We start from the raw sequence: 143,297 nt of genomic DNA, 5'->3' as shown, positions 1-143,297 counted from the left end.
AACGTGACAAGCGAGTCAGAAGGAGTATGGACCCAGGTTGGGATGCTGCCCCAGGAAAACCTAAGGCAGGAGGACTAGACCAGAATGCGTGCTTCCTTTGAACAGCCAGAGCCCACATAAGGGAACTGGAGCGCAGCTCCTCTCCCAAATCCACCAGCAGTGTAGGTCACGGACTAGATGTGTTGGACACTTCTTGTGAGCTACTTCGGATTCCTTCACCCTACCTCCAAACCTAGGTGCTACTGAGGCTACCAGTTCTGCACAAGCTTTAAGTAACTTTGTGCGTTGCAACCTGACAGCAGCTCCCCTCACATCTTGCTTCTAGCTCCAGGGCTTGGATGCAGGATGTGCAAGCTCAGTGCACATTCAAGAGCAGCCTGAGTTAACTCCCATGGGGCCATCCTTGACCAGCGGGTTTGGAAGCCAATAGATAATACTTCCCTCGTTTTCCTTCTAGGTGGACAGTTCTGAGATACATGTTATAAGGTACCCCCAAAGGTCCATGGGATCAGGTACCAGCGGCCAAATTGCAACAACCAGTGTATTAGCTTTCCCTCTTTCCCTGCTCCACACCCTTTTCTCTTTTAGTTCTATTCTGTGAGATAATTTTCCAAATAAACTCCATGCATGCAAGACTTTGTCTAAGGCTTTGTATCAGGGAATCTGGACTAAGACACTAGTGGAGGAGAAGTGAATGAGAGAGGAAAGAGAAGCAAAGAGGGTTATGCTAACAGGTGTCCATCCACCTAGAAGGCAAACTCAAATGGAGCATAAGAACATGTCCTGTGATAGAGAAAACGTCAGAGCTTCAGCCCAGACCAAGGCTGAAAAAGATCGTCTTTGATCAGCCCAATTCTTAGATTGCAAGACAGCCAAGAAAATCTTGATCTCTAAAGAGATGAAAACAAGATGAAGAGGTGGAGAATCATCTGTAACCATGAATATGGTGATTCCAAGTGATGGAAACTCCCAGTTGGAAATGGGTCACACCGGAAAACACTTCCTTTGAGCAGAGAAAGACTGAACAGATTTGGGGCTCCTTTTAGTTCTGTGCATTTGGTTGTGCACAACCATTTTTATGAGAACCTTATGTTGCTGAAAACACATCCCCCGTACCCCGCTTACCAAATTGAGACTTGAGGACAGAGTTTTGGATGCAGTAGAAAAGGCAGCTTTATTTCTTTGCCAGACAGAGGAGGTCACAGTGGGCTAATGCCTCTACGACTGTGAGCCTACCAGGGAGAGAGGGGGGGGGGTTTATAGTAAAAGTTCAAGAGTTCAAGGGGTGGAACTAGTTTCCACTAGAGATGGCACACAGGGTAACATACTGTTGCAAAGTTGTTCTTGGCTTTGCAGGTGCAAGGGTCCCCTTCCCTCTGCTGGGTATGAAGTTCACCTCCAGCTTTGGGACTCTCTTAATATTCTTGTTCCTAGAACAAAGGATGCATAGCTCCATGGGAAGAAAAACTTGTGCAGTTTAAAGTCAGGTTGATAAATGCTTTTAGTCTTTTTAACAGGCTGAGGTATGCAACTCAAACAACAGGATACAAGGAAAGCACTCTGGGGGCAAGAGCAGGGCACTGAGCATGATCCCCACATGCAGCACCGTGAGGGGGTTGGTGGTCTGTCCCTGCTCTCCAGCCCAACCTTGGTCAGCAAAAGCATGAGAAAAATCCTCTGAACCATTGTACAGTTAAGCAATTACAAACAGCACTACAGATATCAGATGGTCACCAATGTAGACAATAGGGTCCTACTCTGTGACACTTACGGGCACAGAGGAGAGTAGGGCCATAATTTTAACCCTAACTCTTCTAGTTCCTGTGTCTTGTAAAACAGTTTAATTTTAACCAAGAGAGGACACACTGCAAACTGAGGATGAAGAGAAAAATCACTGGCCATCAAGGACTTTCTCTTATCACAAGGGCAGTGCATCCTGCTTTTATAGTTCAAGTTTGGGCGGTGATATCAACCTGGCGAGACTGGGCTGTGTATTATTACGTGAACAAGAGGAGCCTTTGGGAAGTTGGGCTTGCCTCAGAGTGCCAATTCTGGCTACTGCACACCCCAAACATTTTTTTGTCTGCAGCTTTCATCCCTATGCCTAATAACTTGTCTTTTCTTACACGGTCCTGAATTACACCTCTCTGAACTTCACTTTAGGTGGAGTGGCTTGTTGCTCCTTGCAAGCTTTTAAACTCAAACCACAGAGCAACTCTTGCCTGAGCCCATCCTTGAATTCTTTTTATGGGGCAGGAATTACCTTCCAGCAGATTGCTGAAGCTTCATGTAAAAACACATGCTCCTTGCAGGAGAGCTCAGATCTTGGGATGAATGTGACTCAGGCCAGGACACGTCCATCATGACTGGAATCTCCCCTGTTGAGTAGCTCTGTGCCAGGGACACGGACACAGGCAATCCCTAGAATTTTGAATGGGGCAGTGCCAATTTGAACGTGTCCAAGCTACTCTTTTTAGAAATACAGCTCATTTTCTTAGATAGAGGTAAGGCTCCCCCACGTTTCCCCATTAGCAAAGCAGAAGGAGGTTAAGAACTGGGTGCTTCTCCAGAAAGCACGGCCATCCTGACAGTCTCCTTTTAGAAGGACTTCCTTCTCAGAGCTGTCTTTGCTGCCCAGCAGGTGTCGAGCTGAATCACTGAGGACACAAATGGAAAGGGAGGGGCAAAAATAAAGGCTTTATATTTCTTCTTCAGGGACCAGGCTCCAACCTCTCCTGCCAAACTGTCCACTTCGCCACCGAAAAGCAACAAAGGTAAAGAGAAGTATCTCTGTACTTTGTGTTTCAGCCGTGCGTCTGGTCAAAGGGGAAGAGATGGGAGCAGCGAAATGCGGCACCTGGACCGGGGTGCAATGAGCCACAACGAGGGGCAGCTTAACCTTTTAGTTGGGGGTGGCTTTTTGTTAATGCAGATCAGACGTTAACACGAATATCACTGATATTGTGCATTTAAAATCCTTGAGGCGGGCTGACTTGATTTGAAATCTCCGATTAGTTTAGCAAAAGGGACGCTGTTGATCGCTTCTACTTCCTCCCTGATAATGCTTATTCAAACCAGAGCCAGTCACCGATGGCTCTGGCCTCTGTGTGATACAGCACCTCTTAGCTCCTCAGAGGATCTTAACTCCACTGGATTGGCCTTATTAACACCTTTATGTGTTGGGAAGAATTCCTTTATTTTCCTGGGTCTCAGTTTCTTCTTGTGACTTTAAAATTAGTCTCATAAAAAGTAGGTGTGTTCTGTAAATGGGTGTAAAGGCTCATAGTTCATGTTTGTGTGATGGGGTGACGATTCTGAAGTTCCTGCTACTTCTAGGCTCAATGAGCACATTGTGAAATTTAAAAGCTTTGAAGGACAGAGCGTGAGAGTAAAAGATTTGCCCTGATTTAGGGGAGAGGAGGGAGTCATTTGAGATGGTTAAGAATCTCCCCAGGCTCCGTGCCCATTGTGAGAGCTCAGTGTCTTAGCTACCCGGGAGGTGTGTTTCCCCAGATAGGACAGACCCAGCTTCTCTGTCTCCCTGCAACGCTTTAGTGGCAATACGCTCTTCTAAGATATGTTATCCATGCCTTTACAAAGAAGTTCCCACACAGGTGGGTAAGAGGGTGTGCAGGGGGCTAGTCCCCACACAGTGTTCATGGTGGCGTGGACTCCGAGGCCACTGGGTGTCTGTCACCGAGGAGTGGCTGCACGAATGTGGCGAAAGCACAGAAACCCAGCACTCAGAAGTAACAGATTACGTTTCCAGAATAACATAGATGAATCTTAAAAGCGTAGGGCTGAGTGAAAAATAAACTATTCAACATAAGCTCATTTATGAAAATGAAAAAAATGCATGATATAAGGAAAGCAATAGAATATAAGAGAACGTAAATAGAGGGACATGCTTTAAACATGTTGTGTCATCTTTGGGAACGGAGGAGACGGGACGTGTTGGGTCGAAGGCAATGAGCAAAGCAGTGCTTTGGTCCAGTGATGGCTCGTGGTACAAACTGACGGACGTGATTCCCTCAATCTTTTATGCTTATGGTTCAAAAAGAAGACACACGCATATAAACACATTAATAAAATAAAAGTGCCTGGTATGCAATAAGTAGCCCATCAGTGTATTCCGAACTCTTTTCCTGGGCAGCCCGGTAACTGTGGGGCCACAGGAACTGTGACATGTAGGCAGGCTGTTTTACAATAACAATAAGGCATAGATTTAAGAAGAATAAGCTTACATTTCCTTATAAATCCAAAATTGCATTTCAGAACCGGACACTAGCTAGAGTGCAGAGCCCAATAGGAAGAGGGTCTGGCTTGGACATGCTTCACCGTAGGATGTGGTTTCATTATTAAAGCAACTAACGGTGGGGACAGCGTAGCTTAGCAGCAGAGTAACTGCTTAGCGTGCACGAGGTCCTGGGTTCCATCCCCAGTACCTGCATTAATAAATTATAAACCTAATTATCTCCCCCTAAAAATTTTTTTTAAAAAAGCAACTAAACAAAGGCCTCCAAGGATACTGTTATTATTCAGCGTGTTACAGAGAGCTCTATTAAAATTAACTTGAACAGTATCTTGTTAAAGGCACATACTAGTATTTTCATTAAGATCAGCTAACCTTTTGTGTCATACCTTTAAAAAACTTTCAAGAGCAAAGAAAAATGTGGCCCAGGCTTGGGGTAATACAACTGCTAAGCTCCAAGAAACTGTGTTGGAGGGTCTGATGGTTGGAACCCATGACATCTACTCCTTAATCGTTATTTTAGGACAGCCAGTTTCGATTACAGGGATGTGTGATCATCTTTTTTGCCATTATAAATGTCATGGGCCATTATTTTGAAAGTCCATGAGTGACACACTTCCTTTCAGCCTCTCTCTGCCTGATGAGTGCTGAGCTCTGCACACTCCTCCATGCCCCAGTTCTCAGGCCCCAGTTCCCTTGGCTCTCTTTGGCTCTCTCAGCGCACAAAGTACTGTGTTTTAAGGAAAAGGACGACACAAATGCGTAAATCTCTGGGTCACATCCCAGAGAACACATTTCCAGTGAGCTCAGCTCTGATGTAAGGCAAGTCAGTAACTCAAATAAACACACACTGGCGGAGATACAGACCAGTCGTCTGCTGAAACAGCCTAGAGAATGTAGGCCTAGACTAGGATCCTGAAAGAAAGCAAAGCCATAATCTAGAAGATGAGAGATAGAAGAACGAAATGGTCCCAGATCCCTGGGGGACTAAATAAGGGAAAAGATGTAGCTGTGCTGGAAAAGCATGCGTGTGGTGGGCTAATTGGTCCTGGTGGACCAGAGCGGTTAAAGAGATCCCTAAAGAGAGCTGGGATGCTTCTAGCTGCAAGAAACAGAGGCCTCAACTAAAATAGCTTGAACAATAAGGATAAAGCTATCGTCTTACAGGACAAGAAATCCTGAGCTAGGGCAGATCCGGGGTAGGTTAATCCACCCACTCAATGGTGGGTCATCAAAGCCTCAGGGCCTTTCCATCAGCCTCTCTGAAATCCTGACTTGGTCACAGAGTAGCCGCTGCTGGAGCGGCGCCATGAAGACAAGACAACCTGACACGAAGAAGAGGCTGCTTCCATCCTGTGAGTCTCTTTCCATCGGAGGGAAGCCTTTTCCAGCAGCCACGTCTTATGGGCAAGGACTGCCATACTGTCCGATGTTTAAAATTTTATTTATTTTCCTCCAACTTTATTGAGGGATAATCGACAAACATAATGGTGCATATTTTAAGTATACAATGTGATAATTCGATATACATACACACATTCGATATACATACATACATACATAGACCAAGATCAAGACAATGAACGCATCCATCGCCTCACACAGTTAATGCTTTGTGTGTGCAATGAGAATGCTTAACATCTGCTGTCAGCTACTTGCAAGTCTACAATACTGTATTACTCACCATCGTCACCATGCGGTGAAGGTATCTGAAAAGAGAAAAGATGTGTGGGGCGTGAAGGCTTCCGGGGACAGTTCTGCCCGTCTCCAGCCCTACCGCCCGCCACCTCTGGCCTTCTGTGTCATGCTCTTATGGTAGAAAGTTTCTCTTTCAGGTTTTTGAGTCTCTGCTCACGCTATTCTTTCTCTCAGTAATGATCTTCCTCTATGTACATACCTGGATGACTCTTATTTCATTCTTCAAGAAGCAGCGGGCACCTCCTCCAGGAAGTCTTCCTGTAACTCCCAGGTTGGCTCTGTGCTTCCACAGCATTCTGTGTACATCCGTGTATTGTAGTACTGAGCGAATTGAAATTTCTTCCTTCGTTTCTTCCTTCCACAGATACTTAATGAGTGGCAACCCTATGGCCAGGGCTGGTGCTGGAATAAAGCTTAAAAAAACAAAGTCCTTGCTCTAAGGGATGTTGTACTCTAGGCAGACGGGAATTAGACAATAAATACATATATAACATATACACATATTTAATTTATATAAATAAATATAATATTGTTTATTCCTATTTTATCAATACCTAGATACACATGTATATATTATATATATAAATACACACATATGTAATATATATGGCAAATAAATAATAATTACTATATATAGGGCAAATAAACACAAACTGATTTATATTTACATAGCATGTATGTATATAATACACACAAACTAGGGTAATGAGATGGGGAATCGCTGGAGGATGTTTGCAATAGAACAGTCAGTGAAAGCCTTACTGATGGGATGCTGAGTGCGCAGAAGGAAATGGATGGACTGCTGGAGGGAGCCATCTGGATATCTGGGGAAGAGCACCCCAGGAGATGCTCTGAGATGGAATCTGCTTGGCGTGGTGAAGGCATGCCAGGAGGCGACATGGCTGGAACAGAGCGAGCTGGGAGACTGGTGGGTGATGAGGTCTGAGAGGCAGCAGAGGCCAGACCCCAAAGGCCTTGCTGGTCATGGAAGGAAGCCTGTGTTCTGCTCTGAGAGAAAGGGAAGCCACTGGAGTTTGGCGCAGAGACCTTGAGCTGCCCTTACGCAGTTAGTACATGAGGAACCCATCTCTTAAAAACAACACTCTGTCTTCTCTAGGAAATGTAACATAGGAGGTAAGGTCTGAAGTAGGAAGACGAGAGAGGAGGCTGTCTCTCTGATCCAGGAGAGACGTGATGATAGCTTTGCCCTGGATGCTAAGCGGAGAGAGTGAGTGATGGACCAGTGGTGAGTGTTTCTGAAGACAGAGGAAATGGGATTTTTGGAAAGTTTGAATGAGATGTGAGTGAAACACCATTTAAGGATGATCTCCAGGTTCTTGGCCTGAGCAAATGGACGAACGCAACAGCCCTTTGGGGGAGATGAAGACGGCTTTGGGGGGAGCAGGCTGGAGAGAGGGTTAGGAAGTCGAGAGTCTGTTTTTGGACATTTTACATGAAGCTAACATATTAGACCTTCAAGTAGGGATGTCAACTAGACAGCTGGATACATGAATCTGGAATGTGGAAGCAATATACACTCAGGAGCTAACAGCCTATCAGTGACTTAGAGCTCGAGGGTGGAAGAGATCACCTATAGGAACAAAAACAGAGACGAGGACCAAGGTTTGAATCCTGATGTGTGAAGTTGTACAGAGGCTGAGAATGTGAGAGAGAGCCTGTAAAACAGACTCAGAAGGGGTGGCTCCACTGCGGGTGGGAAGCAAGAGACAATGATGACCCAGAAATTAAAGGAAAAGAGTGTTCACTGGCAACTGGAGGGTCCTGGAAAGTGAAACATCCAAGAGGGCAAGAACGATGCAGAATTACTTTTGTATCTACAGCCTCCACACTTAACAGTGCTCAGCAGGTGCTTGGGGGGCTGAGTCAATGAACACTTCCTGACCCACTACTGTCCTCAGGTAACACACACCCCAGCCTCGTCGTCTTCCCTCTCAATTTTTTCTCCTCTATTCCTCCATTTTCATTGACATTATGCTGGGCTGAGGGGCTTGACCACCTTCTGATGGCATGACCTATTTGCTAGTATCACCTTGCTTTCATGGAGGGCACAGGAAATGAGGTCCCACCAAGGAGATAAAGGTGCGGAGAATGTTGCCCACGGTTGTTCTGTTGACTGTCTCCTTGTCTGTGCGAGAGTGACCAGGATGGAGACTGTGCAGGTGGGCCGCCTAGCAGGAAAGCATCTCTTTTGGCTGAGCTTCTGTAGCTCAAGGATTTTTCTGTGCAAATTCCAGGTCGAGGAGCGTCTTAAAGCATGGAAATTAAGAGCAAAAAGACCCAATTCCTTCTGCTCTTTGGCCCCAGAACAATGACGGAACACTTAAACGTACCCCAATGTTGGTGAGACAGCTTTGCACTAGTGGTTGGAAGGAACAGTGAATCTTCTCTTCTTTAGAATCTAAAAGTACTAAATGCCCCCCTTTGGCATTTACTGCTTTCTCAGAAGTGGTGACAACAGGCTGCGACTTTTCATGAAGCAGGGTGCTCAGGCTACTAAATTCATGAAATGTAGTAACTGAATGCTAGATATTATCTGTACCTCCAGGCGATCGTCTGAGCCTTTCTCCCTTCTGTTCTCAGGTAGCGCTTGGCAAGAATGGATTCCCTTAGCACAGCAAACACTGAATTTTGCCTTGATGTGTTCAAAGAGCTGAACAGTAACAACGCAGGAGACAACATCTTCTTTTCCCCGCTGAGTCTGCTTTATGCTCTAAGCATGATCCTCCTTGGAGCCAGAGGAAACAGCGCGAGGCAGATGGAAAAGGTGTGCATGCAGCAAAAAATTCCCTGCAGCCTGGAAGTCTCACCTGCACCCGCTTTGAGTCAGCCAGATTACTTCCATCCTTATCCCAGGAAAACTGCCATCTCATGAAAGAAGGAACACATTTGAGCAAAATTTATTATGAATGATGACTTAAATAATGCAATACATTACAATGCAAATAACACAATACATGCTATTCCTAATCTCTTCCTTACTGACAGTGGTTTCACACATAAATGTCTACAGTTTAATTTCAGAGTTTTATTCTTTTAGTGATTTGAACATGTATGGTATTACTCTTGCCCTCTACAATTTTAACTTACAATAAAACTTAATGACACTTTAAAAGTTACAAGTTTTTAAAAGTACTCAGTAATACATTTGGAGTTCGTGACAACCCTGTGTAGCAGGGGCAGGAATTGTTATCCCCATTTTACAGATGAGGAAACTGAGACTAAAAGAGAAAGAGTGACTTTTCAGGTTACGTAGGCTGCTGTGCGGTGGGTTTTCCTGCTGTGGAGCTTTATTTGCTGTGGGAAGTCTAGAAGAATGTCACTTAACAGCCCCAGGATGCTTGAACGTCTTATTATTGTTTGTCTTTTATTCCTTTATTCCATATTCTGATGCACTTTCATGAGTTCTTGCATTTAAAATAGGTATTGTTCGGGGAAACCATGCAATGGTTTACAACAAGCCTGATGGGCACTGTCACAGTGATGGCCTGAGAAGAGTGACAGGGGCAGGAGAGCCTGGTGGACAGGAGCTCGGTGCCTGGGGCCTGACCGACAGTGGCCTGGGGGCAAGTCCCCTAATCTCATGAGCTCAGTTTCCCTAACAGAAAATGGGGATAACAGTCTCTACTCATAAAGTTGTTGAGAGGATTAAATGAGATACGTAAAGGCTTAGTTCAGGACTTGGAATAGAACATCATTAAGCATCAGCTATTACTGTCGCTCTTTATCTGAAATGGAAAAAGAGATGCTTCTAGCTGTTAACCTTTATAGACCATATCGGGCTTTTGATGCCAATCCATCCCCTTTTTTTTTCTAGGTGCTTCATTTTAATCATATTGAAGAATCTTTAGGACCAGAGTTCAAGGACTCAGCTAAGGTATGACAATATCACTGCTGAGCTTTCAAATGCTCTTTAAGTTAAGCGCCCCGAGAAGTAATACATTCCGGGGGGGGGAGTGGCAGAGCCCCTTCTCGGGCCCGCAAGAGAGCTAGCGACGTCTCCGTGGGTCCGCTCCTTTCATTTCCCTGAGGATGGCTACGGCCGAGAGACTGTAACACAAAGACAACCACAGTAATGGAGCCCCCAGATTTTAGCACACCGTTATTGCCATCCTTACTCAAATTGTCTGTTCTTTTATGGACTGTGCCCCGTGGTGAGTCTGCCAGACTCCTCCAGGCAGTGTCTGATTTTTTAGTCCCATGGAGGGACTGAGAAAGGACCCCAATGCTTTGCCTTTTACTTACCTACCAGGAGAATAGGGCCTGATGTCACCCCACCCACGTGCTCTGGGACTGGGGTCCCAGTTCTAACAAAAGGATTCCTTTTGACACCAAATTAAATAGAACCCCCCTGTAAAAATAGTTGTGCATTTGAGAGGGACAGATTGAGAAAGGACAGAAATGCATACAGACACAGAATACTTGCTTCACAGAACCCGCCTTACCGTTAGGACATGAAAGTCTACGGTCTGGGAACATTTGCTTTAGGGAATACAGGCGTCACCCCTACAACGTCCATGAATTCAGATGCATCAAAGCTGCACGCTTCACCAAACTGCTCCTGTGAGGGACACATGGGTGTGTGAGGTCAGTTCAGGGAAGAGCTAAGTGAGTGAATGATCACACAGAAAACGGAGACGTTGCAAGGAGCGTGATGGAGAAGAGAGACAATTCTTTAGGCACAAAGGCAACGATAAAACTTGGATCATTGCCCTGACTATCCCCACGAGGATCCCTTCATTTGTAAAAGCTTTTGCTCTTGGCGTAAACCACTGGGGCCTACACAGACATGCTTTGCAGTGGTTTACAATTCTGCCCACAGTCTGTAACCGAAGTCCCCAGGTGCTGAGATTATTGGGCGAGGGGAAAGCTAGAGAAGGAAAAATGCTATAAGCTCGCCAACTCCTTGTCTGTCAGTATTTGCTGCCCTTTTGTTCAGAGGCCAACACCAGGCTGTCTAGTGTTCACATTATTTATAACTCTCCAATGGCAATGAATCAAGCAATTTAATACTCCATTCACTGTTTCCTGGTGCTTCAGTGCAGCCAAACTGGAAAGATTCATTCAGAGTTTGGAGTTCTATTCTCTCAGATCAACCGGCCAGACTCTAACTACACCCTCAGCATTGCCAGCAGACTCTACGGGACCAACGCGATGGCATTCCACCAGGTCAGTCCATTTGGAATAGCGGCCGATAGCTTTCTTGGCATTCTCTGCATTTCACACTGCCTGCTGTTTCTGTCTGCCTGTTGTGAATTCAGAATACGTTAAGCTGTGGGTTTTGGCTTTCCTTACACTATTTTTGTGTTGTTGTGCAACTGTCCTCTCTCTTACAGCAATACTTACACTGTTCTGAGAAACTGTATGGAGCCAGGCTGCAAACGGTTGACTTTGAAAGGTCTGCGGAGGAAACGAGGAAGGCTATTAATGCTTGGGTTGAAAATAAAACTAACGGTAAGGATGGGTCACATGTGTGTCTCCAGACTTCATTTGAACTGTGTTGATAAACTGAGTTAACATGCTAAGGAGGAAGGTGGGCGGGGTCTGGTTAGCTTAGTGTTCTAGCTTCAATTTAGTGCTCCAGTGCCTAGAATCATGCCTGGCACACACAAGTCGCTTAAAATTTTTTAGCATAAATGAATAGATTGATTGGTGGTGTCTGTCATAGGTGTGGATCAGGGACCCACATGCTGTGTATCTATCTAGACTATTACTGATATTGTCATTCATTTATGCATTTATTTATCATTCATTCAAAGATACATATCTTTGTGTATATATATATATACACACACACACACACACACATACATATATATTGAGCATTCACTGTTAGACATTGTTATTGCATGCTAGGTATTGTGTTTGACCCAAAAGTTCAATAAAAATTCAAACTCCCATCAAGCTTAGGACTCTGATATTCCAGATACCTGTTTCATATTATACGACAGATTATGTCCCCAAACTTTTATAAATTGCAATGCACCAAAATGCACCTAGAGGACTTGGTGTTCAGTGTTGATCAGTATATTTACAAAGCTAGCGACTCCTGGTTGCTTTTATAAATCATGACTTTCAGATATGGATTTACTTCAAGTGTTGGCATCTATGCTTGTGACAGACTCACGTTAGCGTACTTAGAGGAGGAGTGACTCTTTGAAATGCGTAACATATTTGCACATGGTGAGGTCTTGGTAAGTATAAAGCCTGATAAATATCAAAGCCACAAGAAATTATTAAAGGACTTTCTAAAAATGCAGCAGTGTGCAGGAAAGCATTGGCTGCAACCAGGTGTAAGGTGAGCTAACCCACAGCTAGCAGACGAGCTAGTCCTTGGGTGCCATCTTCTGATTAGAAGGAACAAAGTATTCAATATTCTTTGAAATAAAACTTCAGGCTTCATGGCCACAGATGAAGGCATTGTTCTGGCTTCTCAAATTCATAATTAACTTCAAAACAAGGCTCCACATTTCTGGTGACTCTTCTACTCTCTGTTACTAATAAGTTCAAATCCCTTAAATATGTTATCTATTTTTTTATTATTATTATTATTATAAGGAAAAGTCACTAACCTCTTTGGAAAGGGCACGATTGACCCTTCTTGTGTCATGGTCCTGGTGAATGCCATATATTTCAAGGGACAATGGCGAAACAAATTCCAGGAAAGAGAGACGATGAAAACGCCCTTTCAGCTAAGTCAGGTGAGTATCTTATTTTCAGATCAATGATACATTTCGGAGAATGCAGTAACTGTTTAAGGAGAATTCAGGAAGTTTTAGTGAAAATGCTGGTCTAAGTTTTAATTGTGTTTTCTGTGAATTTTATTTTCATTATTCTTTCTGAGGTGACAGTAACCTTTCTCACTGGACACCTAGCTGGGGCCTTTGGACACTGAGATGTTCTGGAAGAGAGGAAAGCTTGTCCTTTTCTGGTTTTGGAGGAGGGGATTAGGTTTACTTATTTACTTTTTTTTTTTTTTTTTTTTTATGGCGGTACTGGGGATTGCAACCAGGACCTTGTGCACACGCTTAAGCACGCGCTCCACCACTTAAGCTACACCCTCCCCCCGATAACTTGCCCTTTTCTTACTGTTCTGTGTATGAATTCTCCCCAGACATGCTTTCCCCAGCAAATACACTCTCTAGCAGTGTGACAGAACTATCTGTATCAATTTTCTCCCAGAAAGTCTCTAGCTGGATTAAAAAAAAAATGTGATCCTAAAATCTCATTTTATCTGGAAACCTCAGCTTTGTTTTTGGAAAACACACAGATTATCATTTTTATTTCTATGTTATGTTATTTGAACTATTCGGGCTATAATAAGGACTTATTTTAAAAATAACAAAGCAGGGGGAGGGTATAGCTCAGTGGTAGAGCGCACGCTTAGCATGCACAAGGTCCTGGGTTCGAGCCCCAGGACCTCCATTAAAAATAAATAAAAACCTAATTACTCCCCACCAAAATAAATAAAAATTAAAAAAAAACCACAAAGGCTAACCTTTGCCAAGGAAAGTAATAAAGGGTGCACTTTAAAGTTCCTAAGTCACCTGTGCCTAGAACATTGATACAGATACTCGTGTTATGTCAGAAAATAGGGGCAAATACATGTGCACGCACATATGGAGCTGTACCATCTAATTACAATCTTTTTTTTTTTTAAAAAAAAAGGGTAAAAGCGTAACTGTGGAAATGATGTATCAAACTGGAATGTTCAAATTGGCCTTCATCAAAAAGCCACAGATGCAAGTCCTTGAGCTGCCCTATGTTAACAACACGCTAAGCATGATTATTCTGCTTCCAGTGGGCACTGGCTGATCTACAGCAGGTAGGGTGACAAGAACGCTCACGTGCAGAGAAAGAGTGTGTGCACGTGTGGGGACACACACACACACACAGTGTGGAGCCCAGGATGGTAGTGCTGTCCATCGAATTCCATCACGGTAGAGATTTAGCTGTACTGCCAGGGTCTGTGAGAGGACAGGGGGGATGCCTGGCCCCTGCCTTCAGGGTCATGTATTCTGGGAGAATAATCTATCCTTACATTCAAAAAGGGCACACGGAGGCAAAAGTGCCTGTTGTACCAACATACACACATATCAGTCGGTCATTGGACACGTGGGAAGCAGCTTTCTAGAGTAATGAAATTATAATGCTGCTTTGGACCCCCCCCAGTCCACAGAGATAAGCCATCTTCTTCTCAGGAGCAGTATTTCTGATCCAAATGTGACATGCTCTCACGGGCTAATCTCCATTTTTACTGTCCTGGTTTTGTGGGGAAGGGAGCACCACAGCCACGGAGATGAGGGCATGGTGGCGGCTGGAGTTTAGGGTCTAATCTCTCTCTCTGGCTGCAGCCAAAGCTGCACAGCACGCAGCAGGCAAGACACTGCTGTGGGGCAACCACCGCCTGGACGTCCCAATGCTCTGCTAGAATGACAACCAGTTTCTCGGGACCCCAGCCGAGCCCCGGGGCTTGCTGAGGCTGACATAGCACGTGGATGGGATGGCCACAGTCAGGGAGGGCCTGCTTGAGGTTAAACGAAGTGGGTGGGGGGCAGGGAAAAATAGCTGGGCTGGTGTAGCATCGGGACCTCTAGCGGGCAGAGCAGCACCGCCACGGCCACGAGGACAGGCGTGGCAAGTGTGGCCTCTGAGGCTTGTGGGCTGCAGTGGGGGCATGTGGAGGCAGAGAGCATTTTGGAAGCAGTTTAGAAGTGGTCTTTGTTAACTTCTGATTCATTTATTTATTTGCTCCTTGGTTCCTCATACACCAAACATTGAGTATCTACCATGTGCTGAGAACTCTGCTACGTTCTGGAAACACAGACAAACGTGTGGTTCCAACATCGAATCATAAACGTGGTAACAAGGGCTGTGACAGACCCTGTAGAAAGTTCTATGGGAGTAGAGAGGGCCCGGGTTGGAATGAGGAGATCAGGGAGGTTCCCTAGTAGAGGAGTCTCGATGCCTCCCCAGAGGAGTGGAAGGTAAGGAGGTAGGACAGGGGACCCGTTGTTCTAACCAGAGCAAAAGCACATGCCAATGCCTCAGCCGTGCGAGGCAGCGAGATGGGCTTGACACGAAGTCGTGGTAACTTGGATGAGGGCAGAAAGGGCAAAAGGAAAAGATGCTTAGGAATGAAAACCATCTTTGTGTCTGATTTTATATCGTCAGGATGGGGAGAAAGTGACAAAGTCTTCCACTCATGTAGTAGATTGACGGAGCCTGACACACAGGTTTGGAGCTGTGGGGAGGGCTTGCCAGAGAGTTTCAAATGCTCCAGGGGAGAGGTTTGAAGGACTTACAGAAACTGATGAAACTGGGTGTAGAAGGAGCGGGCAGAGTGGGGAGGCTGCCTGGGGGACTCGGAGCACAGATGCGGGAGAGTCGCTGAGCAGACGCAGAAAGGACACTCAGAGTCCAGCTTCCGACACAATGAAGGAGGGGCTGAGGGACGAGAGCAGTGGAACAGGGGGTCCTGGCATCACAGAAGCCAAATGAGAACCCAGTTCATAAAGGAGATGCGATTGAAGGTTTCAGATAGGAGAACCCAACTAGAAATGGTTTAATTCATCCAGGAAAGGCGGACTCAGTGACTTCTGCTGAGGCAACAGAGGGAGTTAAAGAGACACCTACATTCTGAGGGAATTAAGGCAAAAGACTGTAGGATACACGACTGAGAAGCTAATTATGAAATATTGATGAGAAGTAGACAATAAAAGAGGGAAGATGAAGCTGAATGCGAGTCTTTTTTTTTTTTCCAGATAGGACTTGAGCACATTGTAAAGGCAGAAAAGAAATGGACATTGCATCAGTCACACTGATGTAAACAAACAGCACTTAAAACAAATAGCACGTAATGCCGAGGGTGTGCATTTGGCTCACGTGGGCTCATCGGTGTTTTGTCACGTAGGTAGAAGAGCAGCTGAACGCGAAGACGTTCTCCGAGTGGACCAGCCCCTCTAACTTGGTGGAGCAGGAGGTTGAAGTGCATCTCCCCCGATTCAAGCTGGACGTCAAGTATGAGCTCAACTCGCTGTTGAAATCCCTTGGGATGACCGACATCTTCAGCCAGGTCAAAGCTGATCTTTCTGGAATATCACCTACCGAGGGCCTCTTTGTAACAAAAGTCATCCACAAGTCATATGTGGATGTCAACGAGGAGGGCACGGAGGCAGCTGCGGCCACGGGGGTCATCGTGGTCGTGAAAAGACTCCCCATCCGAGCTCAGTTCATGGCGAACCACCCCTTCCTGTTCTTCATAAGGCACATCCAGACCAACACGATTCTCTTCTGTGGCAAGCTCGCCTCTCCCTAAGCAGCGGGGCTGAGCCAGGCTCAGAGTCACAGAGGAGGTGCAGGGACAAACCCCTTCCTGAAAGCAGTTCATACGTCATACACGCCCGTGCCTCCATTTGCTCCTCTGCAAAATGGGGCTAAGCTCTCTCCCAGCTTACTCCGTGAGTTGGTGAAGCCCTAAATTGATGCTAATCCCAGAAGAAGGGATGTTTACAAAAAAGCCTCCCTCGCTCTCTTTTCTTTGGGGCCTCATTTAAGTGTTGTCTGGCTGAGCAAGTCAGTGAGAAAAGTCTCAAACAATGAGCTTTTCTTGACTTGGAGAAGTCAGTGAGCTCTTGAATCAGTGACCACTTTACCTTCTGAAAACCAAATGAAGGGCTTCAACTTCGGTTGGATTTTAAAATCTGTTATTTTCCCTGCGTGTGTACATCTAACACTGTGAATTCTAATAAATACATGCAATGCCTTCAGTTCTTTGAGGATTTTCCATACTCGGCAGCAATTAACTACTTAACGAAAGGAGACTGTGGACAAGGGGACGTCTATTCAGTGAGCATTTTAGTGGAATCTCTGGCCAAATCTTTTTGAGCTTTAAGTTGAATTAATAGGTTTTTCTTCCTCTTCTTCCTTCCCTCCCTCCTCTCTCTCAAAAATGCAATGCGTAAAATTTCACAACAGCAGAAACCAGTAATCAATCAGAAAAGTTTTACTAAAAAATTTTTTTTTAAAGAAAGCCTCCTTAATTCCTATTCAAGATAATAATAATCTGGTGATAGGGGCCATAATCCATGCACTGCCTTCCCAGGGCCCTCTTTCTTCCTGGCCTCCCTCCGAGGTCTGAACACAGACCAGCTGCTCCAATCTCCCGTCTCTCCCCTTCCGGGCAGAGGTAGTGATGGGCAGAGTCCTTTTACAGCTGAGAGTGGGGGCATCCAATGATGGCTTTTCCTTTCCTAGAAGGGCACTGAAGGATGGGCTTACTTTATTCTTTAATAATAAAATACAAGCAAGCAACGATTTCAGGAAAGTAGAAGACTGCACAATATCCCCTTAAAATAACACATGAAATTGCTCGTGGCCCTGGAATGGCAGTCTTGCTTCTAAGGATCCTCCCCCAAGCCTGCTTGTCACACGGCATAAAGCCAAGAAGCCACGTTGGCTTCGTTCACAGGATAATCCAACAGGATTCATTGTGGAACAGCAAGAGACACGGAGCAACAATGATGGGGGTAAAAATGGAGCTGTTTCTCGGCATCTGCTATTCACTTTAAACACCCTGGGAAGACAGTGAGTGAAGTCTGTGCAGTGAATGCTGGGCCCTTCCCCGCGGAGGCTGGCGCCATCAAGAAGACCAGAGATAACAGGGCTTGGTGAAGGGAGCCCTTGGACCCTGTTGGTGGGAATGGAAACTGGTTCAGCCATTATCGACAGCCTGTACAGAGGTTTCTCAAAAAAAATTAAAAACAGAATTACCATATGATCCACCAACCCCACTTCCGGGTACACATCCAAAGGAAACGAAATCAGTGTGTGGAAGAGATATCTGCCCTCCCCCACCATGTTCACTGCGACATTATTCCCAGTAGCCAAGGCAGGGAAATAACCTCGGTGTCCACCACCTAGAGCTGTGACACTGTTCTGTCTGATACTATAATGGGAGACACACGTCATGATACGTTTGTCTAAGCACAGAGGGTTAACATCACAAAGAGTGAATCTGATGGGATTTAGTTAATGACAATGTATTTAAGTAACTACCAATTGAATTAACTATTACTATTATAATAGTAATTATGATAATGTAGGCTCGTCAATTGTCACGAGTGTGTCACACTAGCTTTAGATGTCATTAGTCAGGGAAACTGGGGGAGGGGTGGAGAGGGCATATGGGAAGTGTATACTTTCTGGTCAATTTTTCAGTAAACCTAAAACTACTTCAAAAATCTATTGACTATTAATTAAAAGCTAAAGACTATTAGTTAAGAAAAAAGGAAGTAGGGGAGAAAGGAAGGAAGACACATTTACCTGGATTTCAAAAAACCAAAAAGCTTTACTTTTTCCTCCAGTGTTCTCTGATAGTATTTTGTCTTTGTTTCTGTTGTTTTCAGTCCTGAGACTAAGACACGTTCGCCTGTGTTTATCGCGCTCCTCCCCCTCTTGCTGCAAGGGCACTGAGCCGCCAGGTCGGTCGGCGTTTGGCACACACGCGGTCACAGTGACTCAGACAAAATTGCTGCTTTCCCAACAGCGTTCACATCCACACCTTGCTGCGCAGGGAAGCCTGTCGCCCCCATGGGCAGCAAATAGCATTCAATCAAGTTCTGAGTCACGGTGCATCAGTGGGGCGTAGAAGGTCAACTTTTGCTGAGTTTCTCTGTGCAGGGTGGTTCTTCTGTGTTAAATTGCTGCAAATTTAAAAGACAAAGTGAAAAAAAGAAAAAAAAAACCTACCGCTTGGGCAGTGGTACAGTGAGAGATTTGTTTGCATATTTACTGATAAATCTAGTTTTCTCCCTTTACTTCCAGATTTGTCACTTTTTTTTTTGTCTCGGAAAATGTCAGGAGCAGAATGGAATGGCAGAAACAAAGACTTTTTTTTTAATGGTGGTACTGAGGATTGAACCCAGGACCTCATGTATGCTAAGCATGCGCTCTACCACTGAGCTGTCCCCTCCCCTCTGGAAGCAAAGACTTAATGGAGACCACTCTTGGGGAAAACTCCCCTTCAAACTCCCTCATTTGCGGGATCAGGCTCCTTCCCCACGGGCCGTCCTTTGACGTGTCTGGGTGAAGGGGAAGATGCTAACCCTGGTGTGACTGGCTCAGTTCCGCCTGACTTCTGCCGTCCTCGGCATTAAGCCTCCCATTTCACTCTCAGAAGTGCTCTGGTTTCAACGATAAGTTATGAGGTTTCCTTATCTTAATACTATTGGATATTACTCCACGGTCTGAGGTCATCCTGTCCGTTGGTGTTGAGTTACCGAAGACAGCAGAGAAAGGGCTGCTCATAGGAGGCCCCAGTTCTCCTGGCAACAATAACCCCGTGGTACGTTATCATCCCCCGACCTTTGCTCTGGTGTCTCCGCGGTCCTCGGATTCTCTTCCTGAGAATGCCACCCATCTTATTCCTCTGGGACCTTTCGGTGAGAAGCTTCTCCTTTTTTACTTCTTTCCACTGGGGGCTCCTGTGCTTTCTTTGTGTCAACAGTGGAAGCAGAGTTCAATGAGACACCCAACCCAGCCTCCACCAGACCCCCGAAGGCACATATCCCTCCAGCCAGCACCAAACCTGCTGCCCCAGAGTGAATGCCTTTAAAGCGTTCTTGCCATTTCATTATTTGTTGCTACCCTGATTCATTTCTTGAAGAAATATTTCTTGAGTGCCCATTAGGTTCCAAAGCACCACGTTAAGCCATAGATATGTAGTGAGTAACAAAGAGCCACAGCGTTTGTCCTCGTAAGCATGTATTTTAGCAGAGATGACGGACTTTAGAACAGGAACAACAACTGGGTGCTGGGTGCTGCGATAAGACTGTTACGGGCAAGGACAAGTGATGAGGATGGGGTGATGGGTGGGGCCCTCTCAGTGGGGAGCCCCCTAGGCCATTTCAGGGAGGGAGGGCTCTCTTCTCAGGATACTGACTCGATCTGATTGGCCTTCTAGAAAGGTCACATGGGCTTCCAAGAAGCCATCCTTACGATGGGAAAGATGCATCATAAATCCCATGAAATAAATCACAAAGGAGCATTTTCCACGTTAACATCACCTTGGCAGGCCTAGAGCCCTTTAGAGGCAGCGATAAAAGGCCTGCTTGTGGTTTATTTTGGTTGTATGTAGGCAGCATCTCTGACAAGTTAGGTGTGACAGTGAAGGGCGCCATTAGGATGCTTCACTGCGTGATGGAACTGTCCAGTAACGCGGAGTGAGTCAGACTCGCCGACAACAGCTCTGATACGACTATGCCAAGAACTCCCCAGTCTGGCCCTCAAACGTCTTTGACCGTCAGTGCTGAAAAGCCCGTTTGTTAGGAAGTAATAAAGCTGTTGACTGACATTTACTGGACTGGGATTTGGCAGGGTTTCCAGGTTCTATGCACAACCTAACGATTTATTTATTTTTTTAAATACTGCTTTCTGTTAATTCAATCACTGTATGTCCTTGCACAGCCTGCATTTCCCAGACGACATGGAACTAACGGTCTCTTTCTGGATTCGATCTCACCGGTTAACGCAGGTCCTTTAGAATCGCACTCCTCACTTCCCTAAGTCCCCAAGTCTTCTCTGGGATTCCCTGCTCTTTCCTCCCTCGTGTTTGGCTCAGTGTGGAATCTGCTCACTCTTTGGACATCACCAAAAACTCCACGAAGGGGCCAAGCAGCTCAGCTGCAGAGTCTGTGTTCCATCCTCTGCACTGTAATGCTACTCAGTACATTTGTGGACGTTGGAGGAAGGGTTATATTGGCGGTTTAGAGACTTGGGTTCTACCGCAGCGTCTGACACAGATCCTCTTAAAATGCTATAATCTCTAAACCGTTTGGGTGAACTGACACTAACTTCTAGGCTAGAGATATATTGCTGCAGTTCCCCAGTCTCATCACTAGATGGCAGGTGTGGTCACAGGAAGGAGCTGAGGCCTTGGCGAATGAATGGTGTTTAACGTGTAAATCTTACCTTGAACCCTATTGGTAAAACAGCAAAACGGGCTCTTTCAATCAGCCACTATAAATATTTATTAAATTTCTACTCATTGTTTCTTTCGATTTGTGTTTAATAGCCCCTCTTTTCCTCTTTATTTGCTTGATGAGCACTACGTCTGCAGAAGGAGTATAAATCAGACAGCGCGGGATTGGGCTGCAGCATTCGTGACTGAGTCTAGAACAGTATCTGGCTTATAGCAGGGCCTCAGAAATATCTGACATTTCCTTTTCTTTGTTTTTCATGTTCTAGGCATTTATTTATTTTTTTAAATCTTTTATTCTGAATGAATTTTAGTCTTACAGAAAAGTTGCAAACATAGTACGAAGAGTTCCCTTATGTCTCTCACTCCACTTCTCCTAATCTTAACATCTTCCATAACCATAGCGTAGACATGAAGAATGAAAAACTACCTTTGGGACAGCTTATTTAATTAAACAACAAACCTTATTTGAATTTTATTCTTGTCCCCCCAAGTGTCCTCTGTTTGTTCTGGGATTATACCTACAGGGTTTCACATCGTATTTAGTTACTATTTCTTCTCAGCCTCCTTCAGTCTGCAAAAGTTCCTGGTTTTCCTTTGTGTTTCATGTCCTTGACATTTTGAAGAGTACTGACCCATTATTTTATAGAATGTCCGTTAATCTGGATTCGTCTGATGTAGCCTCCTAATTGGAGGGAGATCATGCATTTTGGGCAAGAGATCCGGAAGCACGGGGTTGTGTCCCGAGCGCACCATGTCAGGGTGTTCATCGCGCTGACACGTCTTAGTGCCAGTGACGTTTATCTTGTTCATCTGGAAAATTTGACGATTTTTACGTTTCTCCACTGTCAAGCTACTTTTTTTTTTTTATCCCTTTGTAGTTAATAAGAACCTTTGAGGAGTTTTTTTGAGTCTATGTAAATCCTGTATCTGCACAGACATTTGCCCACAAACTTTAGCATTTGTTTTTGCTCTGTTAGTACTCTGTGTTATCCATCTGGCCGAATCGCTACGCTGCTGGCCTTGTTTTTCACTCTTATATGGCCCACCGTTCTTCTGCTGGAGCGGGCACTAGAGAAAGTAGGACGTGCTATATAATCTACTACCGGCTGACTGGTTTTGGATAAAGTTTTGTTTTTTTTTTAACTGAAGTATTAATTATACTTTGTAATTAATTATACAGTATTCCCCAACTGGACCTCTCTGAACCTGTTTGAATATGTCTAAAGTGAGATGCCAGCCTCTAAAAACGTAGTGGAAGCAAATGCCAGCAATAATTTATGAGAAATGATCTACCTTCTTAAGTCCATTGAATATGTAAAGAGATGCATTTACTAAAATTTACCCAATGTTGTAAACATTAGTAACTATAGGTAATCAGAAAGAAAAACTCATCAATAATTCTCCCTTTAATTCTAACCCTTGTGAAAATTATGCCAGTGTCCTTCCAGAATTTCCCTACATGTATATACACATATATTTAAACTCCACTTTAAAAAGGATCATGTTCCATACACCATGTTAAACTTGATTTTGGTATTTAATATGTTTTGGACATATTTCTGTGTCAATAAGAATTTTCTACAAAATAACTCTCAAGAGCAGTACAGTGTTCATTTACAGGATGCAACAGGACATATGAATAATTCCTTATTATTGTATTTTTTTCAGTTGGTTTACTTTAAAAATTTTACCTGTAGCAGATGACATTTGAGATAATGTTTGAGGATTACTTTCTCCCTTGAGTTCTCACGTCCACCTTTTAGGCTTTTGATGTGCCTGCCTTCACGAGGAAAGAGTGCACCATGTGGGACAAAGACATTGCTGAAGTTTCTCAGTTTATTTTCTAGACCCTCAGCAGTGACAACAGAGTTGAAAGTGAACCTTTTGTTTGCACATACCTGAATTCGAAAGAGATCAGAGTCTCTGAATTTCCAAAATTTGGCACTAAATACACAGGGTGCAAATAACAAGAAGCAGAATATGTGATTAATAACGAGAAGCAGAATATGTGATTAATTTCGTACAAATATATACACATGCATCTAGGACTGAAACAGCTGGATTAGAGCATAGACTTAAGATCAGCGTTAGCAGACACGGCCGAAGAGCATTCCAAAATAGTTTTTTTTCCGGTTTATATTTCCACCAGCAATACACGAGAGTTCCAGTTGCTCCATATTCTCAGTAACACTTGGTAGCATTAGTCTGATTGACAATAGTGGGTGTGCAGACGTCCCTTATTGTGATTCTAATTTGCATTTCACTGGTGACTCATGATGTGAGATTCTTTTCATACACTCCTGGATGTTTGGATTTCCCTTTTGTGAAGTTCCTGTTCAAACCTTTTGCACATTTTTTTCCACTGGGTTGTCTTTCCTTGTGTCACTGATTTGTCGAACTTTAAATATTCTAGATAACAGGCCTTTGTCAGAAATATTTACTGCAAATGCCTTCTCCCGCTCTGTGGCTTGTCTTTGTTCTCTTTGAGGTGTCTCTTTGATGATCAAGGTTCTCTATGTTGATGAAATCGACTGCTGTTTCCTTTATAGCTATTGCTTTTTGTGATCTGTTTTGACAGTGTGTTGAGCACAAAAGGAATTGAAAACAGCATGGCTTGCTTCCTGTGGTCGAGAAAAGCTGTGATGGGGGTGGCTTACGTAGGAATGCCCATGTAACATTCCATCTAATAAGAGAAAAATTCAGTACAATATATGATGAAAGCATATTATCAAGAAATAAATCAGTATGGGCTCGTGGTGGAAATGGTGGGACTTGAGGTGCACCTTGAGGAATAATGTAGAGACAGAAAAATACTATAGGAGGAGTTCCCATGCACTGGATTCTCCAGGACTGTCCCCTTCTATTACAAGAATAAAAACTACATTTATTAAATGCCAACTACATAGTAAGTACTTTACATATGCTACCAATAATCCTCTCAACCATAAATTTACAGTAATTATCCCCCTTTCTTTTTTTAAAGAGCAAATCAAGCCATAAAGATGCTAAGCTGCTGGCCAAAGTCACGTGGATACAGAGAGAGGAGCTGGGATTCCCGGCTATGTCACACCTTCTGTATTTTGCCACCAGAAGTACATTTCCCTGAAGACCTATCTTGATGTTCAGTTCATAATATATGACCTCTGTTGTGCTATGTGGATTGTCAGCATTTCTCCAGAGTGGCATGTTGCCATTTGTTATTTGCAAAAACCGTATGTTGCAAGCTTGTCATGAGATCTGGGACTTGAGTCACTTCATTTTTCAGGGGCACCATTTGAGCCCTAGATAATGACCACTCTAGGAATGGATAAAACCGAAGCATTCGACTGACCTCATTCCTGGACGGAGGACAGGACTGTCTATGTCCTCTCCTGGTGCTTGGCCCCTCTTGACCATGGATCACCCTCGTGTGTATCCCAACTTGTGTTCTATTCTGCTGGCTTTGACTCCCCAACCCTCAACCCATAACCTGCCCCACACCCAGGTATACACAGTTTAGAAGGGAACATGAAAGGACAGGCTCTAGAGTATTTCTTCTGGGGTTTGGTGGGGTTACGCCCCCATGATCAAGTAGGAGGGTGAAGGCAGACATCATGGCACTGCTCTGTGTTTTCTGTTGAGCAGGCAGATGCCGCATGCCTTCCTGAGCCGGACAGGGGAGCCCAGTTGGTGTCCCTCCTTGGTTCCCCTTCCATGATTTTCCTCTAGTGCCATCTGGGAGAGGGGAGGGACTTCTCATGCATTGTTGTCACTGATGCGGCTGTTCTCAACCTCTCCCTTGAGGGTTGAGCCAAGGGGAAGTCTGGGAAATGTTCCCTGAACGGCAGAAGTGAGGTGGGAGGAGGGAGAAGCCTTAGGAGGGAGGAGGCAGGAGGAACTGGAGCCCAGCAGTGAAGGCTGAAGAAGAGCAGTGGGAGGAGGTAAGTGGGACTCCTTGTGCGTGCTGGGTTATTCTAGGCTTCTAGGTCTCCTCAGGCTCCCTAAGGTGGATAGGGAAGCCCGGGAGCCCGAGGGCTATGCCTGTCATAAGCATTCACCTGCCTTCAAACTTATAGTGTTGCCTCTAGCATCTGGGCTCCTGTAGTCAGACACCTCCTTGCTTGGTAAAACCATCACCTCCTGCACTTCCCCGAAGGCACCGTGAGCTCCCCTATCCAACCTCTATTCTATACAGGGTTGTGTCGCGGGATCTTTGAGATTAGAATGACTGTGGATGGCAGCACCTTTTACACTGGGCAACACATTGGATGCAGGAAAATCAGCTTTATTCTTAACCTTATATGAAAAATACCTCCCAACTGCTGAACAAATCCTGACGCTTGTAAAAGATGACTCAGACACTGAACACATCTAATGTTTGAGTTTGGGCTTTCTACAAGCTAGCTTTTCCCATTGTTTCTTTTCTTTTCTTTTTTTCCTTCCCTTTTCTTTTCTGTCCTTTCCTTTTCTCTTCTTTCTTTTCCTTTCCTTTTCTTCTCCTTTTTTTTTTTTTTTTGTTTAAAGCAAATGATCCAAAACCCATTCTCAATCATCATTTTGAAAGTTTCTGTTCCATGTTAAGAGCTAGTAACACAGAAGATTCATCTTCTTTGTCTAGGAAATTAAGTCAGCCACAACATGAAAATTTAGCTTCTGGATTTTCTGATTCTTATAAAGTCAAATGATTGTATATAAATTCTGTCCATCCTTGACAATATGTGTATCCTTGCAAAAGCAACCGAATGGCTTGAAATCCTAATTTTTGGCTGCAAAATAGGTATAATAATAATAAAATAAATAGTTATAATACATTGATGCTTTTGAGGGTCGAGAGAGAGGCTGAGTCACTGTTGCCTTTTTCTAGATTTAGTTGGTGCAATAGTTTTAAATTATAAAGTTGGACATAGGTCTTTCAAGAATCAACTGGGTGGTTCAGCAAAGCCTTTCCTCTCCTACCTGACTTTCAGAGTGCCCTCAAATGCTTTAGGGTGGGGATTGGCAAATTTACCTCTCAGTCCAAACCTGGCTCACCATCTGATTTTGTAAAGAACGTTTTATTGGAAAACAGCCACGTCCACTTGTTTACTTATTTGCTATGTCTGCGTTCATGCTCCAAGTGGAAAACTGAGTTGTGAAAGATGGCCACCTGGCCCACAAACCCCTTAAAATTTACTGTCTGACTCCTTATAGAAAAATTTGCTAACCTCTACTCTCAGGATTTTCTGGTGAAACACATGCTCTAAATGTCTGCAGTGCGTTGCTTCATCTTTCATGTAATTGTAAGCACTGGGCACTACAGGAAGCAAAATAACAGTAGAGTTTACCTTCAAGTTCATGGTCTAGTTTGCCTTCCGGATAAGCGTTAGTTTCTGAGGGAGCCTTCCTTGTTTGCTGGTTCGCCCCTAACCTACCTACTGCCTCACCTACAAGTGGCTTTACCAGAAGGGTGCGTTGCCCTCATATTCTAATAACCATTTCTTCATACCTGGTGTCACTGTCACATTGCCACATTCTCACAGCACCTGAATCACCCTTCACACACACACACACACACACACATACTTTGTACAACTGCCTTTGCTAACTTTGGTCTAAACAGCAGACAACAAAAGCACGATTGGTGTGACCTTAAAATGTTCAGATATAAAGCCAACTCTTGGTAATTCCAGGAGGATTATACAGTTTGTGTGTCATTCGGATCGCTTGCCTTTTAACCACCAGCCATTTTACCACTTGAAAGTGTTTTATCCCTACTATAGATAGGGAATAGAAAGAATGTAGAATGAAAAATATGTCCGCTTGCTCTCGTCAATTACCACAGGCACGTAGAATCCAAGAGAACAGGAAATCCATGTGCAAGCTTGTATTTTCCACTTTAACAACCACCATCAGAAAATTTATTGCAACTGCTAAGTCAAAATTAACTTTCAGGGAATATTTGTGACTTTATTTTCCTCTGCTATTCTATTACTCAAAAACCATCATGGAAACGAGCAGTAACTGCTCTATTGGATTTTGTCTAAGTTAGCAGGAAGGAGGTGAAACTCCACAAAACTGACAAGTAACTGTAAGGCGATGGTATCTTCTAATTCCAATAGAGGACTCAGCCATTTGGGTAACCACTGGCTATACTTTGGAAAATACTGAGCCAGAAGATCCAGGCTTGCAGTGCCTTCCGTGCGGCAGATGCAGGTGGCTGTGACGCAACAGCCCACGATGCAACTGGCAGGCTGGGCTGCATGCCCCTGTGTGGCATGTTCTGGTGGCAAAGGTGTCCACCACCATTTGGTCCTGATCTACCTGTCCCTCCACCTTCCCACTTTTCAAAGGGAACCCCCCACTCCAAGGAACGGCGGAGAGGATCTGGATGTTACAGAAGTGGCTTTCCACTACCAGATCAGAAGGGTGGAGAAGAGGCTGGCGGGGTGACAAGAATGAATTAACACCCCCAAGCTTCAGCTCGTATCTAAAGCTGCCTCATTCAGGTAGGCATCCAGAGAAGCCAGCTGAGATTACTAACCCAACAGACATGTCTCTGGAAAATTCCAAGCAGAGGAAACAGCACAAGAGAAGCCAGCCAAAATAGCATAGGGTCCAGATGAGCATCTGAGTTTCAGGAATGATGAAAATAGTGTATTAAAGCACATTTATACTGGAAAAAAATTAGGCTATTAAAGCTCAATGACAAACTGCAGTAAAATTGTGTGCTAACTCACAGAGTCACCGCTGCCTTGCCTTAGTCTATTGTTGCCCTGGTCTGTCACAAACAGAGAGTATGTCCTGAGACAGGCTGATAAAATACCGTAAATTCTGATTTTTTTTTTTTTTTTTGGTATGGTTACATTAAAACCATCGACATGGTAAAGGACAGAGATGAGCAAATTACCTCTTCAAATCTGATCCACATGCAAACTGAGTGAATCCCATAATGACCACCTTAGTCAGATACTATTTTGCAATCTGTTTGAAGGCTAAATGCTTGTAAGCTTCTGTAGGGACAGTGCTGACTCTGAGTCACAGGGAAACCATTCCAGAATCCAGGTCTGCACATCAGTAAGCAGGCGCTTGGGCAGGGTGTAGACAGCACCAGGGACAGACTTTAATACAGTTCTAAGCTTTTAAGGGAAAAAAAACCTGTTTAGAAATGCTTGCTGGGTTTCATTAGACAGTGATGTGCCAGGTTTCCACCTCACCTCTTCGTCACAGGAATTCCTAAGTGTGTGGGAAAACATTTAGGGCTGAACAGTCCGCAGTGAGGTGGAAACATTTTCTTTGTGAGAGAGAGATTCGATTCTCACCACTGCTTCCACGTACCAGGATGCTGGTATGAATTCACTATTGATTTGCATATTCAGGTACGCTGCTCCTGTCTCTGCTGTTGTCCTGAGAGGTGAGCTCACCACTGAATCTCGAGAAAGATGGAGAAAATGGCCAATGGTCACGTGCAGAGGCCTGAAATGCCTCCAAGTCACATCTTTGGAGGACTGCCCTTCCGGGGAAGCAGGCCTGTATTCCCTTCAGTGACTTTGTTAGGTCTGGGGGCTGCTGCAGGGAACACTGGGCCCCCTGATCTCTGCTGAGCACCATCTCTTGTCAGTTCTCCTGGTCTTGTTTAGCATCTTATTCTTTACTTCAGTGCCCCTCTGTTTATCTTCGGCTTAGGGTCCCAGACCATCTTCCACCAAAGCCTGCTCTCAGGAATAGATCAGTTATCAGTTACACAGTGAGCCATGATCCTATCTCTGAGGCATTTTCTTTCTTTATATTTTTGATTGACCTTTTAAAATTACGAAATATAACTTGGAGGCATAAAAGTGCATTCGATATCCACATAAAAATTAACAAACAGATGAAACATCAGAACTTCTGAAGCCTCCCTCCCTTATCCTTTTACCAAACAAACAAGCAAAAATCCTTCCCTTCCCACTAGAGGTAAGTGGAGGCCATCATTTGTTTGAGAAAGCCTGCCCACCTATGTAAGTAAGCATCTTTACAAATACCATTTTGCTTGGCTTGACCTTTTCATTAAGGGAATCCTACTGTGTGCATTCTTTTCCTCCTGACTTATTTGATTTCTCAGCCTTACTTCTAACTGGCATGGTACCCCATGTCTCTTGTTGTGGTGATTTGGGGCATCCGTGAGCAGATGAGAGCATACTGTCAAGAATATGTTCTATGTGTCTTACGACAGTTGTGACTGAATGACCGGGACCTGGTTGGGGTGTACGAGATGAGCAAGGGTCTCGGGAAAAGCTCTGGGAACGATGGAGGGGATGCCTTCTTGGGGGGGCGCCCTGCCAGGACTGAGGGAGTTCCTGGGCTGTGGGCCTTGCAGGGCTAAAACCAGGAGAAGTCCCAGGCAAACGGGTCCCTCCCTCCACAAATCCACCTCCAGGCTGCCAGTTGCCTCTTCTCCCTACCGTGTTGATTCTGAAATTCCACTCACAACTGCTCATTACTCCTGACAGCCCTGCCCCCACCTCCTATGACGAAAATCCTTCCAAAGAAGCTGCTGTGTCATTTGCCTCAGAGGAATGGAACTAACACTCTAGGGAGACAGTAGCAACAAACCCCCAGATTTCAGGGGGTAAAATGCTCTACAAAAACTTCTAATGTTGTATGATAATAACATATAATAAAATATAACAAAGGCGAAGTGGGGGTGGAGGACAGGTAGGGGGAGGAATGAAATTAGCAAGGGCTTACCCTGCCCCAAGCACCGTGCTGGTGATTATACACATACATATACACACATACATACACATACGTATATATGTACATAAACATAATGTATATCAGACATGATGAATATGTAACGTTACATGCCTACATTTGTAAATAAAAATATGAATGCAGATATAATTGATGTGAACTCTTATTTTAATGGATGAGAAAATGGGGGCTCAGAGAAATTAAGTTATTTGCTCAAGGTCACACAGCTGGTAGGGTTGCCAAAGTGGGAATTAACCTAGATCTAGGCTTTTATCTTTCATTTTTTTCAAGTTTATATACGATCTTGGTGGTGAGGAGTCAAAATGAGACTGCCTAGTTTACATAAAACGGCAGTCTCCTCCCCCCCACCCCGCCCCTGTCCCCACTCTGCTTCTCACTCAGCAGGAACAACAACTCTCCACTGCTTCTTTTTTTTAACCACTTTTTTGAAGCATGGTTGATTGTGGTGATGGTTTCACAAGTGTATTCTTATCTCCAATCTCAACGGCATTTAGTGTTGCTCCTTGTATCTTTCCAGACATCCAAACAGCAAGCCAGCGCTGCTCCTTTTTTGTTTTTTGCTTTTAGAGACCATCTACAGACTTCCTTTTATGGAAGGACGATGTGCCTCTCAGATACCTGGTTCCTCACCCTACCCCCCCCACCCCGACAATTTCCTCCTCCTAACATCCCTACGGTCATGCATCATAAATCTTGTCTAACTCAATGCTTAATATTTAAATCATTACAACTAAGGGAACGTTATCCAGAGCTGAGCTATAAAGTGTAGTAGGATATATATTTCCCCGTGTAATCTTTGTTTTCTCTGGAGTTAAGAATTATACTTTTTTTCTTATTTTTTGTTTGTTTAGTTCCTGATGTTCCCATCGCTAACGTATTCCTATGTTGGAGGTAGACCTCTCCGCACCCTGTTTCATATGTTCAAACACATCTGTCCCTCTGATAGGATATTCACCTTAGAAAACTTCAAACGGTTAGGATTTTCCAATTTAGCATTAAAACGTACAATTAAGATGAAGGCAGGGTGGGTAAACGCTCGTAGGAATAATGTGTAGGACAATGTCAGAAACACCATGTGAAGTTAAACCCTCTCCTTCCTGAAAGAGTCCCCTCCCCTGCTGCCTCAGAACACAGAAATCCCCAAATTCAGCGCCTCCTGCCCCAACTCTGCTCCCCAGCGCTCCGCCCTCTTCACCTCCCCAGGACTGCACTGGTGTTCCTGCACGACAGCTAAGCCTCTACACCCTAGAATACGAACCTTCAAGGTGAGGACGCAAACAAAGATCAGAGATCGAATTTGAAAAGCCTGCCCTTCCATATATAAAAATTCCACTGGTACCACTCGGAGCGAGTATCTACACATACTGTATGAAAAAACTATGTGATGTTAATATCAAATTAAATTTCATGCTACATCTTGATTCATTAAAAATATATCTGTTTTAACTACTTTGAATTGGATCTGTAGCTCACACGGTGCACACTGCTTTTAATTTGCTCTGTAAAAGGGCCTGAACCTAACTCCACTTTAATGACATTATTTAAACTACCCTGGTCATCACAAAAGGAAGGAGGGAGTGTCTGAGTCAGAGGCTTTATATTTCAGAGTAATGCAAAGAACTCTTCCAGACTCACCCAACCAGCAGCTAACTCCCTCTCAGAAGAGAGTAAGGTAAATATCTCTGAAGCCCACAACTTGAAGTCTGGCCAGACACTTTGAATGAGAGTGAGGGAGAGAAAGAGGAGAGCGGTGGATGCTTCTCTGTACCTGAGAGTCTGAATGCACCCAACAGTGTCAACACTGCTGTCTGGTCCTGCTCGGCTTCTCTGTCTCGGGCTTGTCTACAGCTGGCTTTCCGTGGTGTCCTGGGGAGAGGGGCGCGCACTGCACGCTGGGGATCAGAGGCCAGGCGAACACTTTGTGTTCCATCTTGGAAGAGATAACTAGCATTTGGGAATTATGTCCAAATCTAAATTCTCAGGTGTTCTTATTTAAGGCCTTATGGGTTGGAAGATACAGATTTTTGAGAATTGAACTCTGTTTTAATTGCATAGCGAAGTGCTTATCTGATTAAGGATTTATCAAAATTTGAAATCATGGTTTTAAAAGAAATGGAAAGATTTGAAAATACTTCTGTAGAGGAGTAACTATGTTTAGCATGACATCTGACTTACATGATATGAATAAAAATTAAGCATGTTCAACAGTAGTTATTAATTTTCCCTCTATGTATGTTTTAGGTCAGTAAAAACAGGTATTTTTTCCCTCAACAATGTACCATGAAGTATGATTATTTTTCCTTGTACTGACAAAATTTTCTTAAGATGAAATATTTTGATTAAACATTTAAGGCACATAATTTATCTGTTAGGTATTAATAAGCTTAGATCCATGAAATATTGTCATTATAATTCCATGTTTCATTAAATGTATTTTGCCCCTGGCTTTTCTTATACTTTAAAAATTATTTTCTTGTTTTTTTATTAGACTTTTAAAAAAGCTTTAGTGAGAACATATCTACTCTTTTGTTTTGACGCAAATAGTATGTTAACAAAAGAAAGGAAGGGGTAAAAAAAATTTCTCGAATTGAAATATCCCGTAAGTAGGTAAATAGGCTTCAGACTTCCATGGACTTTTAAATCCTCAAGTCTGATGCTTGGAATTTAAAGACCTTCATGAGTATTTAATTCATGTTAACTTGAGAATTATAAGTTAATTCCGTATCTGTATATTAAAGTATTTCTTATAAGGAATATAAGAATGGAGTATATTTTTAGTAAAATAAAAAATTAATTTAAAACCAAGTTCCTTCGCAATTTGAAAAGAATTTTCCTTCATTGCTGTGTCCAGACACTGGCCTACTGGGTAATATTAATGCTGACACCTGCTTCTGTAGCTTAATGTAATTGATTTTCCTCTTCAATTTACTTTAGTTATTTAACTGGGCCCCAAATCATCGGATATTTGTTGATGGATTGATTTTATTTTTTGGTGTTTTTTTAAGATGTTGGGGAAAGAAATCATAGGAGAAAGAAAATCACAGTTTTGGTACCATATTAATGTTTATTCTCTGTCATCCGATGGAAACTTAAAACAAGTAATTCAATCTTAAATATGATTGTCTATTTGCCAATGGGATTCAGATTTTACATCAGATGAGAAGGAAAGACTTCATTTCTGGAAACTACAAGGCACTTGCATAGAGAAAAATAATAAAAACAGTTATGTGAAGTGGAACATAGTTCTTGGAGTTTATCTTCCAAGTGCATGAACGTGTCTGTACGAGAATGTTTAAGGATATATTATCCTAGTGCCATTTATCATTTTAAAAGTCGTTGCTTGAGAATTTTTAATGGTCTAGAAAGTTCTTGGCTGGTGTTTCTTTGTAATGATTATTTATCTAGTATGCTTTCCCTGCCATAAAATGTACCCAAATCCTAAAACTGTGTACTTGATTGCTTGTGGACAAACTCTTGTGCAGCTTCTCTTTACTTCAATGCAAGGATAGTTGAGTGAAAAGTCAGCAGGATGATTAAAAAATTAGAAAATGAAAATTTGTGATTATTGCTTAGAAAGTGAGTTAAAGAATGATATTTGAAAACATGAAAGGTTCTCTTTTCGCCCAGGGGGTAAAATAGTAAAATTTGAATTTGTAAAGCAACAGGAATAATTTGGGCTGGACTGAAGAAAAATGTACCTCAAAGTGAGTGTTTGTATTTTGGGTTATGATATTACCAAGTGGCTTCCAGATCCCCAGTGGACCACACAAGCAGGTCCCCAAACAGGGTCATTTAAAACTCTTTCCGATCTCAAGGATTCTAGCTTACATTATATCAATATATTACTATGCTCGCAATTCTTTATTTAATGTAATTTTCTCTGTAAAAATTTGGAAAAGATTATTATGCTTTTGCTTTTGAACTTAGTTTTGTAAAAGTGCTTAATTTTATTTACTATGATTTCTGGCAATCAACATGAAGTCTTGAAAATTATTTGAAAATTATTTGGAGAGAGAGAATCTAGCACACAATTTCTTCCTCAAATTAAGGAAATTCTTTTAAGCAATTTTATTTACTCTTAAATTGCAGGTGATTAAAAGTGAGGACCCTAGCCACTTGAGTGGACAGTCTGATGTTGTAATATTTGTTTTATTGTAACAGGACTTTTATTCTATTTCAGCTTAGAAATCTGGGGTGACTGGAGAAATAGTAGGCCCCAGGAATGTGTCAGCTTAGGATGTGAAAACAGAATGATCAAAGACCACTAAGGACAGAAATGCCACATCAAGGAGAAGTGGGAATGTGCCCTGGCTGTGAATAGGAGAGCACAGAAACACTGTGCTACAGAGCATCAGTGTTAAAAAAAAGAGTGTATCGTAAAATTGTCGCCAGAAGAGATAGTTTTAGACTGTTCGTAACAAGGATGCTGGGCCAAAGGAGCTTTTTATTTTTGTTCTAAGTTATTTGATAGTCACATCCAAGGCTGAAGAAAGGAAGCTTCGAATTTAAAAAAATCAATGAATATAAAAATCATAATATTCACAGAAAATGTACTCGGAACTCACTTTCTTTCCTCGTTCTCCAGGCTGCACTCCGTTTCACAATGGCCTCCCTTGCTGCAGCAAATGGAGAATTTTGCTTCAACCTGTTCCGAGAGATGGATAACAGTCAAGGAAGCGGCAACGTGTTCTTTTCCTCTCTGAGCCTCTTCACCGCCCTGGCCCTGGTTCGTCTGGGAGCGAGAGGAGACTGTGCTGCTCAGGTCGACAAGGTCAGTCTTGGATGTGCCACCAATCACGGCTTTTGTAATGAATCTTAGGGCAAATTGTTTCTCCCAAGAGAATGTTTTCCTGCAGTGGTCCCTAGTAAAGAAGACGCCTCGGTGAGCCCTCCCGCGGTGGGAAGCACTGACAGCTCGCGGCATTTCTCTTTAAGCTGGAATATTTCCAGAACTGCAGCTTTGATCCTTTTCCTTAGTCCTGTGGTTCTCAAAGTATGTTTCTGATGCCAGCATCACCTGGAAACCTTGGCAGAAATGCAAACGCTTGGGCCCCACCCCAGATCTACAGGATCAGAAGTTGCTGGGGAGGGGACCCAGCAAGCTGAGTTTTAAGGAACTCTCCGGGTGCGCGCTGAGGTTTGAGGACCACTGCCTGAGAAAATGTAGATGGGGAGGAAGAGCTAGAAAGAGTCATCAATGAAGTCACTAGCGACCTGGGCACAAATGACATCACAGCACATTCCAGATAACAGAGCCCACCAGAATGCTCACCGCATTGTCAAAACCACCACCCTTCCCAGCACCTTTACAAAGTGCTTACTAACGCACCCTTGTGTACAGCCCTGAGCTAGGCTGTGCAGGGAAGTTTACGTTCCTTCTCTCCAAAATTTGCCATCGAAATTCGGGAGCTCAGTAGTAGGTGAGATGCCAGGTCCAGGCTATGTCCAACCCTGATGTCATCCCTCTCTGCCCACCGATTCCTCCATTATTTTGGTGCCAGAGGGAGCGAGTCCCCGTTGTAACCTTTCACACTTAAGTACTTGCTGAAGATTATTGTGCAGATAGTTTAGGCTAGAGGAGTTTGTTTCGCTCCCTGGGTAGCTCAGTGAGTCTTTGTTGCTAGGAAACAAGGACAGAGCTGAAGAATGCCATTTTCCAACAGCTGGAGTGGTTTACAACCCAGCCCACTGAACACCTCCCTCTAATGAAATGATAACAGCCAACTGCTGAGAACTTCACCAGTGTCAGGCTCTGGGATAAACGCTACCAATATCTTGTCTGATGCTCACAGTAACACTGGAGTAGGCATCATTCTCCTGATTTGATAGAGGGGTTGACACACCATCTCTGTGCTAGTAAATGGCAGAGCTGACATGCAAACTCAGGATGACATGATTCTAAGGCAGGCTTTCTCAACCTCAACCCTCCTGACATTTTGGGTCAGATAATTCTTTGCTGTGAGGGGCTGTTCTGTACATTGTAGGAGGTTTAGCAGCGTCCCTGGCCTCACCCCACCGGACAGCATTACACACCTCTTCCCAGTCAAGGAAATAAAAAAATCTCCAGACACTGCCAGATAGCCCCCAAGAGGAAGGCCCATTTGCCCTAAAGCCACCAAAATGAAAGCCAGCTCAAAGCACACTATTGTAAAGCTTCAATTATTTTAAAGTTAATGTTCTGATAAATATATGTAAAGCCTTTGGAAAAGATAATCTAGCAACTAATAAAAATATTTCCATTCATTAATAAAAATACATAATGTTGTAGAACCAAACGAGACAACTTGGCATCAGTGCTGTAGAAGTGAGTAGATTCGGATTTGGACCTTGGGAAAATTAGTTCACCTCTGTGGACCCCTCAGGGTCCTTGTCTGTAAACTACAGAGGTTGATTTGATGGTATCTAATTTTAAAAAAAATAGCTTAACAGTTGTTCCTATTCAGTATGTCAGGCCGTGATGTGTGTGCTCCACACCTGTGATTAAAGCCCAGCTCTTACCCAGCAGAAGACACGGCTCGGGATCTGTGTGCAACTTCAGGTCCCGGCCACTCTCGGTGCTACTCCCTGGTGCGACCCCTCGGTCTTCCTGCCCATGGATGCCTGGTGGGCCAGGGATCAACAGTTTCTGGGAGGCGGGTCCCAGGGAATTCAAAGCGGTGCTCTTTTATAGTCACTGCCCCAATCAACGACTTTCACGAGTTACTTTTGTAACTCTTGCTATTTATGACCTCCTATAAGACCACGTAGGAGAAAAAAAAATGACAACTATAGTCACAAAAATATTCATGTAATTCATTTGTACAAATATAAGTCCTCTGAAAAATACCTTCTTGGAAATTAATTTTCAGCCTCCGCCCTGCTCCCCACCCCTCACCCCCCATATCCCGGTTAGCTTCTCATCGTGGTACCTGACACTTGACATCATGCATTTGTATTAGGTAAATCCAAACCCATGGTATTTTATGTTTCTGGTGCATCCATATATACTTAAATACCAATCTATCCAATGATGCCCTTGGATATTTTTCAAAAAAGAAAACTACAAGAAACTATTAAAGTTAATCTGACAGAAACTTTGGCCAAAAAGAAGGGAAGATTCCCTTCTGCTTGCTAGGCATCACGCTAATTACTAGGTTGTTTTTACTGAGGTAGTGAGTAAAAGGTTTACAACTCAGAGGAGCAGACACCAGTCAAAATGTTTTTTCAACAAAGCTGTTAATATTTTACACACGATAACGTTACGTAACAATCAGTAGGACTTTCAATGTTTTCTCAGCCTTCTCTTGGTTACATCTTTCTCCCTGAATTTTTTCTAAGATTTTAGAACTGGACCCTCTCACCCATAATCCCTCTTTTTAGGAAGGAAAGATACAAAGGCATTGCCCAAATTCAAGGTCAGAGGACAAAAGCTGGCTAGTGCTTCTCTCTCTCCATCTCATGTTGAGGTGATCCACAGTAAGGACTTTCATTTGCAACTTTTCCTTTTTCATTTTGGGGATACCGAGAGGTAAACTTCATCTACTTTCTAACATAAATGTTACAACGCAGTTAAGAATGAAAAAGTGACACTGACACAGTCCAAGTAAAACAGACGCGTGCTGTTATTTGCTCCCCTGGTAGTAACAAAATAAACACTTTCATGGAAACAGAAGGTCCTTGTTGAACCTTCCTCTCTTAGGGATAAGTTAGCGATGTCGATGTTCACTAACGGAAGAATCATAGTTACGGTGAAATTGGCCACAGAGCCGGGAGGCAGAATCACTGGGATTCCAGTTTATACTTTCCCCAAAGGACAGTCTTGTTCTAACCAAGTCAACAGGGCAGCTGGACACGTGACTCCTGCCCTGGGTGCTAACAAGCACACGCACAAACACGACTGCTAATGAAGGCGTCTCGAATCCTTACTTTTCCCATCTGGTCCCTTCTTGCTCAGCACCACCTGCTAACTGCTTCCCTTGTTCTCTGTGTGCAGATGCTTCGTTTTAATACCTTCTCCGGACGTGGGAATTCTTCTAATACTCAGGTAAAGATGATATGTTCTTTTAGGAAAAGAGATCGTGAGACTAGACGTAGAAAAATTACTGCCTTTCTGACATACTTAGTTATGCTCTCCATCCTTTAAAGCAAAGGAACATGTCTCATTCAGATTTGCATCGTGCGACTATTTCAAACACAATTTTTGATAACTTACTTGTAAATTATTAACTTAACCAATATTTTACTTGTGTGTTAGCCAGAGTTTGGGAAGATGGACTGGGAAGTAAACGTTTGTTTTTGTTCTTTGATATTCACAGCCAACTTACAGAGCTAAAATGAATTATTTAGTGTACACATTAGCCAAATTAATTATCTTTTGTTAATAGCTTATTCTAAGATTAATAATTTATTTTAGTAACTTTTTTAATTAACGTCAATCACAGATAATATTTTGAGAAAGGGCAAGAAATTGTAGATGTGTGTGGCATTGTTTGCTGCTTTAATACATCCTTATCTTTCAATTCTTTTCTGGTATAAAATACTTGTTTTATTTCATGTGCAAAAAGAGTATGCATACCTTTGCAGTCCGAGAATACATTTTTATGAATCTTTTTAATAATAGCCAGGAATCCGATCCCAACTGAAAAGAGTTCTCTCTGATATAAACTCATCCCACAAGGATTACGAACTCAGCATTGTCAATGGACTTTTTGCAGAAAAGATGTTTGATATTCGAAAGGTAAGTGCAGCCTCCTGTGTTAGAGGGTTATTTCCATTATGAACCTGAGTCTTGTTCAATCCATCATCTGAATAAAGGCTTGCACCTTTCCACTGAGCCATACAAAGGTGATTTTAAGTGTCATCACCTTGTTTCCAAAATACAACTTGGCTTTACCTGAGTGATCCACATATGCAGGGTCACCAGACTGACAGACTCCAAAACAGCAGAAGGGTTGCCCATTGGCAGTGGCGTGGAGCTGGGACTGGGGTGGGAGGAGCAGACAGCTCATTTAGAGTTGTCCACGGGCAGCAGAGAAAAGTCTATCCATTTTCCTTCTGCGTTTTGCATCCCCAGAGCTGAGTTCACCTCCTTTTTCTCAGCCATGCCTTTCCATCTCTCCTTCCAGCGGTTAATTACTTATCTTTTCAGTAAGATCGCTTACAAAAAGAGTTCCTGGTAAGAGACATTACCCAGATAAGGCCAGCCTTTGGTAGAGCTGCCACTGAGACTTGACACAGGAGAGGAATGGGCTCACTTGAGGTCAGCAGATTGATTTTTAGTATTACCATATGGAGTTTGTATTACCAATTCATTCAACATAGTACCTGCTCACTCCAAGACCAGTGAGATGCAGGATGCACTCTGCGTGCTGCTATGCTCAACCCAGCCTCTAGAACCATCACTGCTGTGGCAGCCGGAAGCTGTGGAGCACTATTCAAGCAGACACAGTGGCCACAATTCTCTGGGGAAGTCTGTTCCCCCCTTTAATTCTTCACTCCTCACCTGAATATTAAACTCCACCTCTGTGACATCTCTGGGCTAATCTCTACTTGCATCTTTCCAGCTGTCTGTGTTCCACCCAATCATTGTTTCCTCTGTCTGTCACCCACTCAAATTCTTTGCCCCTTTCCAGCACCACTCCCAAATCCTTTGGCAGCCTGTCAATTATGAAGCATTAGGACACATTGCTTTTTAATCTTCCCAAAAGTATCTTACACAAGCTTTACAGGGGCCACCCTGATGTTCTATCCTTCAGGATAAACGATAATGATGCTCTAACAAGTCCTTCTATCTCTTTCTACGCTGACTGCACCTCTGTGAAATGCACATTCAACTGTATTACCTCCCTGCTTGAATCCCTTCAGTGACTCTCTCTGGAATAAAATGAAAGCTCCGTAGCAAGGGGAACAAGACCCTCATGCTCTTGTCTCATGTCCTTCCATTTGCCCTTTCATCAGTCACTGCAGTCATCACAGATTCCTGTCGGTTTTCTGGATGTGCCCACATCTTCTTACTCCTGTGAAACGAGCTCTGTTTGCAGTGCTCACCTTTCCCCACTTGCCCTGGCCAACTTCCCTTCTTCTTTCAAGACTCATTTTAAGCTCATTCTCCTCTGAGAAGATTCTCTGAAAGTTACGGGCCTCTGGGTGTACTGTGGATTATAATTGACTTTTCCCTTAGACTGTGAACTAGAGGTCACAGACAGGAACAGAACGAGTAAAATGTATTCGAATTGGGAACAAAGTAATAAAGCTATTATTGCTCACAGATAACAATTGTTTATGTAGAAATTCTAAAAGATTTTTATAAATAATCAGACTATAGTGAATTTAGCAAGGTTAACATATAAAACTCATTTACATTTCTATATGTTATCCATAATTAAAAAATAAAATTTAAAAGGATACCATCTACAGTGGCATTATAAAACATCAAATATCTAGGAATAAATCTAATGAAAGACGTTTACAAAACAAAAAAAGTTGCTAAGAGAAATTAAAGAGGACTTTTAAAAACAGATGATTTTAAAAAGTTGTTTATGGAGAGAACATTCAATATTATAAAAATGTCTATTGTTCCCATATTTATTTATAGATTCACAGTATTTGATTTTTGGAGAAATTGACAAGTTGATTTAAAAATTTACATAGAAATGCAAAGAACCAAGAAAAGTCAAGACAATCTTGAAAAAAAGAGAAAAAAACGGAGGACTTACATCACTGGAAATCAGCACTTAAAAACTACAATAATTAAGATTTGTTGGTATTTGTGAAAAGAGATAATAGACCAGTGGAATGCAGCAGACAGTCCTGAAACACGTAGGGACACACGGACACTTGACTTATGATAAAGGTGACTCTACAGAGGAGTAAGGGTCAGTGTTTATAATAAATGGCAGTGGTTCAACTTGCTATCCCTAGAGAAAAATGTATTTTGACGTTCATCTGTATACAACAAAATCAGTTCCGGGTAGATCATAGGTAAAAATGCCAATGGCGGGACGATAAAGCTTTTAGAAGAGGAATATAGATTTTTATCCTCATTATCTTGGACAAGCAAATATTTATTAATTTTTGTTTTAGGATACATAAAGCTCTTGTCATCTAGGATAAAGTAGACAGCATTAGGGCATTAGAATTAAGAATTTCTTTTCATTAAAAAATATCATAAAGAGAGTGAAAAGGCGAGCCATGGAGGCAGAACATACTTGCAATAAACCTGAACAATAAAGCTCCGATATCCAAAATCAAAAACTCCTGTGAATCAAGAAAAACACAAAAACTGGCACTTTACAAAGGAACATACTTAAATGGCCAATACACATATGAGGAGACAGTCAATATCAATAGCTTTATTCTTTGTCATTTAAGTTTTATGCCTCCTTTTAAGGACTTAAGCAACAGTATTTGAGGGGGATCGGGAAGACACATTAGCTGGACTGAAAAGAAAGGTACATAGATTATACCCCAAGCCTTCTTTGTAGAACTAATCTCATCCTGCAGGCAGATGATGGGTAACTAGCCAATCCTCATGAATATTTTGAAAAATTCTGTAAAATTCACCAGAATACCCTCTGTCAGTATATACAGTTTGTGAGGAATATTTTCCCCCCAATTATGAAAATCTTTCCGTCAAAATGTGCATATGTGTGCTTGCTGTGTTACTGCTACACTGGATTGCTGTAAGTACTTTTTATTAAAGACAATAAGTATTTCTTGAGCACCCATGACGTGCAAGGCAATGTGCTAGGTGCGAGGAACGCGATAATCAGCAAGGCATCTATGGTTCTGACTTCACAGAATCTACCGTCTTTTTAAGGGCTCAGAAAATCTCAGATACAAGCAAGATGCACTATGATAACAGCTGGTAAGAAAATGAAGGTAAAGGGACTGTGAGCGGACACAGGAGGGACATCTATCAGGAAGAGGCATCTATACTTTTGGAAATAGAAAATGAGTAAGACGTTATAGCTCGATGGGAGAGTGTGTGCTTAGCCTGCACAAGGTGCTGGGTTCAATCCTCAGTATCTCCATCAAAAAAAACCCCAAAACCCTAATTACCCCCACACACAAATAAAAGAAGAAATGAAATAAATACATACACAAAGTAATTTTAAAAGATGTAACTATGAGAGCCATGGGACATTCCCAGTAGAAGGGATGCTGTTCAAAGGCCTCGAGAGAGAGAGGACACCTGCACTTCTGCGATGCTTCGAGTGTTTGGATCTGGCTAGAGAGCAGAGTATGAAGGGGAAAGTGGCTAGAAGTGAGGTGAGTGAGGTGCAGACCATCAGAGCCTTGCAGGCCAGGTCCAGGACTTCATCTTAAGCACAAGAAGTAGCCTTGAAGGGTTTTCAGGAGGAAGAGGATGACACAAGCAAGGGAGATGAGTTAGGGGGCTATGGAAGCACGGACGGCGAGAAAGCAGTGGTCAAGTCAAGGGGTGGGCATTAGCCGCAGTCTCTACTGATGCCCCCAGTCCCTCTCAGGTGCCCTTAAGTTAAAGAGTGTGCTTGCTATGCAGATAGAATTTCAAGTTCTCCAGTTCCCCTTCTAGCCATACTTCCTCATCTTTGAGGCAGGAAGTAGTCCTTGAGTAAGGCAGAGGAAATGAGGAGACACATTCGAAAATATATTTCTTAATGTGCTTACTTGGTGATGGTTTGAAAATACAAGAACTGCATATTACTTATAGAACTGTGTGTCATTTCTATTTATAGGACTACATTGAGTGTGCTGAGAAACTATATAATGCCAAAGTGGAAAGAGTTGACTTTACAAATGATATAGAAGACACCAGACATAAAATTAATAAATGGATTGAAAACGAGACACACGGTGAGTGCCATGCCCTGTTTTTCAACAAGATCTGTCAGTTATATCTGAATACTGAGAACTCTCAACTTTGAAGTTGGGAGTCTTTTGTATCCATAAAGGAACTGCTCTCTTAATGAAAAGTAATCTTTGCTATTATTTTTAATTGCTTTAGTATTTGCACTGTGGTTTTGAGCAATCTTAATGATGTGAATGCTTTATATATTTTTTAGAAATCTTGTCTATTACATTATCTCATTTTATTAGGAAACAAATTTTATTAGTGAGACAAAGTGATTTTATTATGGCCATTTCATAAATTAGTGACAAGCTGAGTTAATTCATCGTTAACCTCAATGTCTTATACTTGGTTAGTGAACAGAGAGATTGGTTTATAGGATATTATTTTCAATAACCACAACATAATATTTTATTCTAATGACCCATCCAGTATCTTACTGTTCCTTCTTGGACTGAAGAAGCTTATTAAAATAATGATATCCTGCTGTCTAAGAAGTATACTTTCATATCATTGATTTTTTTCCTAAAGAATACATAGCTTACTTTTTATTTTAAAATTCTCTTCATTTAGCAAGATAATATATGTGGCAAAGGTAACGCCTACCAGAAAAAAAGTACATCTTTTTATTGACAAATCTCTTTCCAAGTGAAAATGGAACTCCACCTAATGTTCTTGTGTAGTACAAAACAAAGAAAGAAATCTATTTGTTGTTTTGTTAATCACCTGATTCCAAAGTCATTTCTTTACCTAAGATGTGGCCTTGATTTATACTCTGAACAATGTATGTGTATTTGCTGAGTCTGGCTCTGTCTAAAAAATTTGAGATATGTGGCTTGCACCCTTAAATACAAACATTCAAAAGCATAAGTTAGTCCTGGAAACAACAATACAGTGGCTCAAGTTTCTTTTTGTTCATTTATTCATCATCACATCGGTAGGGGGTTACTTTGACCATTACCTACCACGTGTTTCAAATACACTATTCATAAATCAAGAGAAACCCATATAACTAACTTTTCTAATAACTGAATGGAATTCCATTTAGTGTTTAGTATTTTAGTGTCAGATTAGTAAAACTTTTCTTCATTTGGAGTAGTTATTTATTTCTCTTTCTTCCTTTCTCATGCAAACCTATGTATAATTATTCTCATTGTGATGAGCATATGAACTCAATACTCATTTGGAGGAACACTTCAAAATGATGCCAATATTCCAACAAACCTACCCAGGTCTTATAACCCTCTTACCCTGAATCCTCCACACACTGTCGGAGTCACCCTTCAGAAAGGCAAATCTGAGCCCTCGTGACTCTGCCCTTTCATGTATTTTAATAAATGCTGAAGAATAATTGTCCATCACCTTCAAGATAATCCAGAATTTTCCCCGGACTCCCCAGGCTCTTTATCTTCCGGTCCCTGCCTCTAACCTTTCCTATCTTATTCTTCCTATTCCATCGGAATGAGTTAGGGTTTCCCCACGTACACTCTGCTCTCCCAAGCTTCCGTGTCTTTGAATAAACAGTCCTGTCTTTATGGAAGTTTTCCCTGACCCCAACCTTGCCCTCAGCTCAAGCAGGTGGCCCAGCCAGAGATGGCTGCCCCAGATCTGCGCTCCCGCAGCACACTGAGCACAAGGCTGGGACCCCAGGGTGCTGTGACTGCGTTTGGGAGCTGCCTCTACTGGGCTGGACTGAGCCCAATGATGGCAAGGACTGTGTCTTTCACCATTGTGATTCAAGTATCCAGAATGGTGCCAAGCATTTAGCAAACGTCTCATTAACGTGGAATGAAGGAATTAGCCTTTTCAATAGAATGGAGTTAAATTATACCAGAAGTGCTGTGGCCTCATCAGTGGAGTAGATAAAGGCTATCTGGTGTCTACCACTAGGGAAGGGCTCTGAGAATTGTCATCTTGGGTCGGAATCCTGTTGTCAGGATTTCTTGTACAAATTACTTAAGCTGTCTATGCCCTACGTTCCTCAACCGAAACGGAAACAATAATAGTGCCTACTGTACACAGGGTTTTGTGACGATTAAACCAAGTATTGCATACAAAGTGTTCAGAAAATGCTAGACTAAGTAATTACTCATAGATTATTACTAATATCATTATAATTATTATGTGATAAGAAAAACATTCATTTCATCATTAAATTTTTTTTTAATTTACATGAAAAAAATTAACTTTTTTTTTTTCTCTATTTTCAAAAGGCAAAATCAAGAATATCTTTCATCAAGGTACCATAAGCTCAGCCGCTGTAATGGTGCTGGTGAACGCTGTGTACTTCAAAGGCAAGTGGGAATCAGCCTTCACCAAGAGTGAGACCCTAAACTGCCGTTTCAGATCGCCCAAGGTGTGGAAATCTGTTTAATTTAGGAAGATTTTTGCCAATAGTGTGCCTTCACAGAAACTGTGGTATTACGTAGACAAGTGCTGGGTTTACCATTTCTTTGCTCATTTTTCCTACTGCCTCACCGGCACCATCCAGTACTACATGCTAATACAGTATGGGTAAGCTGCTTGTAAAACAGACTTTCTATTTGCCCGACAGTGCAGGTTATGGAACGCAGCAAATTGGTATTTCTTAAAACATTCAAAATTGACTAAAGTAATAAAATATGAATTTATTTTAAGATACTCTTTAGAACATTTTAAAAAAATTTTGGCGGGGAGGGGGAGGTAATTAGGTTTATTTGTTTATTAATGGATTGAACCCAGGACCCTGTGCATGCTCAGCAGGCACTCTACCACTGAGCTCTAACCTCCCCCCACCCTTATTTTAAGATATTCTCATTAGGAGGCTTATCAGAAAAAACATCTGACGAAAGCATGCCATTTTTTTTGTGTGTGAGTCTAAGTGTGGGGTGTACATGTACAGTGAGAGTCATTTAACATCAATGACGTTTTTTTTTTCCAGGGTCAAAGCAAAGAGGTGTTTCCTTTTACAAAGGGAAATGTTATGTTAAATAAAGCTGTGCATTTCCCAGAATTGGTCATACCTGGTCTTTCGTCTAATTCTTTTTGATCTAAAACATCTTAACCGACCTTCATAAAACATATATTCTTGTGTACCAATTTGTCCCTTCAGAAGACACATATGCTTGGTTTTATTTTATCAATTTGTGCACAGTAATCTTAGTACAGGAGACACATCACAGACTGGTGTCAGTTTTGGGTCCATCAAAAATTGGTGGCATTATCTCTTCGCTAAGTCTAGTTCCCGTCTCTCCCCAGCACAACCCTGCTGTGTGACTCTTTACCCGCCCGGGCAGGAAGTGAGACTGTGGCTGTGACATCCCAGCCCTCATTTGTTTCAGCCTCCACGAGGCTGGTGGGTCTCATTAAACAGGTGCCCTTTTTTCCTTCATTGCATCCTGTGTGTTCTTTGTGAGGTTTGGACTCTCAGTCAAAAAGAACAAACTTTTCAGAGGAAGAAGGATCTTTGGTTCAAATAATTATCTGACTTCCTCCTTTAGAACCTTCTTTCTTAAGGGGAGGTGTTACAAAAATGTTGAAAAGTTGGCAGAATCACAATATATTTTAGGGGAAAAAATCATTTATTATACCTCTACAGTGTCTCTAAATTTACAAATGGTACCCTCAAGAGAAGAGCTACTGTGTTCCCCCTCAAGTTAATTTGGGGGATAGTATCAAAATTTTTTATCCCCTCAGTATCAAATATTTCACAGGAATTTAAAACATTTTACAAGACTTCATTCTTAAATTGTGATTTTATAGTAGTAGTCTGTCTTTTCCTTCTGATGAGAGGAAAAAAAATTATAGCAATCATTTAAAATTATAATGCTATTTAATAACTATTTCTTACTTATGATACATTTTCAGATAAAACTCAAATGCAAGGCAGTGTTCCAAGTGCTAGACAGATTAACTAACAACATTTTTACAACAATCCTATGCAGTAGAGATTATTTTTACCCCTCTTTATGAGAGGAGGAAATGGAGGCACAGAGAGGTGAAGTAACTTTCCCAAGGTCACATAGCTGGGGAGTTGTAAACTCAAGCAGTTGAAGTCAAAGTCTGTGCTTTTACCACTGAGATGTGAACCTACACGACCACTATTGGCCACAAGTTGGGGAAAATCCACAAGGTCAACTGAACAAAAACTGCAGCATGTTCTTACTGTATTTGGTCAGTAAGTGAAATAAGGTGGGCTTTTAAAATTCTTTTGTGACTTTTGACTTCCAGTGTCCTGGAAAAGCAGTGGCCATGATGCATCAAGAACGGAAGTTCAATTTGTCTGTCATTAAGGACCCATCCATGCAGGTTCTGGAGCTCAGATATCACGGTGGCATAAGCATGTACATAATGCTGCCTGAGAATGACCTATCCCAAGTAAGTCACTGCTGCCACTTCCACTCTTGGGGAATAAGATTTTTAGGATGCTGTTGATTGTGTTTTATCCATCAACTTTAAGATCTGGAATTACTGACTTACTCATTTATTCATTTACTTGACAAATATTTGAGTACCTACTCCGTGCCAGATACCATTGCAGATGTTGAGACTGACTCATCTCAATTTAGCATCATTTTAGTTGAATAGCTGTAGAGTTGGAACCTGTTAAATTTCAGCCACGGTGAGTGAAGAGCATGAGTTTAGGTCTTTGCATTTGGCCAGGAAAATAGCCTTTTATGTAAAACTGAAATTTTGATAGACTCAGCATCTTAAGCAGGAACAATATGACGGCATTTTTAAGTCCTGAGCCTTTGAGAATTAAAATGTATGGTCTCACTCTGTGCTGCTGTGTTTCTAGGAAGAGCAGGTTAGAGACTGCCCTGTGACTGATGGAGCAGGGCAGCCGACCAGCACGGTGCAGGCGGCAGGCAGCGGCGGCCCTGCAGAGCCAGACATCATCACTGGGTCTCAGATCTTGCTCTTCAGCCCTTCTTCTCCTTCTCCTTCTCCTTTTTTCCTTCCTCCCTCCTCCTCCTCTTCCCCTTCTTCTTTCTGTGAACTTGGCTTCCTAGGTCTGTGACCTGCAATCTCAGAAGCCCAAATCTCTATACTTCCAATCAAAAGGAATAAGAGACATCATCTATTGAACACCTACTATGTGCCAAGCCATATGCTCGGTGCTTCATTTTTATTATCTCATTTAATCCTTACAGCAGCCACGTGAGATTAGGGAAAAGAGGCTCATAAAATTGTCAATTTGTCTGAGAAGTACATATGGACAAATGTATGTGTGTGTACACACATATCACTATCCTAAAAAGCTATAACTAAAGTTTAAAATATTTGTTGTGTTTTAATTAGGAAAATAATAAATGTTTCTTGTAAAATAATGGAAAGTAAAAAATATAGAAAGAAATGGAGACTCTTCCTACCCAGAGGCATTATTTCTATCCATCTTTTTCCTATGATTTAAAGACATGATTTTAAAACTATGGAAGTACCAATCCTACATGGACACAGGCAATGAATTATTATAATGATTTGTGTCCAATTTTTATTTTAATCTTCTTTTTTGACATGAACGGCAAGAGGAATGTCATAAAGTTGGCATTGTTAAATTTAAAGCATGACAATATGAATTATTGGTATTCATATTAAATCAATAATTCACTTGATAATCTTTATGACAGTCAGATCTTAGCACACATCAATTATGTTAACTTCAAATAATCTTCAATAACAGAAAAAGTATCTCATATAAAACAAGTGGTAGATAACTATAAAGATTTGTTCTTGCACTTACTGAGTTTTTCTTTTCTGTAATAGATTTTCCTAATAATGTTTGGATCAGATTAGCATAAATCTACAGACTTCCATAATCCTACAGGACTAAACAGCAGTGTGGAAGTTGCCTCTGCAGAAGACTAAATGAGGAAAAAATTCTAATCCAGTAACAAAAAGTTACTATCCACGAAGTGGATAATTTACACACAAAAAATTTAAAATATAAAATTTATAAAATTATATAAATCCAGGTCCTTGATAAGACTATGAGGAAGGTTTAGCAGCTGTGAAAAGCCATTTAGGATTCCACTGAGCCTAAATTTGAGAACAAATGCCCATATGTGTACAAGATTGGTAAACAATGTGCGTGAAAACTCTTCCCATTATAAGTGTGTAGTAATCTATGATCGATTCTCAGTGTGAAGGGGTTGGAGAGTTCAATCTGCGAGTCACCTGGGGCAGCAGTGATACTGGGGAGAGACAGGGGCTCCTCACTGTGTCGCTGAGGGTCCTGGCTCTGCCCTTACTCTTAATGGACTGGACCAATCCAAGAAAAATGACATCTCCCTACACTGTCTTGAGCTTCAGTTGTCACACACGTTGAGTAGGAGAGTCGATCTGGATCCAGGCCTTCCGGTGGGGGTGTCTGTGCTGGGAGGTGTTGATGACACAAGCCCAAGAGGCTACAGCTCTGGGCTCCTTGCTGTGGGCCACCCGGGGTTCCGTTGGTTTATTCCCACAAGCTGTGCAAGCACTATCACTAAGTCTTTATTGAGGGGAAAATGGTCAGGAAACACTGATTTCTATGGCTGATGAGTTCCTTCCTCCCTTTGGTGATCTCTGATTCTCTAATTCCTTCACTCGTTCATTGTTTCCCCTTGGCTACATACGTTCATATGCGGGCAGAGATCAGAAATGCCCTGAAGCATGGATAAGCCACACCTTGTCACATTAGAGAAGATTAATATGTGATTCATTAAAGAGTACTTGAACCATTTGTTTTAATCATTTCCCCTTTCCAGACACGCCGGGGACCCACACACATACGTATATGCAAATATCCAGGAGAGGATGATTATGGAAAACCCTGTATCTTTGTAGCTGTTGTTTCATGTTTCTTTTTTAAAAATTAAAAAATTGTTTTTGTTTTTTTTGTTAGTTGTGGGAGGGAGGTAATTAGATTTCTTTCTTTCTTTATTTTTAGAGGCGGTACTGGGGATTGAACCCAGGACCTCATGCAGGCTAAGTGTGAGCTCCACCACTTGAGCTATCCACCACCCCCCCATCTGTTTCTTAACCATATGATTTTAAATTGTCTTTTAAATATTCTTGCAGATTGAAAAAAAACTGACCTTCCAGAATCTAATGGACTGGACCAATCCAAGAAAAATGAGATATCAATATGTTGAGGTGTTTTTCCCTCAGTTCAAGATAGAGAAGAATTATGAAGCCAAACACTATTTAAAAGCCCTAGGGCTGAGAGATATCTTTGATGAATCCAGAGCTGATCTCTCCGGTATAGCTGCAGGAGGCCGACTATACATGTCAAAACTGATGCACAAGTCTTACATAGAGGTGACCGAGGAAGGCACAGAGGCGACCGCTGCCACGGGAAACGACTTCGTAGAAAAGCAGCTCCCAGACTCCACAGTGTTCCGAGCTGATCACCCATTCCTATTTGTCATCAGGAAGAATGACATCATTTTGTTTAGTGGCAAAGTCTCTTGCCCCTGAAAATCCAACTGGTTTCTATTATAATGGTCCCTGAAACATCAAGGAGCCACCACAAGTGAATAGATTTGAATTTAATTGGAAGCACATGGTGTTTCCCTTGGGTTTATTTCCTTCTAACGTTGGTTGGCAGATGATTTTGGTGACTTGACCCTCCTTAGACACCTGGTTGATTGTCTTGATCTTGCTCTTAGCATTTCTACCACCATCTGCCTACCCCATTTCTAATTTCCTTGTCTCTCTACCCACACTTATTTCTGCCAGTCTTCACACCATAGCCTCTCGCACAAAGATCTGGATATAACATATGGGAATTGTGTAGTGCCCTGCTGGTAATGGTGGAGTAGTAAGATAGAAGCAGCCCTAGGGATCTTTTTTGAAACTGTAGTTATGGCAGATATTCTAGTTTTGCTGTAAATGATCTACATAGTAAGTCCCACTGCGGGAAATAAATGTGAAGGATAATTTTTCCTTGCTGAGCTAAGAAGACATTAGCATTTAATTTAATATAGTTGATTTGAAATTAATATCTATTTTAGATGCTAAAAAAATATGAATTTGGGGTTGGGGACCAACTGAAATGTTTCATTAATCATTTTGGCCTTTCCTTGATAGAGACTTGATATGTACATAGTTTTTCAAATATTAAGTATCTCTTAACAGTTGCCAGTTGTTATTTGCAGTATATTATTTCATATGCTGTAAAGTTTGTAAATTTTTTCTCTATTTATCGAAATAAAAAAATTGAACACAGCTGTACAGCATGATGGCTCTCCTCGGGCCAATCGTGAGACTATCTGCACTATTTTCTACGCCAAGCAATCAAGCCATGAAAAGAAAGAATGCTTTTTTAATATAAATCTGACTTGGTTTAATGTTGCTATTTTAGTACACATGAAAGTTACTTCTCCAGATACTTACATAAACAGATGAGCAAATTTAAATACTAGGATTTAAATTCATAAGGGGAAATGATTTGCATATATTAGTATTTATGATAAGCCGTAAGTAATTTTACAAGACAGACTGAAAAGTAAGAATCACTAGACCATGCAGCACTTACTGAGGATTTTATAAACTGTAACAGCCTGTCGAATTGTGTTTTCATCACAAAAGACTCTTTATCTGAATAGAAACTAGGTTGGTCAGGAGTGGCCTACAGCTTGGCACCGCGGTGCTTAGCACTGGGGTTGGCAGAACTTGACTTTCAACAAATACTGTGGAGCCCCTGAATATGGCATGAACGAGTTAACGTGGTATGATTTGAAAGATGTAGCAAAGCCCCTGACCGAAATAATTTAACCCCTAACCTGCACCCCTGAAGTAACTACTGTCTTTCAGATACCTTTACAGGAGTGAATTTAACTGGTATGCAATGGTACGCTTTTTGCAAGGAGCTGATTTTTCTGATTAATCCCACTCCCATCTATTGCCATTCAAAAATAACATCCACCCCCCAACCCCCCGGCTCTGTGTTCGGGCGGTAAAGATACAGGAATGGGATACAGCAGCATGTGTTCTGATGGTGGCCCCGCAGTTCAGTTAAATCCGGCCACTCTCCTCTGCTGATAGGGTTTTCTGGGCAGCATGGTAGGACGCAAAGTCACTGAAGTTTGAGGTAAACAGAGAGAGTGAGAGTCAGGTCTGCAAGGAAATAGTATACAAAACGGAAACTTCACCTTGTGCCTTGGCCATGCCTCCTGGTCGAGCACCTCACATGGTGCACCCCGTCTTTGGGATGCTCACTTATGGACGCCAAGTGTCTCTGATGACCTCAGGCTTTCCTGGAAGACCACCCCTCTTATAAATGTGGGCAAATCCATAATTACATGTCTTCGTGTTCTGATGTTTGAGTCATTTATACTTCCAAGGATTTCCTTTGGCTTGGTATTATTTCTCCTAATAAACTTTCTGAGAGTTTATATAGTAATAATAATATAAATTCTTCTAAAAATAAAGGTTCGTAACTAAAAACTCTCTAAGAGAAAGGACAGTTATCTTCTGTTCCATTGTAATTTCTCTCCAGCACACGCTTCACTGACTGACAGATTCTACTTGTCAACAGAGAAAGGTGGTATTATGTGTTTTTAACCCTCTGGGTATCTCTTAACGCTAGTATTTAGATCCTATCCCAACAGACAAACCTAAAATTTGTGAAGACCCATGACTAGAATAGTGTTCATAAACACAACCGGTAGCACCTTCCAGAAGAGACAGCCACAGTGAGCTTACCTAACAGAGCAGGTAGCCTGCGGACTAGGACGATCAGAACCTAATTGTGTCCTGAGACATTCCTTTGTTCCTCCCTCTTCACCCTGCTCCTTGCCTGTGGCCTTGCTGACCAAAACAGGAACTCCATTGTACTTGAAACATGAGAAGTCTTTAGTGAAACTAGAGTGACTAATCTTTTACAAATATTGGGTGTTATTCTTGGCTTGTAATTTAAACAATGCAAAACAATATACGTCAATATACTCAGAGCTTGGGAGGGAGAGAAATGGGAGCAGAATGGAGAGTAAAGAATGGAGGGAAGAGAAGATGACAGAAATGCTTTCTAGACATTTTTAGAACAACCTACCTTTACATGTACAATTTCTCTCCAAGTGTGCCTCTTCAGACAAGACCTGTCAGTGCTGCTAAGTTTGACTCTTTGGCCGGAAGGAGCTATTATAATTTTCACAAATTGTAACAGTGTGATTAAGGTCTATGAATGAAGGCAGAGGGGCTTTGGAAGCGCGCAGTGGAGGGTTTTAAACTAGTCCTGGAAAGACAGGAAGGCTTCCTGGAGGAAGGACTGTTTCAGCTCAAACCTGGAGGAATGAGTGGAGTAAGGGGAGCAGCAAGAGAGGGGAAGGAGGTTCCAGCAGAGATAACAGCTTACTCCAAAGCCCACACGTGAGAGGCCACCGGCTCCTCTGATGGCCGTAAGTGCAACTGCAGGAAGTCGAGGGCAGGAGGGCAGGAGGGTGGGCTGGGGAGGTGCGGAGAGCACCGTGCACACAACGAGGAGTTCGCCTTTGCTCCAAGCTTGGTGCGATGGCACTGCAGGTCTCTGAGGAAGGGAGTGACACTTTGAAGCTTGCACTTTGTAGGATTGTGTTTGCTGATGTGTGGACAGTGGGCTAGAGTGTTACAAGATTGTTAACAGGGAGCACTGGACGGTGGTCCAGCTGGGAAGTGATGGTGGCTGGGACCAGGGGACAGGTCATGCAGGTAGACAGAAGTGAATAGCACTGACAGATTTAGGAGGTGGCCTGACTGGTTAGGCATTCACGATTGAATGAACGTGGAGATAAAAGAAGAGGATTTCTCAGTATTTGATTTAGAAATCTTTAAATGACAGTAACATCAGCATTTGGGGCAGAGAGGGTGGACGCCAGGAGGAAGGGAAGAGCCCGACTGCAGAGGGGCCCACGGAAGCTTTTCTTGTAATGATCTTTTACTTACTGACCTACATACTCCCTTTGAGAATCCAATTTGAAAGCTGAAACATGCCCCTATAGGAGAATGTATGCAAGTAAATTTAGGAAGTTCGAAGATCTCTTTGATCCCAACCATAGACCCACTAGGTTAAAAAATCCTTGTTATATGGATCTAAATTAGAGCATTGTGGATGGAAGCCATCCACTGTAGCACGAAGCAAACCAGGGTCGAGAGCCGTGGACCACCAGATGGGTGCCGAGTGCTGTGGGATGAGGGCCCCAGGCGTGACCACGTACAATCACCTGTTCCCTTAACCGTCCACAACAACAGGCAGAGACACACACCTTCACTCCGAGCTACTAATCAGAGTCTTTATAGACAGAATGCTTTACAGGCAAGAAAACCCAGCAAATGCTCTTTTGTTAATAGGGTGTTCACACGTAATAAAAGCACAGAAGTCACTGAACAATGCCCAGTTATTCCTTTGCCAATAACCCGCTGGTTCTGTGAACAGCCAACTAAAGAATTATTAACTATTTTTTGTTTGTTTTGTTTTGTTTTGCTCTAAAGTATCTGTTCTTTGGCTTTCTGGGCGAACAGCGTCTATAGGTGAATCACAGACGCCAGGAAGTTGATAGGATTCTGTTTTCATTGTTAACCCTTCTTTTTCCCCCCTTTCCCTTCTTGAATCCAAATTCTCCTCAGGACTGTATATGAGAGAAGTGAAGTTCTCTAAATTGGTGGAAATCTGATTCAAAGTATGTTTCTTTGAGACTCTAGAAAAGATTTTTGCGTCATATAGAAGTCCATTTCTTGCCAGAGCATGAAAAATACTGTCCCTTCCCCCTTGCTCAAGGGTCCCCATACTGAATGATCCGGAAGAGAGGACAGCTAGTTGCAGGGCTTCAGGGAGGCAAGCTGGCTCTTTGAGTGGGCAAGGTTTCCTTGAGAAGACAGTCCGTGCATCCAGGATGTCTCTTACTAACATTATATGTAATCAGATTGTTTCATTTCTTCCCCTCCCCTCTGAGAATCTGAGAAGCAAGTGGAACTACGGGACATTTTTCTCCTGACTTGGCAGCCTTTTCCTCTTCACATTAATTAGGGAAAAGCCAAATACTGCCTAATGTCTGGTAAGGGGGGCATTTGCCAATCCTGTTTCATGAAGACCACAATCCACGTCTTTATTCCCATATGTAAAATAATTTTATAAAATTCACTGTCAAGTTATCAAAGGAAAACTATCGAATTCGTTTCCTGTTGTAACCAAATATTGGATGCCTGCTTTTATGTTACCTACACAAGTCAGGGGTCATTTAACGGAAATACAAAGGGTCTCAATTCTGGCTTTTGGGTCTCAATTCTGGCTTTTCTCCCTTTTTTATTGCCTTGAATCGTTTTCTTCCATTAATTAGCCTCTTCTTCCTCTGCACATACTTGTCGTTTGGACACTGTTTCTAAAAATGAGAACTTCTATCTCTATATATGTATATGCGTGTTTAATTTTATGAAAAGGAGCTAGTACACGTGTCCGGATTTCACTTTAGTTACTCCTAATTAGTGTTAGCTAATAATTTGTTAGAAGGATTCTTTTTTTAAAAAAGCAAAACTATATGCCTTGATTTTTAGAGCAAATACTTTAAAGGCATAGTTGTTTTCTGTATCTAACAGTCTGTTTTCATTTTGTTTTGTTTGTTTTGGTTTTTAGATTCCTCTTATAACTGAGATCTCTCTATTTGTCTTTCTCTGACATTTCACTTAGCATAAGACCCTCTAGCTCCATCCATGTTGTTGCAAGTGGCAAGACTTCATTCTCTAGGGCTGAGGATTATTTCATTGCATACACACACACACACACACACACACACACACACCCCACATCTTCTTTATCCATTCATCTATCCACGTACACAGGCTGTTTCCCTATCTCGGTTACTACAAATAATACTGTAATCAACACTGGTAAGCACATATCTTTTCAAATTAGCATAAATACCCAGAAGTGAAACTGCTAGATCACAGGCAGTGCTATGTTTATTTTTTGTTTGTGAAACTCTTGTTTCAGTTTTGAATGAATATTCTGGATCACAGTATAAAAAGTATTTGTAGGGGCTGAAAATCTCGGAAGAGATGCGCTCTAAGGCCTCTTCATCTCTGACATCCTGAGATGCTGTCCCGGTCTCTCTCTGAGTTGGAGCTACAGCTGATCTGTAACTTGCTTTTCCTGGGAATCCTGCCTACATTTGCCCTGAGATAGGTTTGAAATCATTACTCAACAAGGGTTACTCCGTGTCCAGCTGCCTCTGCGCCAGAGAGAACAGCATTTCATTCACCATGTCTCATCCGAGCAGCCAGGGGAAGACACCTTTTGCCAATTCACAAGACAGAAGCCTCTTCTCTGGTTTTTAAACTCCAATAATTTGTTGTTATAGATGGAGAGTTTGTGTAACATAGATACACACATTACAGCTCATTTAAAAATACCACATAATTTATGACATAAAATCCATGCCATTAAATGTTTTATTCATTCTTTTCTACATCTCTTCAGTCCACATCCATGTTGAGCCAGGGGAGCAGCATACTTTACAATGCACACGTCAGCTGGCCAACTCTCTACCCCTAGGTATAAATACATCACATCACTTCACAATGCAAGGGAAAATCGCTTGTGCAACCAAATTCTGAGCAGACGGGAGGAGTACACTCTGTGCTGAGTGCTGTGTGTGTCTGCGTGCCGTGGACACAGCTCTGGGCTCGACTCTGACCAATCTGAAAACAAGGTAAAAATGCAGACACTCAATTACATCTATTTGGCCATGATTCTTGCAGGTGGTGATGAGTTCTCGCGAAGTATCGGGGAAAATATTTAGTTGTAATCCAAGGAAGAGGGCTGTGAGAGGTGTCATGGTTTGGGGGATGGTGGTGGGACGCGCAGATTTAAAACAAGGCAGTGTGTGGCTCTCTTTTCAGCTCTTCATAGCCACTGAGGGAGCTTTTTGATGTCACGGTTTCCAGTACTGTAGAGAGCCATTTCTATTCCCGATCTTTATTCTTAGGTTAAGGTGAGGACTTTGATGATGATTGAACCGAGGCTGAATAAGATTTTTCTTTAAAGAGAAGTAAGCTTTTTTTCCCCTTTGTTCCACAAATAAAACTGGCTGAGTTGGCTGTCTGAATAAGAAATTTGTTTGTAAATATGTACAAACACATAAGGAGAAATCGTGCTATGTGGTACCACAATTCAGCTCCTCTTTTTCTAGGCTGTGTGCCGGAGAGGTCAATGCGCTGGAGAGGAAAACTGAATGTTTATTCTGAATCTGATGTTTTCTAACCGTGTGGACTTGAGCAAGTCATGTGACCCCAAAGGCTCACTTCAGTTTCCCCATTTGTAGAATTAATTTGGGGACCCAATACTTTCCTTCTCAAATTTGTGACTCCTCTTTGAGTTCAATCCATAATCTTCGAAGGAAAAAGGAGGATAATATCATTGAGTAATTTTTCTATTTAGAGACTTTATATTTATTATCACATTTAACGCTTAACAACAACGTTGTCAGGTAGATATCTGCTACCCTCCCTATTTTATAAACACAGGTTCAGGGTAGTCAAGGAAGTTCCTCACATGCATAACAAAAGGCAGAGTTCATGTCAGAACTCACATTTGTCTGATTTAAAGCTCTTCATTATAAAGACCTGTGATTAGTCATTTCAACCAAGTGTCTCTTCGGCAAAGCAAACATGTTTCTAGGATTCTGTAAATCCAATTAAAATTATCTAGTGCCACCAAAAGATGTTTTTTGATTGTAGGGTAACCATGTAAGTTACCAGGGGGCAGGACTCCCCACACAGTTGAGTGAGAGGGTGGAAAACAATGGGCCAGCGATCTCACAAACCCCGAGAAACAGGTCCTCGTCTGAACATCTATTTCTATTTTTTTTTTGTGAACTTGAACTCCACCTGACCCTCATTTTCTCCCCAGCTCCATTCCCAGTTATATGACAATGAGATAACAGATGTATACTGGTGTCTTAGAGGCTTTTACTTCCATGTTTAGGGGAAGAGGGTGGTAGCTTTTCAAGCAAGTCGTAACATTTCTGATCCCTAGGAAATGTCAGCACCCAGCCCAACCAATGTATTTCAACTTGCTCTTCTCTGTGTAGGAATTCTTTAGGCTGTTTTATTGGAACCACACCCCTAGGCTGGGAAAAGTTGCAGCTGGGCCTCCAGATACTGGCAAGACATTATGTAAGTTAAATCCTTCAGAAGAGAGAAATAAGGCTTTTCTATTTATATTCTCACCCAAAGCCCGGCAACTACAAACTTTCTGTTCCTTGTGCTCTTTTAGGAAACACACCACATTGAATCTCTTTCCCCTTTTAAAACATACAGGATGAGCAAGCATTTTCCTAAGATTTTCTGATTTTTCTAAGACTGAGGTGCACCATTTGTTTCAACAGCAGACAAGGGGGAGAAGTTTACTCTAATTCCAATACCGTAGTCAAAGCCCCTCGGTATCCTTAGTGCAATGTAAGACAGCAGTACAGCCACCAAAAATACAGACTCGCAGCCTCCTGTATCCCAAACCCTGACCAGGGATGCTAAGCGAAGTCAGGAATGGGACCAGTTAAGCAAGGCTCCTCAGGGAGCAAAATTTAAGGAGGCTTGTATGACTGAGCGTCAAGTGCCTCCTTAAATTTTATTCAGTGGGTGGCTCATCTTATTTTACTTTAATTATTTAGTTTTACTGAAGTGCAGTTATTTACACTGTGGGTGGCTCATTCTCCAGGAGGTGCTCACTCCCAGGATCAGGGTCACAAAAGCACAGGATTAACATGTTAAAGTGAGTGCTTCCTGAAGTTTTGCCCTGTAGGGTCTTCCCTCCCCTTGGTCCCAGACTCCAAGGCGGTTCTTCAAAATAACCCCCAACAGCGAAGAGAAGATGCAGAGGGAAGATTCCACAGCCCGCGGGGCTCTGTTACCTGATTCCCCGGAGCAGCGGGTAGAAGCAGAAACGCTCAGGTTCCCCATTACCCTCTAACCTCATTCTTCCACACAGTGCCCAGAGCAAGGGGGGATTTAAGGAGGGCAGGAAGGAAGGAGGGAATGAAAGACCGTCCTTCTCCCTGGAACAGCCCTCTTCCCTGACTTTGCGCAGCCCCCCGGCGGAGAGGCTCAGCGCTCCTGAACCCTGGTGTGACCGTGAACAGCCACTTGAAGGCACCAAGCCCAGGGGAGCTCGGCCAGCCCCACAGACCCTAGAACAGGGAGCTCTGCCTTTCTTGAGAAGTATCTGAGGATGGCTTCATAGAAGGAAGTAGGATAATAATTCTGTAGGACTCTTACGTGCTTAGTTACATTTCTCCTCCTCTTAAAAACACCTATAAAAGAACACTCTCCACTGTGTACGTTAACAGTACCACCAACCCACCGTGGGCACATGTGCACTTTGAGATGCTTTTCTAGTGGTGAAAACGGGATTTGGGTGGTGGTCCTTACTCTCTCCCTCAGTCAGTCCCTTTATGCATTTTTGAAAGACTCTGTGAGGTCATGTGTCCATTAGGATCAGTATTAATTATAACACTGTCCTATTTGTCATCACTCTACCCAAGGGGGCTAACGCAGGTAACAATAACAAGAATGACAATATTCACTGACACATTTGGCCACCTGCTACAGGCAGGCACACTCCCCGGTGCTTTATAAACATTACAGGATTCGATCCTATAAGGAAGCTGTTATTTAACCTCTTTTTCAGAAGAGAAGATAGAAACTTGGAGAACTTAAGTAACTGGCCCAGGGACACAAAGCTAGAATATGGCAGAACTGGAAATGCATTTGACTCCAAAACCTGTGTTCTTTTTGTTTCCATGAAGCCCCTCTTTGAGCATCTAGTGTTTACAAAATAGAAGTAATTTTTACACTCAATTGAAATAAACTGAGATAGTAGCGTTTTGACGTAATGTTTGCTGTTGTTGACAGTTGCCTTTGGATTCCAGACCCCAGGTGAAGCAATGGAATCACTCAGTGCAGCAAACGCACAGTTCTGCTTTGAGGTCTTCAAAGAGATGAGCTATGACCACACGGTTGAGAACATCTTTTTTTCTCCTTTGAGTCTCCTGTCCACCCTGGCTGTGGTGCTCTTTGGGGCCAGAGGCGACAGTGCATCCCAGATGGAAAAGGTATGTCACAAACACACGTTCAGTCGTGTCTAGAGAACAGTCAAGTAGTAATTCCAGATGCTGTTCTGTTATGGAGATGTCACAGATGCCCAGCTCTGCATACACAAGAGAATGTCCACCTGCACTTACGCTTACCTATCAAATTGGCTCTTTTAAAAAGGTGCAAAAGGTAAGAGTTCCCACAGCTCTGTCCTGAGGGGTAGTGGATGAGGGGGCGCAGCAGATGCAGAACCTGGAGAGGCACTCAGTGAGGCCAGCCTGGCCCACGGCAAAAATCAGGATTCCCCACCTCCACCCACATGCATCGTCAGGTCCCCAGGGCCTTCCTGCTGTGGGTCACATGGAGAGTATTTTGCAAGGATTTACAAGCTATGCAATTACATTTCCAAGGAGATCACAAGTGCTTTAACTCAACCAGTAATTTTGGGTGAGTGGAAAAAATGCTTCTGAGTAGGCATCTTTCAACACGCTGTAATCATCTCTCTGCTTATTATGGAGGGAATGATGACCTAGTGGAACACAGCTTCACTCCAGTTGAGATTTAAATTGGAAATGAATTTGGAAAGCTGGAGTCAAACTCTAAATTTAATTATATATTTAAACTCAAGAAAAATTCAATGTCTTGGGTTCAGTTTGATTCTATTTCCATGCATTGGCTGAAAAGGCCTTACCCATAATAGGTGCTCAATCAATGCACGTTGGTGGAGAGGGAGGGCTAGCTGAGAACGAGGAGGCTGTGGGAATTTTCACAAGTCATCCTGGGATGAGCATGTGTAGAGTCACTCCTCTCTCTCGCCCTCCCTTCAAAGTGACAGCGTGCTGGCTGGTGGCTCCACCTACGCTTGTGCAAACTTCAGGTCATGCCACCAGAGAGACAGCGTGCTCACTGTGCTGAGGGCACAAGTAAGGCAGAGAGAGTCTGGAGTGGAAATAATTCTTTGTTTTTTTTGATACCCAACAAGCCTGAATTAGAAGAGAACCAAATAATTCAGATTTTTCTCTAGCTGCTTTCCATACAAAATGGAGAAAATTCCTCACATTTTCTCCCTGGTAATGATTCTTCTACAACCTTCCAAGGCTGAGCCAAACACTCAGAATTCCAGGTTCAACCATCTTGCTTTCTTTTGATGACGATGATGATGACATTTATGACCACTGAAGCAACATTAGGGGGCGCCAGGCAGGCAGAGTCCATAGATGATGAAACAGTACGTTCTATGCTATAGGAGACAACCAGGCCATCTCAGAACTGAAAGAAGTCATAAAATTCCACTCTCCTCTCTAGGTTTTAATCTCCACTGGGACCCTGCAGGCAAGAGGCTGTTCAAAGTCCTCTGAGAAGGCAGAACTTAACAGTGTGAGGTCGCTTTTTAACAAACATTCAGACAACTCTATGTTTTAGAAAGTTCTTCCTGGCCTTCAGCTAAAGTCTGCCTCACCACAGCCATCGCTCCTTTATCATTTTCCTGTTCTTAAAAGACACACATAAAAAAATTATGTCCTCTTCATGTGCATTTTAAGAAAGTTATAATGTCTACTCTGCTGTCTCTTATCCCATGTTCACTCCAGAGAATCACACAAAACATGCTAAACGTACCCACCCTTTCAATATTTACAGAGAGCTGTAGTGTTTTATTCCATCTATTCTCTAGTGAAGGCCTTAGGAAACTATGGTTATACCCCAGTTAATCAATAGGACTAGAGCAAACATTAACTCTCAGTGGAGAGAATGCTCCTAAAATCCCCGAGGGATACTGTGAGCATCAAATCAGACAATGTTTATGAAAATAATTTTTAAACAATTACCTATTATGTGAATTCAGTCATTATCTTTGTTCAGCGAACCACCAATGCTACTGCCTGCCAATAAATTAAGATTTATTCATTTATCCATACAACTATTTATTCTTCATTCAACAAATTAATTAATTAATTCATTCATTCATTCAACAAAATTTATTGGGTTCCTACTGTGTTTCACATCAGGAAGGGTAGGGATGGAGAAATTAAGTGACAAGACAAATGAGTAGGCCTGAGTTGATTTTAAAACACTCTTTTAAAGCTTCCATTTGCATTTTATCATAAAGGTTATAAAGGTAAATACGAGTGTGTGCCTACAGGTCATCCCTCAGTCTCTAATGCTTAGACTTCTGCCTAAGAGCACATGAAAGATTTTGCTTTTCAAACACATCTGTCTGCTTTTTTAAAAAATGAGGAGCAAAACTAATACAGAGTTAAGAGAAAGGTGGGGCTGAATCATAGAAGGCTCATAAAAATGTACGAGCTTAACACTTACAGCAAGAAAGTGATTCGCTGTATCGCTGTCTGGTCTTTTGAAGTAGTATTTGCACAGCCTTTTAAAAATACATATCTTTGTATTGAAGCAGTCAGTTTACAATGTTGTGTCAGTTTCAGGTGTACAGCACTTGTATAGCCTTTGAAAATGGTTCTCTGTTTCTCATTGTAGGTGCTGCACTTGGATGAATTAACGAGAACTGCAAATTCTTCAAACACAAGGGTAGATACAATTCCTACTTTCCTTTTTACTTCTTTTATGGCAGTCAATGAGGACTAAAGGCTTAAGGCAATAAAACAGGGTATTTGTTCCAGAGGTGTTCTGAGCCTAGAATACAGATACATACAGTCAAACTCCTGCATACACTGTTTTAAAATAATCATGTTGAGATTTTGAAGTAAGAGATGACAAAATGGGGACTCTCAAAAATTTGAAGTAGAGACAATTAGCCTTTAAGAAAAAGGGCTATTTCTTCCCTTGGGCAATAAGTACAGAAAGGAGATGATTCTCAAAGAGTTTTCATAATGGAACCCCCACAGGTATATCCAGACAGTAAAAGTGCTTCAGACAGTGGCTGGACCAGAGTGAGTGCTCAATGGCTATGTGTGTATATATATATATATAATATATATATAATGTATATTATATATATATATATTATATATATATATGTTGTTTTTTGAAAATGTAACTAAAGATGTCTTCTCTTTATGAGTGTTATTGTTTAATGTTTTTTCCATGTTGCTAATTTCTAGGTAAAATTCGTAATGTGTACCTTCATTTGGTGGTCTAGTGACTTTTCAGGTGTGACTTTCCCACTATTATCTACAGAGGGGGCTACTAAGACCAAACTCCATTGCCCAGAATTCTAAATTATTTCAAAAATTTAGCGACACATTTTTCCTGATACCAATTATATTAAAATTAATGTGCCAGTATTGATAGGTGTGCTCTGGGCCATCTTGTGGAGGAGACAGGTCAAGCTTTGACGAGGGCAGGGACCTTACCAAGTCGTCCCTCACACCTGTAAGGTGATCATGATACACTGTAATCAGATTGTCAGTCTGGTGAAAAGCAAACATTTCAGTATGTCCAAACAGTAGAATTAGCCTTTGATTCTATTTGTTTTTTGAAATAGCACGTCCTAATGCAAAACCAAGAGCCTCTTTTCTAACCTCAGTTGATACTTAAGTGTGTGATACCACAGCCAGCCTGTTTTCAAGTATTTTTTACCTTCACCTTAGTGTGCACAAGATACAGGGGTCCACTCACACATTCAAGCAGTCCTTTCTGATATCACCAAGTCCAGCCACAGTCAAGTCCATGTGGCAAGTGGAATGTTTGCAGAAGAAGCCCATCCATTCCTCCCGGTGAGTGAAAATAAAACATTTTCCCATAAGTTAGGGAGAAGCCTTTCTTTTCTGTCTCCGTTTAATTTATCCTAGCATTGTTTGTGCTGTCAAAATGGTAGGAAAGTAGAAAAGATTTAATATACACACCCATATATTTAGACAGATGCTATATATAAAATATACAATGTATATTTCATGTAGAAAAATAATAAAGAGTTTAAGATTCTAATTTGCAGATGCTAGTTTGTAACATGTTCAGTTATGTTTCAGATGGGCCCAAGTGAAGTGAAAAGAGCATAAATTTTATGTAGCTTGTGATTAACAACACCACTGCCAGAATTTTTACATCGATAATAAAAGAGAAATTAGTTCTCTGCAACCCCAAGTTGAGGACTCTAATTATGCTAAGTCTAATTATCCTAGTTATGAATATAAGGTGCAATCTCACAGGCTGAAAAGAAAGAGAAATAACCTGGTCATGAAAATAACATCCTGCCGTAACTTGTTCATTTTACTTAACTATCTTCTGAATACATGACAAATGTATATATTTTTACTAATTGGGCCTACTTAGGCCTGCTTTAATGGTATTTTATATATCTCTGCCCCTATTTAGGTATAATTCCTACCACGTAGGATCTAAATGTGTTAAAATCAACATTCATGTGCTGTGTCTCTTCTTTTCTCTATGCTCATTTTATAGGAATATTTAGACTGTATTGAACAATTATATAACCTAAAACCCGAAAATTTGGATTTCAAAAATAATTTAGAAGAAGCTAGAATGCAGATTAACTCACGGATTGAAAATAAGACAAAAGGTAAGAGATCTGAGACTTCCTTTTTTCCTCCATCTTCTTCTTCTTCTTCTTCTTCTTCTTCTTTTTAGGCAATTCAATAAAATGCTCTGGTCTTTAAAAAGTATCCTTGGACAATTCTGACAAACGTGTGTCAGGACACAGAGCGTTTCCAGTCACCCTGAGCACTTCCTCCACACCTGCTCCCAAGCAACCACTGATCTGATCCTACTATCAGAGGTTGGTTTTGCCTATTCCAAAATCCCAAATAAATCGGGGGTATTACAGTGTGTACTATTCTGTGTTCTGTTTTTTTTTTCCCAATCAGGGTATTATTTTTCAGAGCATTCATGTTTTTGGATAGATCAGTGGTTCATGTCTTTTTACTGCTGGGACGTATTCCACTGTATAAATAGACCAGTCTGTTTATCCATTCTCTTCTTGATGGACATCTGGGTTGTATCTAGTTTTGGGCTATTATGAACAATGTTGCTATGAACATTTTTGTAAAAGGCTTTTCCACTCTTATTTTTTTTTCATTTCCCTTGGGTAAATACTAGGTATAAATGAGGCTAGATAGATGTTTAACTTTTTAAGAAACTGCCAAATAGGTTTCCGAAGTGACTGAACTGTTTTACATCCTCACCAGCACTGTATGATAATTCCAGTTACTCCAAGTCCTCTCCAATTTTTGGTGATGTAAATATTTTTCATTCAACTGTTTCAGTGGATGTGTAGTAGTATCTCACTGTGGTCTTAATTTGCATTTTTCTGATGACTAAAAACATTGAGCATCTTTTTTATGTTTGTCTATTGGCCTTTAATATATCTTTATTTATGAAGTCTCTGTTCAAGTTATTTGCCCATTTTTCAATTGTGTTGTTTACTTTTTGTTATTGAGTTGCAGGAATTTTTTACATGTTGTGGATACAAATATTTGGTCAGATACGTATATTGCTAATGTTTTCTCCTAGTCTGTGTCTTGTGTATTTATTTTCTCAACAGTATTTTTGATGAGCAGAAGTTTCTAATTTTAATGAAATCCAGTTTATCAATGGTTTGTGCCTTCTGTATATTCTCTAAGAAAGTTTTGCTTACCCAAGGTCGCAAAGGTATTCTCTTCTGTTTTCTTGCAGTAGATTTTTTGTTTTAGTGTTTACGTTTAGGTTTATGATCCATCTCAAACTGACTTTTATGTAGGATGTGAAAGAGGGAGGAAAGTTCTTTATTTTTTCCATATGCAAAACCAGTTGCTGTAGCACCAGGGACTGAACATCTCAAGACTTTTTTCATTTCATAAAATGAAAGCTCATGACATCTTCTGATCAATTTTACTCCTGAGGAGTGAGAAGGCGTAAAAAGCAGAAAGTCTTTCTTTTGCAACTTTCCCAGTGATCTCTCCTGCTTGATGTAGTAGAAAGTCACTGCCAGGTAGCAGTGGTGACCTGAAAAACCATCGACTGGAAACTCATTGTTTTCAGCACAGGGTGGTGCCAGGAGGAATGTCAAAGGAAAGTCAAACTTTAATGGTTAATGTGTTTGTATTATAAACCACCTCTTAACTGGGTAACATAATGTTATACAAAGTAATCAGGCTTGTTAACTTCTACAGCCATAAAATAGGCAGACAGATGAAACACTCACCTTGTTTTCTTCTGCATCCTACGTTCTTTATTTATTAAACAATTATGAGTACTTTAGATACGTTGCTCAAAAATCTTCTTGGTGCATCTGAAGATATCGAGTGGCAATTACTTAAGTAAATTCAAAGATGGGTCAAAATCAAATGCAAACCAATGAAACCAATTCACATTCCATGACTGATCAGGAACGATCTCACTCTGTTACTCTTCCCAAAGGTGAAATCAAGGACCTCTTGCTACCCAATAGCCTCACAGCCTCTGATCAGCTGGTACTGGTAAATGCCATCTCCTACAGAGGGACCTGGAAGTATGCATTTCAGAAAGACCAAACCACGGCAATGGCTTTCAGGCTGGACGAGGTAGTCTCATGGCTTAATTATTTTTTTTTTCCCTTTAAAGGTAATCCTCAAAAATTTTGCTTTAAATTTTTTAAATTATTCTTGGCCTTAGGGAGGTGAATTAATTTCCAAGTGACTGTCCTAGCTGCATACCCAACAAAGTCCAGGTTTAGATTACAAGACTTTTTTGTTGTTGTTGTTATTGAAACTTTCTTTTAAATTCTCCATAGTATTTTTTAACTTATTTTGATACTTGTAGCCCTACAGTTGCAAAACTGAAAAATTGGTGTAAAACATAGACCTTGGAATGGTTTAAAGCAGGTTTGGGTTTTGGACTAAGCTTAAACCATTATTAAGCAATTGACTTACTGCGAACTGGAAATAAAGTCAGATGCAATGAAATAACTTCAACAGTTGCTTGCAGAAATAACATGCTTGCAGGTCAATTGTAAAATGGGTGTGATCTTGAGAGGCAAAGCAAAACTGGTGAACAAGATTCATAATCAAAATAAAAGGTTTCAGGTATACTGTCCTATTATCCTCAATCTTCTCAACTTCTGTCCTTTGTGCCTCCAAAGTATCCTAAATATCAGGCTGCAACCAAAATAAGACATGTTGTTTAATAAGAAAGAATGGATCTGAATATTAGAATCAAGTTCCTATACTATCAGCTGCATTCTGTAGCCAAACATATTAGTCACATCTGGAATCATCCAGTATTATCCTTCCAAAGAATACTGCCATCAGATATCAAGGTCATAAAACATACAGTGGAATTATGTATTTTTTGCAGCTGTAGCTTTTTTTCTTTTAATGCAGATTCCAGAGCCATATTCCTGGAGATTCTGATTTGTAGGAATTGCTTGAGTATTTGTGTTTTTAAATAACCCCTGTAGGTCCTTCCAAGAATCAGCCATATTTGGGGACCACAGTATAGGGAAAATGGAGTGAAGGTGTTAGCAGGATTCACAGAGAGATATTTTAAAGGGGGAAGCATACCCCAAATCGAGCAGACTTTCTACCAGAAACAATAAATTAGAATCTTTATCTTCACAGTAAAATCTGGTCCATGTGGTTTACTTACATGATGCAGACAGCTTTATGTTAAAACTAGCTTTTCAAAGAGGAACACATAAAGTATGATTATGGTCATAACTAAATTTCCTTAAAAGTCACCTTATTATGTGCAATTCACTGAGCACTTTGTTGCATTCTCAGTGGCTTCACAGCTATTTTGTGATCTGTACCCGCATGCCACAGACTCGGCTGTGTTAGTCATACTTTACTTGAGCTGGAGAGATTTCTAAATTATGTTCTTCAGAGGACCTAACCAACTTTTAAAAAAATGCTTATCCTGATGAGATCTTATGATGCGTATTTCTCAGCTCTTTGAAGTGCATTAACTGTTTCTGGGCATCAAAAACATTACTATTGAGTAAATAAAATATATTGAAAGACGTAAACATTTTAAACATTTCGTATTTCAGCAGATACTTTTTTTAAGCGACCCTCCCCGCTTTAAATCCTTACAATAATGACCAATCATTGATATTTCCATGGGAAGATGAATAGATTTTGTTTTGGCCACTCATCGTGGGCAACTTTGGAGGATGAAATGTAAGTTCACCATGCCTTAAATGGAAACATAGAAAGGAATCAGCTTTGTTGTCTCTCCGTGTTCACTCTTCCAGTCCCAGAGCAAGCCTGTTCAGATGATGCGGCTGCAAGGGCTCCTGAAACTGGGCTCCATCAAGGAGCCTCAGGTGCAGGTCCTTGAGATGCCGGATGCAGAGGATCACCTGAGTATGGTCATCGTCCTACCCAGCGAGGACGTCGGCCTGGGACGGGTAAACCACTGAGTCTTTGCACCCACGGCCATAAGTAAAGGCACCGTGCTTTAGAATGACACATGCAGGAAGCTGGGGCATTTAAACAACTGTTTAAACTACTACTCAGTGCAATGCTACATCCACTTGAAAAACTAGCAGAAGCCCCAAATAAAGCACCCACGCACTAGGATATGTTGCTTCTACTTGTTTCAGTTTTAGGTTTTCCAAGCACAGTCATACGCATCCTCTTGCAGTCTTTATAGATCACCATAGTTATTTTGCATGTCTTTTAAAAAATATTTTTGTATAGTGTGCACTGACGCCTCTTTTGGACCTGCCACCGACCAACTACATCTCTTTTGCACCAACATGCGATGCTCAGCCTTTCCTTTTGTTTGCTTCTCTGGTGCCCCACGTGGACCCTCCTGTTCCGCATCCTGACTGCGTGTCTCGCTCTCAGCATTGGTACAAGTCTGTTCCTCAGCAACTTTCTTTAAATCCCTGTCTTTCCTCCCTTTCTTCTGTTTTTTATGCTTCTCCCAATTCTGTGTTGCTCCCACCAACTTCTCAGTGGATAAAGACTAACTTTCTCCTGTTACAATGCTCGACATTAATTCACCACTGTGGATGAGGGCCGATATCCCCAGTTTCTTGAATGAGTATGAGTTGAAGGTGTTATATGGTGAATGACAATTCCATGCAAAATAGTTTTGGTTTTTTTTCTGCTTGAGATCACATTGTTTGGTGTCTAGCCCACCTACCTCCTGATAGATTCCATTTACAACATAGTCCAAATGAGCCATGGAAAGCATGAACCTCCCCAGTAAGGAGAATCAGAATGAGGAAAAGCCAGAAAAAGTCTCATATGGGGAACGGATGAGAAAAAGGGCAGTGATTTAGGGAGAACGTTGATCACATTAAAATATTTAGTTGTCACATGGAAGAAATGGACTAATTTTGTGTGGCTCCCAGAGTGGGACCTAAAACTAATAGGTACAAATGACAGGGAAGCAGATTTATGGTCAAAATGGGAAAGGCCTTTCTTGCAAGCTGAGCTGTGCAACCGCAGAGACAGGCTGTTTATAAAAAGAAGGTTATTGATGGAAGGACGCTTGAAGCAGGTGCTGATGGATGTCACAAACGCACCTCAGAGGGCCTTCTCCACGGTCTCTTTCATGTTTAAGATTCTTCAATTCTAATGACCTAGAAATGTTACTTGCTTTGATATAAATTCAGTCTCTATGGATGCCTGACTAATGAGAATTCTGGCTTGAGCTGAGGCAGAAAGTTACATTGATCAGCTTAGAACTGCGATTTCTGTTGTCAGCATCCACGGATCTCAGGTTCCAAAGATGTCTTTTCATGTGGCCAATTAGATAAATTGTACTATTATAACACATAAATAATGACGCTTATAGAGGGATCATAAGAGAAACAAAAGTAGAAATCCCCTATGATAATCTGTTGCTTTTCCAAGTGGCTCCTGGATGGTGTGCCCAGGCATAGATCCCAGGGCCACGTGCTTCAACTTCAGTTATTGGACATGGTGGCATTTCCCCCACTTGTTTTAGTACATAGAATCCGCTTTCCAAAATGACAATGAGAAGTAGCCTTACCTATTTATAACCTGACATTCAGCCCTCAGGGTTTCACATTTTGGCATCATTTTATTTTCTAAATAAAAATGTTTTTCTTTTGCTTCTTGCTCTCTCTCCCATAGGTAACCAGGGAAATCACTTACGAGAAACTAAATAACTGGTTAGGCTCAGCCAACATGAAAGATGCAGCTGTGGTTCTGCACCTGCCCCAGCTCCGACTCGACGGGTACCATCAAGACCTGACTTCCATACTGGCAGCTCTGGGAATGACTGATGTCTTCGATCTCTCAAGGGCTAACTTGTCTGGCATAACTGCAGGAGGTGGCCTCGTGGTCTCCAAGATAATCCATAAGGCCACGCTGGAGGTTACTGAGAGTGGCTCAGAATCCACGTTTACCAACCAAACAAGCAAAGCGGAAAATCCTGAAATCTTCAAGGTGGATCGTCCTTTCCTCTTGTTTATCCTACACAAGGAAACAAAGATGATTCTCTTCTACGGCAGAGTCTCCACCCCTTAAGGAAGGAAATGAATTTATACTCAAACCACCTTCCGATTCCTCAAATTAGCTGGATTTTATGAGTTTGTAGACAACACTCTGTGTAGGTACAGCTAAAAGAGACACTCCGTGCTTCTTAGCGATGTTTTCCTTTCAGCTATCTCATGTAGAATATCCAGCCCATCCATCTCTTCTGGTTTGGTTTACTTTGGTTAAACAATTTACAATATGCTATTATTTGAGCTTATTAAAAAATTATGATCAATACTACTTTTTTCCTCTCTTAAAAAATGAACAGCTTTAGTGTGAGATAATTCACATACCATAAAATTCACCACTTATTTATGTCTATTTATTTTAATTGAAGTATAGTTGACTGGCAGTATTATATTAGTTTCAGGGGTAAAATACAGTAATTCAGTATTTTTACAGATTATACTCTATATGAAGTTGTTATAAAATATTGGCTATATTCCCTGTGCTGTACATTATATCCTTGTATCTTATTTTTTAATAACTAGTGGTTTGTGCCTCTGAATCCCTTCCTCCTACATTGCCCCTCCCACCCCCCTCCTCACTGGTAACTAGTGGTTTGTTCTTTGTAGCGGTGAGTCTGTTTTGGGTTTGATATTAACTTTCTCAGGTAGACTTCAACTTGCTCCGACCTTCGTTAATACGTCGCCAAAACCCAGAATGCCTTTTTCCAAAGAAGCAGTATTATTCCATGAGATTAGGTCACCAAGTTATTTCTTCAAAACTTGGTCACCTCACCTGCAGCTGAACTAACGCTGCTATAGCAAGAGGCGCTGACCTCCACTGCATGTATGGTCAAGTGCCAGGCACTCACAGGAATCATCTCATTTAATTCCCACCCAAGCCCTGAGAGGCAGGAATTGCTGTTGTCTCATTTAAAGACGGGAAACTGAGATGTGCGTTAAGTAATTTAACACGCAAAGGGCAAGTGGCAGACTGGATTTTTCAAACCCAGAAAGTTGGGTACCAGACTCCAGCTCTTGACCACCAGCTACCCTGTCCTGCTCACAAGTCTACATTCTGAGACTCAGAACCAGGACCCCTATGGTAGAAAACGGAGCAGAAAGAAAGGGAAGAAAGTTGTTTTCCTGCTTTCCCTCATACAGGGGTGGGCACGGTTGAAATGACACTTGTAGAAGATGTTCGAGTTTACAAAGAAATTGCATACTTGAAATCGTTTAATAGACACGCGTGTTTGTATTTTGTGCTCTTTCTCTCTTCCTGTGTCCCTTTCCACTTATTTCCACTCTGTCATCACCAAGCTCTTCTTCCTCCTGGCTTCCAGGCGCCCCGCATCTCAAGTCCCTCTCCAGAGACACTGAGAACAACATGGAAAGAACCCTGGATTTGGTGTCGAGAGATCTCAGCCAAAATGCTGACTCTGTGCATTTAGTAGCTGCCAGGTTTGGGCGAAGCATTCACCTCTCAGAGCTCAGTCTCATTCTCTGCAAGGGGGACGTTCCAATCCCACCTTGTCCATCAGGCTGCTGGGAGATTCAAAAGCTATCACACACAGCAATGCCTGATAAGCTGTTAACTTTCAATCACATGCTGCCAACATGTGCCGTCCAAGGTCGCTGCACAAGGGGCCCAAAGAATCCCCTTTGGGTCATCCTTTTTTTTCCTGTCTGCTTTCTACCTCTCTAATGGGGAAAATGTTACTCCTTCTTCATGCTGTGTGCAGATCTGATTATCTACTACCGATTACTTGTGCTGTAATTTGCAATCATTCTGCATTTTTAGTTTTATCTGGTGAGAATGAGTCAGGGAAACAGTTTTGAGTATTTGTCCCCAATATTTAAAGTTTGAATTATGCCTCTATTTCTAAGTGTGTTGGGCACAAACTCCAGTTTACAGATAGTTCAATCCCTTTGCTCATGTCAGAACCTAAAAAAAATCGTTTTTACCATTCAACTTTAAATTTACTAACATAATAAATCTAATATTAACCATTAAGTCATTTGACTGCTGACCTGTACCAGGAGAATCATTCCAATGACTCATTGTAATGGGACTGTTTCTAAATCTTCACTACCTCGAAACTTAGATTTTAACAGCTTTAGAGACTGGATATAGCAATTATATTTTGAGAGAACTAAACAAAAATTCTGTAATATGTAACTACCAAGGAAATAGTCGCCATACTGTACTATTACACATTTGCTGGTTGCCTAGAGTAGTTCACACTGAGTCACTCTGCACACCCTGTGCTCTACTACAAGTGACTTGGTACACCCTAATAACACAGCCCCGGAGTTTGTTGTAAATAATTTCCATTGTCTAAGCTGACATCTGAGTCACCACATTTTCCACATGCAGTGTTGCCAGAAGCAGCCAAAGAGGTCCAAGAAGACAACTGATACTGGCTAAACCAGGAAGTACAAACAGGTGGGGGCAAGGACAAAGCATACGCTATTTTGAAACATTTCAACTTTTGGGTTTTTTCATTTCAATGTTGGGCATTTTTCTTCTTTTTAAACTTTTACATCCGTGCCCCCTGGTCATTTCCATGGGGGGAAAAAAAAGAAGAAAAGAAAAATTTAATCGGGAGACGTGGGACGCATATGGTTTTTGTGAACTATTTTCTATAAAAAAAATTCTAAGAGTCTAATCCTTAGTTCAAACGGAACGCACAGAGGCTGAGTATGAAGCCATTGCACCTCCAATGCGAAAGAGACAAACAAGGACCCCTCCGCGGGCCTCTCCTTGCCAGGGACGTGTTTCTGGAGGGAGTGGCAGCTGGCGTGGCCGGCGGGAGCCCTGCTGGTTATGGAACCCAGCCCTTGCTCTTCCCAACAAGTAGAATCATGAAGCTTAACTGGCCGTGAGTTTTTACGCTGTGCCTTTGACTCCTCATGAAAAAAGTGTTATTGATAAAAAGAAGAGGTTCTAAATGATTTTAGCATTTCTTCCACGAATGAATTTACTAAAGGCATGGTTTTGTCCCCAGATGAATCCATTGCTTGTCCTTTCTGAATTCTGCATTGGGTTATGTCATCAGTTACTGACCAGGTGATGTGCTCCTTTAGTATTTTTTCTCTTCTAAAATTTATCATTTTGACTCTTTTTCCTAGATTTGCACTTAAGTGTTGATTGGACAGCATGGGGTTGTAATTTCATCTTCACTGTACACTCATTAGTTAATTTTTCAAATGCCTTTGCCTTCTCCCTCCAAACTACATCACTGCACCCCTCACGGCCACACACATCTCACACTCCTCATCTCATACCAGTCTCCTGCCATGTTCTACTCTTCCGTTTTCATTCTCTTAGCCTTGTTTCTTTTAGCTTCTCCTAAGAGGAAAGAGAAAATTTTCTGGGTCTAGCAGAATATCACTAAACCCCTTAAAGACTACCACCCCTTGATGACAATATTACTCAGTGATCAGTGAGACTAAATGATGCTAAACATAATGTGAAAATAAGACATTTTTCTTTCCATTATAATGTGTTAGAGATTAATCATAAAATTGCTGAATAAAAAAATGGTTTGAAAAGTTTGATTAATATATATTGTTTTAAAGAGCATAAGATTCTTTTGATAGAAGGAAATGCAATGCAATCAAAACTAGATTGCAATTTTTATTTCCTGCAAACAAGTATAGATAGATAAGGACGTCACATGCAGGCCACGCCGAGAGTCACATAAACTAACCAACACGCATGAATACCCTAAATCTCTTAATATCCAAAGACTCAAATTATACATTGAGTTCTGTGAATTCTACCTGCCTAATGAGCACAAGTCAAAATAAGAGAAGAAATATAACTATCCATTGAGAGAGAGAGAGAGAGAGAGAAAATGAATCTGTGTAAAAGGGAAAAGAATACACTCAAAAATCAACCATTAAAAAAAAAATTTGTAAATTGAAATATCATTTAGAATTACTCTTAACAAACACTGATTTTTGAAAATAATTTTTTTTAACTAACAATGGTTTCCGGGTGATAGTATGGATTAAAGAAAAATGCCCTTATTATAAGTAAAGAAGGTATGTTTCAAAAGAGTTTGGAACGTATGTGAAATACACACAGACAGGCAAAACTGATGACAGAATTGTATGATAGCATGAATAATAGGCCCAAAAAATTCCTTATTTCATACTTAATAAGATACTTCATTTCTCTTCATCAAAATTGACATCTTTACATGCCTCACCTTGAATATAGCTCACTCACTCCCTTACTGTATAGCTATACTTAGATCTGTACATGAATTGATGAGTATTAATGAGTTTAGTCAATAAGTAAGTCAGTCAACCACCACCTGCTATCTGAGTGTAAGGGAGCAGGACCCTATGGGGCCTTCTGGGGACAGACCCCCTACCCCGTATTCTCTGCTGTAGCCCCTCTCTGAAGCACCCAGATAATAGTATCTCATGCATATGTCCTGAGTTTTTCAGATGCTAAAACCCACCACCAAATGGAAGAAATTAACTACTTGATGATCCTGAGCACTACCAATCCCTTCTGGTGCCCAGGGATTGGTAGTGTTGACCATCTGTTACTTCAGCATCAACCAATCAGAGGACTGTGCACAAGCTGATCACGTACCCTGCGACCCCCCTCCCTTACCTGGTCTTTAAATATGCTTTGCTGAAACCCTTGGGGGAGTTCAGGGTTTTCCTGGGCACGAGCCACCCTGTCTTCCTTGCTCTGCCCCACAATAAACTCCGCTCCAAACTCCAATGTTTTGGTTTGTCTGGTCTCACTATGCCTTGGGCATACGAACTTAACGTTTGTGTTGCGTTAGGTAACATGAGCATCCATAGGGAATCACCAGAAGATTTCCCCACCTTCAGCTTAGCAACAAGGAACTCCACTAGACCAGAAAACTGCAGTTCCCCACACAGCTGTCATTCCGGGGCAGGAGGCCTGGGGGCTGTTCTGTGTGCAACTCTGTGCTGGCAGACATGTGCTGAGTCATTGTCTCTATTTTAAGAAAATTTTGGCACAAGAAGAAAGATAAAATTTGAAATGAAGTATCTTATGAATTAATCTCCAAGATCTTGACATTGAAAAATTGAGAACAAGGAATGAGGCGGGAAAAATCTGCCAAAATAATAGATAAATCATTAAGCTGAACACTTAGAATAAGCTTCATCCGGCACTCACTTAGACCAAGAAGACACTTAACTGGCTAAAGGATCAAGGGTAGACTCTTGTCATTAATTTTATGGGTGTAATTAAAATTTCAGAGCAGAAAATCATATATTTCCATATGGAGAGTGATACTGTCTAAGAAATAAAATTTAAATGTTTTTCTAAACTGCTGTTTGGAAGTAAATATTCCATTTGGAAACTGTTTCCAAAACAGAGAACCACAAAAGTCATGAGCTGTAACTTGTACAACCTCACATTTTCCTACTGAAACATACAGAGTTTTCTAGAGAAGGAGCATTTCCCTCAGCCCTGTGACTATTCTACAGAATTTTAACAACTCATGCCACAGTACCATTATGGGTTTATGATTTTTAATCCCAAATGGAGTTGTTTCCTGCAAAGATGATCAATGGATGTTAAAACTGCTAGATGAAAGGTTGCTGGGGAAGAGGATGGTAACTGTGCAAGACCACTGCTCTGGACTCTTCAAAAAGGTCAAGGTACGCAAGAGTCCTTCAAAAGCATACGGAGCTGAAGAAGAAGAAATTATCAGTAATGACTGTACTGAAACGTGAAACTTGTATTTTTTTTTCTAACTGCCACTGACTGGTGCAAAATCTTCCTTTCTATTTTTATTTTTTGAAAACTGTCAAAACTGTACAATGAATTGCACGTTCTTCATCCACATTCACCAACATGAACATTTTATTACAGAAGCTTTCTATTTCCCTATCTCCCTATCTATGTATCTATCCATCTATTTCCTAAACAATTTGACCATAAGTTGCAGACACCATGACACTCTTCCCTAAATCCCTAAAACTGCCTGAGAATTAGGACATTTCCCTTCCTACCACAACACCATTATCACACTTGAGAGAATTAGCCTTGATTAAATGTATCATATAATGCAAGGTAATGTTTAAATTTTCTCAAGGTTTTCACATTGCATTTGGTTGAGTGTCATTAATCTCCTTAATCTGGATCTATCTCTGACATTTTTGTTTTGTGTTGTTTTTTGTGACCTTGACTTTTTAAAAGGGTCTAGAGCAGTGTTCCTGAGTAAAGTCCCCTATCCTGGATTTTTAATTGTTTCCTCATGGTAGATTCAGCGTAAACATTCTGGCCAGATTGTTACACGGGTGTTGTGTTGTCTTCAGTGTATAACGTCGGGGGCACGTGGTGCTGAGGGGTCCACTCCTGTGGAGCTAAGATTGATCACCCCGTGCAGGAAGGACTGACATCTGTCTACTGTATTTTATAATCTGTGAGGTGACGCTTGAGACAGTGAATGTACTCTTCCCCAATAACCTTTCATCTAGTGTTTTAACGCCCATTGATCATCCTTGCTGGAAAAAACAACTCCATTTGGGATTCAAAATAATAAAACTGTATTTTAAAATTCTACCCTACCTTCTTCCATAAATAGTATTTTCTCTCTCATGAATTTGTACCCTTTTAAGATTAATTCAAGATATCACATCCATTAGCTTGTTACTCTTTTTTTTTTTCTTATTGTAAGAATTTTTTTTTAATTGAAGTACCCTCAGTTACAATGTGCCAATTTCTGGTGTACAGCACAATGTCCCAGTCATGTGTGTACATATACATATATTTGTTTTCATATTCTAGCTTGTTATTCTTTATTTTGTGCAAACTGCCCCAAATCTGGCCATTGGCAGTCCCTCAGGCCAGATCCCATGTCACTGTGACGTGGCCTCATCATGCTCTGAGGCCCGACAAGACACCCCAGGCTTATCCTGTAAGTTCCTTGTTCCTTTCCTAGAATCAGCCAGCTCCTCGAGAAGCTCTGGTTCCTCTTAGTAGAGAATGGTATTTAGGAAACAAGATCTGGGTGCCAGCAGTGCTCCTGGCTTTATAGAGACCTTCATTGCTAAGACTTTTTCAGTGGGCAGAGATAGAAAACTAGTACGATACAAAATAAAATGTAATATAACAAGTATAATACGTTCATGTGTTTGCCCTGACATCCACAAATGAAACCCAGCCCTGCAAGTGTTTCCCTCACCCTGCCCCATTTCCTGTTTGTAAATCCCTTCTCCCACAGCGAGAAGACCTGTTTCTCAGAAACGTCGGTACATTTTTTCGCTCCCTAAAACACGTACCAAAAAAAAAAAAAAAAAAGTTGCAGAATCAATTTGGAGCTCTTTTTAACTCAGGAGGTGACATTTCATGGGTCCTTACTGACCCCTAGTGTTTTCGTTGCTTCTGTAGTTTTCAAATGATTATTCATAAAGGAGTTGCCAGCTCTACCTCAGGTTTTTTTTCAGCCTCAGCACTGCTGACACTCTGTGCCAAATGGTTCTTTGTTGCGTGGGCTCTGCTAGATGCTCAAAGACGTAGAGATACATAGCAGCATCCATGGCCTCCACCTGCAAGGTATGAGTGGCGGCCCTTCCTCACACGACGTGACTGTCAAACACGTCATTGCTAGCGCCCCCTGGCGGCAAATCACTCCTGGCTGAGAACCATCGCTCTGCCTAGACACGCAGTAGAACTTCATCCACGCCACAGTCCCTCGCTGTGTGTTGGGAGTGTGAACTATCCTACGTACGGCATTAAAAAATGTTTGAAACAGCTATTTTAATTTTCAGGGACGAGCCACACTTAATTCTGGTTTGAAGTTAGTGGACAGTGTCTACAGAGAGTTTAATGTAAGTGACTGAATGACACAAAAAGAGGCTCAGAAAAGTGATATTTAAACTGATTAATTAAATTCTTTAATGACTTTTGTCAGTGGGCACCAATGCATCAAAGTAACTCCAGATGTACAGTTGGAGCAGAAAGACTCCCAGAGGCCTCTTGCTGTGAAGCACAGTAAAGTTACAGGGTGACGGAGTCACGGGCAATGCCAAAGGAGGGACGGGGGAGCAGCAGGAGGGACTGGAAAAATCGGAGCATCGGCAATTTACTGGTATGGAAGAGCTGCCAGACTATTACTATTATCCGCTGTACTGTGCAGACTAGCTGAATAGCAGCTCTAAGTAGTAACAGGATAAAATAAAGCCTCAGCCCACTCTCCATGGGCGCGTGCACTGAGTTCCAGAGGCGATGGACTTCTGTCAGTTGAGTTGATTAGTCTTTGCTCTATCAACTCCTGAATTTGAAATTCAGTATTTTTTGGTGGGCATTTCCTGGGTGCTTTGGATTTTAAGGGTTATCCCCCAAACTACGTATCAGGCCAGCTGTATGACAATCAGACTCCTTAGGATTTTATTTTTGGCTTTTGTTCCCCTAGTGGAATGCTTCTTTTTTTGTGATGGGGCACAGCGCTATCATACTAAAGCATGCCAGTTTTTTATTTAATGCAAATTAAATACACACACACACACACACACAGATTCCCTCCTGTACATCTTAAGGCTACTTCCCAGGGTGAAGGTGAGCTATTGACCAGCCTGAATTATTTTTCTGAGACAAGCCTGACCCCTACAGGACAGGTGCTGCAGGTAAACCACGCATCAAGAGCCAATGCCAGCTACTTGGGAGTGATGGAATGTTAAGATGGTACAAGAAGCCAGACAAATGCTGGGCTTGGCATGGGGTGAATGTAAAATCTTAATTCTGCACCAGCTAGCTTGAGCAAAATTCCATATCTCCTTGATTTCAAGTGTATATTTTTTACAACTTTATTGACATGTATAATAAGTGCACATTTAAATTGAACTGGGGAGGGGATGGCTCAGTGGTAGAGGGCCTGCCGAGCATGCACGAGGTCCTGGGTTCAATCCCCAGTACCTCCATTAAAAAATAAATGAATAAATCTAATTATCTCTCCCTGCCAGAAAATAAACAAAAATACCAAAAAAAAAAAAAAAACCCACCAAAAAAGTATATTTAAAAACAATTTAAAAAGTGAACCATTTTATCAGTTTGTCAGTTGTTCATAAACCAGCACATTCCAGACAGTAAACATTTCCCCATCACCCAATGAATTTCCTCATCTCCTTTTGCAGTCTGCCCTGCCTCTGTCCCCATCAATAGAAAACCATTAACCTGTCACTGTGAGTTTGCATTTTCTAGAATATTTCTATAAGTGGAAAGATACAGTATCTACTACTCTGTGTCTAGCTTCTTTTACTCAATCTAATGATTTTCAGATTCATCTAAAGTTGTGTGTGTCAGTGATTTGTCCCTTTTATTGCTGAGTTGTATTCCATTTTACAGATTTACCACATTTTGATTAACTTGAGGTGAATCATAACCCTACATGTGAAAGTTAAAACTTTTATAGGAAAATATGGGAAGAAATTTTTGTGACCTTAGGGTAGGTGAAGCTTTTTTAGAGTACCAAGTGAACAAATGGTAAATGAAAACAAGATAATTGGATTTAACAGAATTAAAAACGTCTGCTCTTTGAAAGAAGCTATTAAGAAAACAAAAAGGCAAGTCAGAGATGGGGTGAAAATATTTGTATGCATATATTATATAAAATGTTTGCATTCAAAATAATAATGAACTCAAAGACAAACTCTCAATTAAAAAAATAGACACTTCACAAAGGAAAATATTCAAGTGGTCAATAAGTACATGAAAAGATGATAAACATCAACAGTTTTCAGGGGAATGATAAATGTATATTTAATTCTTCTGAAATTGGGTTACATCTTACAATTGATGGACTGGCAGTGGATGTGGTCCTTTGTAATGTAAAGTTAATATTTTTATTTTTAGAAGCTAATGTTTATTGAGTACAAAGGTTTTGCAGCGTTCGAAGCACTTTGCATGCATAATCAAGCCCACCTTCCTGGATGAGTGAACGGAAGCTCAGAGAGTTTAAATTACTTGCCCCAAGTCACATAGCTAGTAAGTGGCAAAGCCAGGCTTGGAATCCACTATCTACCTCTACAGCCCATGGGTTTAACTATTTTACTGTTCTTTTATTATGACATTGATGGTGAATCTTCAACGGAGAACGTCTGAGAAATCAGGACCTTCCCTGAATCCTACTGTTAACTTCATTACATCTTGTGAGTCGTTCAATGAGTTACCATGAGTTAAGCGCCTAATACCCAGGAGGTACACTGCATGAACGTTAGTTTCCTTTCTTCCATCTATTTTGAGGCTTGTTTTAAATTTCCAAAATAAATATTGAAATTTACATCACTCAACTAACTGAAGCCATATTTTACTTATTATACTCCTTTCATTCAACTTTCAAAGGCCGTCTTTTACGTGAAAGCCTTTGAATGCTGACACTTCACCAGTGGAGCTCAGCCAGGAGTGATTTTGCTTCCTAGGTGACACTTGGAAATGTCTGGAGACATTTTTGTCAGATTTGGGGGGAGGGCTGCTAGTGAACAGAAGGCCAGAAACGCGACTTCACATCCTCTAGTGCACAGGACATCCTCACAACAAGGAATTATCCAGCCCTAAATGTCAGTAGTGCGGGGGCTGGGAACTCCTGCTTTGTACAAAGATGCAGGATTTTTCTTTGTTGACATCAGCCAAGAATAGTGAGAGGCCACAGGAAGTTAAAAGAGGAGGAAGACATGGTCCTTGTTATCACATAGAATCCAATCCAATGAGGGAAATAAAATGCCGCCATCAAATCCAACGCTAAGAACAATGTAATAAATGTCACAACAGAAACAATAGAATAGCTTATGGCTTCAGACAAGAGGAGTAGAACCAGATAATCCAGCTGAGAAAACCAAGAAACATTCTGTGAGGATCGAGTATGAAAATATCCTCCTTCCTTAATAAAAATGAAACCTGGCTTTTCTGCGACTGGTGATTAAAGACAATTCTTGGTTGCCAAACATCCTGTACCTTTTAATACTCTGAGACACAGCCAGAGCAAGGTTGAAATTGTTTGAGACTTAACTAAAGATAGTGGAGACAGGCGCACAGCAACACGAAACTAGGTGATGTGTTGCGCAACGTGCTTGCTCTCTGGGCTTGGAGATCCCATGCTGGTCTCCGCCCCTCCTTCCCGGTGGGGGTGTCTCTTAATATCTGTGACCCAAAAGCACAAATCCAGAGACTAGACGTCTTTAACTCTGCACCTGGAGAGAATCTGTGTTCCAGCCTCAATCATGCTGTGAAGCCCTGAGCAAATGCCTTAATATTTTCCAGCTTCAGTTTTCTCCTCTATGAAATGGAGTATAAATAGTACTAATGAATAAGGTTATTGCATACAATAAATCAGATAATACATGTAAATTGCTTTCTACAGTGAGGCACATGGTAGATACTCAACAACTGTTATTCATCACTGTGGCGCGACCATTGTTGTTAACTGGATCAAAGCCTGTGCTCTTTCCTAGGGAAAAATACCGTCTGTATGTAAGTATAAAAATAAGGGAGCGCACATGAGGCGGTTATGCCGGTCCAGCACTGATGGAAGAGGGCTGTGGGGCATGGGGACGAGGAAGGAAGAAAGGAAATGGTCCCTGGAGGTTTCGCAGAGAAGAAGCTGGAACGTAGGTGCAAAAGATGTAGAGGATAGCGCTGAGTAGCTGGGGGGCTTGATTCAGCATGCTGAAAAATAAATCAGCTGAATTGGATTCACTCAGCATTCACTGAATGCCTGCTTTCCTCAAAGCAAAGATCAGTTGGATTCACTGTAAAATCATAACCTCAAGATCAAAACAGACATGTAAACCACTGCCTGTTTGAATTTGGGGTGACGGATCCACGTGTGGCGAGGGTTTAGGGGACGCCCTCAACCCAGGAAGTGGTCATATCAAAAACAGAGAGCAAGAAGAGCTAGAAGTCAGACGGGAAGGTCTTCATCCCCCAAAAAAGCACAAAGGGAAATTTAAGACTTGCCAAAACCAAGAAAGGCCAAAATCAGTTATGAAAACTGGGACAGGGAACCAGAAACTGGGAATCTGGGAAGTATCACCATGTTTAAACAAGTCGGGAGTAACTGGGTGGGGTGGGGTAGGGTACAGGGAGAGGAAACTAATTTGCACAGCAGTTTGTGTCTGTGGGAGACTTTTACGACAGTAACATCACACTTTTTAATTAAAATACTATAAATCTTCATTTAAAATCGAATTTAAAAATTTTTAACAATTTCTATTGAATTTAATAAATAAATTCAATTTAACGAACGAATTCTTCGTGAATGAGTGTTCGCAACCTCCCCCACCCCTGCTTCCCGCTACTCTCTTTGCTTTTGTTCTGTGGGAGGTTTCTTGCTTCACGGATTGGCTTCCGGGCAGGGAGGGCTGAGTAACGTGTATCATAAAGAGGAAATGACTAGAAGCCAGAGGGTAAATGTAGCTGATAAAAAGCAAGGGCTATAAAAGGGCAGGAGGGCAAGAGGCAAGTGAATTGTAGAGCAGGGGGTGCCTGGATGTAGGTTGGGGGGGTGCGGTGAGGGAGGAGGAGCAGAAACACAAGGGCCAGAGAAAGAGGGAGATGCTAGGGGCAGGGCTGGCGTTGAGAGAATTGCAAAGGGATTTAAAAGATGGTGCAAGGGGCTCCCAACTGGAAACCCTTTCATGTTCTTCCATGAGACAGAAGGAAAGGGTGGAATTACTTTTTGCTTTCTCTGGTTGCTGCCTGTCTGGGCAAAAATGCACTGCCAACTACACGTTTCTCTTGCAGAGCTCAGGTGGGCTTTATCTGGGTGGAACCTTGGGGAATGGGCATCAAAGACCCAGAGACAAATATTTAGAAAGGAAAGAAAAACTTAACTTTGGACTTCAGAAGGAAAAAAAAAGAATGCGCAAAATTATGAAGGTTTCCAAATTGACAATAATCCACTTCTGGCAGAAAAACCGCTTTCAGGCACCATTCTCATATTCACGAGGCACACGGCGTAGCTTCAGACAGCAATACGGCAAAAATCAGAAATTCAGTAGTTTCTATCAGGGAGTCCAGGTTTACTCAAGCTTTTATTATTTGAAAGGCCATCACCAGATCTGATAATCATACTGTTAATTATCTCAGGATGCATTTTGTTTTCTGCCTACATGTGAAGTGCTTAAACATATTGAGAGCAAAGACAAGTGTTGTTTTTGTCTCCACACAAACGAGGTTCCATAGTCCATTATAAAAGCATAAGGGGTAATTTAAAAAGGAGCTAGAAAGGGCCAATGCTACAATAAACATTAAATAAGAGAAAACTGAAGACTTAGCAGATGCAGACAGCAATGCAAAACGTAAGACAGACTTATTTACCACCCAAGTGTTTTAAACCATTGCCTTCATTCCTTTGAAAGCCAAAATAAGATGCTTCAAACCTCCCCTCAGGGATGCAAATTGTTACCTAAGCCAAACGTTTGCTTTACTTGTTTATGCTTGTGTGTTTCTACTGTCAGTTGCATCTATAATTCGATCGTGTCCACCTGGGCTGTGATACACACATTTTCTCTTGCATTTCTTTTTTTTTTTTTTTTTTTGATTTACTCTTTCATTTCTTGTTAGGCTCTGCAGTAATTGAAAGGACGCATAAACAGCAAGATGGTGTGGACACCTTCAAAATGCCCCGTGTCAATTAGTTTTCCTTAGAAGGATGATGCTGCGCACCACACGCGCATTTGCTGGGCCTGCATTCCAAAGATGCTGTTAAAGCGCACGTGCCCTGCTGGGTTGCGTGATGTGGTGCCATTACAAATCTGCAGGAAACGGCCTTGCGTACAGAGCCGCCTTCCTGTCTTTCCTCATGATTAGAAAGATTTTATTAGGGAGGAGCGCTGCTGGGTCAGCAGCTCTGGGCTGATGTGGCAATTGCTAGATGCTCTGGGATTCTCTCCCGGAGCAGGGGTGGAGGGGGAGGCAGAGGTGCAGGCGCGCCAACAACTAAGACTTCAGTGCAGATCTGTGTTCGAGGAGTGGACACTGGGGACATTTGTTGCTGAATTTCTATACCCTCGAGAGATCCCCAAACAGTATTTGGGGGGTTTAGAGTTGAGGGAGCTACTAATGGGCTGGCCCTGCCTAGGGAGGTATTCCGGGTTTCCTCAGCTGTAAAACAATGGTTTATCCTACTTAAATGGTCACTGAAATTATTAAATAAGATAATGGACATTGAAATAGTCTATGAAGTGTATGCGACTGCTACAATGTGGAAAGGAAAGCCTAAAACAGTAAGTGACCTACCCAAGATCCTACAGCTATGATCAGATGTCAGCAGAACACTCAAGTAGAGATAATCACCAACAGTACTTCCATAAGAATAGTCATAATAATAATATTGAGTGCTTATGATCAGACATTCTCCCCAAGGCTTCACCTGCATTATTTCATTCATAAAAACAATTATTTTAGACATTGAATATAGAACATGACTCTTGTCAAATCTCTCCTACTTTACCATTTTATCCAGAGCTGTTGGAACTCATGAGCATTTTTAAAGGATTGTATCAGACATTTTGGAAGTGCAAGATACATGCTTAACTTCACACATTACTGTGATAAGGAGAAGGATCTTACTTCAAGAGTATGATGCCATATTAGAAAATCATACAACATTCAGTGTGAGTCACAGGTACAGGCTAAGAGGTCATGACTATTGGGAAAGTGTGATGACCAACGCCTCTTCCTTGATGGTGAAGTTCTCCAAAAAAATTATGAGCTCTTGTCCTGGCAAACAGGAATTGGTTACGGAGTAAGAGTTGTTTAACATTTGTAACTCTGAGAGATGGTCACACAGATATACATACCTGAGTGCTGTGGGGAAATCTAGAACTTTCCTAGAGTAAATGGTATGGATTAATTCCCCAGCACTCCAACGTACTTGGGTTTCTTAGCACTACTTGGTGAGATATGAGACTAATACAGTATGCATCTGGTTTTGATGAGTCAAAAGAGCCATTGAACACTAAGAAGTCACTACTATAAAGAAGTTAAATTATTGGACTCAATCACACGTCCTGCTAGAGTATGAAAAGATAAAGTAGCACCTTCATATTAAGGCAACAAACATATGGATGCGAATATTGAAATTACCAAGAAATGTGATTACAACAGGGTTGGAAGAGTGATAAAAGCAAAAATCACTGAGAAATGATACACTTTGGGGGACAGTCATTCTTTTGACTCAGACTTCAGATAAGCAAGAATTCCAAAGGGATTAATTAACTAGAATCAAGTGTTAGGGGGAAAAAAAAGCCATCACAAGTTCAGACCTGATGAAAATCTGAGATGTTCCGATCTTTGAAAGATCTCATTAGCTTATTCATTTAAGTGTCTAATACATAAATCATTTATATTATTCCTTTCCCTGAAGCCAATATTCTTGCCAATCCCATGTAATCTATAACCAGGAACACAGAGTTTAGCAGCATCTTCAAAATAATTTTTTTCACTAAAATTTTTACTTGTTTTTGTTTGGCGTCAAGTGTCCAATACAAAACTTGGAAAATTGAGGCACATGGAGTAGCCTCTTCCCTTATAAGTCCACCTTCTGTGGCCTTGACCCATATCATCTTCTTTTAGCTCTTTTCCTCCTTCCGTAATACTTGATACTTCCTCACTGCTTAGAATTCCTGGGGTGACAACTTGGTGTTCAATGGCTCTTTTGACTCATCAGAACCTGATGCATACTGTATTAGTCTCATATCTCATCAAGTAGTGCTAAGAAACCCAAGTACGTGGAATTAATGGGGAATTAATCCATTCCATTTATTCAAGGAAAGTTCTAGATTTCCCCACAGCACTCAGGTATGTTTATCTGCATGACCATCTCTCAGAGTTACAAATGTTAAACAACTCTTACTCCATAACCAATTCCTGTTTGCCAGGACAAGAGCTCAAAATTTTTGGGGGGAACTTCACCATCAAGGAAGAGGCGTTGGTCATCACACTTTCCCAATAGTCATGACCTCTTAGCCTGTACCTGTGACTCACCCAAATGGTGGAGTAGATCAGATATTTCCCCTCCACTAGCCTGATTCCCTCTGTGTCTATCGCAGCTAGCCAAGGTCTAGGTGTCTGTTCTTTTCCCTGTGGAGTCCTACGCCAGCACCTGACCTTCAAGTTCCCTGACCTCCTAGACCCAGGATCCCAACATTCACTTCATATCCAGTTCATGGGACTCACCCTTAACTGCCCTGTCCTGGAAGATAAAGTTTTCTATCTTCACTGTGAAGGGGAAAGAGAGGGAAACCACACTTTTGAGTAGTCCAGGAGTGCTGGGAAGATCAACACTGGGATATAAAAGTTTGTTTTCAGTTTAGTTCAAAAACATTAAGTAGACATCCCCAATGAGCACCTCTTCTACCAAATTTAAAAAATGAGATGCCCAATTTCTGCTCTTAAGAGCCTTACTGGGGAAACAAATATGTAAAGATAGCACTTTAATACAATTTTGAAGTACATAATAGAGTTAAAGTGATAGTAATCATTAATGGTAACAATTCTGAGTACTTACTATGGGCCAGCTACTATGATAAAGGCTAATCTAGAGTCTTTAATGTAATGTGATTGGAGAGGAAGGCAGGGATCAGATCACGGATGGTCTTGGACTCATGTGAATACAATTAGGACTTTATCCTGTATTTAAAGGGGACTCACTGAAGAATTTTAAGAGTCATGGCTGGGTCAGATTTACATTGTAGATACATCAAGTTATGACTTAAAGGACGTGACACTAGAGACAGTGAGATCAGGCCAGAGATGATGAAGACCAGAGCCAGAGCAATCATTTTAGAGAAAAAAGAGGAGCATATTGACTCAAAAAATATTTCAAAACTAAAATCAGTGGGACTTGTTAAATGATAAATGTGAAAGTGGATAAAAAGAAAAGAGTCAAAGATGTTGCTTTGCTTTTGGCTTGGGTGACTAGCAGAGATATGGGAACTAGATAAGGAGACACAGGTCTGGGAGAATGATGGAGGGATGATGGGTCCATTTTGGACGTGCTGAAACTGGAGTGACCATGGTCAGTCAAGAGGAGATGTCCATAGGAGGCTGGATTTGTCTGAAGATCTGGGAGAGGTTAAGGCTGGACACTGAGTTGTAGGAGCCTTTGTTATCTCCTTTCCTCGCCTCCTCCCTGATCACCCACGCATCCCATTTACATTCCCATATTCCTGTCCAATCATTCCATGTATTATGACTAATTAACCAGGAAGAACTGAGCAATAATTTCCTCTCACTCCTTCTCATTTTAACACAAGTCTAAATAAGGTTATCATAATTTGAAGACAATGTAAATTCTCAGGTTCAATCCTGAGATAAAATACATTATTGTCTCACAATTCATCTAATTTTTCTTTGGCATTTCATTCCTAGAAATTAAAGCCCCCTCCCCCCCAAGTCATTTTACACAGGAGCAAATCTGAAGTCTGTGAATCATGCATGTATTTTAGTAGTAAGTGTTAACTTGGTCTCTGGCCTTTTATCTACTCAATGAAAAAATATACAGAAATTCATAAAAGGGTAAAACGAAAGTAACTGACATGTGGATTTGGAATGCATTAAATGATTACGTGGTTATTTGTTTATCTTCTATATGAACTTTATAAAAGTTAATATTGAAATGTGTTACTTTTACTAGGCATATGGCATTGGCCGAGACATAGTAGGAACATGCTAGGTAAGAGAGAGTCTAAATTAAGACTTGTTAAGTAACAGAATAATCCATTTATTCGTAAACAATCCCCAAGGATAACAGAGAGTTGAGTGATGCATGCAGTTGTGGTTACCTGAGTCCAATATTATATCATTAGATCCTTGAAGGAAATGTATCATTGTTAAGCACAGAGTCTCATCTGGTGCACATGGTGAATGAAGTCATGATTCACAATGCATTCTGAGGCTGCTCTGAAAATGCGGTCTCTCTTTGCATGCTTTTGTCACGGCAAGTCTCAGGAAGCTTACTGACTTTCTCAAGTAGCTGAATCACAGAACACTGAATATTTGTTCCCACACTCCACCAACCATGGCATCCATGCTGGGGTATCACTAGGCAACAAGAATAAATACTCTGAAGAGGTGTTACACTCCCTAACAAAGCTCGTTTCATGTGCAGACTTTCTCACCCTCATGGCTGGCCCAGGGCAGTATCTTAAAATAGGTGAGGTTTGCTTTCTGTTGTCCTGGATTTGGGGGCTGTCCCTCTCTGTGGCCTAGGTCTACTCTCATTCAAAACCTCCTCGTCCTTTTGCTTATCCTCTTTGCACACCCCAAAATTTCTTCCCTGACCACTTCTCCATCCAAAACCTTCTCTGCAGTAATTTAGAAAGACATATTATTTCTTTCAGAGACGTTAGCATGCTGCATTTTACTGCTAATTGTAACAGGAGATGTTTAGTCTCTGGTAAAGATATTTCAAGAAGTATATGTTGAAGGACATTTTAGTCAAGGTGACCAGAAATTCACACCATGGAGGTGACCTCCTTCACATACATTTGGTCCTGCTCCTGGCAATAGTTACTTAAATTTCTAGAGTGAACCATGCTATCTACACACCAAGGCTAATTTGTATTAATGATCTGTTATTAAAAACAGCAATGCAACATATTTAACTGAAAGTCATTACCAAAGTAAGATTGTCATATGGAGTTTTATGTGAAAATCGGACTTCCTTGTTGACCTACAATTACATTACGCTTTGGATAACTTCAGTGGTGACATTACTACTGCGGTAGACACGATACGTTTCTCTAATTTCTGTATTCCCCATCTACCAGCAAATCACATGGGAAGGCTAATTATGGAAGTACTAGTGTTTGCTCATTGAAAGTGAAGAGGAGGAAAAAGGAAAGACATTACAGTGTGCTGAGGTAAGTCATTGAGCAGGCACTCAGCGAGAAACTTCATTTGCACCAAGTGTCTATCGCAGTCATGGGGAAAGACCAGCATGACTGTGGGACTCGTGGTGCTTCCCCTCCAGCGGGAGACAGGCTAGCGGAGCTGACTGCACGCTCCTCAGTCCCAGCTGGTACGTGTTTCCAAAAAAAAAAGTACAGTATATGCAATCTCCAAATTAGAATCCTAGCACTTCATTCATCAAGTTGTTTTCTTATTTTGGGTATTATTTTTTCCTTATACATGGTTGACAGTAGTACTACTGGGAAGAAAATGAACACCTCAGTAGGTATTTTGATACTGTATTTCTGATTTTAAAATCAACGCATACCTATTATAGTAAGTGTGGAAAAAACTTTAAAGAAAAAAAATGACAAACATAAACTGATGACCCCCAGACATCAATGTTTACATCTGATGTATTTCCTTCAAGTCATATTTCTGCACATATTTGATTTGTATGGTTCACGTCATACTGTATGTATCATTTTATAATCCTTTTTTCCACTTAAGATTGTCTAGATTACCTAGAAGACAAGAAAACGAGAGGGTGAAGGACTTCCTGTTTCATCACTCTTAACTTCCGTACAAGAGGTCTGCCTCGCACCTGCTGCATGTACTACTCCAGGTTAGCAGAGCCCTCACGCTATGTTTTTGGTAACAGTAAGGAACACTTTGTGGTAGTTGTGCTTTTCCAACTGGCATCCTAAGAGATGTCTCATTTTTGGGGTTCTTTCTCTTCTGGACTTCCCAGATTTTTCTTTTGAAACACCTCTTTTTTCCAAGTCACTTCCCTTCTCCAGGCTGCCTTTAGATTAGCTCTCAACTGGGTCTGGAATCAGAGGCCCCCCCTGTAAGATGCTGTCCTGTTCCCTTTCTCCGCCACCTAGAACACCGACTGCTCTGGGCAAATCTCAGACAGCCGCTCAGTGTGCTTCCCACTTCGTAATTTTAGTGCCTTCCCTTTTCAATCTTCAGTTTTCTCCATTTATCTCAACTCTTTCCTTGAGACTCTAACACACATTTTCAATCTTTTCCCCTCTTCTCTACAACACTGCCTACCTTTGGTGCCACTCAGTTTGGCTCTTAATCATACACTGCCTTTTATAACTTCCTCTGATTGTTTGATGTGTCAATGTCTTTTCTGATGCTGAGCTCATAAAATTGCTCTAATCTAGGCCGGAGGGCAACTCCCACACCTGGCCACCAACCATCACTTTGTTATATCAGCTAACACTGTACGGCACTTACTATATGAAAGATAATATGCTAAGTACCTGACAGACATTATCTCATCTGTTCTTCACCAAAGTCTGTCTTCCAGGAATGCTTCTGGTTCCAAACGACAGAGGACCCAAGGAGTCTAACAATGACTAAAAAATACAGACTTATCTATTATCTAATGTAACAATAACAAGAAGAAAAACTGGAGGTGGGTGGTTTCCAGCACTGGCTTAGGAACTCTGATGTCAGAGCTCTGTTTTGGCATCTCTGCAAGTCTCTTCACCTTCCTCTATGGTTGCGATATGGCTGTAGCATTTCCTGGCGTCACATCCTCATATAACTGTGCTGAAAGTTGGGGAGGAGGAGATGGTGTAGGAGAGGGAGTGGTCCTTGCATGTCTGTGTCTTATCAGGAAGGAAAAATTTCCCCAAACATTCCCCAACAGAATTCTGCATCTCATTGACCAGAACTGGGTTATAGGTCCATCCCCTAGACCAGCAACGAGGTCCTTCTTCTCCGAGATCAAGAAATCAAGAAATCTCTGAATACTAAACAAAAATAGATTGCTCCTGCATAGGCAGCGAACAGAACCAGCTCTATAGCATGTTAGTAAATTAAAGCTCAGAGAAGCTGAGGAATTTGTGTAAGATTACACAGCTAGTAAGTGGCAGAAAGAGATTTCAAATCAGACCTTTCTGAATCTCTCAGAATCCACACTGTTGCTCACCACACTACAAGACCTTTCTGGAAGGTTTAGCATCTTACTCAATTCATCAAAAAACAATATTTAGTACGTAGCCACATGATGCTCAGCACTGTTCTTGCTGCTGAGGGGGAATTAAGTACATAATCCAGTTAGTGACAGAAGGCCAACTCAGATGAAACAGCTAGAACACACAAGATTAATGATTAACGATGAAGTTGAGAGTTCAGCTCTACGTGGTGCGGGTCTACACAGCAGGAATTCATCGAGGATCGCAGGAGTCAGACAGGATTTCACGGACACTGTGGGGTGTGAATGGGCCCTCCCAGACCTGGACCAGTGGGAATAAAGGTGGCTAAAGTTCTAGGCATGTTTACTGCTGGCTTAGTGGGCTGTTGTGCTGCCTCTGGGTGGTTAAAAAGCAGAACAAACTGGTTGCATCGCCAGAGGAGGCCCTCCAGGGGACGAGGCTGAAAAGGGAGAGAGACCCGGACCACCGAACGACGGCACCTGCCCAGCCCTCCCTGAGGCCGAGAACTGGCTGAGTCCAAGGGACGTGGCTGCCTGAAAGGTTTCTTTGGTCCAATGGAGGAACTTAGGATTTGAAAGAGCACTGTTGATGTGGAATTCCAGCTTTTTTTCTTTATGTAACCTGAGATCTGCCAGAAAGTAATAAATCAAATAATTTGGCTTTTGTCTGCCAGACAGAGATCCTGAAGAACAAACCTATCTCACTGTCTCCTTCATAATAACAAGGGGTCTGGGTTAAATCAACCTATTCCTTTTCGACCAGAGAGTCACGTTAGCAAGGATAAATCTGGCTCTGTGGACCACAGTCAAGCTAAGAGGCTCACGCAGGGCTCAAACCCCTAGGCCTGCTTCAGTGACACTCTGGATTGTCAAGCCAGCTCTCCACACACAGCCAGGGAGCTCGCCACACCAGCAGAGAAGGAACATGCGGCTTTTATTTCTCTTCATCCCTATCCCTTTGGGGATGTCCTATACAGGAAAGTAAAGCGCAGTGAAGGGAAGCCATCTTTACGTGTCGCAAACATTTTTCAATAAGCTCTAACAATACGAACCTTTTCAGACTCAAATTCTATTTCATCATGCACCGTCTTTGATCTGTTTTTACTCCTCCAGTTCCTTTGGTTGTTATCTAAAAATCTAGTGCTTTTCCGAATAAAGTTTCGACATCACAATTTCCAATTTACACCTATAATTTACCCAGAGTTAAAAATCAACTTAAAGTACACAGTGTATTTTCACTGTTTAATTAAAGATAAGATCTGTGTTCTAAATAGGGCAAATGAAAAGCTCTTTGGGTGTGGTCTGTGACAGGAGATTAGGGTGGCACTCAGAATTATTTAGGAAATTATAGCTTGGGAAAATGTAAGACAGTTTAAAATAGAGAATTTCTAAGGAAAAAAAGCTTTTCTTTTTTTCCCCTTTCTGTGCCCAAAGGGTTGCTTGGGGGCCACCTCGATTCAAGAGAGAAAGGATTCCATTGCCTTTAAGTACTGCAAAGAGCTCCCAAGCCATCCTTGTCAAAAGGTAGAAGGGATATTTTGTAGGACTTGGTACTAAGAGCACAGTTACAGAGGGGACTGTTGACACTGGGGCTGAAAGTTTTTAGCTAATTTTAACAGGCATATGTGGATATTGCCAAATTCGTAGGTTTCTCAATGACATCATCCTCCCAAGAAATTTCTGAAATGATGCCTTAGCAAACAAGCATTTCTATTCAAGTGATGTATTTCTGAGTAAAATGTTGAATCACTCGAAGGATACAGATTAGAAAGAGGCAGGGAAAAAAATGGTTTGTGGGAGGGGCAGAGGTTTATAAAACCTGTCATCTCCATGTCTGACTCTAACTCTCTGAAGACCTTCCGCCCGGCAGCACCTCAGAGAAGTGCCAGGTACTCCAGTGGTTTCCACGTCTTTCTCTTCATTTTTTAAAGTATGTTATTCATTCTCAGTTTGTTTCTGAAACATTACTGAGATAATTTACACTATTAGTGTAATGAAAGTTAAAATGTGGGGTGATTTTAAAGGATGAGTAAAAATTTAATGGTGTTTTCTTGCTTAGTTGTTTGTTTAGTTGAAAATATTTTAGCTGAAGATTTGAATTAAATTTATAGTAAGATTTATAGTAATCGTGAATGGCAGAAGCCAGCAGACACCTGTGTAACATTCATCAAACTAAAATGTACATTTAAGTTGTGATGTCAGTTTTATCCAACAGCTTAGTTAGTATGTGTGTATTCTTCACTAGCTAGTGTTTGCACTTTTGATGAAGACAGCTGTTATCTATTAAAATATATTAATTTAGCAATAGAAAGTAATTCATAAATTGTACATAAATATAATAAAGGTAAAGAGATGGCTCAGTTTTCATCTAAAACAATTAAAAATTAAGCAGGAATCTGGGTTGGGTCAGTTCAATACCAGAATATATTTATAATCAGTCAGTTTAGTGAATGAGAAAAATCAGCCAAATCAGTCACTGGATTGACTGACTAAAAGTGCAATAAATTATTTAATACCCTACAAACAAACAATTATTCATTGTGAAAGTTATCAAATACCAGAAAATGTTTTTAACTTTGTGGGGGGGAAAGTTTGGTAATTTTGAAAATGGGGAATTTCCTTGAAGTTATTGTTTTCTCTTTGTTCTCATTAATTTTTTTGTGGTCAATTTCAAAATACTTGCACTGTATCACTGCAAAAAAAAAATTCATTTTAAATGCTATAGCAAAAATAAATCCTACATTCAGTGCCAGCGAGCAGAGGGACTGTGGCTGTGAGCCTGCAGCACCTCCCGAGTTCTTTGTCACCTGTGCCAAGTTTCAGTGACACATTTGTCAACTTGTGTTGCAGGAACCGACACAGACTCACAGAGCCCAGCCCCACACATGCCATTCTTCTAGAGATAGCATTAAACACGGATTAGCAGTATCGTATCTGAACGTCAATGAGGAAATTCTAGTGTGAGGAAATTCAGGACAGGTGTTCTGAGCGATTATGCTATTTGACTTCAATTTTACATCTTCTTAGGCAGATTCCCACCCAAATGTAAGGCATGAACTTATTGGAAAGTGAGGGAACACTGCATACCTATATATATGCATATATACATATGCCTTCATAGATTTCTAAAAATATAAAAATTTCAAGCCTTATTTGAAAGGTCTGTAGAAAAAGAGCTAGAGTTGGAATCAGAAGGCTGAGATTCAGTCTAGGCTTTGAAACTGGCTGTGCAATTGACATCATATTTTCATTGGTCTAACAGGAGTTACTAAGTTTACGGGGCAAGTAATTACGCAAATTAGGTAAAACAGAGAGGCTGAAGGAATTTGGGAATGGCACTATAGACAGCAGATATTATTTTTTATGTTAAGTGTAGTTAATTGCACCTTAAACATAAAATTTAGACTATTTTTAAAAGTAAATGCATCTGGGATGACTAATTCTGTCCTTATTTACTTATTTCTTTATAAAGTCAACTGAAATCCTAACTTGGCATTAAAAGCCTTCTGATAGTTTGTCTTGACACAAATTTTAGTGTCAAAGTGAATGACTATTAGACAGGTCACTATAAAGAATTAGGTATAGAAATCTACATGTATTTTTCTGGCTCTGATCCCTTACTAACTTTTTTTCACACGCAGTAGAGAAATATTTTATTTATGTTATTAATTCTCTGTTTCTGAAACATTATGGAGATAATTTACAAAAAAAGATCTACCCGAGATTAATTAATGTAAAGACGATTTTAAATTGGTAGGAGGAAGAGGAAATGAATTTCTGAGTCACCCGAGCGAATCTGAAACTCAGTGATGACGCAAGAGAAAAAAATAGTGATACTTTAAAAAAAAAACTTAATAAGCCTTCTAGGAGTATTACAAATTTGCTTCCTTCTTCATTTCGTTTCCTCTTTCTAGCATTTCTCAAACAAGTAGCTTGCCTAGACTCTTGCACAGAGTAGTGAAGTTAAGCAGCAGCAGGCGGGGCAGGATGGGACACTGGGTATGGTGGGTTTCTGAAGCAGATCTAGGCTTGAGTTCCTGCATTATTACATTCAAACTCTGGGACCTTGTACAAGTTACTTAACCTCTCTGGGTGTCAGGACGTAACCTACACCATAAAGATCACAATAGTGACCTCATACAGATCCTGTGACTATTAAGTGAAGAGATGAGAAGATGTGTCAGAGTTTCAGGGACAAGGTTTCCTCAATTTACTATCTGGTCTTGATAAAATACAACTGGGTTGGTATTTCACATGGCAAATTTTGATACCAATTGCAATCACTTTCTTAGAAAGAAATGTTCATAGAAGACAGCCGTGCATTAGGGAGAGACGAGACCGGGAAGCCCTTCTGCGTGAGCTCAAGGCTGTCGAGCTACAGGACCAGGCTCAGCCGGGGCCTCTCCCAGTGGCTCCACAGCCACTGTCTTCCCGTAGGATGATGAGAGTCAGAGTCGTTTGATATATTTATGTATTTTGGTAATTGTAGGGTGTGTTGTAAGCCATTAGGAAAGCATAAGATACTGTCTGTTGGCCTGAACCAACAGGTACCCACACACATCTCGGGTGTGTCCAAGTATTTGGCTGCATGCGGAAACTTAGGTCATGGAAGGCGTGTCTGTCATTCATCTTCAGATGGTTGATAGGGTGTGTGTGTGTGTGTGTGTGTGTGTGTGTGTGTGTGTGTGTGTGGTGTATTTGCAGGTGCAACATACAGTCCTCATGCACGACCCTGGAGGCCACCCCCCCACCCATCTAGCTTCAATTTCCAGTCCTGCCCCTTATAGTTGAGTGGCCTGGTCACTTTTCAGATTCTCTCTAGACAGCAGTTTCTTCCTTTGTGAAACAGGAACAGCAATGCCTTCCTCATTTCTGTAAGGATTAACTGGTTAGTTCAGGTGGAATGTTTAAAGCAGCAACTGTTGTACAGTAAGAATTCAATATAGACTATTTATTGCTGTTGAGGTGATTATCATGATTATCACGTGGAGTGTCACTATTCATCATGTAACTGTTTCCTCTATCTTGGGACAGGCTACGTAATTTGCAGGATCCAGTGCAAAACGAAAATGCAGGCAGGGTCCCTTGTTTAATATTATTAAGACTTTCCAGACGTTGACAGCTGGGCATTGTATCAAGCATGGTACCCATTATGGGTGCACAGGTCCCAGAGTGTTGCTGCCCCTGCTCTGCTTCGTGCTGTTCGATGAAGAAAGAACGGAGAGGGAACCCCTTCCCTACAGGGTACAGCTTGTGATACTCTGCTGACATCACCCAAAATGTTGAGTCATCTTTTAGAGTTTTCTTTCCCCCTCACTTTCCTTCTAGATTGAAACAATGGAAGAACTTTATGTGGCCAACACCATCTTTGCCCTCAATTTCTTCAAGCACCTGGCAAATGCAAGCGCCACCCAGAATCTCTTCTTCTCCCCGTGGAGCATCTCATCCACCATGGCCATGGTCTACCTGGGTGCCAGGGGCAGCACAGCAGACCAGATGGCCAAAGTAAGTGTCTGTTAAAGCTCCGAATTAGAACCGGATGATTCCTAAACTGATCTGTAGAATTGCTCTGATTTTCTGCTTGTCGTATCTGGACTATAACAAGGTCAGCTATCATCACAAGCCATTACAACAAGAGTGCCTTAGATTCAAATCTATAAAACAGCCAAACCACGGAAGCCCTCAATGGTACACTTAGCAGAAGGCGTATTGGAGTTTCTTATCCTGCAAGGTTAGAAATAGTTAATAGTGACAACATGTTACATTTTGATAACATAATGTTTAGACTTTTCAAAAGTATTTGCATGCTTTGTCTCTCGGTTTTAAGACAAGTGTCGTTTGACAGGTGAGAGAGTGGCAGCGGGAACGAAACACCTTTCCCCGGGGTTTCACATGGTTTCCTCCTCCTCGTCCAGGCTCCTTCCATCGCTCTGCCACAGTGATGTGTTTGTTCCCCATTTATGGAAAGAATTCCTCCTAGTGGTTTTAAGAGAATGTCACCGAGAGGGAAAAAAAGTGTCCCAGAGCTGTGGTCTCTGCACTCTTGGAGACTTGAGAGGGCCTCAGCCAGTGTTCTCAGCCCTGTGAGGTCACGCCAACAAAATGGGGCCAGACGTGATGGCAGGTCTTCAAAGCCAAGGAGGACAAGGTGTGGGGCACCATCGGGAGGTATTTCTGTCAAGGCCACCGGCTTCCTTCCTTGGTGAATGGATACCAGCTCAGTCAGGGCACGCTTTCTCTGAGTCTGGGGCCATGAGAGTTCAGTGAACTACTTCACCTGTACTCTGCAATAGTCCTATGGTATAAATCCAGCACAATTAAAATGCACATGAGCCTGTATGTCCTGGGTCAGTGACCAGACAAGGCAATCATATAATTAAAATTCTTTCCTATTCCCATGCACGCAAACATGAAAACTGAATGCTTTAAGTACAGGTTCTGGTTCTCACGAGCATGGATTCTGCTTTCAGTCACACCAAAACGCCGCTGGCTACTTTCGAGTTTCCCACAAGAACTGTACCTGAGTGTGTGTATATAGACAGATGATATATATAGCCTTCCAGGGACAGGGTGAACTACTTGAGACAGGCCTTGTTTGGAGTGGCTCACAGAGTGCTAGCCAATCTCATCGCAGGAGGAAAAGGGATGGGAGATCTACTCCCGGAGTTTGTGGCGGTTTAGACAACAACACTTAGAGCAAAACTCAGTTGCTCAACTCACTGATACCAGCAACATTTTGCAAAACTCCTTTCCCTTTATTTCTTTGCCTTGAAAGAATAAATGCAGTGGACTGCACTGAAAACTAGAAAACATCAGGGTCTTCATTTTTTAATGTAAAGGAATCAGAAGCAATATATTTTGAGGACAAATGCTAAATGAAGGGCTCTGGGTGCTTCAAGTGAGAAAGCTGACTTTGATACCAAAGGAAAGTTAACTTAGTTGTCACTCTGGGCACCACACAGCTTTTCTCTATCTGGAAAGCACTTTAAGCATTTTCTATAGTTTTCTTGTAACTCTGCTGCACGTGCGGATGTTAACGTTCGAAGGCGAATCTGGTTAATTCTCTCCTATGAAAAGAGGAGACACTCTCTGGCTTGGAGGCCGAAGCACGGACCCCGGGGACAGACCTGCGGAGTTTGAGTGGGGGCTTTGCCGCTTACTAGGGGTATGAGTGAAGCCATTTCAACTCTCTGAGTCTCAGTTTTCTCATGTTTAAAACGAGAATGAAAAAGCATAACCGGCAAGATCCTCATGCAGGTTGGAGGTGACAGGAGAGGCACCTGGTCGCAGTCACTGTTACAACAGTGGAGACGTTTTAGCACCCTCGCCAGGCACCTTTCTTCTCTGACTTACGAATTTACCCACAGAGCACAGAGTCCTGGGAGGCAGGTGCTGGGATGACCATAGTCATTTTACAGATGAGAAAATTAGGGCGAGACGAGGCCACGCAGGTGGGAATGGATAGAGCTGGTAAGGCTGTCGTGGAAAGACAGGGGTAGACAGAAGGGATAAACTCGCACGGAGCGTAGGCCACGTGCCACCAGCAGGGGGGTCTTCACCCAGCTCCCATCTTTCGGACACACCCACACACCTGCCCAGGTGAAGCTGCCCCTGTGGGCAGGGTGCCTGCCTTGCTGTTTTCTCCGTGGCCTCAGCACGGCCCAGGGTCACCTCACATCCCCCACTCCCGCAGGGACTTTTGCAGTGATTCAGGAAGGCTTTAGTGCTGGCCAGGAGACCCCCCGACTTAAGGGTCAATAAAAGGGAGGAAAAGCAGAGAAGCTGTTACAGGAAGTTGTCTCCCCTTACATGGGGGCAGTCGGACCACTTGTTTTCAGAGAGTATTAGGTACGACTTACAATGTATGCTCTGAAGAGCAGAGAAAGACCCCACGAGCCCTAACGCCTCTCCTTCCAGCCTAGAAACTGCCTGCCTGGCTGGACAAGTCCGCCTTTCCTTCTTTAGCAGAACCTCCACCAAAAGTCCATTTACCAGACAAGCTCCCCCTTACCTGAGGCCCCACAGGGATGCACTGCAGGGACCTAGGGGACCCAAAGAAGGTTGGAGGTGAGAGGGTAGGCGGCAGGGCCAGTCTGGGGGTGCTGAGACTGGCTGAGGCTATGGTGCTCCAGGAGGGGACCTGAGGCACCTTCCAGGGCCAGCCTTCATCTGTCAGCCTCACTGTTATCTGGACCTTCCACCTACAACATAGAGATTTGTATTGTCATCTGGCTTCTGCCATCTGCCCCCCACATGGACAGTGGTGTGGGGTTTCTTTATGTGTAAATAAGGTACGTGCAAATATTTTAGGTCACCCCCCGCTAATATTAAGTGATCTGTTTTTATGCTTAAGCTAACTTTGGCTTGTAGTTTTTGACAGATTAGAAGTGAATAATATATAAGGCCACTGAAAAGAGAAATACAAGGTCAGGAGTTAACCTTATTACTTCTTTCAAAATACTGACATGTTTTCAAGGTAACTTATGAGTTGGATGGTAATTTACATAATTTAATGGAGAGGTTATAAATCAACCCATAATAACAAATTGTTGTCAAAATGGCCAGTATATGAGTTATAGGCAGTATAAAATAACTCATGCTGTCTCCTACAAGGGGAATTTCAGTTGGCTGGCACTTCCATATTACATATGAAAAATACCTACCTAAGCTTGCTGCCCAGACACCAAAGCAGGGAACTAGGCATACGACCGTTAATAGGTACCTGATAGCCACTGGCTCAAAAGTTAAGTAACTTAGCAGAAAAATGTCCCCATTTTCTAATTCTGATTGTAGGTGCTTCAGTTTAACAAAGTTGGAGTCCGTGAAGGCACCCCAATGACCCCAGAGAACGTCACCGGCAGTGAATCCATGCAGCAGATCCAGAAGGGTACCTACCCTGACGCTATTTTGCAGGTATCTGACTCATCCATCCCTATTTCTTTGGTGTTTTGTTTCCAGAATCTTCTTGTCTTAAAGTCACAATGCCAGACTGGAAAGGAACCTAGTAAAACTTCCCTCAGTCACAGAGAACAAAGACCCACAGTCCTTAAGCAAACATCCTAGTCACCCTGATAAGTCAGCACAGAGCCAGGGTAGAATCCTGACCTCCAGGCCAAGACTATTTCTAAATTCTACCACACCACTTGGCCATTAGCTGGGTGTGGATAATTTATTCTAGAACCAAGCATCTAGAAGTAGAGATGCTTTGACTACATATACAAGGAGGCAGATTTCCAGAGGGGAGAGGTTAAGGAGTGGCAAGCAATTGAGAAATGGAGATGGCCAGGCCTGGTGACAGCATGAGAGGTCACTGCCCCTCAGATGACCCTTCTCTCCCATCCTCCTCTCTCTTCTCTATCATCTATCTATCTATCTATCTATCTATCTATCTATCTATCTATCTATCCAATCTACCTCAGGTAATAATATCTCTTCTCAATCCTCCACCTCCTTGAACACCAGCTCCCCAGGTAAACCACAGGAGCATCACACAGATGCACTCTTATCGGTAACAACTCCCACAATCGCACTCCAGAGTCAGGTTATGGGGAGACACCTCTTGGGAACACTGGTGCTCCATCTGCCTGTCACCCAGGGATTCTGGACTCAGGAGCAGGAAGGACGTTTGGCCAGGTCTGAATGGACAGCTGGCCGTCCCTCTGCAGGGCTCTGACCTCTGCTTCACCCAGCCGCCGCCGCTGTCACTAAGCCCTGTGTCTGTCATCGTGCTCACAAACTTCAGTCTGGGGACTGGAATTCCCCTCACTTTCGTGGCTTTCTAAAAACCCAGATTTTCCACTGTACAGACTACCCCTTAATTATAAAATGGTATTTGTAGAAGTTACATGAACTTAAAAAAAATTTCTAAGGTAACATTTTATTATAAGAAAAATTGCTTAGAGACTTTGGAGTTTAGGAAACTATAAAAGGAACCTGACTTTCTTCTAGGATCTTGGTTCCTTCATGGTTAAATCCAATCCAGAGGCACAGTAAGATATGAAATAAGTGAAAAATGACCTGATTAGATTTCATGTATCATATCCATATCAAATTATTTCCTCGGAGATTCCTCTGAAGCGCCAGAGGAAAAGCATCCTTTAATACAGCACTTTATGGATGTATTGAAAAAAAAAACCCTTTGCTTAAGAAATACTGTGTTATACAATGAGAATCCCTCCTTTCTGTTTAAGGCACAAGCTGCAGGCACCATCCATTCATCCTTCCATTCTCTCAGCTCTGCAATCAACACGTCCACAGGGGAGTATTTATTGGAAAGTGCCAATAAGCTGTTTGGAGAGAAGTCTGCAGGATTCAAGGAAGTAAGTGAAGACTGCGATTTAAATGACAGGGCCCCAGACTTGCAATGATGACACTTCCAAAGCTGTTCCTTATGATTGGCTCCCCAGTCTTGATAGAGAGCTTATAATTTACCATTACACTAAGGCTTGTTCAGTATAAATTCTATGTAACCCTTGGCACTTTTTTTTTTTTTTTTTTTTTTTTTTGCTTTAAAGGAATACATGCAACTCTCCAAGAAATATTATTCTACCGAACCCCAGGCAGTTGACTTCCTAGAATGTTCAGAAGAAGCCAGAAAAAAGATTAATTCTTGGGTCGAGACTCAAACCAAAGGTAAAACCAAGGACATATTTTCTGTTCTTCTTTCCAGTTAGATAACTCTGATCTAGTTTTTAAAAACCATCCTTGAACTGAGTCCTTATTCCCTTGAAAATCACCCAACCTTAGCTTTTGGGTTAATATAACCTCATTCTTGTTGAGCCGTGTAGTGTTTAAGTGAGAAAAAACAACTGAGGTCCGCTAATAGAAGACATATATTCAGTACTTAAATAATTTGATTTTGGTTATTACCTTAGAATATAAGAGGAGACACTTGTTTTCTAATATAGGAAATACAGCCTTGAAATAATTGTGACTCTGTGTCCACTGTGGACAAAAAACAAAGAATAAAAGGCTTGACTTTCAGCTGAGTGATGGGTGTGAGAATACTGGCAATGGACGAGGGGGATGATAAAATTATTTTAACCCCTTCTTCTATTTCACCATTCATAGTCAGTTTATTGTTGAGTTCCTGTTTTACCTCTTTGTGATTGTCTAAGCTCCTGCTACCACTGGAACTCACGTTCCTAATTCTTAACTGACTCATCCAAGATCCCAGTAACAGTGGTGAAGCTGGAGTCCCCTCTTCTTCTGAGCTTTAGTCTAATTCTGGGATTCTTCAATTGGATGTTTAAAGAGTTTGATAACTTAATGCAAACCATCTCCCTCCCCCAGGTTTTTATTTACTTCTTACGTTTAAAACATTGTTTCAAGCAATAGTATGGTGTCTTGGTTTCTTAGCTACAGTAATGCAAAAAAACAAAAACAAAAACAAAACAAAAAACACCTAAACTAAGTTCTATAGAATTAAAAAAATATTTTTGTTTCTCTGAAAATAGTTGATCTACTTTGGTTTTTCATTTTGAGATTTTTAAATTACTGCTCTGAAACACTGACACAGCACTGACAAAAAGGAAGCAGAGAAAGAAAAGATTAACAGAACTGAAAGTAAAACTGGATTGCAACATTACAGACGTGACAGTTTCCCTTTTTTGAGAACAGCAAGAAGTTATCTTCTCTTTGCGCATTTGTGCTGAAGGGCTGTAATTCAATCAGTTAAGTTGCCAAAATGCCAAGTTGCCATTTGCGAGCACTCTTTTACCAAATTTTATAATAATCTGAGAAAATTTTGTTTCGTTATGATCAAATACTAATTTTGTCACATGCATCACAAAGTTAAATAAAATCTTAGTAGATTTCCACAGCAACCAAAAATTTAAATTGCCTAGGGGATATACTGAATGGAGATACTGAATGAGTATACTGAAAACAGTGACCTTTTTATTCGAGTCCTATGTCTGTCAGCAGGAATGGAAGACGGCGGTCTTGCAGAGACAGAATTCTGACTACTTTATAAGCACCATGACCTTGGGAAGATTGCTAACCTCTTTCACCATGGTGTTCATTTATGCAAGATGACACTAGTAACAGTCACCTCCTAGAGTAGTTGTGAGGATTAAATAAAATAACGTATTTAGTGGTTGAAATACTGCAGAGCAGGCATTCACTATAAACGGCTGTTTCTTAAACCAACTTTTTTTTTTAAAAAATGGCCACACTCAGATGTTACCATTTCTGGGCAGCATCCCTGGCTCACTCTCTGTGTTGTCATAGCTCTCTGAATTTTTAAGTTCTCTTGTAGAACTTGTCACATGTTGTTTCCCAACTGATTTAATAATCGATAATCTCAGCCCCATCAGGACGATTCTCCCTTCTCATTTCATGAATCTGCTCTACTCCCAGGGTAGGTCTAGCATAACTTCCAAAAAACCTGTTTTTGAATGAATCAGTGGGTCAGACCCATAGACTCTCTGGAGCAGATCTGGAAGGAGCCCGAGTGACTTACTGTGGAAAGGCACCCTTACGCCCCTTAAGAGACTCATTTTCACTCCCATCGGAATTAAGTAACTTTATACAACTACAAAACTTTGAGAAAACAATATAAAAAGAAAACACAATTTTTTCCAAGTCTGATAGTAATTCTAAATCTTAACTGCATTCCTTCTCTTGGATTTTGCAAACCTGAGCAATTTGGCCTGAGGTTTACCTCTGATTTAAATAAATAAGGAGAAAAACTTGAACTTGAAGATCAGCATCTCTGCAGTTTGACAAACGTGGATGCTGAGTTTGATGGTGACTCAAAAGATTCAAGAAATCATAACTTCACAGTTCTTAATCATAAAACCTAAACATGTATCATATTTTCTGCAGGCAAAATCCCAAACTTGTTACCTGAAGGTTCTGTAGGTGTGGACACGAAGATGGTCCTGGTGAATGCTGTCTACTTCAAAGGAAAGTGGAAAACTCCATTTCAGAAGAAATTAAACAGGCTTTATCCTTTCCGTGTGAACTTGGTATGAGACAATGAGACAGATTTTCTTAATATACATTTTAGGGCCTTTGACAAGAGACAGAAAGAAAAATTAGGGACCACTCACTGACGCCCATTCATCTTTTGCTAGTTGTAAGTTATGCACGCTGGACAGTTTATTGACTCTTTCGAGCTACTGAATAGCACTCAGTAATTCCACATGAGTAGTGGTGAAAACCATGGGCTTTACAGTTACACAATCCTGGACTCACATGCAGGCTCTACCACCTACCAGCTATGATGTTACTCGCGGTCCACGCATTCCACCTTGTGATCTGTAAAACTATGGTAACAATAATACCCAACTCAAGAGGTGGTTGTAAGGATCCAGTGGGGTTTTGCAGTGTTCTTGGCCCCCAGTAGGCACTGAACAAACGTTCTAGTATTGCTATAATTGTAAATGTCCATCTTATTACTAATGGATATAATCTTGATAAAACTAAATAGGTCAGAGAAAGGGTATACAGATATTATTTTCTGTTGATTTTTAAAAACATAGTTTTTCAGTATGAAAGCAGAACCCATTCACTTTTATGTCTGTCAACCTTTTGACCTTTTAGTATCACCTTTCACCTTTTACTGTTTAATAACTGCAGACTCAGAGCACACCAGTGCAGATGATGTTCTTGCACGAAAAGCTGAACATTGGATACATAGCAGACCTAAAGGTTCAGATTTTAGAACTCCCCTACGCTGGTGATGTCAGCATGTTCCTGCTGCTTCCAGATGAAATTGCTGAATTCTCCACTGGCTTGGAGCTGGTAAGGTGTTCCAGCTTCAATTGTTCCGAACTTTTGGAGCTAAACTGACCTTTGCACGTGTCTACACCTTAGGAAATGGTGTGCAACTTCTCACAGAAAGATATGAATTGGTTGAGAGTAACTGTGACATGTCTCAAACTTTCATTCAAAGCCTTAAACATATGTCATACAGGCTACCTTTCTTACCAATCTGTTAAATTATGGTTACCGAGGGGAAACGGGGTGGGAAGGGATAAATTGGGCGTTCGAGATTTGCACATATTAACCAATGTATATAAAACAGATAAAAAACAAATTTCTTCTGTATAGCTTAGCAAACTATATTCACTATCTTACATTATCTTATATCTATAATGAAAGAGAATATGAATACAAATGTATGTATATATGACTGAAACATTATGCTGTACACCAGAAATTGACACGTTGTAACTGACTACACTTCAATTAAAAATTTGCATATCACCCACAATATAGTAAAGTTAAAGTCACTGATTTTCAACGTTAGTCTTAGAAGTTGTTTTCCTTCTCTTTTAAGCACTCATTGATTTTGTTTTGTCTTTTGGATTTGCAGCTGGAAAGTGAAATAACCTACGACAAACTCAACAGGTGGATCAGCGAAGACACCATGGCCGGAGACGACGTGGAGGTGTACCTTCCCCAGTTCAAATTAGAAGAGCATTATGAACTCAAACCCATTCTGAAGAGCATGGGCATGGCTGATGCCTTCAGCAAGGGCCAAGCCAATTTCTTAGGGATGTCAGAAAAGAATGACCTGTTTCTGTCCGAAGTGTTCCATCAAGCCACTGTGGATGTTAACGAGGAGGGCACTGAAGCAGCTGCTGGCACCGGGGCCATTATGTCTGGGAGAACTGGCCACGGAGGCCCACAGTTTGTGGCAGACCATCCTTTCCTCTTCTTTATCATGCACAAGATAACCAAGAACATCCTCTTTTTCGGCAGATTTGCATCTCCTTAAGTTCAGAGGTTCTGTTTCTGCACAGGACTTTGTAATATGAGGTTAAACCTCAGAATTGCTACAACGGCCAAAACTTTAGAGATCTTTTCTACATATTTCTGGTTTTTATGAGCATTTTTTCTTACATACTGAGTATAAACACAGACATAGCTTGACAATTGTCAAATTATAACATTACCACTCTATTAATCACTTCGTCTCCTAAAATGGGAGGATGTTCCACTTAGATCTTCCTTACTCTTGACTTATTTTATAGCATTAACTTTTTTGGCATTATTTATTATTTTATATAACAGTTTTTTGTTATTGTTCACTGTCTACTGTAGCGGGTACTGTTACAGAAGCAGGTCATCACTTATTTTTCTTTCTAAGGAAATGGACTTATTTGTTCTTATAATGAAGGGTGACTAGGTGTCTTTCCATGCCTTTCTAGAATAAGAACCTAGAAGAAAGCACTGAACAACAGGCACATGTATGCTGTGTGCATTTTTAGCATTAGGTATCACACAGATGTATCTGTAACTTACACAAGATTGCAAATATATGAAAAATAAATGTATTTTCACACAACCATTTGTCTGTTGCCATTCCATTAGGTCTTTCGATCATAAGACCTGTTTATCCTGATTCTCAGGAATCAGGCATCATGGCTCATTTGTGGGAAACATGAAGAAAACAGATAGAATAAAGGAGCCAGGGGAATAAACAATCCTCTTGCAAGGAGCCCCAGTGTTGGGGGTGGGGTGGAGTTGTGTGAAAAATGGATTAGAGCCACCTTCTCACAGCAGCAGAAGCTACAGCAACTCACAAGAACAGTCTGGGTCAGAGTCCTTTGCGGACGTCCGTGTTTAAACCTCAAGGACATCGAGAATACACATCAGGTCTAGCGGTCCAGACAGAAGGCTATAATATCAAGGCTATAATCACTGATCAGGGTGAGAGTTCAGAGTGGGTAGAGATGGACTGGGTGCAAGACAGAAGGGAAACATAAGATGGCTTCAAGTGTGTTTGCTTCAAATAGCACGGAATGCTTTTGAGCGGCTTAGAGGCAGAGAGCAACGTAATTTAAGCTGAGAGAACTAAGGGAGATCTGAGGTTCGGGGAGTGTGAGCTGGCTGCAGATTCTGGCTGGATCCTGCAAATGTATTCCAGGCATCATCCTCTCTGTGACGGAAGGCAGGGATGATGACCCTCCGGAGCATGGTGGCTAAAGAGGTAGCCTTGTCTCTCTGCATCCAAACCCCAGTTCTAACAGTTATGAGTCATCTAACCACCGGCCAGGACTGGTGCTTCTTCATGCTTCAGTCTTCTTTCAGTGTAAACTAGAGAAAACATGCTTTTCTCATAAAGTTGCTGTCATGGTGAAATGAATTCATACATAACAAGCAGTGAAAAGAAGGCTCAGCATACACAGTACTTCATTGCTAGTGATTATGATTACTATCTCTGCCAGCAATAAAACTGCCTCACTGTCAGCTGGTCGAACAGAGAATCCTAGAAAATTTTTCAGTTAATTTTTTTAAGGCTTGAATTGTGGTGTATTTCCTCCAAATCAGACATTCTTGACAATTAAGGGTTCTTCCTTGCATTTTCCTACTTACAATTAGATTCATTTTTAAAATGTACTTTAATAATTCATTCAGCAAGGCAGTAAGTAGTAACTTTCTGAACTGCTGTGAGTCCTAAGATAGTCATACTTTGCCGTCATTATTGAATTAGAGCACAGGTGTACAATTCTAGGTTCAAAGCATCCCTCAGCACTTTTTAAGGGTACAATTTTATTATTCTGGTACCAAAGTGGCAGATGAGAAAGTCGATATCCAGGTAATTCTTGCTTCTTGTAGTTTTAATAATCTTATTTTTGTTCTTGATGGTGTTCTTGATACTTCACTGTATTAAGAGCATTTTAAAACTGTTTTAAAATTTTATCTTGCTCATCAGTAGATGCTTGTCACCTGGAAACTTGTATCTTGCTTCAGTTCCGGACAGTCTCAGTCATTGCTACGGCCTGAATGTCTGGGTCCCTCCGACGTCTGTCTTGAAATCTCAATCCCCAATGTAATGCTATTTGCACGTGAGGTGTTTGGGAGGTAATTAGGGTTAGAACTGGTCATGAGGGTGAGTCCCCATGATGTAATTGGTGTCCTTATAAGGAAGTGAAGGGACCAGAGCTCTCAACCAAGTAAGCACACAAAAAGTAGGCAGCGTATGTGAACCAAGAAGAGAGCCTTCGCCAAGAACCCAGCCAGCCACGCTGGTGCCCTGACCTCAGACTTTCAGCCCCCAGAACTGCGAGAAAGAAACAATGTTTGCTGTTTAAACCACCCCGTCAGTGGTGTCCCGCAGCCCAAACTGAACAGACAACCATTATCACTCAGTTGTCTCTGCCCCATGGTATTTACTCTCTTCTGCGGGGTCCCTATTAGATCATGTTGATGCACCTGGAGTTCTTCTTTCTGTTTTGGAAGTTTTTTTGAATACCTAATAAATTCATGCAGTCTGAACATCAAACATCATAAGAGACTAGAGCAGACACTCTCCCCCCAACCCCTGTTCCCCATTCATATGGTTCCTGTTCCTCCATCCCCATTAGTAACGTCTGTACATATTGCTAAACAGACAGATGGTAGGCCACAACTAACGACAGCAACACACAGAATTGTGCTAATACTATTCTATTATTAACTTAGGACACAACTACCTCTTTCTCTTTTTCTGCTCCCTTCAAACAGGCAACAAAATAATGCAGAACCAAAAGTTTACCAACATAGGTAATATATCTGTATATAAAGGTTTTATTTTATTTTTTTACTGAAGCAGAGTTGATTTACAATGTTGTGTTAGTTTCTGGTGTACAGCACAGTGATTCAGTTATATATATATATATATATATATATATATATATATATATACATACTCTTTTTCATATGCTTTCTCATTGTAGGTTAAAGATTTTAATCAAGAGGTAAGTATGAATGGAATCAGAAGGTTTGTGGGACAAATGAGTAAAACTAAGTCTGTGCTTTTAGAGGGGATGAAACAATTTCTTGGCTGGTTCCCCAGAGTCTACATCGAAGCATCTGATGTAACACAAATAGCCAGAGCTGTGCGGTGACACAGCCCAAGTCACTGTCTGGTGAGCCACTGTCAGTCAGGTTGGCAGTCCCTCCTTCTGGAGCCTGCATGCGACACTTTCAGCTGATAACAATCTGGAAGCCTCCGTGGACAACAACCTCTGCCCAGCACATGTCAGGCAGGCTCCACGGAAGGTCCAGACACAAGGAGCACTGCCCAGCGAGCTCTGGAGCAACCCTCTGCTCTGGGTTCCACATCAGCATGCGAATACTACACTCCGAGCCAGTCTACCAGAATTGTGCACCCCACTCAGAGGGTGCAGGGCGCAACCATGAAAAGAATGACACAGCGAGTTAGCCCTGAGTTAGTAGAAGATTCAGCTCCCAGCAGACCTGGAACTTCAATATCCGCTAAGATACAATAGCTGCTAACTGGCCCTCCCACAGGTGCCGGGACAGTTGCAAGGCTGCCCAGCAAAGGTCCAACAATGGGTGATGGCCGAGTCCTGGGATGCCTGCCCCTTCCCCAAAGCAGCTGGAATAACCCTCCCACCTGTTAGCATATGAAGTTACCGAGCCCATAAAAACGAACCACCCCAGCTCTCTCCCCCCCACCCCGCCTTTTCTCTTGCCCGCCTGCACTCTGTCTCTGGAGCGTGTCAATCTGCTTTTGCTTTACCCACCCCCAGGCCTCGTGGACTCTCTGGCCTCTGAGACGGCCTGGGCTCTGTCTATGGAGTACGTATCCCCCGGAATAAAACTGCCTTCACTGTACTGTGCCTCACTCTTGAATTCTTTCCTGTGTGAAGCCAACGACCTTCACTTGGCGGGGTGCGTCCCAGGGACTCGACTTAGACCTGGGACACAGCCATCCTCTTGTGCCCCATTTTCCCCGTGTCATGAAGAGGAAAATAGAAACCGCGTGAAGAAAAAACACACAGATGCGTTACAACAATCTCCCCTCCCTCAGTCCCCTCTGGACTGTCCTCCATTCCCATCTCTTCTCCGCTCCCGTCCTCATTCCTCCATGTACCTGCATCCCGTGACAGATGACGAAACCATTACCTGCTGTTTCCTCTGACTAAAAATAAGGAGGAACATTCACTGGGAGAAATAAAAGAGAACCAGAAAGTGACGAGCCAACATTTGACCCAGGAACTGTGTCTAAACCACGGACGCAGACCCCATGTCCCTGAGGCGGGGACAACAGACGTGGAACTAGCTGGAGTTATGCTTGGGGTTCCACGCCAACATCCAAGTAAGAAGAGCAGAAGCGTCTGCTGGATGCTTCACTTGGTACCTTATGAGAAAGTTTAACATTTTAACAGTAAACAGCTCACCGATAATCTCCATTTCATTGCCCGTTATTATTCCACTAATTTGAAGCTTTCTATTTTTGCTGGGAAAAAAAAGTCTGGCTGGGGAAAAACCACTAACTGCTGCCAGCTGGCAGACGAGAGAAGACATTAAGCCAGGGAAGTGGGAGCTACGATTTGTCAGAATTCAGGTCTCTACCTGCAGACAGACATGGAAAATGTGGGTAATGAAGTCATTCAAGCAAAACCTTGACTATCTTTCTGTCTTTTCATTTAAGCCTCTGGCCAAGATAAACTTGAAAGGAAGAGTGCATGGGCTTGTGCAAGTGAATCAGAGGGTGGGGATGAGAAAAGGGTGGTGCTAGAATTTTTAAAAAAATTAATTTCTATGGTTAAAAGTTACTCAGCCCAGCCACAGTCTCTTACTAAAGGAACCCACCGCCAGCTCTGCTCCAGTGGACGAAAACAAGGTATTGTAAGTATTTATTTGTTTAAAAAAGTTTTCTTTCTTTGTTGCAGTGCCTAGCTAAATAGCAAATGATCGAGACCCCTAGACAGAAATAACAGACACAGACCGTCCCCCAAGAGCTCTGTGCAAGTCTGAGCGATTTAGCCCTGAGCCAGTTTGTACTGGAAAGAGGGCTAAGCAGGAGAGAACATTCCTTTACAAAGATGTTAGAGAAACTGTTCTACTGTCAATTGTGAAACTATGATTGGAGTCACATTTCTGGATTTTGCCACCTCTGTATCTGTCAGCATAGGCAAAGAGTAATCGGACACTCTTAGAATTACTGAGCCAACACCCTTCAGAAGAGTGCACTTGGCAACGTGAATTTCACCCTATTATTATCATTACTATTATCTTTAATGTAGGAAATTGATGATTTGACTGTCTCCCCTTCACCTCCCCCACCTTCCAGTCTGGGCCCCCACTGCATGGGCCATTAGCTTTCTTCTCTTCCATGGAATAATCTAAGCTCCTAACTTTATACTAGATGCTCATCATAAAACACCCCGAACTGTGAATTCCCTCTGAAAGGGCTTTAGGGGAACAGAGAAGTGCTGGGGTTGGGGGACGTCATCCTCTGACACGCACAGCTCCATGAGCTAGGCAGTGTCATCAGTATCTTCGGGCAGTCGGGACGCCTTGAGTACCCTGTAATGGCAAAGTGGATGAGAATCCTTCCCACTTCCTCCTCCCTCTCTCCTTCCTCCTCCTGTTCATCCTCTTTCATTGCCCAATCCTGCCCTTCTACCACTAAAACCTTAAAGACAATAAGCTATAATGACAAAGGCATTTGTGTTCAGAGTCCAGAGAATGGGACTGCAGCGATAACTCTGCTGTGACTTCACTGTGTATGTTACTCAGCACTTTTGACCTCTCTGGGCCTTTGTTTTCCAGCAGATAAAATGAGGCAACCCCACTAGAGGCATTCCAAGGTTCTTTCTGACTCTGATGTGCTGGGAGTATGTGTATCTAGGATGAGACATTCTGATGAATGAAGCTATTCTTACTTTCATGTTTCTCTAGCTAAGCCCCTTTACAGATTGAGATTTTAGATACTTCACACACACACACACACACACACACACACACACACGTAACTGACAGATCTATGTAACTCCTGAAAACTGCAAAAAAAAATTCATTCTGAAAATGGCACAGCAGGCTTCTGATCTAGATATTTATCGCCTTCTCTGAAAAGATCACTGTTCAATCCCCGTAATGGATACACTATTTCATGTAAAATCTCATCCTCAAATCTGTAGCCTTCAGAAAGCACTTTTCACTGCTGGGTGAAATTTTTTCAACAGCCAGCTTAGCACTTATAAATTTCTTTCTTTTTCTTTTTTTTTTTTTAAGGCAGGAATTGTTTTCCTTGTATGCTCTGAGCTATACCTGGTATATTAATGATGATATTAATGAGAGAATTATTGACGCTGAAGAGAACTGGGTATTAATTTTCCATAAGGAGTGATCTCTTTCATTAGAATCATTCTAGAGAAATTTGTTGCAAGTAACTAAACTCTAGAATAACCATAAATCGTAGGTAGAAAGATAAAAACCCTTAGCCCTGAAGCAGTAGTTTCTCCTTCCCTGGTGAATATGGTTTGACTACGGAGGCAAGCGTTTTCCATATGAATATACTTCATGAGTTCTAAAGAGACAGAGCTTAATACATAGACAGCAAACGAAGCATCATTTGAATAAGTATAGCTGTAAAGAATATAGGGAGGTTATTTCCAAGACGGCACTGGGTTTGTTAAGAAAAGGTATTTGCATGCGTTTTGAATATTTTATGAAGGTGTAGAATTACTACAGAACTAGAGTTGTTGCTTTTTTCTTTAATCAAACAATGTGAGCCTAGCCTAGGGTGGTCGTCAGCTACTGGAGTAGCTGGGAGCTACGATTAGGCATGGTTTCGAGGCTGGGAAGCTGTCTGGTTAAGCGTAAGCCTATGACTAGGAGGGATTTCAACAGTATCACTGCTAATCCAAGTCACGATGAAACCAAAACTTTGTCTACAGACGCCTCTGCCTTGATTCAACCATTTGACTAGAGAGAGCTCCTGACTTTTCTAAAGTTCTCATCCTAGGGTTTTCAGAGGGCCAGGTGATGTCAGCGCAAGACCAAGTTCTACACAAGTCTGGAAGTAATGGGAGTTTCTCGGCCTATGAATTTGGTCTCTTTTTAATCATTTAAACATTTATAGAAATTATTTGGGTATAAAATGATAATAGATTGAACTTGCTATTTCTTTGATAGAGACTCAATCTTAAAGGACTTAAATTAAAATATCAGGGTAATTAGAGGTGAAATTTAGAAGTTGAATATAATGTTTTAAAAAATGAGAAAGGCTGAGTTCCTCTGTTCACGAAGACTGGCTTCAGAGGGTCTCAAGTGAGTGAGAATAAAGGCAATAGTCTTGGCTTCTCTACTTCTCTGAAAGCATTTACACTAAATTGTGAAAGGTTTTAAGTTCAAATAGATTAAAACACTGTGGCTAGAGCCCAAAGAATTAAAAGAAATAAAGAAGTATCTGTAAGTCTCCATTTTACGCAAAGTCCCGATCTAGGCGCTGCTGGATGCACTGAGCAGAGTGAGAAAACTGAGCTCTCAGACAACTTACCTGGAGTTGCAAATGTTAGGTGCACAAGCGGGGGCACCAGGCAGATAAGGTGGAGGAGAGGGAGGACGGTCCTGAGGATGGCGTTTTCCCGCCTTCGGCATAAAGGGGCTTGACTTCCTCTAAATGAGTGTCAGCAAGAAACCGGTTAGAACCTGACAGCCACGACTGCGCGGCAGCGACAACCTAACGGGACAGGATGCAGCGCTCATTGCGACGTGCTCATCACTGCGGTCTGGGCCCCCGCGCTGGGTTTGTCTCGGTGCATCATGGGTAAGGACATGCGCAGAAGGGGCCCAGCGTGACTAAGCACTCCAGGGGCAAGAGCTGTCAATCAATCAAGAGACCACCTCTAAGCGAGGGTGCAAAATGGGACCAAGCAGAGACCGCTGCGCATCCTCCCCTGGGTCAGCCCGCCTCCCGCTCTTGGAGGGGTACTTTTCCCTTTCCGAAACAAATCCTTTAAAATCTTTCGCTAGACAACGCTCCAACTCCTGTCTGATTTCTTTCGGGTGTGACAAGAACTGGGGTCTTTTCCCTGCCCCTTTTGGGGTAACAGAAAGATAGAAAGATGGCAACAGAACCAGCAGTGTGGTGAACGCCAAGCAAGTGGCAAAAGCTGTATTGTGGGACTTTGGTGGTGGACATACTGCACCTGAAAGGTCAGGACAAGCCTCCAAAGGAAAAGAGGAGCGGAAATGGAGCTGGATTTTAATAGAATCACGGAGGATCGAGGTATTCCAGGAATCAGGATATCACATACCAAGGTGTGAAGGAATAAACAAGGTTAAAAAGTGTGAAAATATGGATGAAAGATGAGTGAGAAAAAGTCTTATGTTGAGAAGATGTAAAATTATTTCTCATTTACTATGTAAAGTCAGCAGGGATGTGGTGTATGGAAAACAAACACTGGGCTGAGAGGTGGGAGACCTGGTTTTTTAAAATCATGGCTTTCTCAACAAGGAGCCACTAACTCACAAGAATCTAACCGTTCCTCGTGTGCATTAGCTTTAGAATTTGAGGCAATTCTCTTAAACTCTCTGCACTCAGTTTTCTGGTATTTAAAATAATGTTGGAATGAAATTTTCCTAAAGTTCATCCAGCTCTTACGACTGTGTGTGTGTGTGTGTATATATATATATAATCAAATTGCATAATATATTCTTTTGTTATTTTAATGAAAGGTGATTTACAAAAAGATAATTGTGGAAGCTAACAAATCCTTTTACAAAAGTAAAAATAAATGGGAGGGATTATTAACATGTCCTGTAACTCTGCTTTATTTTTCTTAGATTTTCCCAATGGACTCTCTAGCAAAATCAATCAACCAATTTGCTCTGGAGTTTAGCAAAAAGCTAGCTGAATCTGCTGAGGGTAAAAATATCTTCTTTTCTCCCTGGGGCACCTCAACCTCCTTGGCCATGGTGTATTTGGGCACCAGAGGTACCACTGCAGCCCAAATGGCCCAGGTGAGTAGAAAGGTCCATCATCCTTCTGTTGCCTTAAAACGAAATGCTTTTCTCGCCTTTTATCTTCATTTCTCTCCTGAAACCCAAATAGCCCATGTTTTACAACTACATCCTCCAAAATAAAAGACATACTTAAAATAATTTCTAGACCATAAAAAGAAGTCTGAGAAAGTGAGTCAACTTGAAAACTGTTTCTAGGAAAACCATTGAAGAACCTGTGTTCTCTAGCAAAATCAGATGGAGAGACGATGAGATTATTAAGTTTGACTCAACACCAAAAACAATTTTATTTTGATTATTAAAATATTTCAAGAAAGTAATGGCTCATATTTTAAATAACAGAGTTAGTCATCATCGTTCTACTCTCAGAAGGATTTTCTTGAAGACACAAATAGAAAAATCAGGTGAATTCTGTTCCTTCTGCTTTTTTTGGGTTATTTTTTTTTTGTTGTTCAATCCTTGTTTGGATGAATTTAAAGAACCCATTAAGAGCATTAATAGAGCAAAACAAAATTAATATAGTGTGTATATGTGTATGTGTGTGTAGCCTTAGCAAAACATATAGTAGCCATATATGTGTATATACATTTGTGCATGTGTAAACATGTAAGTATGTGTGTGTTAAATAAAAATAAAAAAAGAAAAGAGTCAGCGCAGTTCTAAATCACACAATAATCAAAAGGCCAAGTGACAGAATTTCCACCCAAGAGGGTGCCCTCTGTGCCAAGTATGGAGATGAACACAGCTAGGAATTCAGAATGAGGCAGCCAGAATGCATGATCTGTCAGTTTGGGCCTAGCATATCCCCCTTATTCTTGTAATTTATAAGATATTGAGTGGTTTAAAAACAGCGAAAACAAAATTCTGGTTCACAGGAAAATTCTGGTTCACAGCTAGTTAAAAACTGGCTGATTATTATGAGGCTAATTATTAAGGCTATCGCCATGCAGGTGACAGACTTAATCTTAAGATGGATTCCAATTTGGGTCCACTATGTATAAACATATTGCTGGGTGTTGCTCGCCCTTCTTCTATTTCAGTGTTTCTTAACAGCTTCAGTGTGCAACTGAGACTCAGTTGCCTATGCTCCCCTTTATTTCCCTGGGCAAGTGGTTACCGTCTGTCACCATGTGTCAGCAGAAGCTTTGGTAAAACACACTTCATTCCTTATTCTGAATCTGGGTCCAGGATGCATGTGGAAGATGGAATTACTGTTGTGCTGACTTTTCTCGTTGTACGATTTAGAGGAAACTAAAGCCCACATCCTTCCTGTTAACTTTCACATGAATTGCTGGGACGAAGACAAGGACTCTGTCTCCATATGTCACGTAGTGGTAGGCAGTGAGAACTGAACACTTAAGTAGGAAAAACAACTGAAATTTCTGATTTTTCCCGATAATTGGGGCACTGGTGGCTTTTGCTTGAAGTGTCTAACTGATGCTCTCAGTCGAACACCTAGCTTTCTTTTCAAAACAACTACAGATAAAAATGAAACAGAAAACAGGAGACTCTTACCTCTAAGGTTATTCCCAACAACATCCTCAACATCCCATAAAAAGTATTAAAGAGACTGGCAACTTACATTCGACTTAAACATTTATTTAAAAGCAGCTCTTGGCTTACTCTGTTAGTTCATGTGACACACCATCTCAGCCAAATCAGAGCCCCCTTGGCTCATTAATCATAGGTTTTGTAGGTATAGGGATGGCTGGCTTGTAGTTACTGATGTGTATTTCATACGATTACATCACTGCAAAGTGTGCTCACATATTCCCTCTTTACTAAAATTACAGGTTCTACAATTTAGCAGAGACCAGGACAGCAAATCTTGTCCTGACAGTGAAAAGAAAAGGAAAATGGTATGTTTTATTTTTTAATATCTGTTTGATATACAAGGAGAAAGTACTTTTAGCACGTGTATTTTAGTGGCTACTTTTAGCAACCTTCAATAGGTAACGTTTCTTAGAAGCACATGCTAAAATTATGGAAAATTTCCAGAGTACAAAATGTCTAGACTTATTGGAAGGGTCATGGGTCATGTTCTTCCCCCTTAATCTCTCCTTTTGCGTCTCCTTCAAAACTACTCCACTTTCAACCTCGCTCTTGCCTTTGCAAACTCAACGTGAAGACGATGCCCCAACGACTTTTGCATTCCTGCACGGATAATATTTAAGAAAAAAATTTTTATCTACCATACAATCGATTTCAACTTCTGTTTGTAGTAGGTCAAATTGTTTCTTTTACTATAAGTTGTTCATAGATACGTAGTTCTTGTTCAACATTTTTATTTGACCAATTTATCTTTTAAAGGAATTACACTCAGGCAAGGTTGAAGAAATACACTCTGATTTCCAGATGCTTATCTCAGAAATCACCAGTCCCAGCAACGCCTGCCTACTCAAAACTGCCAACAGGATCTACGGGGAGAGAACTTACCCGTTTCACAAAGTAAGTGCAAACATTGTAGGCTGATAGGAAAGAAAGAGCCATATGAGACCGATCAACAAACTCTACACTTCTCTAGGGATCCCAGGGACAATCTTACTGTATATGGTGTATGTGGTCAGTATTTCTGATAAAACATTTAGACCAACCGATGTGTCAAGTTGTAATGGAAACCAATAATGTATGTCAAACCAGATCTAGTGATCAGATCTTTCTGCTCAGAAGAAGGGGGTCCACCCCAGGAACAACCCACAAACGTGCATAGAAATGTGGTTTAGATAATCCCTGGGCCAACATTTGTTTCATGGGAGATGGAGCAGAAGTTATAGAATAACCCAGTACTGTAAGTCTGAAGGGGCAGGGGGTGGTGTGGTCACAGGAGCGTGGCTGGAGACGGCGGACTCGAGGAAAGCTGACTTTGGGATCAGATGAGTCACTTCACATCATGATTTTAGCGACTTTAGGAAAGATTCTTCACGTGGAATAATATCAACTTTTCTTTTCTGATGGCTGAGATCCCGCAGTGCAAACCATGCCTTCATCCTCAGTTCAGACCCAAGGGGCTGACCCCAAACCAGGCCAGACATTGACTTCTTTCACATTTATCCATCACACCCTTTGGCACATTTCAGAAGAGAGCCGGATGACCCAGATGCCCAGTGAGGAGAGAGTAAGGAAACTGAATAGGGTAAAGGGACAGCAATAGAAAAAGAAAGCCATCTTGTGACTTAATGCAGTGTCATCCTGGCCCATACCCAGCTAATTCTGGGGAGTTCAAGACCTGGGCTTTGTTATTACTAAAGGCAAAAAAGCAGCCAAGTCAAGTCACAAAGACATTGTATATACTGGGAGGAGCCTCCTGGACGCAGGTTTGGTTCAGAAGTAGGAGAGATGATTGAGCTGGGTGGGCGCTTGGTGAAAAGAAGCGCACAGAGATACAAAGTGGCCTGTCGTTCAAAATATCCACAACCCTGGACGCGCTCAGAGAGACTGATCAGAACCCATGAGTCAGGACGAGGAATGGTACCTTGAGAAGCTTTAAGTTTTCTTTTTACTAGATTATAAATTCTACAGAGCCGAGGCTTCATAATCTCCAAACAACTTTCTGACAGATAAATTAACTCACCATTTTTTACTGCACACAATTCCTCCATAAAGTCATAAACTGAAGGAATCCCACAGCTGCTCTGAGGAACAGATTATGTTCCAAGGCACAGTCCTCCCACGCAGTGACCTTGGTTACAGCCCCTCAGGATGACGGCCCCCGGGGACAACATCAGAGGGCCGGGAGGAGGCCTGCTTCTTTTCCTTAGAATGCCCCATGAAACCTTTCACCATTCTTAGAAATCAGTTTTCATGGCGGCACATATTTTCCCTCAGAAAGCCCTCCCCAGGTTCTTGGGTGTGTAGAGTCCGCAGCCAGCAGTTGCCGGACCCACAGGTCTCAATCTGGCTCCATCTCTGCCACAGAGAGCCAAGGACAAGTCCCAGGGCCCCTTAGCTGGGGACACTCAACTCCTGGGGTTCCTAGAATGCTCCCTTCTCCTGCATCCCCAGTTCCCGGGGACGAGTGAAAACAGGCGAGGCCATGGAAGCTCCAGGACTGTGGGAGGCAGGCCTCCCCTCTCCACCTGGAGCTCTGCATGGCTGGGCAGTGCTCAGCTGAGTTTACAGAGGCTGTGTTTAGTTTTTAACCAAAGCTGGAGGGAGTGAGAAGACTTCAGGGAACAATAGGTTTGCAACTGTCCATCTAGCTGGTTCTTTTTGATAGAATGAAAAAGACTTGATTTCTCAGTTTGGGGAACATTCTACATAAAGAGATTTTACTTGTATCTTCCAGAAATATTTAGAAGACATGAAAACCTACTTTGGTGCAGAGCCACAGTCAGTGAACTTTATGGAAGCTCCTGACCAAATCAGGAAGGAGATCAACTCTTGGGTTGAAAGCCAGACGGAAGGTAAGCTCTCTCCACGGGGCTCCCCAGTGTGCTTCCTACCCCATATCGTTTTATTATTTTGGATTTGTGTTACGTGTAAGTGCATGCCCAGCATGACCGTGGAGACTTGCCTGCCTCTCCACTTCAACGCTTGTCATTCTCTGATTAATACTGACACTTCAGGAATTCCAAGTGGCACTGAGTCCCTGGAACTCCCTGTGCTGCCTCCTGACCCCAGGACTTTGCACATGCATTCTCTCTGTCGGAAACACTTTTCTCTGCCCTGCCCCGCCCAGCCATTTCACTGCCACTGGATAACTCCTCAGGGCTTCACTCAGGCATAATGTCCTCCAGGAAGCTGCTGGCTCCCGGGCTGGGCTCAGAGCCTTCCTCTTGGCCCCACAGCACTCTGTGGGAACCTGTACCTTGACACTTACCACACTGCCACTGAAATTCACTGTGGGAGCCCCTGCCTCCCTCACTAGACTCAAGGACCCCGACTGCAATAACACTACCTTATAGACCTTCAGCTTTGAATCACTAACGCAGAACAGTCCTGCTCATGGTAGTTGCTCAGAATGTTGATGTTTATTGAAATGAATTGTAGATGTTGGCAGCCCTAAATTCTCAGTTCCTTTTTCACTGAATTAGTGACTCAGAAACCATGGTGAGGCAAGAGTGACCATCATACTTAACTTATGCCTGATTTGGATTCATCCAAAAGTAAGTCTGGTTTGAGAATTACAGATAAGTCAGCATTTACTGAGTACCCTCATTGTTCCAGTTTGCAATCACCAAACCTGGGACCATTTGAGCAACAAAATAAATAATGACAGTAATGAGTTATAACCCATAAAGTGAAACAAATATCCATGAGTCTATTCTGACATAAATCAATAATTGAATACCCCAGTAAGTGGAGGGGAAGGAAAAGCTCTTCCTCCCGGTAGAATTCAAATTAATAAACGTAGAGGGAATGATGGAAATGGAAAATCACCATTTGGCAAACACCACAGAAATCACTGTTTCAGGCAAGATTATCAATGGATGCTAAACTAAGCGGGCAAAAGACTGATGAGAAACAAGACTTTATATAGTCTCAAAGTATCTCCCCACCAGATACTTATTAATTATGAAGGGAAAAAAAAGTAATTTGACAGTGGAGAAACCTGGAGACATCAAGTCATCAAAGCTAATGTCACCAGGAATGGGACATATGGATATCCTATACTTCCTGATACAATTAATTGAGAAGGACACCAGGTTACTTCTGTGGTTGCATTAGATTCTGAGGGCCGCCATAACAAAAGACCACAAACTGGGTGGTTTAAAACAACGGAAATACATCCTCTCATAGTTCTGGAGGCTGCATGTCTGAAACTGAGGTGTTTGCAGGGCCCTGCTCCCTCTGAAAGCGCCAGCGAGCTCCAGGGAAGGAACTGCTCTGCGCCTCTCTCCCAGCTGCTGGTGGTTGCTGGCCATCCTTGGCTTCTAAACACACCTCTCCAGTCTCTGCCTGTGCTGACACAACTTTCTTCTTTGTCTCTCCTGTGCCTCTGTGTTTTTACATACCTGCCTCCTCTCTGTGTGTCTCTGTTCAGATTTCCCTCCTCTTGTAAGGACACCCGTCACTGAATTAGAGCCTACCCTAATCCAGGACGACTTCCTTTTGACTGATTTCATCTGCAAAGATGCTATTTCCAAATACGATCACAGGGCATTCACAGGTTCTGGGGGTCAGGGCTGAACATCTGTTTCTGGAGGACACAATTGAACCCACAACAGTAATATTGTCACAAAAAAGCATAACCTCAGTGTAATCTTGAGGAAGCATCAGACAAATTCGAACCAAGAATGGAGGGACATTCTACAAGTTTTTTTTCAAAAGTCATGAGAGAAAAAGAATGAATGAGGAGCTGTCTCAGAGTAAAGGGAACTAAGAGGAAATGACAACTAAATGCAACTTGGGCTCTTGGATTGATTTCTGGTCCAGAAAAAGGGGTCTTTATTGCAACAACATACGAAATTTAGGATCTTCTTACAGTATTCTATCAATACCAACTTCCTAGTTTGGATCATTGGCGGATACAAGAAGTTACCATTTAATAATATTTCATAATCACCATCTTTCTAATGTGGTGCTTCACCAGGCTACAATTGTGTCATTTGAAATCTGTCCTTTTGTTCTTATAGGAAAAATCCTGAATCTCCTACCTGACGATGCTGTGAATTCTGCAACCAGGATGGTTCTGGTGAACGCCCTTTACTTTAAAGGAATCTGGGAACATCAATTTTTGATCCAAAATACTACCGAAAGGCCCTTCAGAATAAACAAGGTAAGAACCTGTTAGTAACCAGTATGAATTTCTACCTGGCATTGTGAAGGGAATTCTATTTGAAATTCACTCCTCTTTCTGACTACATGTTCCTGTAAACTCTGGCTCTTACTAGGGCAGGGGTGGCTGAATTAAAAGCCCCAGTTCCATCTCACCTGGAAATTCCCCTTTCATTTTTTTCCCTCTGAGAATGGACTATTCACATTTTACATTCCTCAGTCCTTGCTGCAACCGTGGCAGGGTAGCTAGGGTCGTTACTGCACTTACTCCCCAGGTCAGAAATGCAGTGTGGCGAGGTGACTAGCAGCACGCTGAAGCTAGAAGGCTCCCAGACCCAGAACCGCAAACTCCCCGCTTTCTAGTTCTGTTCTTGTTCTATTAACCTAGTACTATCTTCTGCCAAACTCTCACCTTTCCATAAGTAAAAGAAAGAGAAATGTTAAAATCTTGTATCTTTCGTTAAGGTTTCTCTCTGTGCGAGGACATCACACACCTGTTTTTGTCATAGGAACTCACTTCAGCAACAAGGGAGATGAATGAAGGGTGAGGGATGGGTCTAAGGGCTGGGATGCAGCTGGGGTTTGGCCTTGCCTGGAAATGAGGATTCGAATGTTTTCGGGATTCACTTCCTATCTTTTCAGCTCTTTCTCCCATCACTCTCCTCTCAGACTGAAGGCTAACTTTCTCCGCCTCCCAGTCCTCAGTGGCAGAACATGACCACCCACCCATTCCAGAGTCCGGTCTGCTCGGTCTCAGTCCAGATTCCGAGGGGAGGAACGGATGGGCCAACGTTTGCTAAAATGCTCCTTATTTCCTACAGACTACAAGCAAACCAGTGCAAATGATGGCGATGAAAGAAAAACTTGAAATTTTTCACATAGAAAAGCCACAAGCCACGGGCCTTCAGCTCTATTATGAGAGCCGGGACCTCAGCCTGCTCATACTGCTGCCAGAAGACATCAGCGGGCTGGACCAGGTAAACGCATCCGTCTGTCTGACGTGAGGACCGTTCCAGTGTTCACCCTTCCCGGGAAACATGAAGACATGAGCTCCCAGTTCTTTAATTTCGGCACAGGAAGCACCCAACACACCTTGAGCCCCAGGCACTGCATTTCCACAGGATCATTTAAGAGTTGCAAAACTCTGTAATTCCTCAGAAGGGTTAAGCAATTGACAGATACTTTTAGCATCCGGTAACCACAAAAACAGCCACGTAAACAGCAGACCGAGCTATTTGCTGTCAGTCACAAAGCCATGCGGATTGATCATAGGTGAGCTTTCAGTTGGTGTAGGCCTTCGCATTTCCTCTGGTAGGACCTACCTAATTGGACATTGATTTTTTTATTCATTTGCATTAATCTAGCCTTCGGTATACATTTTCTACTCTTCAGGAAATACAGTCTGTATCAGTACACCTTCAAGTATTATTTAAGTTGTTCATCAGTCAAATTTCTCTTAAGCCTGGCATAACTTTGGTGAGACCACATTTCTGAGCAATTCGCATGTCTAAATTGAACACTAGTTTCCCATGCAATTAGTGGTCTGTCTTTCTTTGCACAGTGTCTGATTTTTTACGGGTGCCAGGTTCTTTTGTAAGTTTCCATTGTCCTATTAGTGCGTAGAAAGGATTTCCAAATGGAGTCATAAAATTTGTGAGGCTGGAGAGGATGGTAAAAATAAGACCAAGTGTGGGTACTAAACCATTAGAGTTACATCCTTATAAGACTTTCTTTTTAACAGTTCAGGTTCCTGACCCAAAGATACTGTCACATTATTAATGTACATCATTTACAAATATCTCATTGATAGCAATACTTGGATCTAGAAAACTGCCCAAGTAGCCAAATCCTGTACTTTGAAACAGACATGTTATTAAAAAAAATTAAACATTGTTTTTTCACACATACATATGCATATGTGTATGTATATGTATATTTATTGTTTTAAAAAGTTAAAATATAAAAAGGAGAAAAAGTATCCTCAAAACCACTACTAAAAAAGTCATTACTCTTAATAAGATTTGAGGGTTTTTCTTTGCTTTGCTTTGCTTTCTGTTTTTTCATTGTTTACAGTCACTAATTTCATATTGTGATTATAGAGTGCAGACATGTTATTTTTTCTTAGATTTTGTTTTCAAAGAATTGTCTCCTATGTTAATAAAATTAATGTTTTTTTGTGCCCTGGCATACAGCGTGTCCTAAAGTAGATGTTTTTGCGTACACAACATCTAAATGCATGTTCACAGTGATGTACACATTACCTCATCGATGTGCAGTTGATGTCTTGCATATTATCAGAGGATTTCCATTTTGAATCAAGGTCTAATTCTCCTATATCCTGAGAACTATTTATCTGCAAAACTACAGGGCAACAGTGTGAAGGAGCTCATCATAAACAAAGAATTTCCAAATGTGTGTACTTTGTTACCTTCGGTAATGGGAGTGGTTCTAACTCATTTGTGTAACACCTAAAAGTCTCACTCACCCAGTATTTCACACCCCACTTTGACATTTCTGATGCTTTCTCCCCTTGGCTCCAAACTGCAGCTGGAAAAGGCCATCACCTATGAGAAGCTGAGCGAGTGGACCAGCGCAGACATGATGGAGTTGTATGATGTGGAGCTGCATCTCCCCAAGTTTAAGCTGGAAGAGACTTACGATCTCAAGTCGACCCTGAGCAGCATGGGGATGAGCGATGCCTTCAGCCAGAGCAAAGCTGATTTCTCAGGAATGTCTACGGAGAGAAACCTATTTCTATCCAATGTTTTCCACAAGTCTTTTGTGGAAATAAACGAACAGGGTACGGAGGCCGCAGCTGGTACCGGCAGTGAGGTGAGCTTTCGAATGAAACTCCCCTCCATGGAATTCAACGCAGACCACCCATTCCTCTTCTTCATCAGGCACAACAAAACTAATAGCATTCTATTCTACGGGAGATTCTGCTTCCCTTAAACCCTGCATCTCTCTCATCAAATGGGAGCATCCGACAGTGTGAAAAATACACACAGGATGGAAAAACCCAATTACAATGAAAACGAGTTTGTCGCCTGCCTCTTCTTCACATATAAATATTAGCAAAAATACCTTGAAATAATGTATTCTCGTGATCCTATCGTCCTATATAGCCAGAGAGAATGGCAAATTTTATTTTTTTTAACAGTTTATCTTAGGGTGGCCTTTATTTACATTTCAGAAATTCAGTTATTCAATTGAATGTCTTAACAATTCTTGAACTACCTGCTCACTGTATTTTCACTGTTGCTTATATTTCACATGCATCATTCAGTAAAGAAAAAAATTTATAAAGGTGAACATTGGTAAATAAGAATTTTCTCAAGAATACTATTACGATGCTTCATAAATGATCACTGTAAAATTAAACCCCCTTTTCCTGCTAACTATTTAAAAAATACTTATGTTGACGTAAATGGAAAAACTAGTGAAATCCAAATGAAATCTGGAGTTTTAAAAAATTTACCATGGTACTGCTAGATGTTTGCATCAGGGGAAACTGTTAAAAGCGTATGGGAATGCCCTGTATTAACTTTGAAACTTTTCTGTGAATTTAAAATTATTCCCAAATCAAAATTTTATTCAAAATAATTATTATGTGTAAAAGTTGTCACACTAACGTCCTTGGTTTTAGAAATCTTACGAACTAGAAGAGTAAATTTCTAATTTGTATAAATATGTACTGTTAGTTATAAGAAGATATTCTTAGTAATGCTGTATCTCCATAAAATTGGCTGTTTTTCTAATTTCTGTTAAAAATGAGCATGCACAAGGCTTACTGGTAGTCTCAGATGTTATTCTAATTTTAGAGATGGATTGCATCATTCTAGGTTGCTTTTTCCATTTTCGTCTACTAAAGAGAAAGCTACCTCAAATGGATCTGACATGAATGGTGTATAAATTAGTACAAGAAAATGTGTTTTCTATATCAAATCTCAGTTTGGTATCATAGAATTAAAAAAAAAGTGATCCTATGCTTTAGTTCTAAAGATAGGAAACTGTAATACAGATGACATTCAATAATACCTTTATGAAACATTTTGTTTCGTAACATCTGCCATTAAGAAACAATGAAAGAAATCCCTCGTGTCTGTGTTCTACTAAATTAAAAGTCCTTAAATGCAAGGTATCATTGCAGGCTCAAAAGGAAAGTAGGTAAGTGAACTGGGGGCATAAAAACCAAGTCAAGATAAAGAAAGACCAGCATAACTCTGTATCAGAGGCTGACAATCAGATTATATTAAACACAACGTTTTTCAAACAAATGAAAGAGGAAAAAGGATGATACTAGAAACTTTAAATCAGTAAGATTCAACGGACATTCATTTAAAAATGTTTAATGAGCATCTATGCTGTATCAGTTGAAATTCAGGGCAGGGAGACTACATTTCTCAGCAGAAACAGACCCTGGTCCCCTGGTCTTTTGGAGTCATGGAACTTATAAACTCGTGGAGGAAATGGACTCAAACTGGAAGTTAGTGCAAAGAATGATTTGTATTTGCTGATGATACAGTGTTTTCCTCTCACTGCAAATGCATATAGCATATAGCCTGTCTTTAGAAGGATCAATGATCTTAGAACAGTAGATAACAATCATGGTCTGTTCACCTCCCTTGTTCTCAGGGAAAACAAAACTATTAAGAAACTTGACTGTGAGTGGAAAGATGAACAAGCAGGGTGACAATTACAGGATATGGAAGTAAGGCGGTTGGGGGGCTTTTTGCCTGTTTGTTCATATGGGGGAGATTAAGTATATTTATGAGATAAGAAGACCCCAAAGAAGGAGAAGAGATTGAAGACACAGGAGAGGAGGCAATTCATGGAACCATGTCCTAGAGAAGGAAGAGGTCTGCTTCTTTCCTTGAAAGAGAAGGGGTAAGAGATATGGTAGGTTCAGAGAAAGGGACCACTGGCCACTCCTCCATAATTGGGGGTACAGAGGAAGGCACATGTGTTTCAGACAAGATCTTCCCTTTGCCACTATCTGCCAGAGATCAGGAGAACTCATCCCTGGATGTTCTTTGTCCTACTCATGTTCAGTTAAGGACGTGTCAGGGCTGAGGTTCCTGTAAGCTTTCCCAGAATAAGAACCCTCTGAAAAGTAGGGTTTCAGTATAAACCTGAGATGGCAAGGACACTCATCAAAATTGTTCTGTGATTTAGACCTGAGAGTCTGCATCTCTCTCTGATTCCCCATTACCCTTCCCAGTTCCCCTCTAGGAGCAGAACAGCACAGACTTCTGGGTGAGGGTTACTTACTTGGGTTTGAACTTCAGCTTGGTTCACTGAACCTCTGCACAGGTAATGAGCCCACTGTTTCGTAACAGTGGGTTTTGAGAGTTGCATTCGTAGGTTTGAGAGTTGCATCCTCACATGTCTGCTTTAGGAAACATATTTCGAGGGATGTGTGCTACCAGGTGGTTATCACTGTGATTAAAAACAGCAACCTAGAACATTAAAAAGGAGACCTTTTATAATATTTTGTAACAAGCGGTGTAGCGACCATTAATATCTTTTGAAAAACACCGAGGCTTGCTTATTATTTCATACCAAATTACTTTAAAAAAGAAGTTAATTACTTTCATGTTTTGGGGGGGGGGCAGGTAATTAGGTCTATTTACTTATTTATTCTTAGAGGAGGTACTAGGGATTGAACCCAGAACCTCATATATGCTAAGCATGCACTCTACTTGAGCTATGCCCCCCCCATTTTCATATTTTTTTAAAAGGCTAGTGTTCCAAATATGCTGACCTTTTCTGTGTTAAGTGGCTATTAGTAGCAAACTTCTAGCAAGTAAAAAACAAAAACAGAAACAAAAAAACCACAGTTGATTGCCTTTAGGTACATCTGATCTATGCATGGGAAATCACCTGCTTTTGAAAGAGTGTACAGTGATCATTTTGAGAACATCTGTTAGGGCGGAGTCTTCCCAAACTCCCTCAGGGGACCTACACTAGCCTTCCCCGCCAAGCCATCTGCTCTCAGGCCGGGGCAGGAGGATGCGCACGAGGCTCCGCCTCTGTCCGGGGCCCAGCCTGGGGATGCGGAGTCAGAGATTGCACAGACCCGAGCACAGATCCGTGCAATCTCGGGGGTGCTGAGTCACCGCCGGAAGCCTTGCCCGAAATCAAAGCGGACGTGAAGCATCCACCAAGCAGGACTAGCAGCAGCAGCAGCAGCAGCCGCGGCAGGAATCTCCCAGGTACCAGGGCTGGGGAGGGGGGGGGGGCGCTCGAGCCCTCAGGTTCCCGCCGCGGCCGGCTCTAGCCCAGAGCTCGGGCGCAGCGCGGGAGGGAGGAGGGCAAGAGGCAGGCGCAGAGCGAGGAACAGGAGGAGGGGACGAGGGTACCCGGGCGGGAGAGCTGCGGAGCTAGGGTCGCCCTGGCCCCTGCCGCACCCTGGACCCCCAGCCCGCTCTGTCTGGGGCTCTAAGGCGAGTCTCCAAGGCGGCGAATTGGAGCCCCGAGCGCGGCAGCGCGGAGCGCGGCCCCGCCCGGGTCAGAGGCGGGTCCCGGCGGTGGGCGTAGCACCGCGCCCCCCGACGCCGCGGCGCGGCGACTCGCTGGCTGCCAGGGCGGGGCCTGCAGTGCCCGGAGCCGCAGTTCCGCGGGCGGGAGTGGGAGGAGCGCGGGCTGCGGCCGGGAGGCGGTGGCGCCGACGGCAGCCCAGCCTGGACCCTTACGGAGCCCTGGGCGAGATCCGGGACGCGCTGCGTCAGCGTCACCTCCAGCTCAAAGGCCGGTCCCCCCTGCGATCCAGCTCTTTGGTTACACCTTTCCTTCTCCTCCCTTCCCTTCTCTGACCGTTCCTCCTCCTCCTCTTCTCTCTGCTCCTCCTCGTTTCCCTCCCTCCCTCCCTTTTTTCTTTCCATTCTTTTCCTTTTTTCTTTCTTTCACATCTTTCATCTCTTCTTCATTGGCTGCTTTCCCTCAGCGTGGGAAAAAACAAAAAAATCCCAAACCCAAACCCCCCCCCCCAAAACCTTCCTCACCCGCCTCCCCCTCCAACACAGCCACAGTAGTTAATTTAATCTAAGAGATCCCACACTTCCCAGATACCCCCGGCCCCTGCTCCCACTCGGCTCCCACTGGTCTGCTGAGGGCTTGCAGGCCCCAGCTGCCTCCTGCCGGGATCCAGCCTGGGCCGCTGCCTTCCTGTCCCCCTCCCCAGACCTCCCCTCTTCCCTGGGCCCTGCACAGTTCTCCCAGGACATCTCTGATTGCTGGGTCTCAGTCTCTTTGTCTTTCTCCTCTTACTACCTGCAAAAATGGAAAACTCCTTAGAAGGAGGTGGATATTTTTTCTCTAATGCCTCCACCGTGTACATTCTGAGTAATTCCACCCATTCATCTAGAAGCTCGTGCAGTCAGGATTCTCAGGATGGCTCCCGGTCTCTGGCTCTAGAACTTCTACTCATCTGTTTACAAACCTCCCTTGGCTGTGCCTGTTACAGGATCCCTGGGCATGGTACGTTCCACACACCTCCCGCGGAATGTGGTATCTTCCCCAGTCCAAGCTGGCTCCTCCTATAAACTTCCTGTGGTTCACGGCCCACCCTAAGTGCGAATTAGCTAAGAATGTCAGCATCATCCGTGACCCTCCCTTTCCTTGTCCCTCCTGTGATCAGTCACCCAGCCTAGCATTTCATCTCCCTCTCTAGTGCAGGTGTTTCCTCTGTATACGGCAGTCGCTGGTCTATGGCCCTGGTCTACCGGCAGGGTCCCCAGCCCTTGCTTTCCACACCAAATGGTAAACCATAATATTTTTCTATAACTCATATAAAGCGTTTGCTTAAAAACCGTACCTGGCTTTCCAGACCATGGCTCAAGTCCAAATCTGCAAACCTGACATGAGGGGCATCCTGTCTCTCCTAGGAAACCACACACTCCCATTCCCCTGGGTCCTGCACAAACCTTGCTCTTCCTGCTACATTCCTTGCACCTGCCAGTTCCACAGCCACAGCCACAACCCTAAAACTCACCTCCATCTCTCGCCACCTTCCAGAACTCCTGCCCAATCTTTTAGAACCAACTCACCACTTACCTTCTCCTGGGCTTCTAAAGAAGACTCATTCTGCTTACTGGGGGCTTCCTTAGCATTTCTTCAGTTACCCCGTTACAGAGTACACTCCCAGCTGGAAACCGTTCATGCCTCTGTCTTCCCTGAGGTGGGAGATCCCAGTCAGGAATTATGGAACTTATTTTTAGTTTTTTTCTCCAAAATCATAGAAGGAAAGTTCAACATAAATGCTCTTTGAACAGATGGACTTCGGTATGTGCGTACGGGGTGGGGAGTGGAGCAGCGATCTGGCAGCCGTTCAAGGCCCCCAGGAGAATGATGCTGCATGCAGTCAGCCCTCCCCTCTGTCAGTGGTGCCACATCCACAAATTCAACAAATAGCAAATTGAAAATATTTGAGAAAAAATTCCAGTAAGTTCCAAAAAGCAAAACTTGAATTTACACTCTCTGGTAACTATGTACATAGCATTACATAGCATTGTGTTAGGTATTATAAGTAATCTAGTGATGATTTGATGTGTACAAGAGGATGTGTGTAGGTTATATGCAAATAGCACACCACTTTATAAAAGGGACTTGAGCATCCTCTGATTTGGTATTCTCAGGGGTCCTGGAACCCATCCCCCATGGATACTGAAGGATGACCACTCGGAAGCAGAAGGCTTGCTTTTGTGGCTAACTCTGGTACTTTTTTCCGAGACCTGATGACAGTATTTAACTGTCCTGATCCTGTTCGTTCACCTGTAAAAGGAAAACTAGTTTAATGCCAACCCATTTTATTGGCTGGAAATAAATAAAATCTTTTCGCTGGTGTGAGCGGGGACACATCTGAGAGGTGTGTGCGTGTGTGCGAGCGTGTGTCACTGCTCTGATGGAGATACTGGTAGGAAATCCTGTGCTACTGATCAGCACCTGGATGTTAGAAAGGAAAGGAGGTGAGGAAATGAGAAGAAGAAAGAGGGAAGATGGAAGAAGTCAGCAGTAGACATTTATCGGCAAGAGCAGTTAAAATGTAAAGATGATATTGATGTGGTATTTCAGTTCATTCCTTTGCCTGACCAGACTTGGCAACCACACGCATGCTCTCTCTCTCTCTCTCACACACACACACACACACACACACACGCTCGCACTCACCAGCCTAAGCTTATGACTGCCTCACCCTGGGTCTCATAAAACGAAGAATGTTGCCCAGCATCCAGTTCTACAAGGAACAGATCAGATCGGTAGCCACTGCAGTCGCTGACCTACAGTGCACCCTGAAAGGAATTCAGGACGAGAAACAGGATAAGGCACTCTGTGCTTTGCAAAAACAAGCCCCTTAGAGAGTTAGAGATATCTCAGGAAAAATTTTTAACAAACCTGGATTCTCACACCCTCCTCTACGTAGGAAAGCCCTAAAATCCTTAACTGATGCCCGTGACTAGCAGTGACTTTTCCCTGAGATGTGTGCTTGACTGCACACACTCCCTCCCCCAAATCACACACGTACTGGCTTCTTCCCCTGCCTCTTTGGAACAGCTCCTCAGAGCTGAGAGGCGGTCTCCCGGCCTCTAGTCCTCAGTAAGACCCTGAATGCTGCTTAACTCACAACTCTCACGTTGCGCATTTTTTATTTCAGTCGATCATCCAAAGCGCTTATGCTGAAGTGAGATCAAATCCCAGCGTGTCGCTGTCCTTCATCTCTTGTTCACCTAATCCTCTCCTTAGGGGCCCAGTGCTGTGAAGTCCGAATGTCCCTCAGGGCTCCTAGGGTTTTATTTCCTGAAATATCCTCATATGTAAGGGGAAGAAGTGTGGAGTGGGAAGCGGCCTGCTCTGGGGCAGCACCTGCCTGCGGCTGAGGCATCAGCCTTCAGGTCCAAGCCGTGCAGCTGAAGGCTCTGGAAAGGCTTCCCGAGGTGAGGACAGGCACGAACTTAACATTGTGTCCTCAGATCAGTGACCTGTGGAGTGCAGAGCGCAACTGCGCAAACTATGCCCTGGGGTCTGGTCTTGACTGATGTTTTAATACTGTTTTTTTTTTTTTTTCAAACTTTAAAGAAGCTGCCCTGGATTGGGCTCTTGTACTACATTTAACTTGTGAATGTCACACTATTTTTTTTTTTCCCACCACACTTTGTTTTTTCCTTTTTAACCAGAGACATCTCCTCTTGGGAAAATCTTTTAGAAGGTAGCTTCAACGGAACGGTTCAGCAGTGGGGAGGCTCTGGTTGGAACAGCTGTCCCCACGAGCCCCACCTTCCCCTCCTGACCCTCCAAAGCGTAATGAAATCCACTTTCCAGCCTGCTGCAGGTGGCTCTCCTAGTCCCCTGGGGAATCAGAAGAAGAAAGATCCCGGGGTGGCCCATCTTTATAAAAATGAACACAGGCAAGATGACCCTTATCTCTAGCTGAAGTTTCCAGTACTTTCGGTTTTGCTTACTTGCTAATGTTCCAAACTGAAATGTATTTTTCTTGTGTAGCTTTACAATTTTTGAGTTACAAATATACATACAAGTTTTAAAAAAAGGCTAACATAATAGATAAAATAGCTTAGAGGGTCATGGGATTATGAGTGATAATTTGTCCTTTTATTTTCCAAAATGTCTTCAACTGTTAACAGCAAAGAGACTCAGGGAAACTAAGATGATGAACTCAAATAGCTTCGTAAGGAATAACCTAGATTTCTAGACAGTTTAATAAGAATAAGCAATTAATGCAGGACTTGTAAGATTTTTTCTAAAAATTCTAATAATTCATAAGCTGCAATGACTTTTGACAATTTGGAGCAAAGTGCCTGCTGAGGATTTGCCCCTGCCTCCATGGGGCTGTCTTCCCTGATAATTACATTTTAAAGGGATGGCCTCTAAGGACTTGAGAAAGACTGCTCTGGGTTGTAAAACAGAAGAGAGACTTTCCAAAATGTTTACCGCTCAAAGGAGCAGAACAAGAATTTGCAGTGACAAGTTGTCGCTCAAAGGAGCAGAACAAGAATTTGCAGTGACAAGTTGTCTAAAGTAATGCTCTAAGGAAAGGGAAGTCAGGACCCAAGGGAAGAAAGAATCTTAGGGGGAGGTCAAGCCTGGCTCTGTCAGGCTGGAGCCGAAACAGTGCCGCTGACTCAGAGTGTCTACCAGATGACTTGAGGTTTGGGCTTCGTATTTTTTCTCGCTGCCCATGGGCTCCATTCCCAGCTCCCAGCTCAGTTTCCGCAGCTCTGATGGAAGTATACTTTGCAGAGTCCTCCCGATTCAAAGGAAATTGTGTCTTCCCAGGAGTCCAGTTTTTTGGGCAGACCATCCCCAACAAATGCTCCAAATCTTTTGAAAGCCATCCAGCTGTTTTTCATGTGACATAAAGACAGAAATGTCATTTTTATTTACAGAAAGTTATTTCTAATGCATAGAACATTGCTTCTAAATTATACTAGAGACGTTAAACTGAGGGGAACTACGCCGAATAGGGGGACTTTGTGTAACAATGAAGACTTCAGGCTCAGGAATAAAACCACGGATTCTGATCGTGGCTTCCTCGATGACTGTCAGGAGCTCTGGAAGAACTTCCCTGGGTCTCCTGGTCTCTGGGGTAGGAACTGCACTGACTGTGCATGTTCTTGGGATTAAATGAGATGGTACGGGTGCAGTTGAGAACAGCGCCTGGCACCTTGCTGGCCATCCTTACCCTAAGGGAGGGAGTCTGCAGGTCTCAGAGGGTCTTTGAGCCCCTGCAGCCATCCTGTTGCTAAGAGTGGTACCAGTCATGAGCGCTGGGATTGGCTACTTTGTGAATAAACTGGTGTATTAGTTTCCTGTTGATGCTGCAGCACCTTACTACAAATTTAGTGCCTGAAAACAAACAAAATGTATCTTACAGTCCTGGAGGTCAGGAGTACATGAGTGGTTGGCAGAGCTACATTTTCCCCCTGTTGCAGCTCCTGGAGGCTGCCTGCATTCCTTGGCCCGGGGCCCCACATCATTCTGACTTTTGCTTCCATCATCACATCTCCTTCTCTGGCTCTGGCCCTCCTGCCTTCCTCTTATAAGGACCCTATGATTACACTGAGCCCATCTGGAGGATCCAGGAGACGCTCCATCTCAAGATCCTTAATCCAATCACATCTGCGAAGTCCCTATTGTCATGTAAGAGGATGTGGTCACAGGTTTGGGGGATTCGACATAGATGTCTTCGAGATGCAGTTATTCTGCTGACCCCACGCAGTGTCCACAGACAGGGGTGCTCATGAGCAGGTGACGAACGGAGGCCTGGCTCACGTGCTCCTGTGTTGTGCTTTTGATACAGACCTTCGCCAATGGAGGATCTCTGTGAAGCAAATGGCACTTTTGCCATCAACTTACTGAAAATGCTGGCTGAAGAGGACAACTCACGAAATGTGTTCTTCTCTCCCCTGAGCCTCTCCTCCGCCCTGGCCATGGTCTTCATGGGGGCCAAAGGAAACACTGCGGCCCAAATGTCCCAGGTATGCGTGCCCGTCCCAAAGGAGGACCAAGGGTGTGCTTCCTTCTGGTCCTTCCGTACCTCCCTCCAGCTGATGAAAGCCGGGGAGGCTGGTAGGTGGGAGGGGGCAGCAAGGTGACTGGGAGAAAGCAGGCAGGGCAGGCAGGGGTAAAAAGGTGAATTGTGTAAGACAGAATCTCCCCTTAGTGTTTATGGGGGAATTTATCGAGTCGTTATGTTATTTTCTGTACATAAAACATCACTACGTTATAGCAAAATTGCATCTTTGATAAGTAAGGTGAACTATATAATTCAGTATAATTTTGTTCCACAGAAAGGCCAAGAATTTCAACTGTGTTATATTTTAAACTTTTGCTAACATTACATTGCAAACTGAAATGCAGCTGTGTAAACGAACTTTTTGTTAAATGGATTGTTTGTAGCAGATGATTACGCATAGCGGAAGAGGAATGCCACACACACGGGGAATTGTATCTTCTGGGTTATTTAGAGGATGTGTATAACCTGATTGATCCGAAGTGGGTTATGCGTGGCCTTAGCTACGGATGAAGAAGTTGGATAACACATCAGGGGAGTCATCCTTCCTCTCTTAGTGGCTTAGTTTCATTGACATTCTGGTGATAGTGTCCCAGAAAATTGCCACTAACTTCAGGCGCACGGATGCTCCCCGGGAGCGCGACCGCGGCCACTGTTGAATCCACCGCGATTGCTTCTCCCCGTTCACCGGAGGAGGGCGGCCTTGGACTGGAGAACTGTGGAGTTGCACATGAAATATTTTTCTGTTTATTTCGGCTCCTTATTGTATCCCGCGGGTCATTCCAGCTACTTTTGTCCTGTCCTGTCTCCCTCCTGAGTTGCCGCTCGCTGCCTTCCTGGAGCAGTGCTTTCCACCTGGGGGCGGTTTTGCCTCCCAGGGCAATTTGGCACGAAGCCTGGACAGTGTAGGTTGTCATAACCGAGAGGTGCTACTGACATCTAGTGGGCAGAGGCCAGAAGTGCAGCTAAATATCCTATGATGCGCCCGACAGCCCCGCAACAAAGTTTCTCGGCCCCAAAAGCCCACAGTGCCGAAGTGAAGTCCTGTACCAGACGGTTAAGCCCAACTCCTTTTACGATAGGATCCTCTGTGATTTTCGGCGCAGAAATTTGTTTGCAATTTCTTCCGGGAGTAAAATGGCAATGTTAAAAGGCCGCGTTCTTGTCTCCTCTTACCAGGCACTTTGTTTGAACTACGGTGGAGACGTTCACCAAGGCTTCCAGTCACTTCTCACTGAAGTTAACAAATCTGGCGCCCAGTGCTTGCTTAAAACTGCCAACAGACTCTTTGGGGAAAAGACGTGTGATTTCCTGCCGGTAAGCAGTGCTCACCTGCTGATGATGAAATTGCAAATAAAAACCACAGATGAGCAGAGATATAAAGTGTAGCTCTACTGCCTTAAAAACGTGCTTAGAATTACACTTCTGGGATGATAATTTTGAATTTTATGAATGCTTCTGAATTATGTCCTTTTTAAAAGTGATTGTTTTGGATACGTCCTGCGGATGTCAATCTCCATTTGTCCATCCGCCTGCATCCGGGACCTGCCTCTTCCTCTTGATCCCCACCTCAGTGACCTCATTCTCCCCAGGCTTGCCTCTAAGTGTTGGGCTGTTCCTGTGGAGCTGGCCTCTCAAGGTCTCTTAAATTTGTCCTCTCTTCTGAATCACCACTGCCACTGCCTGGGTCCAGACTCACATCCGTTTTAATTGTTGCCTAACTGAGCTCTCCAAGTCCAGCCTGGTCCTTCCACACTACTGACAGTACAGTCTTTCTAAAGTTAAAATCTGTCAATTGAAATGTGGTTTTGATTCTGAGTTGTTCCTCTTGACTGCAGCATATAATTTCAAAGTTCCCTAGTCCAGTAAAAAAAAAAAAAAGCCTGTCATTATTCAATATGTGAGTCCTAAAAATTATGCCATACAATATGCAAAGTGATGCTACCTAGAGATTAATGAAATGATCAGGGCAGGCGTGGCCATTTTATGGGTTGGCAGATTCCAAGGATTATTCTGTAAGACTCAAATACAGCCCTGTCCTGGCTGCTGTTGGGTGCTACCCCATGCAGGTTGCCTGCTCTGGGCTTAAATGTCATTGGAGTTGATTCTGGATCCTTCAGCTGGCTAGAACTTCTAGGATAAGCACTTGTGATTCCACGGATCTCCTGGTTAATCAGATGTTCATTTTTGCCTATCAGCCTGCTCCCTGAATACTGTAATTTGGGGAACACTGAAGATCCCGGGAACCAGGCTCTACTCTTCTTGGTTGCTTGGGTCTTCTCTCTACATCTTCTTTCTTCTGTAGAAGCTAAAATATTTGAGAACAAGAGATGGGCGGAGGATGGGACTCAATTGCCAGGCACATTATATCAGAAAACGAGTTTTCCTGAGGTGAGTTATCTGTGGGTTTTAATGTATTGCATATGAGGACCTTCCTGATTGAACCCCAACTTACATTTCAAGGGTCATCTTTTGCCACTGTTTTCCCTAATCTCCACCCCCCCACCCCGAACACCTGTAAGATTTCTTGATCATCTAGTTCAACCATGGAGTCTCTCGATCATTCCTCAGATATGTTTCAGACACTGTGATTGGTGCCGGTGATACAGAAACGAGTAAAAGAGAGTTAAACTGCCTGGTAGGGGAGACAGAAAATCAAACACAAAGTCTATATGGAGCTGAAGTGTTCGACAGGGACGTTCACGGGTTGTTTTGTGCAGGGCTGCCATCATCCATATTCTCCAAACATCATGAAACTCTCTGTGTCTGTATGTTTCTCCCTCAGCAGATTGTGAGCCACCTCAAGTCCAATGTCACATCTTACCCTGGTGTCCAGCGCCTCACACAGTGCCGGGCGCAAAGTCAGCAGTCAATGTATTTTGGTTAATTGCATAAATGTCTTAAAGTGCAGGGTGACCTGTGCAAACATTTGTGCTAGAAATATGTTAAGAGAAAAGAATGTTTTCACAGTTTTAGAAAACACTGCCAAATAGAATATGGCCAAACACGGTGTTTTGCCTCTGTAGGCTTTTAAGGACTCCTGCCAGAAGTTCTACCAGGCGGACCTGGAGGAGCTGTCGTTTTCTCAAGACACCGAGGGATGCAGGAGACACATCAACGACTGGGTGACAGCAGAGACGGAAGGTGAGAGATCTCGTCTCTGCAGACTTCGCGTAATGAAGGAGACAGAGCTGGGACCGGCTGGGAGGTGGCCTCCACGGTGTTGCCCTGTGACCCTGTAGCCAGTGACTGTTTCTGTGTGTTTGCTGGGCTTCCAGGCCAGCAGTGTGACTCTGATATTTTTCCTGGGCTATGAAGTGGTGATTTCTAAAAAAAACACAATACACCTAGTTTTTGTCTCTCAGATGCCCTCTCTCCTGGACTGTGCTGGAAAATCCTTGGAAACTGCTTCCTCTTTAGTGCCAGTTTCACTTCTTCCATTGCGGAGGGCAGAGTGACACTGAGTTCAGGTCACAGCCGAGCAGGGGAGCACCTCCTGTCATCTCCCGGGGGCACCGGGAGCTCTAGCCGCCCGCAGTCCCTCCTTCCCTCTCAGCGTGGCTGGGGCTCAGCTTGCCTTCCCAGAGTGTCACCGCTTCTGAATTTGCTGCAGATTCTGGAGGTGCGGCTGGCGTGGAGCGTGCAGGGTCCCCCCATCCAGACGCACGAGAAATATTTCTGCCGGTCCTTGACTAGAGAGCAGAGAAAAAGGACATGACTTTCAGAACCGTAAATACCCAACACGTCATTTAGAGACTTCCAGCGGGTGGGGAGGCTTCTTCACGTGCCCACCTGATATTCCAGCGTTCAGTTCTGTGTGTCGGGCAGTGACAATGTCAATGAACACGCTGGAAGCCGATGAGTACACTAACGCCCATCAAAGGGAAGGGCCTCTCACATCCTCGTCTTCATACGTCAGGCCACATGTGCAGGGGTCTCCGCTCTCCAGGTGACCCAGCAGCGCCGTCAGCCAGGCTCCTCGCCTCCCTCCTGACCACTCACTTCCCCTCCACGGCGGTGGCTCGCACCCTTCCCTCTGTAGGGCTGACCACCCACGTGCTTTCCCAGAATGGGAGATTCTGGAGCTGGAGGGGACGTCGGGGATCCCCTGTCCCCGCTCTCATGGGACAACTCAATGGGGGCCCCTCCACGGCAGCCCCCCAGTTCTGCTGCCCCACTCCCTCTCTTCAGGAAGCTGCTTTCTCCCACTTCCAGGTCTGTATCCCCATCTTTCGGAAGCCTCTCCTGGCCTCAGTGAGACCTCAAGGTTGGCACAGAGCAACGACTCTCAACCAGAATCAGCCTCCAGGAGCCGTCAGGCAGTGGCTGAAGACATTTTTGGTTGTCACAGTTGGGGACGTGCTACTGTCTGAACACCCTACAGTGCACAGGACAGTCCCCATAACGAAGAATTACTTGGCCTCAAATGCCAGAAGTGCGGGGCTGAGAAATGATGGTGCCAAGTCGAGAAGCTTACAGTCAGAATCAAGACTCTTGGGTCATTTTCTCAGTGCAGCCACCTGCCACCTCTGTGACCTTGGCAAAGCAGTCAGGCACATACTCTGAACCTGAAATTCTTATATCTATGAATTGAGGGCAAAACGATAGTTGACCTGTCTGCTTCAAGAGTGTGGTTTAAGGACAAACACTTCACTGTGTGTGTGCACAGCACGGAACACCGTCACCCTGATTCCTCAGGTGGCCAGGAAGACAGGAGTCCAGCCTGGCTCTCAACCAAGCCTTCGCGTTCTATGTCGAGAGGACTTTTGTAAAAGAATGTTTATCCTCCCCCCACCCCCAATAGCAATAACTTTCTCTCATACTCTTTACAGGGAAGATTTCAGAGATACTAGGTGCTGGGACGGTCGATCCACTGACCAAGCTGGTCCTCGTGAATGCAGTCTATTTCAAAGGAAAGTGGAATGAGCAGTTTGACAGGAAGTTCACAAGGGGGATGCTCTTTAAAGCCAACCAGGTAGGGGGCTATTTTGCAGATATGCTGCGACTTTCTTAAAGTAATACATTGGGAAAGATTGTGAATGAATGGAAAAAATAAGTAACGTATTTCACATCGACTTGATTCTTGATTTACTCCTAAATGAATTTCATGCCCCCTACATATCTTTTATTGGAGTGGGAAAGAGAAAGACTAAAATAATTGTTATCTTGATGGTTTTGTTTTTGCATTCTTGGTCAAATCGATCTTCTCTCTTTGGTCACGTTATCTGGATTGAAAGAAAATTCCTTCTAAGCCTTGGAATTAAATTTCTATGATATGATCACTGCCTGCATTTAGACACTTTCTTGCAAAGTCAGTGACAACTATGACTGTTTTTTGTCTTCGAATACATGGCTTTATGATTCCAAACAAGAAAAAAAGTGTTAGCAGGTGTTCAAGCCAGCTTTGTTTTTATTTATTTTTGGATCTTTTTAAAAAATAAAAATCGTACACACTGAAGGTGTAAATGATGATGATTTGCTTACATGTATGGAGTGAAGTGATTCATGTATCTAATTAATTAATGCTAGTTAACATATCTTTTCCTCAAGTGTTACCTTTTTTTTGGTGATGGCAGCACCTGAAATCTACTCTTCCAGCAAATTTTCAGGATTCGATACTGTATTATTAACTATAGTCATGATGCTGTGTATTTGAGCTGTAGACTTACACACCTAACTTCAAAAACACTTTTCTCCATTCACTTTTAAACATTATAATGACTGGGGTCAATAGGTATTACCTTGGAATTTGACCTCCATCCACTTGATAATAGCATATTGCACAAAAATTTAGAAGTCTAGAATATATTTGAAGCAAACTTTAAGAATGATGGACCCCAGACATCTTGTCGACTCACCGTTTCAGGAAAACCAAAGCCATAAAGCCAATTACACAGCAGAGCAACTTTTCAGAATAGAAGTATTGCTCCCTCTGGCCTATCCACCTTTTCTGACCTGGTCTTTCCGCCCAAAGGCCTGAATATTCGTTAATTTTCCTCTTAACTCGAAAACATATTTTTTTAGTTAAAATGTCCCTGGGACTGCTTCTCTATGCATCTTCTCAAAAGAGAAAAAAAAAACACCATTTCTTCCAAAAATAATAGAGTTTTGTGTCTCCCTCTATTCATCAGTTTATTCTCTCCCACCTGGTAATGCTTGATCTGCTGGGACAGCAGAATGTCATACTCAACACTGACGTGTAATAATGAAGGTTTCACATCTGTCAGCGTAAATGCACAGACACGGCCCTTCTCTTATATGTACCCAGGGGTTCTGCAAGTCAGACACATGGTGGTCACCTCATTTTAATTTCATCTCCTTATTAGGAGAAGAAGACGGTCCAGATGATGTTTAAGCAGGCGAAATTTACCATGGGGTACGTAGAGGAGGTGCACACGCAGGTCCTGGAGCTGCCCTACGTGGGGGAGGAGCTGAGCATGGTCATCCTGCTGCCCGACTGACGGCACTGACCTCGCCGTGGTAAGCCCTTGGCGTTGAGTCTGAGTCTCTGTGGATCCAGCCTGAGCCCATTCTTTTAAGTCCATCCACCAGAGAGCATGTGAGGAACTTCCAATTCAGGGTTATCATAAGGAGTGCTAAATGGACACCAGTGCGTGCTTTTTGGTGACTATGCGTCCGCATTTCTGTTGAGTACGTATCTAGGAGTGGAATTACTGGTAAAGACACATTTTTGATGAAGCTTAGAGGAGAGAGTTCCAAAAATATAAGGAAGAGTGTTATTATTTATCCTCAAGGGAGGGGCTAGTTGAGAGCCCAGTAATTACCGAACAAAAGTGCAGGAAAGGACAGGGGTCGATCTGGGAGGTGGCCACAAACGTTCATGTGCATATTAATCTCACGGGACCTTGTTAAAACGCAGATTCTGACGGGGGTGGGGATGGCCTGAGAGTCTGCATTTCTAGCAAGATTCCAGCTGGCGCAGGTGCTGCGGGTCATAGGCCCACCTGGAGCAGCGAGAGTCTGAAGTACAGGCGAGGCGCTGATCTTAGAAGGGGGGAGGAGGACACTTTCCCACAACGGAGAACGCGGGTTCAGGAGAGGAGCAAAAGCACGTCTGTAGGGTGGGGGCGCACTGGTTATCTGGCTCTCTGAGCTGTGGGGGGCGCACTCATTTATGTTTGCCGAGTCCTGTGGTGTGAATGCCCCACCATGGCTGAGTTCAGGTGACCAAGGGTTTAACAGCTGAGTCTTGCCGGAGGTCCAGGCGCCGGCTCACCAGTGCACAAGGGCACACCGCCGTGAGGGTGGGGCCTGCCTGATGGCCCTGCTTTATCCAGGGAATCAGAAAGCTGTTGGCATAAGTCAAGGATGGGAATCTGTCTTGTGGTGACTTGAGAAGGAAATGAAGCGAGTCTGGGACTAGAGCTGACGCCCTAACAGCTGTCAGAGGAGAGGAGCCCTCACCTGGACTCCACGTGGTATATGGAAAGGGGAGATGCAAGCGGAAGACCCCGCTTCCTCCTTCGTTTCTTCTCTGTGGATAAACAGAAGGAGTGAGGGGTCCTGGAGGTCACCCCAGGGCAGGCAGAGGGCAAACAAGGATGCCAGAAGCAACAGTCCTGTTGAAGTCCCCATTTCTGCTCTCCCCTCCCCAAAGCCACATCTCCCTCCTTGCTCAGGTGATCCCTGATTCCCCCTCTTTCATCCATCAAAGTTCTGAGCCTCTCTTGGCCTTTTGTCAAGCAGTCTCTCCAACTCAAGGTGACGTGTATCGCATGGATTATAATCCATTGGTTTTGAGACTTTTCTAAACGAAAAAACATTTGAAGTGAATTTGGTGCAGATAGGTAAACATAAAACCCTACCTTTAGCTCAGATGTTTTCTAGCTGTTTTACTTGTGTATCCATAAAATGGGGAAAGGTAAGAATTTCAGGGAAAATCTTGGTGTGCTTTCAAGAGGAGGTGTCCCGTAGATTATCTTGAACCAGAACTCAGCATCTAGCTGCGTGTCATGTGGGAGGAGTTAATGAGTGGGTGGGTACCAGGCTGTTGTCATATAGCTTCTAAGATTGAACTGTTCATTCTTTCAGGTGGAAAAAGCACTCACATATGAGAAGTTCAGAGCCTGGACAAATCCAGAAAAGATGACTAAGGATAAAGTTCAAGTTTTTCTTCCCAGATTAAAGCTGGAGGAGAGTTACAACTTGGAGTCTTTGCTTCGAAGTTTAGGAATGACTGATGCTTTTGAGGAAACCAAGGCAGACTTTTCCGGAATGTCAGCTAAGAAGAACGTGCCCGTGTCCAAGGTGGCCCACAAGTGCTTTGTAGAGGTCAACGAGGAGGGCACGGAGGCAGCCGCTGCCACCGCCGTGGTCAGGAACGCCCGGAGCATCAGAATGGAACCAAGGTTTTGTGCAGACCACCCTTTCCTCTTCTTCATCCGGCACCACGACACCGACAGCATTCTGTTCTGCGGCAGGTTCTCCTCTCCATGAAGAGGTGCGGTGGCTGTGCGTGCTTCACCTCTGCCCGCCCTTCCGCCTTCGTTCACGTTCCCGGTGACCGCCGTGGTGTGGTGGTTTGAATGCCAAAATAAAGGGGGCGCACTGGGACGTCTGTGCGTGTCTTTGCTCAGTATTGCACAGCCCTTGGGACTAACCGGGCTTCACTTGTACAAAGGTGAGGAGCTGCTTCCTGCCTTTCGGGGACCCTGCCCGCACCTCCTACAGGAGGACCGCCAGCTCCACTCACGGTCTGTGCCCGCTTTTTGGGGCATCTTTAGGAACATGTCGGGGCTTCACAAACCAGGCCTCTGTGTGCACTTCCGTCCTAAAAAGACAGTTATTTCTTCCTTTAATGTTTGATGGAATTCATCAGTGAAGCCATCTGAGATTGGCATTTCCATTGTGGAAAGGTTTTAAATTACAACTCTAATTTTCTTTAACAGACACAAGGCTATCCAAATTATCCTTTTTTTTCTTTTTTTTTTGAGTGAGCTTTGGTAGTTTGTTTCTTTCAAGAAATTTCTCCATCTTGTCTGGTCATCAATGTTAGCAGCATAACAGAACTGTTAACATTTCCTTATTTTTCTTTTAATATCTATAAAATCTGTAATGATGTATCTCTTTTATTTCTGGTAATGGTGATGTGTCTTCTCCTTTTCCTGACCAGTCTGGCTAGAGGTTTACCAATTTTATTGATCTTTCTTAAAGAATCAGGTTTGGTTTTATTGATTTTATCTTTTGTTTTTCAGTATCATTGATTTCTACTCTGAACTTTATTATTCCCTTTCTTCTGGTTACTTTGCATTGAATTTTCTCCACTTTCCATGTTTTTTGTTTTGTTTTGTTTTTAAGTTGTTGAAGGTAAAAACTGAAGTCGCTCATATGAAACTTTTCTCGTTTTCTAATATAGGTGTTTAGTGCCCTAAATTTCCCCCTAAGTACTGATTAGTGACACCCACAAATTTTGATGTTTTCTTTCATTCTTCATCAACTCAAAGTGCATTACAATTATGGGCCCCAGAACTGAATGTATTGTTGGTGTAGGGGCATTGTTTTTATGCGCCCCCACTGGCAGGAATTGCTGCGGTCAGGACCACCTTAGTGGGGCATGGGGAAGACTGAACCCCCCCCCCCGACTACTGACACCTGAACCATTGTACTCCTCCAAACAACATCAGCTGCCTAGGGG

At 42.4% G+C, this 143,297-nt stretch overlaps 6 protein-coding genes across 11 annotated transcripts; all 6 read left to right on the top strand.

The window, feature by feature from the left end:
- Positions 1-2,376: 2,376 nt before the first annotated feature.
- SERPINB11 (serpin family B member 11) lies at positions 2,377-16,874 on the top strand. Its single transcript, XM_006192487.3, is given in 10 exon segments — positions 2,377-2,504; positions 2,716-2,774; positions 8,552-8,735; positions 9,786-9,845; positions 11,009-11,137; positions 11,305-11,422; positions 12,527-12,669; positions 13,637-13,774; positions 13,776-13,793; positions 15,882-16,874. Coding segments are annotated over 8 exon segments (1,179 nt in total). The 5' UTR covers positions 2,377-2,504; positions 2,716-2,774; positions 8,552-8,567; the 3' UTR covers positions 16,287-16,874.
- A 7,859-nt stretch (positions 16,875-24,733) lies between these two features.
- SERPINB7 (serpin family B member 7) lies at positions 24,734-50,678 on the top strand. Of its 2 annotated transcripts, none has more exons than XM_032470556.1 (8): positions 24,734-24,868; positions 34,246-34,431; positions 37,633-37,683; positions 38,260-38,376; positions 42,359-42,476; positions 44,685-44,827; positions 46,681-46,827; positions 49,510-50,678. In XM_032470556.1, exons 2-8 carry the CDS (start codon positions 34,264-34,266, stop codon positions 49,906-49,908), a joined length of 1,143 nt encoding a protein of 380 aa, XP_032326447.1. In that variant the 5' UTR covers positions 24,734-24,868; positions 34,246-34,263; the 3' UTR covers positions 49,909-50,678. The 2 variants fall into 2 exon arrangements, with proteins under 2 accessions (XP_032326447.1, XP_006192547.2); XM_006192485.3 differs by lacking the exon at positions 24,734-24,868 and adding an exon at positions 31,291-31,332.
- Positions 50,679-55,536: 4,858 nt separating this feature from the next.
- LOC106730647 (ovalbumin) lies at positions 55,537-70,101 on the top strand. 2 transcript variants are annotated; one of them, XM_032470564.1, is made up of 9 exons: positions 55,537-56,111; positions 57,492-57,576; positions 59,311-59,510; positions 61,978-62,028; positions 63,051-63,176; positions 63,862-63,979; positions 65,815-65,957; positions 67,628-67,783; positions 69,486-70,101. In XM_032470564.1, exons 3-9 carry the CDS (start codon positions 59,343-59,345, stop codon positions 69,879-69,881), a joined length of 1,158 nt encoding a protein of 385 aa, XP_032326455.1. In that variant the 5' UTR covers positions 55,537-56,111; positions 57,492-57,576; positions 59,311-59,342; the 3' UTR covers positions 69,882-70,101. The 2 variants fall into 2 exon arrangements, with proteins under 2 accessions (XP_032326455.1, XP_032326456.1); XM_032470565.1 differs by lacking the exon at positions 57,492-57,576.
- A 22,355-nt stretch (positions 70,102-92,456) lies between these two features.
- Positions 92,457-105,982, top strand: SERPINB2 (serpin family B member 2). 2 transcript variants are annotated; one of them, XM_006192484.3, is made up of 8 exons: positions 92,457-92,573; positions 96,013-96,189; positions 99,478-99,597; positions 100,875-101,003; positions 101,199-101,316; positions 103,513-103,655; positions 104,269-104,433; positions 105,008-105,982. In XM_006192484.3, the coding sequence occupies exons 2-8, from the start codon at positions 96,022-96,024 to the stop codon at positions 105,410-105,412; spliced, it is 1,248 nt and encodes a 415-aa protein (XP_006192546.1). In that variant the 5' UTR covers positions 92,457-92,573; positions 96,013-96,021; the 3' UTR covers positions 105,413-105,982. The 2 variants fall into 2 exon arrangements, with proteins under 2 accessions (XP_006192546.1, XP_032326397.1); XM_032470506.1 differs by having other exon boundaries at positions 92,510-92,614.
- A 4,177-nt stretch (positions 105,983-110,159) lies between these two features.
- SERPINB10 (serpin family B member 10) lies at positions 110,160-125,208 on the top strand. 3 transcript variants are annotated; one of them, XM_006192483.2, is made up of 8 exons: positions 110,160-110,272; positions 114,223-114,399; positions 116,193-116,258; positions 116,710-116,847; positions 118,685-118,802; positions 120,975-121,117; positions 121,938-122,093; positions 123,664-125,208. In XM_006192483.2, the coding sequence occupies exons 2-8, from the start codon at positions 114,232-114,234 to the stop codon at positions 124,066-124,068; spliced, it is 1,194 nt and encodes a 397-aa protein (XP_006192545.1). In that variant the 5' UTR covers positions 110,160-110,272; positions 114,223-114,231; the 3' UTR covers positions 124,069-125,208. The 3 variants fall into 3 exon arrangements, with proteins under 3 accessions (XP_006192545.1, XP_032326395.1, XP_032326396.1); XM_032470504.1 differs by having other exon boundaries at positions 110,187-110,277; XM_032470505.1 differs by lacking the exon at positions 110,160-110,272 and adding an exon at positions 113,559-113,697.
- A 4,181-nt stretch (positions 125,209-129,389) lies between these two features.
- On the top strand, positions 129,390-142,220 carry SERPINB8 (serpin family B member 8). The gene is given in 8 exon segments (XM_032470389.1): positions 129,390-129,558; positions 133,430-133,607; positions 134,822-134,959; positions 136,669-136,786; positions 138,475-138,617; positions 139,969-140,100; positions 140,102-140,122; positions 141,695-142,220. Coding segments are annotated over 8 exon segments (1,221 nt in total). The 5' UTR covers positions 129,390-129,472; the 3' UTR covers positions 142,100-142,220.
- Positions 142,221-143,297: the final 1,077 nt, after the last annotated feature.

This window comes from Camelus ferus, chromosome 30 (assembly GCF_009834535.1).
Source record: "Camelus ferus isolate YT-003-E chromosome 30, BCGSAC_Cfer_1.0, whole genome shotgun sequence".
NCBI classification, from domain to species: domain Eukaryota; kingdom Metazoa; phylum Chordata; class Mammalia; order Artiodactyla; family Camelidae; genus Camelus; species Camelus ferus.
The sequence above is the reverse complement of the archived record's forward strand: the minus strand, read 5'-3'. Positions and strand labels throughout refer to the sequence as shown.

Coding starts and splice junctions, on each gene's coding strand:
- SERPINB7 (XM_032470556.1), top strand. CDS start 34,264: ATGGCCTCCCTTGCTGCAGCAAATGGAGAATTTTGCTTCAACCTGTTC. Junction 34,432..37,632: donor GTGCTGCTCAGGTCGACAAG/GTCAGTCTTGGA, acceptor CTCTGTGTGCAG/ATGCTTCGTTTTAATACCTT. Junction 46,828..49,509: donor CTGAGAATGACCTATCCCAA/GTAAGTCACTGC, acceptor ATATTCTTGCAG/ATTGAAAAAAAACTGACCTT.
- LOC106730647 (XM_032470565.1), top strand. CDS start 59,343: ATGGAATCACTCAGTGCAGCAAACGCACAGTTCTGCTTTGAGGTCTTC. Junction 59,511..61,977: donor GTGCATCCCAGATGGAAAAG/GTATGTCACAAA, acceptor TTCTCATTGTAG/GTGCTGCACTTGGATGAATT. Junction 67,784..69,485: donor AGGACGTCGGCCTGGGACGG/GTAAACCACTGA, acceptor TCTCTCCCATAG/GTAACCAGGGAAATCACTTA.
- SERPINB2 (XM_006192484.3), top strand. CDS start 96,022: ATGGAAGAACTTTATGTGGCCAACACCATCTTTGCCCTCAATTTCTTC. Junction 99,598..100,874: donor ACCCTGACGCTATTTTGCAG/GTATCTGACTCA, acceptor TTTCTGTTTAAG/GCACAAGCTGCAGGCACCAT. Junction 101,004..101,198: donor AGTCTGCAGGATTCAAGGAA/GTAAGTGAAGAC, acceptor TTTGCTTTAAAG/GAATACATGCAACTCTCCAA.
- SERPINB10 (XM_032470504.1), top strand. CDS start 110,191: ATGGTTAAAAGTTACTCAGCCCAGCCACAGTCTCTTACTAAAGGAACC. Junction 110,278..114,222: donor GTGGACGAAAACAAGGTATT/GTAAGTATTTAT, acceptor TATTTTTCTTAG/ATTTTCCCAATGGACTCTCT. Junction 114,400..116,192: donor CTGCAGCCCAAATGGCCCAG/GTGAGTAGAAAG, acceptor CTAAAATTACAG/GTTCTACAATTTAGCAGAGA.